This window comes from Nuphar pumila, chromosome 2 (genome assembly GCF_984573655.1).
Source record: "Nuphar pumila chromosome 2, dmNupPumi1.hap1.1, whole genome shotgun sequence".
Classification (NCBI taxonomy): Eukaryota; Viridiplantae; Streptophyta; class Magnoliopsida; order Nymphaeales; family Nymphaeaceae; genus Nuphar; species Nuphar pumila.
Window position 1 is genome coordinate 143,624,717 of NC_143250.1, and position 144,179 is coordinate 143,768,895.

Below are 144,179 nucleotides of genomic sequence, written 5' to 3' on the forward strand. Positions count from 1 at the left end.
ACATATGTGTTCGATATGATCAATTTACTAGGGATTGATACCTGAATCATGTTTTTTGATAAAAAAAATGAATTTTTAGCTTTACATATTTATAAAAATATTAGATTGTCGATTTTTCTTCCTTTTAAAAACCTAATTGGATGATCCAAGAGTTAATTCCTATAAAATCAAGCATGTATAACATATTTGTATGGTCAAACTTGAGGAAAACATTAAAAAGCAAAAAACAATTGAAAGCTCTGTCAGCTAAAAAATTGGTTAGGAGCTACCACCATCTCTCTCACTCATGTATGTATATATATATATATATATATATATATATATATATATATATAGAGAGAGAGAGAGAGAGAGAGAGAGTAGAGGTGCTTGAACATTAGGAGATTGTGATACGTGCTTAATGGATTTTTCTGCTCTTCTGTAATTTTTTTGTAGTTTCAACCCTATTAATGTGTTGGGCATGGTCAATTTACAAGGAATCCACATCTGGATCATGTTTTTTTGATAAAAAAAATGATATTCGAAGCTTTAAAAAGTTAAAAAGGTTTTGGATAAATGATTTTTTAAACCTTATAAAAACTCACCCATGTGTCCGCATTGAATGCTTCAAGAGTTGATCCCTATAAAATCAAGTATAATATAGATCACATATGTATGATCAAAATTTAAAAATAACATGAAAAAAACCTGAAAACCCCATCAAGCACATATTGCAAGTACCTACAATATATATATATATATATATCTATATATATATATATATATATATATATAGTTAATCTTACGTCAACACTTGGGGCCCTTTGAATCCCTTTCTTTTGTAAGAATGTGTAATCTCATACGTTTGAACTATCTAGAAATACACATAAAAAAATAATTAACTAAAAAACATTGGATATACATATAACACAATTAATTAAAAAAACTGAATATACACATAAAGAAATAATTTATTAAACAACATTGAGTATATATGCATATTGTTATTCGTGATGCTGCCTATTGTGGCCAACCTCATCACATACACTACAGTTGAATGGCATATCCCTATGTTCTGTTCTTCACCTATTAACCTTAGGTCGCCCTACTTAACGAATCACTTTTGGTGGCTAGACATCTATAAGAGTAGGTGAAGCAATGTGTGAAACATTATTCACCATCAAGAAGAATACAACAACAACAACAACTATGCCTTCGTCCCAAAACAATTGGGGTCGGCGATATGAACCAAAAAAGAAAATCATCCTGGGTCTTCCACATGAATCCTTCTCCTCCAATCATTTCTATCCAATGCCATGTCCTTGGTGAGGTTCAAAGCATTCATATCATTTTCTATCACCTCCATCCATGTCTTCCTAGGCCTACCCCGACCTCTTTTAACTAATATATTTTCCCATTTCTCCATCCTTCTAACCGGAGCATCATTAGGCATTCGCCGAATATGTCCAAACCACCGTAAACAATTCTCTCTCATCTGATTTTCAATGGGTGCAACGCCTACCTTCTTACGTATCTCCTCGTTCTGAATCTTATCTTTTATTGTATTTCCACACATCCATCTCACCATAGGCATCTCAGCTACACTCATTTTTTGAATATGATGTCTCTTGGCAGCCCAACATTCCGTACCATATAGTAAAGTGGGCCTAATAGTGGTCCTATAAAACTTTCCCTTCAAGTGCAATGGAATTCTACGGTCGCACAACACTCCAGTTGCACTCTTCCATTTCATCCACCTAACCTTTATCCTATAATTTACATCTCCATCAAGAAGAATGAATATTGATTATACATAGCATGATACGATTCAACTTTAAACCACTTATTGCAATAATCCTCTGATAGGTTTTCCTCGTACAAAATGCATATGATCGTATGTTGGTAAAGAATCCCGCTAACCTGACATTGTTCACAAGAGCACAAACGTTTCTGAAGATCAATATTGTAACTGTAAGATCGGTCGCGAGCTCCATACTATTGTCAAAGGTAATGCTCTACTTGCACATGTATTTGTTGTACATTTTTCTTCATTTTATCTAGCTTTTCTTTTACCTTCGACACCATAATGCTTGTCATATGTTGTACAATCTTTTTTTTCTCAAACAGTTTCATTAGTATTTGATATTAGATATTTTCAATCTTATTAAAATCACTAAAATATCTTTAAAATAATGATATTTTTAAAAATACATGGTTACTTTTTTGAGGTCAAAAAGGTAACTTTGATAGATTCATAAATCTACTTACTTGGAAAAAGGTGCTTGACTTTTCATTTCACTTCAAATTCAAACGACCTATAATGTTCAAACAATTAATCATGTATTTTCATAAGATTTAAAAATCTTTGGTCTGAAATTTTTATAAATATTTAATACTTAAAAAATCGTGTCTTTTATTGAAAAAAACATGATCTAAGTGTCGTTTCATTGCAAATTGACCATGCCAAAAACATTTGCAGGGTCAGTTTTTAAAAAACTACTCGAAAACACTTATTCACCAGTGCTAGGCAAGAGATAGGTTTAAAAAGTGTGGCGGTACCACTTGCAAACTCTCTCTCTCTCTCTCTCTCTCTATATATATATATATATATATATATATATATATATTGGGGAATAAAAATCTACCCACTAAGAATTATTTTATCGAATTTTCAGTATTTTTTCAAAATTCTGAACTTATAGGAGTGTTAAGTATGATTGATTTACTAGAAATTGGCACTTGGATAATGCATTTTGGATGAAAAAAGATGGTATTTGGAGCCTCAAAAATTTATGAAAATTATAGGCCATTGATTTATGAAACTATATTAAAACCTATCTATGCATCAGAATCAAATGCTCCAAGAATTGATTCCTAAAAAAACAAGTACATATAGATCACACTTGTAAGGTCAAAATTTTGAAAAAAACACAAAAATCTGATAAAATTTGTCTTAGTGAGTAGGTTTTCATTCCCCCATATATATATATATATATATATATATATATATATATATATATATATATATATATATATATATATATATATATAAGTGTATTGTCGAATACCTGGTTTGTTCGATCATTCGCCAATCAAACAAGTGTCGCGTGATCAGTGGCACTCTTGCTCAAAACACACATGTAGCAGCAGTCTTGATCATCATTAAATGTGATTTCTTTGAACATGCGGTGTGCAACCATGCATCTGATATTTTTTTTGATGAAAAGGGGTTTCACATTACCTCCTTTCATGTGTGTAATATATATATATATATATATATATATATATATATATATATATATATATATATATATATATATATATATATAACACCATAGATGTTATCCACATGATTTGTTTAATGAGAACAGCGAAATCTATGAAGGCGTCATTTTTTTTACTCATAAAAACATGTTTTTCATTGAAAAAACATGATGTAAGAGTCGATACTACTAAATCAAGCATGTTGAACACATCTATGATAGATTTTGTCAAAACAACTCACGTTGTGAGATTCAAACTAGATTGTAGGTACAGTCTATCATGCCAAATATAAACCCCCACCACCACCATACCACACACATGTGTGCACACACACACACACACATATATATATATATACCATCCTTAATGTTGTCAAAGCATAAGAATGATTGAGTTTATAAATTCCGAAAGACCAAAGACCAAGGAGACGTGAGCTTGTAAACCAAAGGCACAACCAATGACATTCTTCAAACGAAATTATTAGGGCTTCTTCAATCAGTCGAAAGCGACGCAACGCAATCCCTTCTGCCACCAGCACCACCACCACAAAGCACCTGTTTGGCTTACCAAACTTAATGACCAAAACACCCCTCCAAGAGCGCTTCCAAATCTCCTTGTCCATTTGACCTGAGAATGCTATATTATAACACTGGTGTAAAATGCGTCGATTCAGTCAACTTATAACCAAATCCGATCAGCTTTACGAATCCAGAAAACTCGACTCAATTCTTTTTTATAGAATTGAACTAGAATCATATGAATTGAAAATCTCATGTACGGTTACGTAGAGTGACATTAAAGATGACTTACACTCAAATTGAAATAGCCCGCAATAACATTGCATTGCGGGTAAAAGCATCTATATATTCCCCCGATTTCTTCTATCTCAAACTTATCGCATGCTTGTATTTATAGGCAACCATGACAATGCTAAAACCAACAGGGGGGTACCAATATCAGACTAGATGCCCTGGAGCCAGTAGAACTTCATGTAGATAATAAAATGAGTTTTAATCCAAAAAATAGCGAGAATCACACGAACTGCGTGTTTTTAATCCTTATGATGAGTTCATCACATTGGACCCCAAAAAATATCATTGTTAATTCGGTTACGCATCCACGTCCTCTAACAAATGGGTTATCAAGTAAAGCAATCGAAATTCTCAAGATCCAACGGTCCAAAGCCTGGGTCACAAGTTCACCAACGTGTGCACGAATGCACATGGTTCAGATTTAGGTCAGATATGTAGCCGTTATGAGTGTCACAGAGTTATTTGGAAGCATTGTGCGACACTTGGTGATTCCAATCAAGTCGGCCTTCCGAGTTGAGGAAGCAACACAAATACCCCGCACGAAGATGCACAATCGTAAAAGAGCTCGCACAATCTCAAAGAGAGCAGCAAAGATAGATAGAGTGAAAGTAACTTATATTCATAAGGTGCAAGATTACACCAAAAGAGTAAGAAGGGAGGTACGGGAGGGACCCGTAACAATTGTTGTTCACGGGGGATCTTAGGCCAAAGGCCATTTATGTACACTACAAAGGATCAAAGACGTATTTACATCAAAAAACAAAGGTATCAACATGGCGGGCTGGAACATGCTTCCCCAGCTAAACTAGCATTGTCCTCGGTGCGATCTGTTGCTGGTAGTCTTCAATGGCTTGCTAAAACTGGCGAATATTTCTTGCAGTCTCCCAACTGGCATCACTCGTTGGTAGTCCTTTTTATTTCACGAGATACTTCTTCACTTTTCTTGGATAGTTGTTCACGTAATCCATGATGAATTCAATTTCTCTGGAGGTCGATGTTGATGCTGATTTTGGAGCTCGTTGAGGAATGTGAGTCCACTAAGGTAGACTACGGTTGGAATCCTTTTCATCTTTATTGAACGACTTTATATTACACATGTGAAAGACATGGTGAACCTGAAAACTAGTAGGAAGATCTAGCTTATATGCTAACTTGTCAATCATCCGGATAACAGAAAAGGGTTCATCATATTTATGAATGAGTCCTCAATGATGTCCTCGAAAGATAGTCATTCTCTCAAGGTATAATTTGACTAGCACTTTATCTCCGACTCGAAACTCGACGGACCGATAGTCTTGATCTGCCCATTTCTTCATTCGTTTAGCAGCTTTGTGTATAAGTGCCTTTGCTAATTCCTTCTGATCATGCCAGTTCTTGACAAAGTTATAAGCAAAGAGCGCATTTTCCCAACCTTGGGCAACGATGAAGTGCAGTGTTTGGGGTTGTTGTCCTATTACAATCTCGAATGGACTATGTCCCGATTATTCACTCTTTTGAAGATTATATCAGAACTGAGTGATATCCAATAGATCCATCTATTTTTTCTGATTTGCACTTACGAAATGCCTCAAGTATTCTTCCAGCATCCCATTAATAAGTTCAGTCTGGCCGTCTGTCTGTGGGTGGAAACTGGTAGAAAAATGCAATTCTGATCCCAACAACTGAAAGACTTCTCTCTAAAATTTATTTATAAATTGAGCATCTCGATCACTGATAATGCTCTTCAGAATGCCTCAATACTTTATAATGTGCTTCACAAAGAGTCGAGTCATATCTTCAGTTGAATAATTGTTAGGGCCAGGCACAAAGGTCACATATTTTGAGAATCTGTCAACTACAACGAAAATAATACCACACCCCTCAGTTTTTGGCAAGCTGACAATAGAATCCATAAAAATGCTTTCCCAAGGTTGGCTTGGGGTGGGGAGAGGCTCCAATAGTCCTGCAATCTTCTGATTCATGGCCTTATCCTGTTGACAGATCAAACAAGTGTGTACGTAACTGTCTATGTCATCACGCATTTGAGGTCAGTAATAAACTTGTTCCATCAACACAAAGGTCATTTCTTACCCTGGATGTCCTGCCTAGAGAGAGTCGTTGCACTCCTTCAATATCTCCCGATGCAAGGATCTCCATCAGAGCACATATACTCGATTCTCGGTTGTTATCAGCAATCCTTCTTGTTCTCAAAATCGTCTTGTCTTTCCTTCTTTTACCAGAGAGAAAAGATGGAGTACCATGAGGTCTTCTCGCAAGCCCTCTCAGATTCTGTGGAGGAGGTCACTTCAAGGTCCAATACCCCCACTTGTATCTTCAATCAAGGCCGCTAGTCCGGTCTTCCTGCTCAATGCATCTGCTACTATGTTGATCCATTTGGGTTTGTACTAAAAAAACATATCAAATTCGACTACGAACTCTTGCCACCGAGCTTGTTTGGGACTAAGCTTTCTCTGTGTTTGAAAATAACTCGTGGCAAAATTGTCAATGTAAACAACAAACGTCGACCCCAGTAGGTAATGCCTCTACGCACGTAAGCAATGTACGATGGTATTCATTTTCCCTTTGTGTACTATGTACCGTCATTCAGTATTGTTTTGCTTTTGACTCTCGAAGGCGATAGGATGGCCCTCTTGCTTCAATACACCTCCAATGGCAAAATTTGACGCATTTGTATATACTTCAAATGATTTTTTGTGGTTCGGCAGCTGTAAGACCGGTTCTTTAGCCATGACATCTTTAAGAGTCTCGAATGCTTTTTGACATTCTTCTTGCTAATCGCAACTTTTGTCCTTCCTCGACAACTTTGTTAGAGGCACCGCAATGGCTAAATATCCCTCAATGAACCGATGATAGTAGTTTACTAGGCCCAAAAAGGACCATAGCTCAGGGACCTTGATTGGGATTCCCCAATCTTGAATAGCTCTTACCTTCTGTCTATCCATTCTTAGACAACCCTTTCCAGCCACATGGCCCAAAAAACTTATCTCCTCTTGGTCGAATATGCACTTCTCTCTTTTCACATACAACTCATTATCTTTTACAATCTGAAATACCGTGCGCAGATGTTGCACATGTTCCTCCATAATTTTACTATGAACAATGATATCATTCAAATACATGACTACAAACCGGTAAAGATAAGGGTAGAATATCTAGTTCATTAGTGTAGATAAAGTCGTAGGTGCATTCGTTAAACCAAATGACATCACCAAAAACTCGAAAGCACCATACCATGTAACATATATAGTCTTGGTCCCATCTCTTTCTATAATTCTGAGTTGCCAATATCCCGATTATAGATCTAATTTTCAGAAAACTTGAGTTTCCCCTAGCTGGTTGAACAGATCGGCAATTAGGGTCAAGGGATATTTGTTCTTGACAGTCAGTTTATTGAGTGTCCTATAATCCATGCACAACCTCTTGAACCCATCATGTTTGGTCTGAAACAATATGAGAGCCTTTGATGGTTGGATAATACCAGATCCAACATATCATCTAGTTGTCTTCTAAGTTCTATTAGTTCGAGCGGGCCCATTCTGTATGGTACTATTGTGGGAGGTCTTGCACCTAGCACCAACTCTATCTAATAATTCACTTCCCTTCGCAGTGACAAGTTTCTTGGCAACTCCTAGGGCATTATTTCTTGAAACTCTTCTAATATTGTAACAATGAGCGACAGTATATCTTTAAGAGGTTTTCCCTCTATTTCTTCTTGCATGGTCACTAAAAATGTTTGATCGCCTCATTGAAGGCCCCTTTTTATCTGCAAAGCAGAAACCATGCGAATGTTCGGTATTTATGACGTTGAGGCAGGGATCATGCAAGGAGACTCCTCACTCATAAAGTTGATGACGTCCAAGTGGGGCATAGGCACGACTTTACATGCCCATAGAAACTCTATCCCCAAAATTACTTTGAAATCGTCTAACGGAGCAATACAGAAGTCTGTTCTGTCGGCCCATTGTCCAGCCTCAACTTATACGTTCCTGGATACTCCCAAGATAGGTTGTGCAACTGAGTTCACAGCCTTCATGCGACTGACTCTTTGATCTCATTGCAAGCCCAATCTTCGGACTTCCTCTTGGGCCATGAAGTTATGTGTGGCTCCTGTATCAACCATCGCATTAGTAGCCCTCCCACTGATAGTAACCGCCAAGTACATTAACTCCTTTACCACAGGCACTGCAGAGGTGGATCCCTCTAGTGTGTTCACCATCTTTAAGGCCCCCATTTTGACATCCTCTTTTGTGGGTGCCTCTTCTATCTCGATAGCATTAGCCGCCCTTTATCCCACATTTCCTTGATTTTGGTAGGGGTAATCCCATGCAAAGTGACTTTCGCTGCAGTACCAACATCGAAGGTTCAAAGGTACCAGTCTATTTCCCAAAAGTCCAGCATGTCGTGCTTGGGGCTGATTTCTCTGGTCTCAAGATGGTAGTCAATACTAATTTTTTCCTTGGCCTCCTGCGGCATTACCCCGATCATCTCTGAGAAACGGCCTTGCTTGAGGTCTCCCATGATTAGGGAACTCAACTATTTGTTTAGCTATCACCATAGCACTTACGAGGTTCGTCGATTTCATCCGAGTCAACTTCTGTTGAGCCCAAAACCTTAGGTCTCTTTTAAAGAAGTAAATGTGATCCATTTTTGACATATCTTCTATATCGAGCATCACCGATGAAAACACCAACACATATTCTTGAATGCTTCATGCATGCCTTAGAGCCATCAGCTTATCACAGACAAGTTCTTCAGTATTGTGTGGAAGAAAATATCCCCTTATTTTCTTTTTGAAGTTGTCCCACGATTCAATCATAACTCCTTCGCATTCCATGCTTCGGTATTGCATCCTCCACCATACATGACACCCTCAATCAAGTACCTAGTCATCATATGTATTCGATGAGTATCGATGTCAATCTCTGCTTAATCAAAGAATTGTTCTACATCTCACAACCAATTTTTCACGATCCTAGCATCTCTTTCACCTTTAAATTTTGTTGGTTCGACTGGTTTCAACTTGAGGCGGTCACGACGAAACATCATTGTGTTTCTCCCTTGTGGGTTGTTTCTAAGATTTTTTGGCATTGTCCACACCACCAATCTCATTTTCTAACAGCCTTTCTAGGACTTCGTATCATTCTCAGAGTTCCTGTATTTCAGCCTCCTGCATACCCAACCGATCTAATATTTCTTGGAATATAGTCCTTAGTTCTTCGGTCTCAGCCCTCACATCACCATTTGACTTTCTGAAGTCGTCTTATGTCCTTTCAACAACATTGGCACATGCACGAACGTCACCCGTCAATTTCACCATTTTTTTCTCGACTTTAGTTACCCATTTTTCTATAGGGTCGACTATTTCTTCCAAGTGATACATTTATGTCGACTCCACGATAGATTTCTCCTTTTCTGCCTTTTTCTCTTTATGAACTTTTCCAAGGAGTTCTCCCAACTCTGAGTCCATTATCGAACTCAACTCATGAGGGTTTTAACAAATATCCCTCTTTCCTTCCCCTAGTTCTCGAGTAGGCTCTAGTACCAGTTGTCACAGGCTTATTTAGAAGCATTGTGCGACACCTAATGATTTTAACTTAGTCAGCCTTCTGAGTCAAAGAAGCAACACAAACACCTCGTACAAGAATGCACAATCACAACAAAGCGTGCACAATCTCAAAGAGAGCAATAAAGAGAGATAGAGAGAAGGTAACTCATATTTATAAGTTGAAAGATTACACCAAGAGAGTAAGAAGGGGGGGAGGGACCCATAGCAATTGTTGTTCATGGAGGATCTTAGGCCAAAGGCCATTTATATACACTACGAAGGATCAAAGAGATATCAGCATGGCGGGCTGGAACAATGAGATTTAAATGAATGGATGTTTTCTAAATGGATTCAAGTTCGAATTTAAGCTCGAAAAATAAAAAGCTCGTACCAAATCGTCAAATTCCATGCAGTCTGAATAGAGAGAAAGTAACTCATATTCATAAGTTGCAAAATTACACCAAAAGAGTAATAAGGGATGGAGGGGCCATAACAATTGTTGTTCACCGAGGAGCTTAGGCCAAAAACCATTTATATGGACTACCAAGGGTGAAAGAGGTATTTACATTAAGAAAGAAAGGTATCAGCATTTGGAACAATGAGATTTAAATGAATGGATGTTTTCTAAATGGATTCAAGTTCGAATTTAGGCTCGAAAGGTAAAAAGCTCGTACCAAATCGTCAAATTCCATGCAGCCTGGACATGACACAAAATTTGGGAATTAGCCATCTGATTGTCCTCCATCAGGCCTTGGCCCCATAAATGACAGGCCTCGTCCCCAAGATGGAGGGTAATGCACAAATATTTGTGCAATCATATTGCACCTAATCTTTTAGCAATTCCATCAAAAATTGAGCAAAATCAGATATGTTAAAATCCCTATATAAGCTGAGTTAACCACACCATAATGCATAGAAAACATGCCACATCATTACTCGCAATGAAAACATTATATTTGGGCCGAGGATATCTGATCACTCTTGGAGCGATCAAGCCTTGTCCTGATCTCTGTGACAAATATCGTGATATTTATAAAAATATCACTGATGTATCGTAACAAATTGCCCAAAAGTTTAAAACAACAATTTCTCACGAGATTTTCAAATTGTGACAAATATCACAATATTTATATGTTTAAAAAATATTTATCGTGAAAATCTCCAAAATTTTTATTTTTAAATATGTTTTATTTATATTTTTTTATAAAAAAATATTTATTTTAGTTTTAAATTTATTTCTTATTTCCGGGATTTTGCCGGAAAAATGCAAGATTTATCAAAAAATTCAAAATCTCTCGAATTTTTTGCCTGCCGAGATTCTGCCGTTTTTAACTTTTGTCACTGTGGTCCAGATCCAATATATATATATGGGCGCATGCCTCGTATGACCATTCCTCTTATAAAAAACCAGAAACGCTTATGTTTCCGTTGCAATTCTGTATTTATCAAGGGCAATTAGGTCATTCCTCTCTGCCCCTGCCCCAACTATGTCTACGTGAGAGAGAGAGAGAGAGAGAGAGAGAGAGAGAGAGAGAGACGACGTCGGAAGGAGTCTGCGGATGACTTCACTAGTCTCTCTCTCTCTCCGTTTTCTTCTTTGCCGTCATTTCTTCGGTCTCGTCTCTGCCTCTTGTGGCGTCTCGTCTCTTTTCGTGTCGTCCTTCAACAAAAGTTCCGTGGCCCCGCCGGTGGAGTAGCGCCGAAGAAGAGGAGGTCTGTATTTTCGCTTCTTTTTTCCGGCATTTTCTGGTTTTAGTTTTTATCCGTGCGATCTTGCTTTCGATTTCTAGTTCTCTCGGGATTTTTGTGGAGATATGGAGCTCTTTCTTGCTTCTTTTGCCCTTTTTTCGTAGTGAACTTCATTGAGTTTTCGGCTTTTTCGATCTTTCGTCTTTTCAGGATCAGTTGTTAAGAGTTTTGGAGGATTTTCTTTCTTATTTTCCCCATTTTTGTTGTGAGTTCCTGATTTTTCGTTTTCTCACGTTTTTCTTGGAGAGCTGGAGATTTTACTTGCTTCTTTTTCTCGTGTTTGTTGTGAATTCTGTTGAGTCGTGAGCGTTCTTCATTTTCCTTCGAGATCTTACTGATTTTGCTCTCAATTTCTGCTTTTCCCTAGCTTTCTGGAAATTCGTGGTTTTCGCTTTTTGTTTTTCCCCTTTTTTGTTGTGAAATCGTTGAGTTCTGTGCGTGCTGTAGTTTCGTTGCTATCGAAGCTGTTTTCCTCCGGTTTTCCCTTTTGTTCCCCCATTTTTGTCGTAAGATGTGTTTTTATCTGCCTTTTCCTTGGTTTTGTTGTTGATTTTCTTGGAATACGTGTATTCCTTCAATATTTCCTACGTCTCCTCGTGTTTGCAGTTTGATTCTCGGTCCGTGTGTTGGAGTAGACTTCTCTCGCAGTTTTGCTTTCGTCGTTGTGTTCTGGTGAAGTTCTTATTCTCGTATCGTTCTTTTCTCTGTAAACTCAGCAGCTTCCCCATTGCTTGCTCTGTTTTTTGTTATTTTGTCGTAATCACGCAGCTTTCACTTCCATTTCTTCGGATTCTCGTTCAAATCTTTGATGTTCCGCTTCCTTAAAAAAAATTACGATTTCCTTTGAGTTCCAGAGGATCTTTTGCAAATCTACCCATCCCTAAAAGAAATATATGCAAATTTTTAGCAAATACGCTTCCAGATCGGAAAGTGGATCTTTTTGGCTCCTCGGTCCCTTTCTTTATAATATCCCCAATTTCTTGATCAATTTCAGGAAATCCTCTGTTCGCATGCTGTTTTTCCGCTTCAAAATATTTCAGTATATATGAGTTTCACCTCCCGTATATGGAGAAACCGATTTGTTCACGAATTTCACAACAAGCCAAACGCACACCATCTCTTCACGTCTCTCTAGAACGGCGCTCTCCCGAAAAGAAGTTGCGTTCGTACCCTCTCCGACCCGACGAAATCAAGCCGATCGAAACGGCCGCGGAGGGGGGCTCTGGATCTCTCCGTTCCTTTTGCGCTTCGAACGAATCACTGTGCGCTTCGATCTCTTCTTCTTCATGATTCGTGTATCATTACAAAGGAAGAATTATTTGTTGGAGTTTTAGGAATCATCCTTGCGATATAGTTTTGTTCATTTCCCCCCGTATAGCAGGATGAAGGATGCCTCTTCCATGATCAATCTTTATGCCTAGAGACGCCTAAACATCTCTCCGTCTCTTAGTCTATAATTTTCATCATTATACTCTCTCTCTCCGACAAGTTGTCTGTTACTAAATGACGTTAATGACGTTAACAGCGACTTTCTTCTTGAAGATCGCTTGTATTGCTAAAAATGACGTGTATAGTGCTGTTGTCGGTTCCAAGGATTCCCCTCTAGTTATATTTTCCAAACTCTGTCGTCGCTTTGGTTTATTTAATGTTATTCATGGCTCTCCACCATGTGTCATTTTGGTTTTTGGTAGCCGTTGACAATTTTCTGAAGTTTCTCACGTAGACCAAAGCCGTAGGCATGCGCTCGAAATCTAATCTTGGTTGTTTTTTAGTTTGTTTTGACTATTGGACTAGCTAGCTTAAACGTGCCCTTGTGTCGTGTCCCTTTTACACTATTTTTAATAAAAAAAATTACACAAAGTGGCGTGTCTCTCGTGTCCTTTTGACCGTGTCCATGTGACATATCTGGCTGGAATTAGGGTCCGTTCGTGTGTCATGGAAGGACTCTCCATGTGGAACTCGCACGGCAACCTCTTCCGTGGGTAGCGAAGCCCTAACCACCCTCCATCTTCTCTGGGCCTTTTTTTTTTCTGGGGAAAGTGTTCTCACAGCATCACATGGGAACCGCAGAAAGGGGTCTTCTTCTAGGAAACTGCCCTTTTTATGTGATTCACAAACACTTCCCAGCTTTGTCACTGGGGTCTAATCAAGCGCTGGACCGGGTCATTCTGGGTAAGTCCAGAAGATCCGAATGGTGCTCAGCCAACCTGAGTCGGCGGAACCATGGGCTATCTTGCTAACTGTCGTAAAACCAAGGGCCACATTCGTTCATATCCGTATATTGTCCACTTGGAGAATATTGGTTGGGGATTATTCACGGCGGGGGGATCGATTTTGGCTTTTTGTTGCTCTTTCACTGGTGTTATGGGTTCCTTACAAGCCTTCACGCCTCACATGCAGCAGTAGCTTGGAGAAAAAGCGGAGAAAAGAAAGAGGGCGCATCCATGGGGAGCATCCGGTGGCCTTACTTCGACCCCGAGTACGAGACAATGAACCAGAGAATGAACCCCCCAAGGTAAACCTTTTCTAAAGCATCAGCAATCTCTCTCCTCTGAAAAGAAGGTTTAAAATTCATGTTCGATAAAAACATAAATGTTTTGAGCACATTTTTATGTTATATTCTTTTTTACCAGCAATAGACCTAGTCATCTTTTGAGTCAGTCGTCTCTCTCTCTCTCTCTCTCTCTCTCAAATTTGGCTGTGGATCTTGCTTATCTTTATCAATTTGCAGGGTATCCATTGACAACAACACTTGCAGTGATTGCACGCTAGTGAAGGTAATCTCCTACACCCACATGGCCTTCTTCCTTTTTAGAATTTGATGAGATAATATAGAGACGAAATCACACCAGAAAGAGCGGACCGACCATTGTGCTGACCTAAAAAAGTACATATTCGTTGAAGAATCGGATTACCCAATTCTAAGATATCGCTGAACGTGTCTTCCTTTGCGCTACTCTGCTTGTTTAAGTTCAGACCCAAGTCGCGCTCGAGCTCAAGCTAGTGGTGCGTGTGGCTCTTATTTTTTGCGTTCTTAATGTTTAAAAGCTTAAGGGGGGTAATGCTAATATAAAAGCAGTCAACACTTGGCCCTTCTGTGTGTGTGTGTGCGTGAGAGAGAGAGAGAGAGAGTCAATCCTTGAGTGAACCTACCTGATCCAAGCACCCCCTTGACTCCAGTTTGGACACCTTCACGAGCTAGCTCGTGCTTGGCTTAGGCGACCCTGTTTTACGACCATGGAGCTATGAGTTGTTTGGTTAGTTTCTTGTGCTAGTTGTGCTCCAAGGAAATTTGGGTGTATTAAGACAACGGTCACAACCGGGCTTGGGTACCATGGATGTAGTTTGTAGCGTTAGCTTGGAGGTCTCAGATCAGATGGTACCTAATGTGCGGACCTAGGGCTGGTATAAAGCTGCTTACATAAGTTCGTACTCAGCTAAATATGAGCTCGTCACATCATGTGGCCGAGCTCGACCAATGGGTGTTTGACTCAACTTGGCCAAAGCAGGTTATATGTCCCCCCTCCCCCCCGAACAGGGCAGTTAGCTACATCTCATGTTCGGGGTCCCAAATAGAACCACATATGTAAGCATGTGCGTCTCGTATCCCCATGTTTGTCAGCATTAATTAACGTTGGAGTTTGATGCGATTGCAAAGACTTAAGTACCCTTTCCTCCATTGGTGCAAAAAAAATGACGATTCTTGAAAATGAGTGGTTGTAAAGACTTAAGTGTCCTGAAGATGATTATTTAAGACCCAGTATCTGCACTGCAGGATTATTCGAGAAAGAAATCTCCCCTGGAGGAGGCCATGAACATCAACCCTCTCACTCTCTCTCTCTCCCTCTCTTCTATTTCTGCTTCTGTGCACATTCATTAGAAGATCGTACATTGCTCCATCAAGCACCGACTGATCTGCTCATTGATTGTTGTGGAGCCTGATTCATAGTTTTTACCCTTACAGGAGGATGGTTTGGGGGCTCATCCTAGCGTGAGTAACATCATTCAACTAAATGAGTTGTAGATCCTGATTCAGAGCTTTTACCCTTACAGGAGAGGGGTCTGGGGCTCCTTCCAGTGTGGGTAGCATCATTCAACTTGAAGAGTTGTGGAGTCTGATTTAGAGTTTTTACCCTTACAGAAAGGAAGGTTTGAGAGCTCCTCCCAGTGTGGGTAGCATCATTCAACTTGAAGAGGAGTGGAGTCTGATTCAGAGTTTTTACCCTTACAGAAGGGGGGTCTGAGGGCTCCTCCCAGCGTGTTCATGGCCTTTTGCCCTTACAGGAGGGGGGTCCGGGGGCTCATCAACCCTCTCACTCACTCTCTCCCTTTTATTTCTGCTTCTGTGCACATCCATTAGAAGATCTTACATTGCTCCATCAAGTACCGACTGACCTGCACATTGACTGTTGTGGGTCCTTACTGATGAGCTGCCTCTAAATTTATTCGACTCTGGGTCCTTACTGCACTTGAAGTTGAGTCGTTGTATTTTTTGTTGTTCGGTGGGTGGTGAGGCCCTCATCTACTCTCTCAAGACTCTTAGCTTGGACAATCTTTCTTTTGATGATTGTGGTTGTAATGTATCGTTGAAGTTAAAATGGGGAATGCAATGACAATAGAAATCGCTGAAAATTTACAGAAATAAACTAGACTCAATAACGAAAACACCATTTTTTACGGATTTGGAATATGACCTCCGGTTAGTGAGATATGACCCTGACAAGTTGGTCCTAATTCGGGTAGCGATTTACAGCGATTTGCTTACTGAATAACACTACAAATCGCTATAGCGATTTGCAGAAGAATCTACAAATCGTTATAGCGATTTGCGGAAGACACTTCAAATCGCTATAGCGATTTGCGGAAGAATCTACAAATCGTTATAGCGATTTGCGGAAGAATCTATAAATCGCTATAGCGACTTACGGAAGACACTACAAATCGCTATAGCGATTTGTAGTGTCTTTCGCAAATCACTATAGTGTTTCGTTGGTGACCCGAAAATACTACAAATTGCTGTAGAAAAGCCCGATAATACTACAAATCATTGTTAGAAGGCCCAAAAAAATTTGGTCCGGAGGGCGCTGCCCCCCGAGCCCCCCGCCAGGGGCGGCCCCCCTGGACCCCCGGCCGCTGATCGTGCAGCAGGATCCGCGCCGGGGGAGCCCCCGGACCCCCTCTTGTAAGGGCAAAAACTCTAAATCAAGCACATAAGTAGAGAGAGAAGGGAGAGAGAGTGTGAGGGTTGGTGTTCATGACCTTCTCCAAGAAGAACTCTTTACCTCCCTTGATTTCTTCTCTAGAGAGAGAGGGTTTTACAGTGTTTTACGAAGAAGAAAGAAGAAAAAGATGACGATAGAGCAATGTAGGATCGTCTGTTGGATGTGCACAAAAGTAGAAAGAGAAGGGAGAGAGAGTGAGAGGGTTGATGTACATGGCCTTCTCCAGGAAGAACTCTTTGCCTCCCTTGATTTCTTCTCTAGAGAGAGAGAGAGGGTTTTACAGTGTTTTACGGAGAAAGAAGAAGAAGACTTTGAAGAGTCAACATCATCCTCGACTTTCTGGATAAATGACATGTTTGTCCTTTTTTTGAACAGAGAAAGAAGAAGACTTTAAAGAGTCAACATCATCCTCGACTTTCTGGATGGAGGACATGTTTGTCCTTTTTTTGAACAGAGAAAAAAGAAGAAGACTTTGAAGAGTCAACATCATCCTCGACTTTCTGGATGGAGGACATGTTTGTGCGGTTTATTTTTTCTTTTTTGAATGAAGGGCATTTTTGTCATTTTCTCAAACCATCACTTTATGAGAAGAATAACAAGAAAGGGTACTTAAGTCTTTGCAACAACACCAGAGTCCGATGCAAAGTTATGTCAACATACACGGGAATACGAGCCCCATGTGCTTGTATACGTGGTGCTCATTCAAAGCCCCGAACACAGACGTGGGATTCAGTGAATCATCGGGGGCAAACATACACCACCCTCTCCAACTTGGCTTGCCCAGCATAGCATGGGATGGGACAGGCTCCTAACGATAATAATATGTGTATCTTATAATATGCGAGTTATAGTATGGGCGGAAGAGAGAAAAACTCAAAAGAAAGTTTTTCGCTTGTTTGTGTAGCATGAGAAAAACAAAGTGAGAAAATGTGAAAAAATGAGAGAGAGGAAGAGGGTGGTGGTGGGAAGATGGATGGTGTTGGTGAGATAGTAGAGGGTAGTGGTGGTGGTGGGGAGTATAAAAATAAAAATTTTTTGGTAGAAAACATTTCTCTACCACCTCCCATGGAGGAATGTTTGGTATCAAAAAGTGTAGTTTTTAGAAAAAACTCTCAGCAAAAAACGTCTCTCTTGTTTGAAAGGGTCAAAAAATCCATAGGGATTTTTCATTTTGCATCACTTTTTCTACATCTTTCTCGCTTCCAAACATACCCTATAACTAAAAATCAGCTTGGTAGGCATAACTTAGATACTATCGTTTCGAAGTTCACTTTTTTCCTTGCCATTTTCTGAAAACCAAAATCTAACTTTTCATTGTTTCTCTTTACAAAAATACTATTTTCCATTTTCCTTTCAAACGAACCAGCTAAGGCTCTTGCTCATGCTCGTAGTGAGTCAGCTTGTAATGAGCAAAACAAGTCGAGCCCAAACAAGGCAGGCTCGGCTCATTTGGCTCGTACCCTGACCCATTGGAACACGGATCCCATCATTTGAAATAGGATGGTTCCATCATACATTCAATCATAGCCATCCAATCCAATGGCTCCAGCACCATTGCCGGAAATGAGCTTAGAGGGTTAGGATTGAATGTATGATGAAACCCATCTTGTTTCAAATGTTGGGATCCATTTCCGTCGAATCTCATGTGAGAGAAACGATGAGGTTCGACGTGGAAGAACCTCTTAGAGTTCTGCATTTCTACCATACTGTTAATGGTGACGGATTTTTGCAAGTTGCACACTCTTGCAGCCGCAAGTCCTATCCCCAAGAAAATTTGTTCCATGTTTCTACTGCTATAGAGGCTAGCTGGGGATATTTTTTTTTTGTTCCATGATTTGGCTTCGCTGGTAGGCCTCTGACTGAGCCTAACCTTGCAAGCTCATTTACTATATACTTGACCGCCCTGGCCTAAGTAGGATTAGGGGTGGCAATTTACCCGTTTACCCGACCCAACCCATTTATTAAATGGGTTGGCGGGTCGTGTCAGGTTACCCGTTTATTAAACAGGTCGGGTTCGTGTTTGCCACAGCTGACCCGTTTAATAAACGGGTCGGGTTCGGGTTGAGGTATGCTGACCCGCCAACCCGCCAACCCGACCCGATTGCCACCCCTAGGTAGGACGCTAGGGCAAAGCCAAGACTATGCCCAATTTTGCAGGTCTAACTCGCTTGTGTTGGTTGCATCAGGCTAGTTTCCTATTACTAGTTTAACACTTTGTAGTACAACTTTTCTGAAGCCTGGGGCCCACTGGTCTCACGTTTGGGCACGTCTCTCTGGCTCTACTAACCCTTTGTTTATTCAACCGATGCATTACTTTTTGTATCATTACTCTTTTGAAACAGCACCCTTTGTTGTATCCTTGTGTTAGAGCCCCACTAGCCTTGTTACTAAACTTTTGGCTCCGCCAACACATTCTGCACGGCGAGGCCCCAAATTTCTTTTCAGCTTTTCACTTCGAGGCTTTTGTCCATAGTAGTTTGTGACCGCTTAATCTCCTACTCAACAAGCAGTTTAGGCCCTCGTCACTCGTTTGTTAGACGAGGGAGCTTCAGCTGATATTAGAACAGGTTGTGTCATCGCCATAGTGACAAGAAAAAAAATGGCAAAATCTCGGCAGCTTAAAACTCATAAAATTACTTTTTTGTAAATCTCCCATTTTTTGGGAAAAATATCGAAGAAATGGAAAATAAATTTTTATAAATAAATAATAAAAAATATAAAACATGTGCGGTGGTCATAGTGACAAAAGAAAAAAAATGGCAAAATCTCCGCAGCTAAATACTCATAAAAAGTATTTTTTTTGTTTGTAAATCTCCCATTCGTTGGAAAAAATATCAAAGAAATGGAAAATAAATAATAAAATTAAAAAACACGTGATTTTTATGATAAATAGCTGATAAAAACATAAATATCGATATTTATGTTTCTGATGAAAAAATCGTGAGAAATTTAATACATCGTTACAAATTGCCGTTTTTAACTTTCAGGTAATTTCTCACGAGAATTTCATAAATCTCGTGAGATCTGTCACTATGGTCATCGCTACTTCGTATTCGTGGCAAAAATATACAAAGTTCAACCGGCCTGCTGCGTGGGGTTTCGGTGACTGAAAATGCTTTCGAGGAAAAAATCGTGCTGTTTTGGAAAAACTTGTTTTTAAGAAAAATCTCAGGAAACTAAATATAAATATAAAAAAAATGCATATAAATATAAACAAAAGCATGAATAATTCAAAATTTCTGAAAAAATGTCCTTTATCATATTAGTAGCACGATAAAAATGTGATATTTTCAAACTAAGTGACATTTTGAAAATGTCACTTGGTTGGTATAATATTGACCTTTGAAAATGTTGTAATAAAATTGGAATTGCAATATTTTCAAAATGTCGTCGATATTTGTGATTGTGCTTCCACCCGATCTCACAGCAGAACTGGCACTTGGCGATAATGTCAAAATCAAACAGGCTTGGGGTTGTTAGGAATGATTTGCCAAGAAGGATGGGGGTGTTGATGTGAATGTTTGATTGATCATGTACCATTTTTTGTTATGAATTTACAGTAGCAGATATATGAATTTGTATTGAGTGCGTATCAGATCAGAGCAACCACTGATGGTAACCAGCCCGTCAGATGTCACCCTGATGTCGTTCACCCATGCAATGAGCGGCAGCCAAAACACCATGTTTGGACTTAGCATCTCTTAGATGGGTCCTACGTTTTTTATTTCTGAACCATTGATGTCATAGATGAATGACACGTAGAGTTTCCAAAATGAACGGCTGACAACAAAGTTCAGCCGTGGTATTTTGGATGTCGTTCATCGCATGGATGAACGGCATCAGGGTGAGGTTGCACTCATTTGTATTTGCCGCACTACACTGCCTCAGGCAGAAGGAAGAATGTCGTGTTCCGGTGGATTGAATCCCTTTTTTGGCTTTATGCAGGTTGACAGCCTCAACAAGCCTGGCATACTGTTGGAAGTGGTTCAGGCGCTGACCGACCTTGGTCTCATCATCTCAAAAGCCTACATCTGCTCTGATGGCGGATGGCTCATGGACGGTAAGAGAGAGGGAAACAAAATAGCTTTCTTTTTGTTTGAGTATGTTAATAGGTGGAAAAAGTAATCCACGTTAGATGTTATAACCAGCTTTTTCCGCCTTGGAAAAGCAAGTCATCTTAGGCTAAGTCCATTTAAGCTCTGTTTGGGAGCCTTGAATGGGAAGTTTTTTGTGTGGTTTCCCAACTGCTGACGTGCTTTCTGCTGTTTGGGAGCAGTGGTATTGCCAAAATGCTGCATTGGGAATGGGGTTGGCAACCCCAACACCATATTTCAATACCATTCAGAAGCGGATGTTTTTGGCAACTCCATCTTGGATGAAATCATATTTTGGTAACACATGTAAATGGTGTTTTCGTCTCATTGTAAGGCTTCCAAACGGAGCCTTGTTCATTCAGTCGGAGGAAACAAGTTGGAGGGAGCACCCTTACCAAATGCAAAGGCAGCCTTAGGTTATTCTGCTCCAGTTGGATTATCTACGATTTTGGACATACTTGCTAAGTTAGGTCGATTGATGAGGTTCTTTCCGTCGATGCTTGGACCGTGGGAGACGCGTGCGGGTTATATGTTCCCCCAGCTACAGTGCGTGTTCCTGGGTCCCCACCGAGCGTCGCGTGGCGCTCAGTGGGGTGTACGGGGGAGCCGTAGGAGACGGGATCAAGTTAAGAGTGTGCTCTAACGGTAATATGTCAGATCACTTATGGATGCTGTTGATCTCAAGATGAACGGCACCCAAAACCTGTGCGAATGAGATGCCCATCACTTGGATGGGCCTCACTCTTTATTTTTATGCAGGAATGGTTTAAAATGACGAGCTCACAATGAGCTTGTTCACTGTATTTTAAGATGAACGAACCGTCAAGTCAGGAGTGTTAAAACCGTTAACGGTTCTTTACATGGCGTTCATCCTAAAATTGAATGACATCCACGAAATAGGTAAGGAGCTTAAACCCATCCGACCATCTTGGCATCTAGGGGACTAGGACACAGAGGCCTCTCTGACCTGATCCTCACTTGTGAAAAGTACTCCCGGGCTGAGTACTGATCCAATCATTTGACATAGATGGGTTTCATCCTATATTCAGTCTTATTCAGTCTTAGCCGTCCAATCAACTGCTAGTATTGGTCCATATTTTTACTTGAATGTGGATTGATGCTAGCCGTTCAGATACTTCAGCTGGATTGCTAGGATCCACATAGGATTGAACTCATCCTATGTCAAAGGTAGGATCCTTTTTCTATTGCCTAGGGTTACTAAAAAAAGGATGGTTACAAATAAAAAATCGGTGATTTGATTTTTTCTTTATTCGTTGCTGCTGCGTTTGGCATCGTTATATGCTTGAGGAATCTGCGGGCTGCCTCACTAATCACGTTCTCTGTTGACCTTGTCAGGTTTTTTATTGGGTCAAGACTTTGATTTTGGGTTCCTGTGCACGTACTTGGCACAGACATATACCGACTAAAGTGTTCCTTGTCATTGTGCAGTTTTTCACGTTACGGACCAACAGGGGAACAAAGTGACCAACTCGAAGACTATCGAACAGATAGAAAAGGTGAGGGTTTAAAACCTAAGGCTGCCTTTGCCTCATCTTATTTTTGCCATGAACCTTAGTGGAATTGGTACTTGATGTACCTTTGATAAAAACGAGAAGCAGATAAAAAACGGTAACAGGGAGAAAACCATAATGCTGAAGAAAACGATAATCTTATTTCTTGCTTTCTTAGATAAACTGCTAAACGATACAAGGTATATATAATAAAGAGATACAGATAAAACAAAAGACTGCAGAGTCCCACATTTGGTAATGGATCTGATGAAGAGTTCGATGGTTTTAGAATACCAGAAAAAACAATAACTCAAATAGGGTTATTCGATAATATCGGTAACCATTGAATCGGTCTGCTAATATGCCCCCTCAAGTTGGAGCATGCAGATCGAGTATGCCTAACTTGGTCTTCACAAGCGATAAGTGTGCATTACCCAAGGCTTTGGTGAAAATATCGGCAAGTTGAGAGTGGGTCAGAACGAAGTGAGTGGTGATGAGTCCGTGCTAGATTTTCTCCTGAATAAAATGGCAATAGACTCAATGTGTTTGGTGCATTCATAGTAGACAGGGTTGGCTGCAATATGTAGAGCTGCTTGATTATCGTAAAACAAGGTCATGGGTTGTGGATAGGAGATGTCAAAGTCAATGAGAAGAGATTTTATCCAAAGAAGCTCACAAGTAGCGAGAGCCATAGAACGATATTCAGCCTCGGCAGAAGAGCGGAAGACAGTGGATTGTTTCTTAAACTTCCAATGTATGGGGCTCGAGTCGAGCATGATGCAATACCCAAAAGTGGACCGGTGAGTAATGGGGCAAGAGGCCCAATCAGAGTCGGAATAACCAACAATGGTTAGAGGACCGGAGTTGTTTAGTAAGATGTGACCCGAGGTGCCTTTGAGGTAACGCAAGATGCGGAGGACAGCGTCCATGTGCGGAGTGCGTGGTTGGCTGGAGAATTGACTTAGAGATGCATGGAGTAGGTGATGTTAGGCTGAGTAATGGTAAGGTAGATGAGTCTACCAATCACCAACAAAACATGCTTGGATCTTCTAAGGCCAAACCATCAGTGTTTGAACTTTGAATGTTGATCCATGAGAAATGAGCATGGTTTAGATCCAAGATAGCCCATGTCATTGAGGATGTCGAGTGCATACTTGTGTTGAGAAAGAAAAATGCTGGATTTGGAATGAGCCACTTCAATGCCCAAGAAATATTTGTGAAGATTGAGGTCTTTAAGACAGAATCCCCAATGGATGCTCTCCTTGCAGGCATGGATCTAAGGTAGGGTGTCACCTCCAATAATGATGTCATCTACATAGATCAAGACAAAATGTGAGAATCGGCTTTGAGTAGTCGGCCTTGGATTGGACGAAATCAATATCTTGTAAATAAGAGGAGAGCTTGGCAAACCAGTTTTGCAAGGACTGTTTGAGGTCGTAAAGAGACTTATGAAGATGACAAACCGAATGTGCCCCTTGATGAGTAAAGTCGGGAGGAAGCTGCATGTAAACTTTCTCATAGAGATCGCCATGGAGAAAAGCATTGTAGACGTTCACTTGAAAGAGGTGCCAACGACGAATAGATGCAATGGAAAGACGACAACGAACGGTGACCATCTTGGCAACGGGAGCATAAGTCTCATGATAATCGAGTCCTTTGAATTGGGTATACGCTTTGGCAACCAGTCGGGCTTTGTAGCGTTCAATAAAGCCATCAGACCAAAATTTAATCTTGTAGACCCATTTGCAATCAACAGGATACTTACCTTAAGGTAAAGTCGTCACCATCCAAGCATAGTTCTCCTCAAGGGCGTGAATCTCAGTGGCCATGGTGTTCCGCCAATGTTGATATTTCATGGCTTGAGAGAACTTCTTGGGTTCGGAAGGGTGGGTGATAGCGGCTAAGAAAGTGTGGTGAGAAGGGGGGAAATGGTGGTAGCTAAGATGATGGTGTAAGGGATGAAGAATGTGGGGAGTCGTATCATAAGAAGCGTCTGGCGAGAGCATGGGGGCTGCAGAGTAGCATTTATAATCTTTGAGGTAAGTCGGTGATTGACGAGGGTGATCAGAGCAGCGAGGAGGAGGGTGAGAGGAAGTATTGTCAGACGACGATAGGAGAGGACTAGAGGTGGGTGGGAGGGTGGTAGAGGGCTCAACGGGAGGTGGTTATGGAACAGAGTCTGAAAGGTCAAGGATGGGTATGGGAATGACACTGGTGGCGTCAAGCGAAGAAGTCGGATGGTCGTGAAAAGGGAAAACAGTTTCATAGAATTTGACATCGCAGCTAACAAATATTTTTTAAGATTCGATGTCATAGACTTTATAACCAACTTGGATGTATGGGTAGCCAACGAAGATGCATTGGTGGGCCAGTGTGTCGAATTTATGGTTGTGATGGATATTGAAAACATAACAGAGACAACCGAATGTACAAAGATGGGCATAGTTAGGCGGTTTTTTGTATAATGCCTCATCAGAGATTTTTTCATCAATGGTTTGGAAGGGAGACAATTAATAAGATATGTGGCGGTAAGGACACATTTTCCCCAAAACTTTAGAGGTAAATTGGATTGGAAATGGAGGGCCTGAGCGATATTTAACAAGTCACAATTCTTGCGTTCAACAACCCCATTTTGTTGTGGGGGTGGCAACGTAGTTGTTCTGGTGTTGGATGCCATTATCGGTAAGGAAGGTTTGCATATCATTGAAAAAGAACTCGGTTCCATTATCGGATCGAATACTTAAGAGGTTGGTTTAGAATTGATTGTGGATTAACATAAGAAAACTTTTGATAATATTGAAGGTCTTAGACTTATACCTTATGAGATACACCCACATGCATCTGCTAAAATTATCTACGATTGTCAAGAAAAATAGAGTCCCAGATATAGAGGGAGTTTAATAAGGACTTCATATATCACAATGAATTAACTCGAAAGGCTTGGAGGAAGATATGGTCTCATGGGAAAAAGGTAACCGAGTTTGTTTAGCTATATGGCAAACAAAACAAGGATCATAAGAAAGCATGTCATTAATTTTATTAGAATTAATAAGGACTTAAGACGTGAATTAGATAAATGTCCAAGACGAAGATGCCAAAGAGAATGAGACACAGTACTTAAAGCATGGTTATGACCGCCCTCAAGGATATAAAGGTTTCCTTACAACCTACCTGCTCCAATCATTTTCGTAGAGTGTAGGTCTTGAAAAACACAACGATTAGCATCAAACATGACAACACATTGCAAATCATGCATTAATTTGCTGATGGAAATAAGATTAAATTTGAAGTTCGGGACATAAAGAACATTGTGTAAGGTGATGGTGGGTGTTAGGGAAATACACTTCCTGTGTGGTGGCATGGGTGGACGTCTCATCAGGGATACCGATAGGTGAAAAGGAGGTAGGTTCAGGGGAAGAAAGGGTGGATATAGAGTTCGTAATGTGATCGGTGGCCCCAGAGTCTATAATTCAACTCTGAGATGCAAAAAGACACACAGACGATGCGGGAATATTACCTGCAAGGTTGGACATAGATGGATTCGATTGGTTACCTAGATTGACAATAGCCATGATTTTATCATATTGTTCTTGAGAGGGGTTAAGAGGGGTTGACTTGAAACTGGTTTTTCAGGTTCTATATTGGAAACACAGGTGTTGGCTTGGTTGTTGAATCAAGCATTGGGAGAACCCCTTAGTCAGTTAGGAAAACCATGAAGGTTGTAGCACTTTGATTTGAGGTGTCCAAGGCAACTGCAATGATTGCACTTTGGCCGTGGGCGCGGCTGCTCCGTATTTGGTGTATCGGCCTTGACAAGGGTGTTATTTCAATTGACTGTTGGTTCATGTGATGGCGTAAGGTGAAGATCACGTTGCCACTCCTCTTGAATTATCAATGAGTATGCTTTGGATATACTCGGTAGAGATGCCATAAGAAGTAATTGACTCTGGATGTTGTTGAGGCCCATCAAAAATTGGATGAGCCATTCACACTGTTGGAGGTCTTGAATGACCCGCATGACACCACACTAGCAAGGAGGAACATCTCATCCTATTTAGTATTCGAATTCGTTATAAGGATTTCATGACTGAATCTGATGGGAGGGATATCCGATTTTGATTGTGTGGCTCACGATTATAACTTTTTTGTATATATTTAAATATTTGTACTTTTACATTTTTTTTAATGAGAATGTGGTGCTTCGTACTATTGTATATTCTCAGTGTTCAATGAATCGATTGTTGTTGAATTTTTTTTTCCTTCAATTTTCTCTTTCTTTCTCTACTCTTTCTGTTCTATTTGATTGTTGCTTTCTTGTAATTGTCTGATTGCTTGCTGTGTTTGCTTTTGAAACTCGTTAATGTGTTTTTTCAGAATCGGTATTAGCTTTTTCCCATCCGATTAGTCAGAATTGGTATTGGCTATGTCTAACCCGAAACTGGTATTGGCTATGTTCAACCCGAATCCGAACGGGTTCCTAGGAACTTGTTGTCATCATAATTTCGCTAAACATAAAGTTATAATAGTCATTACTATACTTTGGAACGCAAGGATTATTATAATTGTTTGTATACCAATATCAAATTCAAATGAAATTTATTAATTTCAAAAATATTAAGATGAATTTAGAAAATCACTTGCTACTTAATAAGAAAATATCAATACTACATGATTATCTTTGCATTAAGAATGGTGAAAAGCTGAACGAGGCTCATCTAATGGGTTTTCTCTTTCCGTGCAGGCACTTGGACCGAATGGATCTCTCAAGACGCTTGGCGTGCAATCGTTATGGGGCGAGTACACAGCCTTCGAGCTCATGGGGAACGACCGGCCGGGCCTCCTCTCCGAGATTTCGGCCGTGCTGGCTCAAAACCACTGCAACGTGGTGGCTGCAGAGGTCTGGACCCATAAAACTCGGGTAGCCTGCGTCATCTATGTGACCGACGCGTCGACTTCGCAGCGGGTCGACAACCCGGCCCGGCTTGCAGTCACGGAGGACCAGCTGCGCAACGTGCTCGGTTCCAGGGATGGGCCTGCCTGGACCAGCGTCTCGACAGACCTGACCCACGCAGACCGGAGGCTGCACCAGATGATGTCCGATGACCCGGACTGCAGCGGGCAAGGTGGTGGAGATGGGTCCGAAGACGCAGGGCCAAGCTGGTTCCGACCGCGGATCACGGTGGAGAGTTGCACTGACAAGGGGTATTCGGTGATCAATGTCAAGTGTATGGATCGGCCGAAGCTGCTGTTCGACACGGTTTACGCCCTTACTGTTATGAACTATGTGGTGTTCCATGCATCCGTCGTCTTGGATGGACCCTACGCGCTCCAGGTAACGACTAAAGACCCGACAGATTGTGTGAGTAGAGTGGTCGGGTCTGAGTCTGGATCCGACCCTGATATGACCCCAGCCTTGGCTCAGGCGAGTTACCAGTATATAACCAAGCTCGCAGACTAGGGTGGCCATCGGGCCAGGCCAGCCCAATAGAGCCGGACGGGCCCAACTCGAATCCAGGCCCGACATAAGCCCAACATGACTCTTATCAGGTTTGGGCTGCCCGGTTTTTGATTGGTGCCACGCCCGGTCTATTCCAGCCCAGTTAAAGTCATGATTAGTAGTTGGGCCATGCTGAGCCGGGCCCATTCGACTTTTATCTGGGGCAGTCACTGTTAAAGGCCCCGATTAGTAGTTGGGCTAACCCAGGTCTGCCGGATCGACCCGACTACTACCGGGCAGGGTCTGCAATCTGCAGGCCTAAGTCATATAGGGCCTGTATAGATTGCCCCCATCCTTCGCTTTAAAATAAACGACCCATGATGCATATGAAATATGAACGTTTTGAGTGAGTCCTGGTGTGTCGCTCATCTTAGTGATTAAAGGTTCCTGGAACCTTTGACTTGATCCGCTTTCCATTCGGCACAGGTTAGCTGAAGTGGCGAATATGTGATCACAGGAAAAACATTTGTTTTATTTTTAAATATATTTTTAAGATTTTATTCCTTTTTTATATATTGACAATTTGAATATTTTCGTTTTCTGAAATTTTTCTGGAGAACAAAGTGAAAATGGAAATTTTGGAAGTCATTTTAAAGGGTAACTTGCATATAGGCACCTAATGTATGGAAAATCTGTATTTAGCCACCTCAGTTATCAAATATTTAAGGTAGATGTCCACCTTTTTGACGCTATCTGTTAATAGAGTTAGGTGATATATTAAAAAATTTTGTTTTAAACATATAAAAACACATAAATTATAAATTTATTAAATGCTGATAATTTTGTAGTAATACCATATTGTTTTAAATATAGATGTATTTTGAAGATGCTACTTTTTTTTATATTTTGTCAGCTTTGACAAAGTCACAATATTCTCAAATTATCAATGATATAGACAGCTGGGTTGAATACATAGCGGGACATAGCCTAATTGGGTCCAGATCCAAGGGCTAGAAGGCTCGGCCTCGGGCAGGGCTGTGGAATGAAGGAGCTGCTCGTGTTCGGCTCATAAAGAGTTTCGCTTGAATTTGTGGAATAGGCTTGACAAGCCAAACATGAACGGCTCTGCTCATATGGACTCGTTAACGAGTCTAAATTTGTTTAAGATATATTTTATGTCATAAAGTGCATATGGTTCAAGTGTTTGGCTTGCAAATGAGAGTTCAAATCCGAATACTTGCAGCTTTAAAAAATGTTTTTTATTTTGTAAAATGAGCCAGTTTGAACTTGGCTCAGTACGTATAGAGTCTAAATTATAATCATATCAATTCTAAAAAAATGAATTTTATTATAAACAAGTCAACTCAAGCTTAGATCGTTTAACTCACGCCGGCCATGAGCTCCAACTTGGCTCAACTCACTACAAGAACAAGCTATGCTAAAATACCCCCTGTTCAGTTTGTTTGGCTAGTTTGCCAGGCGAGACAGCCAAGTTTTGGATTGGAAAACTCAAGCCAGACAAGCCATCCCAGCGCAAAAAGAATTGCAGGGATCAGGTCAGCCGCGGTCCAGACTCGGCTAGAAGCATGGGTGCATGTTTAGTAGGTGGAACCCAAACCTTATTGGACAGAATCAAGAATTTAGTATTGTGAATTACATGGGACAGTGTACCCATGTCCCACAAAATAGTGGAAAGATTAGTTGAGAGGAGCAGGGATCCAAAGAGCGGCGAAGTGCCATGGCTATTTGACACAGGCAATCACATGACAGCATTTCATGTGGGGCCTGCACTATGTAGCTGTGGGCCCTATGCAATGCTGTCATGTGATTGGCTAGTGTCATATAGCCATGGCACTTGGCCACTAATTTGATCTCAACTCAGTTGCAGGGATCCAGAGAGCGGCTAAATGCCGTGGCTATTTGACATACAGGCAATCGAATGACAGTATTTCATGTGGGGCCTGCACTATGTAGCTGTGAGCCCCATGCAATGCTGTCATGTGATTGGCTAGTGTCACATCACCATGGCACTTAACTGCTCCTTTGATCTCAATTCAGTTGGAGCAGGGATCCAGAGAGCCTTTGATATCAACTCAGTTGTGAGAGCGGATTCAACCTTTTTCCTGGAATGTGGTTTGTGGAAGTGTTTTTTCATACTTCATTTTTCTCGCTTCTTTTTCTTCATTACTATCTTCTTGCAGGAGTACTATGTTCGGCATAAGGATGGTTTAACTCTTGACACAGAGACTGAAAAAAAATGTGTCATCAAGAGTCTCGAGGCTGCCATTCTTCGCAGAGTCTCTGATGTGAGTAGCTTACCAAACTTCAACAACAAATAAGCAATCTTTTTATTGGAATACTTAGAATCTGGTTGCCTGTGTTTGAGCATCATGTGGAAAGATACTGAGTTCATGATCTCCAAGACATTGGAGTTGTTGAACTCAGCCATAGGCAAAGTGCGTCCCTATAAGCTTGGACGCTTGCAGGCATATCTATTGTTACTGGAAACTTCTGCGACATGGGGAAGCTCAATTCCTCGAAAACACGTTTAATACGTGGGAAAATCTTTGCTCCCACAAATGAGTTAAAGCCTTGAGAAACACGCCTCTGAAATATGAGAAGCCTGCTTCCTCCTTCCCTCGCTTCCCAATCTCTTCCTCAACTCATATGTTTCTCTAATAAAAATGCTAATTTTTTTATAACAAGCTTGAGTGCTGATTATATATTGCTTTCTACTTGCTTTTATGTCTGTTTCTTATTTGCTTTCCCTCCTGCTTTGTATTCTTTCCTATGTGCATTTTTGTTTCTCATGTGCTTCTTAGTTGCTTTACAACCACATCCTACTTCCCGCTTCACACTACTTTTTAGCACTTCCTTCTGTGTTTTCACTTCATACATCGCTTCTTGTATCTATTTCTTTTCTTGGTAGCTTTGTTTTAAGATCAATCTTAGCATTTCTCTTTGTTTTCCTTAATATATTCACGTGAACTCAATTTTACAGGCACCAACCTAAATTCCAAACACATCCTTAAATATTGAGGACTAGCTTAGCATTGAGATTCAGGCTGCTTATTATTGTCCATGTAACACAATTCAATCCACATACATACAGGCGGTGATAGTTACCAATCCTGCCAGCTCTCAAAGAGAGCCCAAGTCCCTTGTCATGTAGGGATGCAAATGGGCCAGATCCAGGATGGAAGTTTTACAAATTTTGACTGGTTGAGATCCATCTCCTCCATGTATTTAGCTGTTCTGGATCTAGTGATGTAAACGGTTCCGATTCGGATTGGATGTGTCCAATACCATATTCGACAAATCGGATGTTGGCTAAAAAGATTTGAATTCAAATTCGGACTCGGATGGTGAAAAGCTCATATAAAATCCACTTTTTTACATGTAAACAGATTCAGATATCCGTCAATTTTGGATGTCACATTAGGTAGCAAAAAATCAAAACCATATCTGCATCTGCATCTCATTATAATGGTATATAGTTTTGGCTCAACATTTACTGCATGGATAAATGGCTTGGATTGAAGTTGCTCCAAGATTTGTTTTTATAGTCTCTCTATTTTCCTCCATATATGTGCCCAAACCAGGCTAAGTACCATTGTTTGTAGGACTCAAGAATAGCTCAAAGACTATTATTCATGCGGCTTCCACAACTAAAGGCTTTTTTCATCCCATTTGCACAGGGTGTGAGCCTAGAATTGAGTGCTAGGGACAGAGTCGGATTGCTATCGGAAATTACTCGAGTCCTACGTGAGAACGGGCTGTCAGTGATGCGAGCTGAGGTGTCAACAGGAGAGGGCAAAGCTGTCAATGTTTTCTATGTGCAAGATACATCAGGGAACCCAGTGGACATGAAGACCATTGAATCTCTACGCAAGGAAATAGGGCAGAACATGTTGTTCAATGTGAAGAAGGCCCCAGATTTGGCTAAGCCCCAGCAATCTGGGGAAACAACTAAATTCAGGTTCTCTTTTGGAAGCCTCCTTGAGAGATTATTGAATGTTATGTACTAACGGTGCTTCTTATTGTGAAATGTATATATAACAGTGTTTCTTATTGTGAAATGTATATAATATATGTTCACCAAAGCTCTCTCTCTCATATTTGAACTTTGGATCCATTATGAAGCACCAATTTGAAAAAAAAAAGGAAAAATGTTTATTGAGTTTTTACAGCCAAATCAAAAGTATTTTTACAAAGAATGAACACTGATAATGTTACCTCATTTTGTAAGTGCATTGTTATGTAGATCAGCATTATAGATAGCTGGAAGGCTGATTTAGGCCAACCTAGCCCACTGTCGACTTGGAACTTGTGTTTTATTTTCATAGTTCTTTATTCTCCCATCTATCTGACTTGCTAAACTCTGGTCTTAGTGCCATCCACAAACTCTCCGTAAGATTTGTTGATGTGTCCAAGGGTTGACTGGAGATGCTGTAGGATGGTCCGCAAGATTCTGAGAATAATGTGATCTTTAATCAAACAATAAGGTTGTGTTTGGATCCACAGAATTTGGCAGAAAAGGAATCGCATTCTATCAAAATTCTTTCATCATAAGAGGGGAAAAGAGAATTATGATGGAATTGGTTTTCCATTCTATCAAACTCCCATGGATCCAAACACACACTAAAGAGGGATTTTATTTTTGCATAAGATGACTACTGCATTTGTACATGGAGGCTATGGGAATTTCTGCCTCGACATGAATAGATGCATTCTAGTGAAATTAGGTTGCAAGAGAAACAAGTAGAGATTATTCCTATTCATCAAAAAATTAAATTCGCCGAAAAAAAAAAAGTAGAGGTAGAGATTATTCTTATCACACTAAAACTTATTTTTATCTCTTGGGCCTGCTAGATCAATGGACAAAGTAAACATAAACTAGAATATAAATTTTGCTTTATGACAGACAATCGGTGAAAAAATATTAAACAAATAAAGGAGAATGAGTTTACCAAATGTTAAAACACAATAAGAGTGTTCCATGTCAAAGGAAATGTAAGCTTACTAGCCACATACAATGTCAAAATCTAACAGCAAAATAGACCTCTCCCAATTCAGGCAACTCACTAAACCACTTCGCTTATCATGTTTTTTTTTTTATAACGAGGAACACTCACCGTATCAAGGAAAACCCAGGGTAGGGCCCCACGGCCACCCTGACATATATAGACCACCTCTAAAAGCTATGAACACACCCGTGCACCAGTAGGGTTTGATCTGCTGCCTTCATCTCAGCACCCTCGTAACCACCCTGCTGCCCACGTGGGTGACCCCCACGGTGGTCACTTTGCTTATCATGTTGAAGGAGGGTATCGATCACCAGAGGCAGGACACGAGTCCGGATTGGACTCCCCCATTGTAAATTTGCAGTTTTTTTTTATGTCAGTTAATAGGCAGATAGGTGTCTGTCTGCCTAACCTCAGCTTTCTCTATCGAAAAAGTTCATTGGCACAAAACCCTAGGTCCACACCCTTACCAGATATGCAAAGCCTTATTTATTTGATCATCACAAAAGATACTTAAGTGCAATCTCTCAACTAACAAACAATATGAAATTTTGAAAATTTTGTTTACTCATGTTTTTTAATGGAGAAATCTTAACATAATTAATAAATTAAAAACTAAAAAGAACAAAAATACTAAAACAGCAAAGCAAAATAACTGATATTTTCATGATATTTTGTCAATAAAAATGTAAATATCACGAAATGCTATTTTTGTTTAGGAATAGTATAATGATATATGGAATATATATCCCAATATATTCAACAATTTAGTGGTGATTAAAATATCATTTTTATAATTTCAAAATATTTGCCACCGTGGACCCCATAGATTTACATTTAGTCTATGTTTGGGAGCCAGTTTTGGGAGGGAGATGAAAGGGGATATAACCAACGCGTGGTTGGTAGGAACTGTGGGTGCACGTCTTCTTGTGGTGGGACGTTGCAGGTTCAAACCCCAGTGATACTTTGAATAATAACTGGTGGGGGTCTGCCTAACCCCAGTTTGCCTTTGAAAAGAAAAAGAAGACGAAAGGGGATATAAGGATTCAATTAATTTCCCAACTCCATTGGTGTTCAGTAGCTCAGATTGAGAGATGGGGGAGAAGATGATCTCTCATCTCACATTTTAATTACATCTTTGCGAAAACATAGTTTACAACTTCATTCTCATTACCCATTTTCTTCTCTACTCGCATTGCCCCTCTCATTTCCCTTCTAACTCTGGCTCCCAAACAGAGCCTTATAGGGTCTATCTAACACTAAACTTGCAGTAGAGAAGGAAATTTTGGTCGCATAAAAGCATGGGGCTCTCTTTCTCTCTCTCTCTCTCTCATTGCTTGTACTATGGGAATTATGCTTGTACCTAAAGAAGAAACAATCAAAATAAAATAAACTTGATAAAAATCTAGCAAGCGGATCAAGTTGAATTTTTGAATGTTTTCTTAAGACTAAATTAATCATTACTTAATTTGCATGCTTTTCAATGTGATGATTCATATATATATATATATGGACCAACAGTCGATTTCTTGATCCGATTATGATGTAGCAAATGGACTAGGCAGAATTTATCTTAAGGGTTAGATTTACGAAAAAACCTATGAAAATCTTTATTCATATCAGCAAACATATTTGGTTGGTAAACATATTTCAGTGTATATATATATATATATATATATATATATATATAAAGGCTTAAGAACGAGTCTTGAACCTCACGGCAAGATTTCATGACAAGAAATGGCCTCAACCAATCACGCTTTCTTTTTCCAAAACAGTTTTCTTTTTGGCTGATTCTCTCAATGCGGCTGACCTTGCATAGATGGCAGCACCAAAATATTGGGCTTGATTTTAGACTATTGAATGATTTCATGACACCTTTTAATGATCAACAAGAAGGTTGGTTTTTTTATAGGCAAGCTGGGTTTAGGCAGCCCCACCAGTTACACAACATATTGAACTTGCAACGTCTCAACCCATGGTGACATGCACCCCTGTTGGTATCATCAAGAAATTTAAATCAGACAAAATTGTTAATTGCAATGGTGATGACAGGTGCTGGTCTTTGTAACTTATAAATTTCTCTTGATGGTAACTTATATATTGATATTAATCCCTCGAGATAATGCATAAATATCTCCTGTCTCATAAACTCGTATGAATACGAGAGAGAGGTTTGGTTTCGTTTCTTGTGAAACCAAACCCAGACTTGATTTGAGATGATGGTATCAGGTCTGGACTCGGGTCCAATCACAACTTTCATAAGATAAACCATACTAGAATTTTATAAAGATTAAATGAACCCGATCGACCAGGATCATACCCTATAAAATAATATTTTTTTATATTTTTTACATTGAAAATTTGTGGATGTTAATCAAAAATCTGGTTGAGCCTGAGTAGAGTATGAAATTTCACAAACCATGGATCTAGGGCCTGACCCGAATTCTAATCAGACCTTATTTAACCTGACCCATTGACACCCCCAAGAGAGATTTATCATGATATGCAATTAGTACATGTGACCAATCAGTAAACGTTAAAATACATGTCCCCACATGGATCAATAAAGTTGACAGTGTCACTATCACATTTATGATTACATAAATATTTGTGCATGATTAGGGATGGCAGTGGCCTGGGCTCCGCCCGAAAGCAGATCAGGTGATGCTGAAAATGAGCGTTTTTGCTCATGCGGACATCGTGGCCGTCTGTTTGCATTTTGGATGAATGCCACGTGATTTTGTTGACCTGTGAACTTTTTTTAAAATGCAAATCGGATGGCCACGATGTCAGCATGAGCAAAAACGCTCATTTTCAGCATCACCTGATCTGCTTTCCAATTTTGCCCGGTCTTGGTCCGGGATGAAAGATATGAAACGAGGATGGAAGAAGGGATGGATGTTAAAATCAAAACCCTTGCAGGGATAAGCGGAAATAGACTTACGCTTTTCCCGCTGTCCCCAATCTTTCTTCAGGGATAGCAATGGACCGAGAGGAAAGAGGGCCCGCCCCCCCTCGTCACGTTTGGACCGGCGAGGGAGGATATGAAACAGGGATGGAGGTTAAAATCCAAACCCTTGCAGAGATAGAGGCCGGGATGAATGTTCAGATTTTGAGACAGGGCGAGGGTTGAGACCTTGTTCCCCACTCCTGCGCACTGCCATCCCTACACCTTATCACCCTCCATCTTGAGAACATGGTCTGTCAGTTGTAGGGCCCAAGTCCTGATGGAAATGCACAAATTTTGTGTCATGCAATTGCACCTGATCTTGACTCTTCTAAGTACACTCCAAAAAAAACGTATAGAACCACACACACACACACTATATATATATATATATATATATATATATATATATATATATATATATATATATATATATATATATATATATATATGGGTAGGTGCTTAATGAAATATGCGTAATGATAAGTAATGGGTTTTTTAGATTTTTTATTTTATTATTAAATTCTGACCCTACATGTGTGATCTATGTAATTTATTTTATAGGAATCAGCATGGGTGTGTTTTTATAAGGTTTTAAAAATCAATGATCTAAAATCTTTGTAAATTTTTGAAGCTTCAAATATTATTTGTTCCATCGAAAACACATGATCCAGGTGTGGATTCCTCTTAAATTGAACATTCCCAACATATTTATGGAGTCAGAATTGCAAAAAAGACACCCAAAGAGTAAAAAAACTACGTATCATTAAGTATATTCTATTAAGCACCTATCCATCCATATATATATATATATATATATATATATATATATATATATATATATATATATATATAGATATAGATATAGATATAGAGAGAGAGAGAGAGAGATCAGCTTTTGGAATTACACCATTGTCTTTGGCATGCTGCTTCGAGTCTGCACAGCAAAAAAAAGAGTTAACTGTGCAACCCACTCTTTGTTTCTTTATTAAAAGCAGAACATCACAGAGTGAAATCGGTATGATCATGCCCCACCACCATGCGTACTTTGAAAGAAAATAAAAGTAGAAATGTGCTCAACTTTTATTTGTAAAATGCATCTTAAAGGAAAGATCTTGGCACGTTTGCTTCATGTAATTTTCATGAAAAGTTGCTAAGCTTGCATCTTTTCTTTCTTCTCTTTCGTTATGAGTGAAACAAACATTGACCATGATCATCATGGTAAGAAAATGTCATGATAGCACAACTGAGCTCTAGTTTCTCCCGCCACTATACCTCTTATGGAGACATTCTCGTGAGAAATCTGAGTTGGCAAGATTTCTTTAAAAAAATCTAGTGAAAGGCCTTTCCTTCCATGAGAATGAAACAAAGTCTTTGTAAAATGCATCAGAAAGTGGAGAGAGAGAGTGTGCGTCTTGTCAAGTGCTCATTTTAGGCTTAATAAAGATGCGATACACTAAAAGCGGTACAATTTACTTAAAAAGAAACGTAGAATAATTGAGAGAGAGAGAGAGGATCAGGAGATAGGGTCCAAGTGGGTCCCACTGCACTCCACCAACTCGAAGTTGGGTCCCGCCTCAGGGTTTCGTACAGCCAAAGATGACCTAGGGAGTAGAAATCATATTTTTGGTAGTACGGGGGAGGGTCCCACACCGGTCTCATCGGACATCACTTTTGGCGTGCCCTTTGGCTCAAGGCGGGTCCACCTAGTGTTTCCCTCAAATCGCTTCCTTTCTGCAAATTTCAATTCCCCACACTCAACAGCTTCTCTCTCTGTCTCTCTGATTTAGCAATTTCGATCATTTCTCGGCGTACGGAAGATGAATTACGTCCAGTATTTTTTGTTGTCTGTACCACCTTTGCGTATTGGTCAGGTGGTGAACGGTTCTTCCCCACTTGCTCTGTTTTCTTTGGTTCTTCCTTTTCCCATTGGTTTGCTGATGTTGGTTTCTTCTTGGTTTCCTTTATCTTGGGAATTGGGGTTTCTTTTCTTCTGTTTGATGTTTTTTCTCACGGGGTCGTTGAGTTGGGGTCTAGCTTTCCGGCTATGATCCTCTGGATGCTTTTTTTTGTGGCGTTGAGGGAGTTTGATCTTTTGGGGTATTTTGTTTTTGGGAAGTTTTTATCTGAATTCATTGGTGATCGTGTGCTTGGCTTGGAGGTATGTTGGGTCAGTGTGGTTTGGTGGGTGTGATTGGTCCTCTGTTTCTGCAAATTTTGATGTTTTTTGGGTGTTTGCTCATTTTTTACTTTTTATTATAGGCAAGCTTGGGTTAGGCAGACCCCCACCAATTATACAACCGTACTATTATTTTTACTTTGTTGGTGTTACCCATTTCCATGGTTTGGAGTGTTTTGTGATTCAGGTCTCTCTCGCAAGGTGGTCTTTTTAACGTCCTTTGTTGGTTTTAATTGGTTTTGTAGGCTGTTCACAATTATGGAACTCTTGAATTGTCTATGAAAATGTCTCTTTTGGAATGATTTTTGGTGTTGATGTTGATATTCTGATTATAAGAAGCGGCAGTTTCTGTCTCATGAAACCTTATCCTATACATCAGCAGGGAGCCACTTTGGTGAGTCCCACCTGTTTTCAAATTTTTGTTGGTGTTTTCATCCTCATACGGCTCGGTTTCTATTGGGTGAAAATGCATTTCTCCGAACTGCCTTCTATCCAATACCGGATCCAGAGTTCCTCTAGTGAGGGATTTCGTTAGGTTGTTCCTAATTCTAGAGTGTGTATTTTATCCTATGAAAATCTTATGTTGGTGGTATTTTCTGCTTCCAATTTCGGCTTTGGAGAACCGACTATGAGTATCTGTCTTTACTTGCTGTGTGCCACCTGTTGGCCAATCTATTTCTTTCTCTTCGTGTTTTCCCTTTTCTGCTTCGTGTAAACCCCTGTTCTGTCCACGTTTCTGTGATTGGTTTGCTCTATATTACTTCTTCGTTATTGTAACGGGCTAGGAGAACTTGGGCTCCTACCATTTTCTCATTTTGTATATTTTCTTTTTTTTTTGTAAACCTTGGTTCTGTTTCTGCTCTGTGCAGCTTCTCTTGGTGTATTCCAGTTAGGAGTGGTGAGGGTATTGGTTACAATTTTCTTGTTTTTTGATTGTTGGTGATGATGATTGAAGGGTTGAAAACAGAGGATTTGAACATGGAGCTGGAGAAACTTGTGGTTGTTGGGAGAAATTTGCTTGGGGAATGGGAAGACCTTCCTATGGAGCTTATTTTGCGGATTATGTCCCTTGTGGATAATCGCACCGTTATTATGGCATCTGGTGTCTGTACCTGGTGGAGGGATGCCATCTGCATAGGCCTCACCCATCTCTCTTTGTCATGGTGAGATGAAGCGGCTTGTAATCTGCCTCTGTTGATTTATTTATCTTTTTAGTATAGTTATATCGGTTATTCATGGTGATCTTGTGGATTGATTGTTTTTTCTCTTCTTTTTTTTGCTCGTTCCATTCCATTCATTTGATAGACTTGCTAACAAGTCAATATATTGTCTTTTAGGACTTGTCGGATGATGCTTTGATTGTGATTGGTTCTTGCATGCGCCCATGATGTGATGTATCATGATTCTTCCTCTTCTTCTTCTTCTTCTACTACTACTCAACTTTTTGATACTTTGTTTTGCGATAGAGCTTGTTGTTCTGTCTGTGCGTTCTTTCTGCCGCCATGATGAACTTATGTTTTTGGTTCCCATTTAGCTATAATGGACCATGCAGATTGTCTTTTTGGTTTTTTAGTTATTGTTAAATTTGGAAAGCAGCTAAAGAGTATGATTCAGTTATATTTTTTTCACAAATTAGGCTCCAAAAATATAATCAACCATTAATTTTATGTTTGGAAGGGTATAAACTTTAATCATCTGCTGCTTCTCAAGAGGTATTACTGTGCCAAATCCTGTCTAAGTTGCTCATGAAGTATCTTAACAGATAACGGATTGATATATGTCAACTGAAATGGATTTAATAGTTCAAAAAAGATGCTCCTATCCGTGGTTTTTAATATTGCAGCCTTGTGATTCGTTGAGTTCTGGTGCATTTATTGGTCCAATAGCTTTTATTTTCTTTGAACTGCTGATAATAAAAATTTCTTTCTCTCAGAGGAAAAAAAAGGGTTATTGGCTGGATATCTTAACATGTATTTGTGTTCAACTTAGACCTTGTCCATGAAAGAATTACATGTTTAAGCTATGTCTCATGAAGATGGGTAGACATAATATGGGATCTGGGACACAAAATATCTTGTAGATATAAAAGATTTTAACTTGAAATTTTTTAATCCAGCAATTAGCCAAATCTTTATTGCTGACAAAACTGGAGCAAGATTTATTGCTATGGTTTAAGACTTTAAGCAGCTTAGACTGGATGTTTGCTACTCTGTTCTTTGTTGTATACTCATTAGGGGTATAGTGGCCCCATAAGAGCATTCACCCTATGGAAAATTGGTAGTAGATGTGCTGAAATTTCTAGAGAAGATCAAAGTGGTCATTGTTGTAGAACTCGTTCACAAGAGTTAATATAGAAGCTGGCATCTTTAGATTGGCCTGATATTTAGCTGATTACATAAACATGCTTTTGTATTGAAGAAAGCATCAATGAAATTTATCAGGATTCAGGCAGGAACTGTAAATTGCATTTGCAAGCTAGTGCAATCACTGATCGTACTATCCTAACCAGTTCTAGTCAGTTTTTCCTTGCCCTTCATTCCCATAAGGGTGAAGAAATATAGATAAATTAACCATCACCCTTGGCAAGAAACAATTGCACAGATTTTATGTTGTCTCCTTTACTGAGAGTATCAGATGATTTGGAGTTCAAAGTGATTGCCAGTTTGCCTTATTGTACTACACGTGATTGGTCACATCTTGCTCAATCCTATTACTGGTCTAGGATGGCTAGTAAGCCATAGTTTTGAGGACTGAATTGTGGACTAGGATCGAGGTGGAAAGAATGGAGAAGTGCAAGGAGGGGTGAGGATTGTGAAGACTTCCTTGAAGCGCCTGAATATCACTAATATTTTAGCCAAAGTTGGAAAAGGAGATAGGTGTAGATTATTATGAGAACGGTGTACTTTGGATCACGTGTTTCTCTGCTTCCCAATTCCTTGTAGAATATAACACATTTATGAATGGTAATTAGGAGATGTCACTTGGATTATAATCATCCATAGGCACTTCTGTATTTGAAAACATTGTAAGATACAGTAGCAACTATTAGCAAGCGTAAGAAACTTGTAGAGATAATGGCATCTGTTTGAACTTGTTGTGTCTGGAACTAAGTTCTTATTTCTTTCTCATGTTTGCCGACTATAAGATGCAAGAGATTTACCAGTTAATTTGATGAATTCTTGTTCATGAATCCTATTGCTGAATACACGTCAATCCTAACTGTTACTGAAACTTTATTTTGATTTAAAGAACTTTGGTGCTAGAAAAACAGTGTATATATGATTATATCATTATTACATGAAATAATAAAATGGGTGAGTTTCATGAAGTTCACACACGTTTTATGGATTTACTCTGCAGTTGCAGCACTATTTACATTTATAATATGAATTTTCCAACATTTCATATTTATTTAACATGAAAGCTGCAGCATCTCCGCTTAGAAATTGCTGCTAAAATACTTCTGTATTTCTGTAGCATTATGCTGATATTCAACAAGATTTGTTTCAAAGCTCAGTGGATTATTTTCTTTCCGTGTATGCTGTTATTCTCGGTATTATCTATATCATTGACAAGTTTTTTTGAACAGTTTCTACTATGATGCCATTGTCCTCGTGTGCTCTCCTGTCTCCTTGAATTGAATTAGGACTGAGTTATAGCTTTGAATTTGAATGAGGATTTCATTACAGGTTTTCTGTATTTGAAGCATCTCTCTGATGTAATTTAATTTCATAGAATGTCTAGCCTTCATAAAAATGAATGCTCAAGTTTCTCCTTGCAGGTGCAAGACCAACATGAACAACCTTTTGCTATCTCTTGCACCTAAATTCACAAATCTGCAGACGCTAATCTTGCGCCAGAACATGCCTCAACTGAATGATGAGGCTGTAGAAGCAGTTGCTAATCACTGCCGTGATCTGCAGCACCTTGACCTCAGCAAGAGCCTCAAGCTCACTGATCGTGCACTGTATGCTGTGGGAAGCGATTGCACCCAGCTGGTCAAGCTTAACATAAGTGGATGTTCTGCCTTCAGCGATAATGCCCTCACATTTCTGGCTAGCAAGTGCAGGAATTTGAAGCACTTGAATCTTTGTGGATGCACGAAGGCTGCATCTGACAAGGCCCTGCAGGTTATTTGATTTGTATTTTGATAAATGTTTGCCCAGGCTCATGATATGGAAGTCATGTCTATGTTTACCAGCCTTTCAATTGCCTTGTGTGCAGGCAATTGCATATAATTGCAACCAGTTGCAGTCTCTGAATTTAGGGTGGTGTGAAGGTGTTGGTGATGTTGGAGTGATTAGCTTGGCCAGAGGATGTCCAGATCTCAGGGCTCTAGATCTGTGTGGCTGTGTACTCATAACCGGTGCATATAATACTGTCGTTTTTATCACATTAAGTCCTTTGTGTGATGCTCTTACTCCTTGTTTCTGTTCTCTCCAGCTTTGCTTAACAATGATGGGTGTTCTTTGTTTTCGTTGCAGATGATAGTGTGATTGCCCTCGCAAACGGATGCCACTGCCTCCAGTCCCTCTGTCTGTATTTCTGTCAAAATATTACTGACAGGGCCATGTATTCTCTAGCTAACAGTCGTTATGGGGGGAAGCAAGGACTGTGGGAATCTGTGTTGAACAAGCATGGAGAAGGCCTGACGAACCTCAACATCAGCCAATGCACTGCCCTTACTCCTCTGGCCGTCCAGGCCTTGTGTGATTCCTTCCCGGCTCTCCACACATGCCTGGGGCGGCATTCACTCATAATCAGCGGGTGCCTCAGCCTTACGTCTGTGCATTGTGCTTGCGCAGTCCAGGCATGCAGAGCTGCTGTGAGGCCTGACAAGCTGCGGCTTGAATGATGTGTAACAGAGATTCATGAACATGTTTTAGCTGGTGGTTTTGAGAGTGAAAGTAGGACCATCTGTGTATAAGATTTACACTTGCGTTGGGTGAGTTGAACTTTGAAAGTTTCCATTAGGGAGAGCTAGAGTGTAGCTTTTAGCTTAGGAAACACCTTGTAGGACTAGATGTGTATGTCAAGTTATTAGATAGCCAAGAGGAAAGCCTTGTGACCAGTGTGCAGCATCAAGTTAAGCCGCACCTGCCTCTTCATTCTGATACGTTGTTTAAAGTCTGGTGTTATCTGATTCTTTTAGGGCAACAGATAAAACAAGGGTGAAATCTCTCTCTCTCTCTCTCTCTCAATAGAACCAATGAGAGTTGCAACTGATGCTATTGCCATCTCTTCTGGGCCCCATAAATTTGAAGACGGTGGTCTTCAAAACGGACAATATGGGTGGTGAATGCCACTTATCATCACAAGGAATGCATCCATTCACCAATTTCAAAATTGGCTGAGTGCCATAAACAGGTTGGACTGGGTCTCAACCGATTACACTTTCAAACCATGCTTTTCAAAAGTATAGTTTCTTCTCTAACACGATCAGCTATCAGAATGTGCATATGCTGCCACGTTCATCAATAAATCAAGAGATTTCTCCAACACGGATTTACTGTAGGACTCCCACTCCCAAAAGCTAAAAGGAATAGGGAAAAAATAATAATAAGATTTGCCAACAGGTTGGTATCCAACCCATCAGGGACACTCAAACCTGCCCAAATAACAAGTCGTCAGATCCAGCCCAAATAACAAGTCAGATCTGGATCAGGATTAGACTTTTGTGGCCGTTGTTGGGTCAAGAAAATGAAATCTCAAAGCTAGATCCGTGCAAATTTCACACTTGAATCCACCGTTCGGATTAAAGTCTTGCGGCTTTTGCGAAGTCACGAAAATGAAATCTCAAACCCAGATTCATACATAATTTCACAAGCTTAGTTTTACTACAAAACACGTACGGATTGGGTTGGGTATTCAGGGTATGAACAAAAAACTCACATCAGTCAAAATTGCAGTTTATGCCTCCATGTTGGATGACGATATGGCTAATTGTTTTGCTTGGGGAGAATCGAGGCCAGACCAACTCCCTGGTTACTATTCTGTGATGATGCTTCTTGATTGATGCTGTTAGTCTCCGAGGGCTTTCTGCAGGCAGATACACAGAACTTATGGTTAAACTAAAGGGACCAATATTGTTGTTGTGATCATTTGAGTTTGATGACCGACATCAGGAACAACATTGACCGGAAGATCACAATTGCACAAGAACATTACAACAGTAAAGCCATCACTGAAATCACAATTTTCATTTTCATTTCCTGGTTGCCACTGCCATTTGCACTGCTGAATGATTCCTTATTTATTTCAGGTCTCTTAGTGGAGATAAAAAAGATGTGCTATCATATTTATGAAATATCAATACAGAAAGTAATAAGATGATAGGAGTATGTTAACATCGGAACCCAGAATTGGGGGATCTAGAGAAAGCAGATAAGGGTTAAAAACATCAAAAAGCAGTTCATCATCATCAAGACCAATTATAACAAAAGTAATCTTTGGAATTATCAAAGACCCAGCATCAAATCTTTCCAAACCTTATTTAGATATTATTCTAGGTTTTCCTAAATTCCTTCTGTCCACATTTAAATTTATCATGACCATGGCCTAATCAGAGTGAAGAACGGCTATCATGCCATTAGCACCATCATCAATCATCGTAAAATCTATACATAGCAACTGCAGGGCCATATCATATTTACTACCATCAACAATATGTCTGAACATGGTGGACCAGCCTCTCAAGTTCTTTATTTATATTCAGGGTTGTTGCTTACGAGCAATTTAAGGTATGTCTCGTTGCTACAGAGTATAATCAACAGGTGAGGATTGATTACATTCGATCCAGTTGTCAAAGCCACAACTCTTTGATGGTTTATCCATTGTTGTCAGTTATGGATGGACAAATCAACTTGATGAGTGGGATGAGGTCTCCAAATAGATTCTTTTAGTTCCTTATATTTCTAGAACTGATCAAGTTGAACCATTACCATAGGACAGCTTCGATTTCTCATATCCAAAGTCAATAACAATAATGGTAGTTTGCAAGGGTGTCTTAAAGTAATAGAAGAGGAGATTTGAAAACAGGCATCAAAATTGCTTAATGCCGGAAAAAGATAACAAAGGACTTCTAATGCCCAAGCATAGAAAGATAAGAACAGAAGAGCTCTACATTTGTGACAAGGATGGACTATGATACAGGGATCCTAAAGTTATGGAAGAGGTCCCTATGTCATGTAAATCAATGATGTAGACAGTCAACATTGTAACAGTAATTCATGCTACCATAACAATAAAGATAAGTTATACATACATGCGTCTACCCTCCAAGAGTTTATGCCGAGGTAGAGTTTTCTAATGTCCTTATTTTGAGGGTCATTCTATTTCATGGTATTACTTGGTTACCTCAAACTTTCAAGTCTATTTGTACGACTGCCACAATCAGTTTTGTAGGATATGAGGACCAAGTAAAAAGATATCCTTAATCTCCTTTGCTGGGGCTAAATTTCTTATATTCCATTGCTCTAAATGCCCAAGTACATGCCAAGCAATGATACAGGCGTTCCATCTTACTAGCATATCCTTCGATCAAAGGTCCACAATATAACATCACATATTGCCAGTTCACCTCCACTTCCAATCCTATGGTGATCCTACCAGCAATGTCCTCAATAAGCCGAGTCCAATGAATTATAAAAATACTGAGAAAAAATTTGATTTGCTTCCTATAATTACAGCAACTTATACACTTCAACAGTCTAAACAAATAGTAAAACTGAACAGGAAAGCAAATTCTTGTGAAGGTTTTCCCTGACCATGATTTTGAGTAACAAGAATATCATCCAAATTTTTGAAATTTCTAAAGTCCTCCGTGTAAAATCCGGACAGTGGCAAATTTCTTACCATAGGCCTGAGTAAGGTGAAACCGACTGGGAACAAAGAAACCAGTGAGCAAGTCAACAAGATCCATAAGCTTACAATGCATGAATTATCAAACATGAATATATATAGTGATGAAAACCTACAAAATGGAGTATGCTAAATGAGTTTTCCAAAACTTTTTTAGCAATTTTGACCATGTAGAGGTGTTCAGCATGGTCGATTTGCAAGGAATCGACACCTGGATCATATTTTTCAATGAAAAAATGATTTTTCAAGCCTTGGAAATTTACAAAGATTTTGGGCCTTTGATTTTTCAATCCCTATAAAAACATATCCACATGTTGGAATTAAGCAATCCAAGAGCCAATCCGTATGAATCAAGCATGCAGATCACATCAAGCATGCAGATCACATCTGTATCGTCATAATTTTAAATGAAATAAAAAGCTTGGAAAAGCCTTTTTTAGGTTTTCGTCACTCTGTGTGTGTTAGTGTGTCAAAACCATGGTTGACAGTTGAGGAAGCGGGAGCGGGAAGCGGGAGCGGGAAGCGGGAGCGGGAAGCGAGGCACTTTCAAAATTTTAGGAAGCGGGGAAGCGTGGGACCACTTAGGACTGATTCGGGAAGTGTCTCGGAAGCGACCTAGGAAGCGTCTCAGAAGCGACCTAGGAAGCGTCTTGGAAGCGAGGGGGAAGCGAAAAAAAAATAAAAAATAAAAAATACAAAAAAATTGAAAAAAACAGGGAAAGCGAGGAGGAAGCGTGGGGGAAGCGAGGGGAAGTGTGGGGGAAGCGAGGGGGAAGCGTGAAGGGAAGCGCGTCCCCCATTAAAGGGAAGTGTGTCCCCCATTAAAGGGAAACGCGTCCCCCATTAAAGGGAAGCGTGCTTCCCAAAAAAGGGGGACGCTTCCCCTCACGCTTCGGAAGCGCGATGTTTCGCGCTTCCGAAGCGCGATGTTTCGCGCTTCCGAAGCGCGCTTCCCCTTTTAGCTAGGCGCTTCCGGTAACCCTGGTCAAAACACTAGCCATTAATCCAAATCAAAAAATCAAATTTGTGGCATCCAGCAACTATAGATGTTAAAAACCTAATATCACTACAAGAAAAATGCTACTTAGCGATGGATTTTTTCCGTCGCTAATTTGCGACAGATTAGCGAGCGAAAACTATTTGTCGCTAACGTTTGAAACATTTGCAAAATTAACAATGAAAATATCTTTGTCGCTAAAGTCGTCGCTAATTAGCGAGGGATTAGCGACAACATTTTTTTCGTCGCCAAAACACTAAAAAAATGCTAATTAGCGACGGAATTAGCGAGAGAATTTTTTCGTCCCTAATCCGTCGCTAATTAGCGACGGATTAGGGACGGAAAAATTTCCTCGCTAATTTTCGTCCCACCTGAGGCGCGAAATTTTCCCTCCCCTCGTTCAAAATTTTTCCTCCCTTTGTTTTTCCCTCCCCCCGTTCGATTTAAACCATCCCCACTTGAGGCGCTTCTGAGGACGCCAGAAGCCTCGCCCTTCCTCTGACGACGCGCACAAAGAGTCGATCCCCACCTATGGAGAAGTCGCAGATGGAGCCGTCGTGGCTTCGCCGGAGCCGAGACGTCAAGACCCAATCCGACCCACAAAACACAGAGATGCTGTCGTTGGTGGAGGAGAAGAGCTGGCCTCCGTGGGCGGCCAGCTTGGGGTAGCACCTCTCGTCGGCGTTGCCCACCTTGAGCAGCCTGCTCCTTGTGCTCCACCTCACGCTACCGAGATTGCTCCTCAGATCCATGAACCCGCAGATCGTCGTACTGGTTCAAGACGCAAATACAATTGTCGTCCTCCATGACGATGGCGTCGAGCATGAGCTTCTCGTCGACCATCACTGATGCCCCGACGTCCGACCAAGATCAGACGACCCTGTTCTCCCTGAAATCCAGCATGGTGATGTAGCAATTCTCCGTCCTCGGGTAGAGAGTGGCGACGAAGAGGAGGCTGCTGTTGGGGAGCCACTGGAGCCTGCCGGAGTCGCCGACGGACCAGCCGGGGGTCTCGTAGTAGAAATCTGATTGCTTCCCGGTGTGGTCGTCCCACACCCCTATGTCGTACTCGTTGCTCCTCCCCCTGCAGCTCGCGAAGATCCGCGTGGCGTCGCAGTTGAAGCTGAGCGCTCCTGCCGTGAAGAACGCGCTGGCAGCGAGCAATTTTTTTTTTTAAATTTTTTTAAAATTTAACAACGGATTAGCGACGGATATTATCCATCGCTAATTTAAAATAGCGAAGGACTCGCGATGGATCATATCCGTCGCAAATTAGCGACGGATAAGTTCTGGCACTACTTAGCGTCGAAAAATTTGCGATGAAAGTTTTTCATCGCTAATCCGACGCTAATCCGTCGCTAAACTGTTTAGCGACGAATTTAGGTCGTTGCTAATCCACAAGTTTCTTGTAGTGTATCTCATTCAAATCTACGCCCAATCACCCAGTATTGGTCCATATATGCTCTTAATTACAAAATCTAGCAAAAGTTTTTGTCATTCTCCCTGGCCGGCAAAAGTTTTTGTCATCTACATGGAAGGCAAAAGCTTTTGCCATTCATCTTGCCCTATTTTCATCCAGATTGCAAAAACGTTTTCGTCGTTTCTTGCCCCGAAGGTAGGGATAGACCCTAAGCCTTATCCCTATTACTTATCCTAACTTCCCACATGTATTTTGGGCATGAATCCCTCTATAAGAAGCCTCCAGATAGCCCTGTCCTATTTGTATGGATGAGCATAAATCCATTTGGGTGAGATCTGAATCCAAAACTCCTAAGACCCATATCATATTCCCTAAAGCCTATAAATAGGGGTGACCCCTAGAACCTAGCCCATCTAAGAGATCCTTACCCAAGTGCTAGTCTCGTAGAGAGTGACCAAACCCTGCCCTCGCTCGATCACTCCCCTACTCCGATTTGGATCCACAGCATGGAGGTTGTAAAAATATCTCTAACAAGATACTAAGATCAAGACCTTAATATTATTGATAACAAACTCGGCACATATGCACGATAAGAGCACTTTAGAACACTTGTACACAAAAGTACAACTCACAAAATCTCACAAATGCACAACGGCATAAAAAATATTGGAATCACTTTATTGAGCACTTGGGCTTTGACTCAAAGCCATGAAAAATACAAGGGGGTGAAACCCTTATTTATAATCACACAAAGGAGCCACTAAAGGGGGGCTCCCAAGAGAGTCGTTGGGAGCCCCCAACAGTCACATATGAAAAAGAAGAAAGAAAAGAAAAAGTAAAAAGTAAAAAAGAAAAAGGAATTACAATCATATTTCGAGGGGAATATGCGTAAAATAGAAATTTACAGAAATACCCTTTTCGAGTAAAAAAAAACAAAAAAAGGAAATAAGTAAATATATTCATATATATATATTGAGATACATATACATATATACATAGTACATATGTATATGTATCTCAATATATATATATATATGAATATATATAAGAGATTACAAATGATACATAATTTAACACCCCCCCTCAAACTTAGGGCATGATGACCGAAAGTTTGCCAGAGAGAAAGTTGAATCGTGGTGCACATAAAGCTTTGGTGAAGAAATCTGCCAACTGATATTCTGAAGTAACACAAGGTAGATCAATGATTCCTTTTAGATAGGCTTCACGAACATAATGGCAGTCCATTTCAATGTGCTTAGTCCGCTCGTGAAAAGTATATTTTTGGCAATATAAATTGCACTCTTGTTATCACAACATAGCTTAGTGAGCCCTTCAATAGTGATCCCCATATCTTCAAGCAGCTGATGGATTCATACAATTTTCATGGTAGTAGTTGTCATGGCACGATATTCAGCTTCAGTTGAAGAGAGAGACACTTTTTGTTGCTTCTTACATCTCCACGAGATCAGTAAATCACCTAAAAACACACAAAAACCAGTGGTGGAGTGACGGTTATTTGAGTCACCTCCCCCAATCAGAGTCAGTACAACAACAACAACTACTACGCCTTCATCCCAAAACAATTGGGGTCGGCGATATGAACCAAAAAAGAAAATCATTCTGGGTCTTCCACATGAATCATTATCCTCCAATCATTTCTATCCAATGCCATGTCCTCAGTGAGGTTCAAAGCATTCATATCCTTTCCTATCACCTCCATCCATGTCTTCCTAGGCCTACCTCGACCTCTTTTAACTAATATATTTTTCCATTTCTCCATCCTTCTAACTGGAGCATCATTAAGCCTTCGCCGAATATGTCCAAACCACTGTAAACGATTCTCTCTCATCTTATTTTCAATGGGTGCAACGCCTACCTTCTTACGTATCTCCTCGTTCTGAATCTTATCTTTTATTGTATTTTCACACATGTTGCACTCTTCCATTTCATCCACCCAACCTTTATCCTATGATTTACATCTCCATCAATTTCTCCATACTTTTGAATGATAGATCCCAAATATTTGAAACAATCATCCACCGGTATTTCTTGCTCACCAAGCTTCACTACACTCCCATCATTACTTCGTTGCTTACTAAATCGACATTCCATGTATTATGTCTTACTCTTACTCAACTTAAAACCTCTTGCTTTTAATGTCTGTCTCCATAATTCTAACTTAGCATTAACCCCAACTCTAGACTCATCAATGAAAACAACAAACAACATACACCAGAGTCAGTATAAGCAATTAATTTTAAATCAGAAGAAGATGACATAAAAACTCCCTTATTTAGAGTGCCCTTTAGGTATCTTACAACCCGTAAGACGGCACTCATGTGAACAGAAGTTGGTGCGTATTGAAACTGACTTGCCGTATGAACTGCATGTGAGATATCTGGTCTGGTAATACTCAGGTACATCAACGATCCTACAAGCTGTTTGTAGGGAGTAGGATCGGAGAGAAGAACACCATCATCAATCTTTATTTTAGCTCCTACTATAGCAGGAGTTTCACAAACCTTATCATCTGTAATACCTGACCTGTAAATAATCTCAGATGCAAGCTTAGTTTGAGACAACCTTCTATGAGAGTATGCTACTTCAATACCCAAAAAATAAGTTAGAAATCACAAGTTAGACATTTCAAACCTATTCTTTTAAATTGATTTTATGCTTTTAATTCTTTTAGAATCACTTCCGGTTATAAGCATGTCATCCACATATAGAAGTAAAATAACAATTCCTGCATTAGATTTTCTAACAAACAAAGCAGTATCAGTAAAACAGGATGAAAAACCATTTTCTATCATTACTGAATTAAACCTATCATACCAAGTCTTGGGGGCTTGTTTCAAACCATAAAGTGTTTTTTGAAGGCGAAGCACCTTTCCATTAGGAGACTCCATTCCAGGAGGAGCATCCATGTACACTTCTTCATTTAGATCTCCGTTTAGAAATGCATTCTTAACATCCATTTGATAGATGTTTCACTTGTTGATTGAGGCAACGGTTATAAGACATCGGACAGTGACCATTCGAGCTACCGGGGCGAAGGTCTCTTCATAATCAATCCTATATTCTTGACTATATCCTTTTGCAACCAAACGGGCCTTGTATCTCTCGAGGGGCCCATCACTCTTAGTCTTAACCTTAAATACCCATCTACACCCTATTGCTTTCTTACCTTTAGGAAGGTCTTGAAATTCCTATGTCTTGGCTCTTTTCAGAGCTTCGAGTTCATTATCCATTGTGGCTATCCATTCAGGACATTTCCGTGCTTCCTCGAAGTTTCTAGGTTCTATGTAAGAATGAATGGCGCTTAGACAGACCCTATGTTTAGATAAAAAAGACTCATATGAGATGAACCTAGAAGAAATTTTTGTCTTTCAGTCCTACGAAGGTTCTCCTCACTTTGAAGAGCAATCCCACCAGCATCATCATATCTTTCAAGGGCACTTCTGAAAGTATTTCTATCTCTATGAGTATAGGTTATAGGATCTCTATGTGGTTCCTCATTGACATGTTGATGAAATGAAGAAGACACAAGATTGGTTTCATTATCACTTGAGTCATTCTGATTTGACTCATCATTACTAGTTTCATCACCTTCAGTTAAAAGATCAAATAGAAAAGAATAGTCTACATTCTCGTCATTAGGTTCGAGTTTTTCGAAACCACTGAAGTTTTCCAAAAAACTTACATTTCTGGAAACATATAGTTTATCATTTTTAATATCATAACACCCTTTTGAGTTTTGGAAAACCAAGAAAGGCACAAGGAATGGCCTTGGGGGAAAGTTTGTTATTTTTATCAGTAAGAACAAAACATTTACATCCAAAAACCCTTAACCTGCTATAATCAGGTTCTATTTATGAGATAGACCGATGTAAGGGCTGCCTCAGCCCAGAGTCTTTTCGGAATATTCTGTGAAATGAGAAAGGTTTTAGTTGTTTCAATGATATGTCTATGTTTTCGTTCAGCCAACCTATTTTGTTGTGGGGTTTTTGGACAAGATTTTTTATGGAGAATACCATGACTCTCAAGATAACTTTTGAATTCATTTGAAAGATATTCGCCACCGGAGTCGGTTCTAAGTATTTTTAAACTTCCATTGAATTGATTTAAAATCATCATATGAAATGTTTTAAAAATTGAAAAAACTTCATGTTTATGTTTAAGAAAATATATCTAACAAAATCTAGTATAATCGTCCACAAAAATAACATAGTATGAGAAATCTCCTTTAGATATCACAGGAACCGGACCCCATATATGGGAGTGAACAATTTCAAAAGATTTTGTTATAAACATGGATCTTTGAGTAAACGGTAAACTTTTCATTTTCCCAAGAATACATTCATTATATACAAAATTCTCATTATAAAGATGCTTAATAAAAGGCAAATAAGAGATTTTGAAATTACAAAACTGGTTCTTGGGAATTTAGAGAAAATCAATATAGTAGAGGTCTCCTCTCCTAGAGCCTTCCCCAATCAACATTTATTAGAAGAAAATTTTATATCGCAACCATAGTCCGAGAGTTGAGAGATCGAAAATAAATTTAAGTTTAGTTTTGGTATAAGACGAATTTTTGGAATAAAGAAGTCTTGTTTTTCAAAATTGCCTATTCCTTTAATTTCAAGAGATGTTTCATCCGTCGTTAAGACAAAAGATGGAAGAGAATTTTTAGAAAAAATCGGAAAAAGAACAAGCACTTGGAGTCATGTGAAAAGATGCACCGGAATCTAGGAGTCAAGATGTCTTACCGGGAGGCGAGGAAGATGACATAGCGGCTCCGGAAATGCCTTCCTTGAGAAGAGGTTGTAGAGCATCCACAATTTGTTGAAGGGAAAGAGGCTCATTTGATGAAGATGGTTGTTCCTCTGGTTGGGATGTCATAGCCGCAGCAAGTATTTTCTTCCATTTGGGGCAAATGGGTTTGATATGCCCGAGTTCTTTACAAAAATGGCAAGTTAATTTGCTATAGTCTCTTTTGCCATATCGATCATTTCCTGCTTGATTTTTGAAATGAGGAGGTTTGTAGGCCTTCATATTATTCCCGGGTCTTGACACGACATTAACCCCTTCGCAATCATCTTGAGAAGAAGATGTAGCAAGGATGCTAAGATTATTTTTACTAATCTTCATATGGGTTTCTTCACCACTTAGCTTAGTGATTACATCTTCAATAGAGGGAGATCTGAAGGTGGATAGAAGAGATGACCGAATTTGTTCAAATTCGGGTCTAAGTCCATTTAGAAAATTGAAGAATCGATCTTCCTCTAGTTGTTTGTGTCTTAACTCAATTGCTTCTCCGTTCCATTTTGGTTCGAGCATAGCTAGCTCGTCCCAAATAGACGATAGTTCGGCAAAATATTCCCGAATAGACAAATCGTTTTGTTGAAGGGTCAATGCCTTCTTTTGGAGGTAATATTTGTGTGATAAATCTCCTAAAGTATACATCTTTTCAAGGTACAACCAAGCTTCGGAGGCCTTTTTGAACTTAATGATGTTGGCGTTTATCTTGGTTTCTACGGATGAAAAAATCTAAGACAAGATCTTGAAGTTCTTCATCTCCCACTCATCATGCTTTTTTGAATAATCTTCTAGGGCTTTTTGTCTATCTTCCCCTTCAAGAATCTTAATATCCCCTTTTTCAATTATGGTAAGTTTGGGTTCGGGTTCCGGTATTGAACCTTGAACGTACCCCCAAAGGCCCTTTCCTTTGATATGGGCTTCTATATTGTCGGTGTTAAAATGTATTTCTTATATATATATATAATGTATATATATATATATATATATATTACATCAATACCCGATAGGGGTATTTTTGTAAATTCACATAGTTGTTTTAGAAAACAACTATTTTCAGTTTTTGTTTAAATGTATTTTTCTTTTCTTATTTTTTAATTTTAATTTTTGTATTTCTTAAAGGCCAAAATGGGCTCCAACCATAGAGTCGTTGGAGCCCCCAATGGTCACAAATGTGACCGTTGAGGGCTCCCAACGACTCCATGGGAGCCCCCTTTTGGGCTCTCCTTTTGAGGCATTTTGCCTCTCTTTCTCTCCTCTCCCTTTTGTATAAATAGGGGTGATCTCCTTGTATATTTTTCATTCTTGAGAGCTCTCTCTCTTTTCAATAAGAGGCTTTTTATATTGTTGCCTTCTTAAAAGCTTGTGCTTGTATTGTCCCTTTGTGGATTTGTGATATTGTCTCTTTTATTCATTGTTGTAAGTGCTTGTAAGCATTTTTTATATTTCCGCTATATCTCATTACATGGTATCAGAGCCACTCGATTCTTGAAGGAAAGGTGTGGTTCGTGTATTTTATATTTGGTGGATCTCTTCTCACTTCTTGGCAACATCATGGAGGCAAAGATTGACCTATCCTTCAAACTCAATGGAAAGAATTATATGATGTGGGCATCGGCAATGAAAAATAATCTCAAAGGTAAGAAACTTTGGGGTTTTGTCATGGGCACCGTTCCGGAACCTAAGCTTATGGTCACAAAGGACGAAGAAGGTCAAGAAAAGGCTCTTGAAGGAGATGCTCACCTCAAGGCCATTGAAAATCATCAAAAAGAAGTGGAAGATTGGGAAAGCAATCACGCAAAAATCCTTGCGTGGTTTATGAACAATGTTGAGCTTAAGGTATGTGCTAATATAGCTAAATTTCGTAAAGCCAATGAGGCTTGGTCCTTTATGAAGGGTATGTATACCCAAAAGGATCTTGCAAGAGCATATTTCTTGCAAGAAAAGATTAGAACCACCAAACAAGGTGATTCTAGCATTCAAGACTATTATAGTGCCCTAAACCCACTATGGGATGAATTGGCTCTCTTGGAGCCAAAATGGGTTTCTATGGAAGATATTGATTTAAGACAAAAACAAATGGAACAAGAACGATTGTTTCAATTCCTTTTTGGGCTACGTCCCGAATTTGAGCAAGTGAGATCCTCACTTCTCCATAGATCTATTTTTCCTCCTATTGAGAATGTTATTGCCGAAATCACTCAAGAGGAGACAAGGCTTGGCATGAGTAAACATGTTGATAAAGTACTTGCCGTATCAAAACCGAGTAACAATGTTAGAACCTATAAACCTCCTCATTTTGGGAAATAAGGAAACTACAATGGAGGAAGAAAAATGATTGTTTGTCATCATTGCTATGAGCCGGGTCACATTAAACCCGCTTGCCCAAAGCTTAATAGAACTTTCAAGCCTAAGGTGGCCTCTCTTAAAGAAACTACCACCAAAAAAGATGAAGGCAAGAACAATGACATCAAAGAAACTCTTGGACAAATATCTATGGCTCTCCAACAAATTCTAAAAGTTTCTTCCTCCCATCGGGTGCGGCTATTGCTTCGTCATCTTCACCCGGTATGTATTCTTGGATCCTTGACTCCGGAGCTTCTTTTCATATGACCCCCCATGAAAATGCACTTATTGATGTTTGCACCAATTCAAAAGACTCTTGTGTCTCTACGGCCGATGGAACCTTTTTAAAAATTTCAAGTATTAGCTCTTTTAAAGATTCTCAAAATTTTTGTGTTCCAAAAGTAAGAGTTGTTCCCAAACTAAATTTAAACCTTTTTCGGTCTCTCAAATTGTCGACCATGGATGTGAAATATTTTTCTCATCTAATAGTTGCTTTGTGCAGGATCTCTGGTCCGAGAAGCGGATTGGGCAAGGCCATATAAATGGAGACCTCTATTATATGGACCATCTCGATCTCCCTACAAATTATTTTTGTTCTTATGTCAAAAAAAAAAACATGGAAACTTGGCATAAAAGACTTGGTCATCCAAGTTATTCCAAAATGTATCTCTTTCCTTTTGGAAACAAATTTTGTAAGGAAAAAGAAATTAATTGCAAAGATTGCATTTTTGGAAAAATGAAGTCTATTCCATTTTCAACTAGAACTTTTCTTTCATCTAGACCTTTTGAATTGGTGCATTCGGATGTCTGGGGGCCTTCTCCGGTTATGTCTAAAGGGGGTTATTCATATTATGTTACCTTTATTGATGACTTTACTCGGTATGTTTGGATTTATTTTCTTAGTCATAAATCGGAAGTATTTACTTCTTTTAAAGATTTTCATAAAAAAATTCAAAATCAATTTCAAAATAACATATCTATTTTAAGATCTAATTCCGGTGGCGAATACTTATCCCATGAATTTCAAAACTATTTAACCCAAAATGGAATTTGCCATCAAAAGTCATGCCCTAGGACTCCTCAACAAAATGGCCTAGCGGAAAGGAAACATAGGCACATTATAGAAACCGCTAGAACATTACTTGTTTCTAGGAATATTCCAAAGAAGTTTTGGGCCGAAGCCGTTCTAACCTCAACTTATCTAATCAATAAAATGCCTTCTTCCAAATTGAAAAATGCTTCTCCCTATGAAAAGCTCTTCAAATTTTCACCCGATTTCAATCGTCTTCGTATTTTTGGTTGCAAATGTTTTGTCCTATTACATAAAAGGGATAAGTTGTCTCCAAAAGCAATTGAATGTGTTTTTTAGGATATGGTGAAAATCAAAAAGGGTATAGATGTTATGATTTTAAGAATGATAAACTATACGTTTCAAAAGATGTAACATTTCTAAAAGAAGAGAACGGTTTTGATAAAATAGAAGAAACAAATGAAATTGATTATATATTCTTATATGATCTTATTGATGACATACAAGAAGATTTTCTTGAAAACATAGAAGATACACGTGAAGTGTCCCATCTTGATATAACATCCTCAAATGATAGTGATTCAAATATAAATGATAGTGATACAAATATAAATGTTTACTCAAGAAGAAATCAAGAAAATCCTATTAGTGCACTCGAAAAATACTCTCAAATTTCTAAATCTACTGAGGAACCACAAGTTAGACATTCTTCTAGAATATCAATACCCCCAAATAGGTTTGTATCCTATGATTCCTTGACCCCCAACTATCGAGGATGTTTAATAACCCTACATTCTTATTTTGAACCCGCTCACTATAATCAAGCTAAATCTATACCACATTGGGTTGAAGCAATGCAAGTTGAACTAAATGCATTAAAAAAGGCTAATACTTGGGAAATACTTAATCTACCCTCACACAAAAAACCTATTGGGTGTCGCTGGGTCTTCAAAGTTAAAACTAAAAGCGATGGCTCTTTGGAACGATATAAAGCTAGATTAGTCGCTAAGGGATACTCCCAAGAATACGGCATTGATTATGAAGAAACATTCGCTCTCGTAGCTCGAATGACCAGTGTCAGAACCTTAATAGTTGTCGCATCAACAAAAAAATGACCTATTTATCAACTTGACGTAAAAAATATTTTTTTTAATGGCAGTTTAAGTGAAAAAGTTTACATGGATCCGCCACCCGGGATTAATGTTAAGCAAGGTCAAACACTTCGGCTTTTGAAGGCATTGTATGGCCTCAAACAAGCTCCTAAGGCTTGGTATGATCGTTTCAGTGATATCATGGTAAAGTTAGGGTTTCACTCTTGTTATACTGACACTGCTCTTTTTGTTAAAAATGCAGGTATTAGTATCATAATATTGTTGTTTTATGTTGATGATATGATTATCACTGGGAATGATCAAAATAGTATTATTGATGTTAAAAATATGTTAAAAAATAATTTTGATATGTCTGATTTAGGTTTTCTTCGATATTTTCTTGGAATTGAAGTTGCATATTCTTCTCGAGGATATATTTTGTCACAGATGAAGCTTGTTGCAGATATCTGTTCTAAGTCTGGGATTTCTGATGACAAGAAAGTAGAGACTCTCGAGGTTATTAATGCCAAATTACGGTTGGAGGATGGGGTTCTTCTGGAAGATCCTACACCCTACAGACAACTCATTGGGTCTCTTACCTATTTAACCATCACCAGACCAGATATCGCCCATGCGGTTCACTCAGTTAGCCAATTTCAGCATGCTCCTACAACTGTGCATATGAGTGTTGTTCTCTGAATCACCCGCTATATTCGGAATACCATCAATAAAGGGCTATTTTTATCCTCCTCTTCTTCCTTGAATCTTCTTGCTTATACTGATGCAGATTGGGGAGGTAATCCCAATGATCGAGTCTCAACTATTGGTTTTTGTGTCTTTTTAGGGGACTCTTTGATTGCCTGGCGATGCAAGAAGCAGCAAAAAGTTTCACTGTCATCCACGGAAGCTGAGTATCGTGCCATGGCAACCACGACAATGGAACTTGTATGGCTTCGCAGTCTGCTTAAAGACATGGGGGTTGATATTACCGAAGCCTCAAAATTATGTTGCGACAACAAGAATGACATCTATATTGCGAGCAATCATACATTCCATGAGCGTACAAAGCACATCGAAATGGATTGCCACTATGTTCGTGACGAATTCTTACAAGGAACAATTGCGCTACCTTATGTCACTTCCGAATATCAGTTGGTGGACTTCTTTACTAAAGCTCTTTCGGCTCCTCGCTTCATGTTCCTTCTTGGCAAACTTTCCGTCATCTCCCCGTAAAGTTTGAGGGGGGGTGTTAAAATGTATCTCTTATATATATATATATTACATCAATACCCGATAGGGGTATTTTTGTAAATTCACATAGTTTTAGAAAACAACTATTTTCAGTTTTTGTTTAAATGTATTTTTCTTTTCTTATTTTTTAATTTTAATTTTTGTATTTCTTAAAGGCCAAAAGGGGCTCCAACCATAGAGTCGTTGGAGCCCCCAACGGTCACAAATGTGACCGTTGAGGGCTCCCAACGACTCCATGGGAGCCCCCTTTTGGGCTCTCCTTTTGAGGCATTTTGCCTCTCTTTCTCTCCTCTCCCTTTTGTATAAATAGGGGTGATCCCCTTATATTTTTCATTCTTGAGAGCTCTCTCTCTTTTCAATAAGAGGTTTTTTATATTGTTGCCTTCTTAAAGGCTTGTGCTTGTATTGTCCCTTTGTGGATTTGTGATATTGTCTCTTTTATTCATTGTTGTAAGTGCTTGTAAGCATTTTTTATATTTCCGCTATATCTCATTACAGTCTGTCCAAACATGATAGTTCGAACCACTAAGTTTAAAACCAAGGGAGAAGTGAGAGTCTTTTTCACCCATTAGAGAGGGTAGAAGGTAAGAAAAAACATGTACCTCAAAAGATTTTCAAGTCTTTCTTGACAAAAGAGGCTTCTAAAATATTGCCCGAAGAAGATGATCCACTTCAAACTCCAATAGCTTGAAGACACGTTTTTCGAAGCACTTCAAAAATGAAGAGATGCACGATCCTCCTTCTTCAACGAGACTCTAATACCATGTAAAAATATCTCTAACAAGATACTAAGATCAAGACCTTAATATTCTTGATAACAAACTCGGCACATATGCACGATAAGAGCACTTTAGAACACTTGTACACAAAAGTACAACTCACAAAATCTCACAAATGCACAATGGCATAAAAAATATTGGAATCACTTTATTGAGCACTTGGGTTTTGACTCAAAGCCATGAAAAATACAAGGGGGTGAAACCCCTATTTATAATCACACAAAGGAGCCACAAAAGGGGGCTCCCAAGAGAGTCGTTGGGAGCCCCCAACAGTCACATATGTGACCGTTGGAGGCTCCCCAACGACTCTTTGGGAGCCTCCCTATGTGGCGCAAAAACCAAAGATGAAAAAGAAAAAAGAAAAAAAGAAAAGAAAGAAAGAAAAGAAAAAGTAAAGAGAAAAAAAGAATTACAATCATATTCCAAGGGGAATATGCGCAAAATAGGAATTTATAGAAATACCCTTTTCGGATAAAAAGAAACAAAAAAAGAAAATAAGTAAATATATTCATATATATATATATATATATATTGAGATACATATACATATATACATAGTACATATGTATATGTATTTCAATATATATATATATATATGAATATATATACGAGATTACAATTGATACATAATTTAACAGAGGTGTGGTCAAATCTGCTTCACAAATCATCCTACATACGTGAAAGCGTTGCGCTACTGGATTGCAGAGGAATAAACTCTTAGATCACCCTACGCACCCCAGGAAGGAGTTCTTTTGGAGAATACCTGCCTTTTTAAGCACCAAAGAATAAACGGACCCTAAGTCCGAAAGAGGTACATTCAAATCCACTTCATCGTTCTTGTTTCAAAATTGGTTCCTCTTTGGTTTTCATTGTTATTGTAAGTTTTCTTATACACATTTTTTACTTAATTTGAATGAAATATTGCAACCTAGAAGTTAGGGTTCGCGGATCCGAATCTTCCATATCATGGGCTTCAAACTACAAAAGTCAAACTTGCTTCTACTTCACCTCTTGGAGAAGGACGGCTGAAGCTTGAAATAGGGTCCTATATATTCTAAATCGATTTTAAAACAAGGATTTTGCGAAGTCAATGTACACATTTCCATTTTCGTAAAAAAATTTGTTAACAAGGTGTCATGTTTTTTTTAAATCCATTGATATGTCTGATAGACTGAAGACGACAAATGCCGAGAAGAACAAGTTCATACTATAAAGAAGATAGGGTACTATAATAGTCCCTAATGCTCATATCACCTTGCTTGGTTTCTTTTACCTTTTTTTAGAAAGAAATGCCTAGCAAGGTCTCTTTGTGTCCATGCCTTTCATAAAGAACCAAGCTTTATTAGCCTTCTTGAACTTTGCAAGATTTGCACAAATTTTTAATTCGACATTATTCATAAACCATGCTAGAATTTTGGCATGCTCACTTTCCCAATCTTCCATTTTTGAAGAGAAGTCAAAAATGACCTATTTTTCTTCTTCGTTTAATGCTCTTTCCTCATTTTCTTCAAACTTAGTTAACTTCAATTGTTGTTCTGGAATGGTTCTACACACATAACCCCAAAGTTTTTTACCTTTGAGGTTATTTTCTATAGCGGCCTATTCGGTAATTGGTCTCATTCAATTTGAATGAGAGGTCGATTTTTGCATCATTGTTGGCCATTTATAGAAAAAGAGTTTGAAAGCAAGAAAGAGGAGAGATATTTCTTGTCAAGAGAGGATCCGATGAAGCTTTCTCAACCAAGGCTCTGATACCATGTAATGAAGTGCCAAATGAATGGAGCGATATCTTCAAGAGCAAGCGCGAGCGCGTGCACATACACAAGAAGCCACTAATGGGCAAGATTGCAATAAACCACAAAAGTGATAAAACACACAAAATAAGGTGAAAAAATATATTCCACTCACATGAGGCTTCACTAGAAGCTTAAAGAACACATGGGGCCAAGCCCCTTATTTATACACACAAAGAGACCCAAGGAGGGGCTCCCATAGAGTCGTTGGAGCCCCTCCAACGGAATATGACCATTGGAGGGGTCCAACGACTCTTTGTAGACCCCTCTCAACTAATAAAGAAAGAAAGAAAAAAAGTAAAAGGAAAAAAGAAAAGAGAAAAAGAGCATGTCTTTTAGGATATGTGTGTACAATGTGAAAAGACTAATTTGTCCCTATTGGGTATTACAAAAGAAATATATATATTTATATATGTAGATAGACACATAGACGTATATATGTAATATATATATGTGTATGTGTCATAATCTCTCTCTCTCTCTCTCTCTCTCTCTCTATATATATATATATATATATATATATATAACATATTTTAACGCACTCCTCCAAGCTTTTGTAAGAACACAACTTCACATATACTTAGAAAAGAATTTCACTTTTCTTCTCAACCTTTAAATGACACGCTTTTCAATGCACTGATAAGAGTTGCTTGATCACAACTGAGCTCTGATAGTATGGAAGAGGATGAGTTCTTTAATCAACACCGAACAAAACTTCAAATGGCTTCAACCAAAACACCAAAGATCAACACTCACAAGAACCACAAGGGTTCATACACCAATACCCAAAAAGTGGTATACAAAAAGAGGAGGAAAAAATATATATTAAGAGGGTAAAACACCCTTGAAAATCATACATTATGAGGGGGCTTTTGCACCATATTTATATACATTGAATGAGAGAGGAGAGGGAATAGAGCCGTTGGGAGCCTAACGACTCTCTTGCTTTTTGACTAGTCAATGTTTAACTTAGTCAAAAAGCCCAAAAATAGTCCAAAAAGAAAAAGAAAAAGAAGACAAAGTAAAAAGCTAACTAAACTAATTCTAACTAGACTAATCTTATTCTAACTGTATTTTACATATAATTTAACAAATGTTACCTTTGCTTCAATCTAATGTTGTAGGCGACAAATACAAGATCATTTAATCGCGAGTGCTCCCATCTATTCCTTTTTTTTGTGTATGCGCTGAAAAAAACTCCAATTGCTCTCGCATTCACTCACAATGCATTCTTGACTCAATATACGTTGTGCAAATCTAGATAATGGAGCATCTCTATAAAACTTATTCCACCATTGATATGAACCAACAAAAGGAAAATATATCATGAGAGAAATCCTTGCAACAAAAAAATACATAATTATATATAATAACATTGAATTTCAAACGCATACCTAACCTCATTGAGCTATGCTATTGATTGCATTCCTTTATCCAAAGTCCCCCTTCGTTTTGTTCATACTTGGTTAATTCCAAATGAATTTGTCGCTGGAGACTATGATCTACATTAAGTTTTTAAATGGAGTTTAGTATGTCTGTTTGTACTTTCCTATTATATACAAATGTGGGGAGAATTTGATGGCATGATTTAAGTAAGAGGCAACAACATGAATGTTTTGATGGAGCGGATGAGTCCATCACCTACAAATCACCTTCCAAACTGGCATTATAATATATTTCTTGATGTTGAAATTTTCTCTAATTTGCTTTTTTGCCCTGTCCATATCATCATACAAGTAGGGCATAGCTGAAGCCTCGTCATTAACACTTTCACGAGTGGCATTGTCATCCTTAAATTAAAACATACTGCACCTCTTCCAAAAATCGATGAAAAAGACTATCTCCACTATATCAACTGTTAAAATGTATCTCCTCCTAAAATCGTTGATGTAAATATAAATATATATACTTATATACTTAGAGATACATATACATATAATATTTATATGTATATGTATCTCTATATATATATAAGTATATATATTTATATATTATTTTCTTTTTGTTCACCCGATAAGGGTATTATTGTAAATTTCCCTTTTGCGCATATTCCAATAGGAATATGTTGTATCTTTACTTTTTATTTTTTTTATCCTTTTTATTTTTTATTTTTACTTCTTTTCACCTTTTCACAAAAGGTGCATTGGGGATCCCCCAATAGAGTCGTTGGGGGGGTCCCCAACGGTCACAAAAGTGACCGTTGGGGGCTCCCCAACGACTCCTTTGGGAGCCCCTTTGCATCCTCTTCTTCTTGTATAAATAGGGGTGATCCCCTCTTGTTTTTCCTAAGCTTGAGAGTCTCAAGCATTCGGTTCCTTCTATAAAATACATGCCATTGTGCATGTTTATTATTTTTACGCTTTTTGCGTATTTGTTCAAGTGTTGTGAGAGTGTCTTCGTGCACATCTTTTCTATATTTTTTGTGCTCATATGCGTATTGTCTTTTCATAGACAATTTTACATGGTATCAGAGCAAGGTTGATTATTGAAGATCGTGGGATTCTCCTTTTTTCGAGTGCCTCGAAAAACGTGCCTTCCGATCTTTGAAGTTTGGAGTGGTGGATCTTTCTTCTCAAATATTTTAGAATAATCTTGTGCAAAGTTGGTGTTGGAAATATTGTGTTGGTACGCTTTTTTCTCTATCTCTTTTCTCTCTAATGGGCGAAAAAGAGTCCCATTTTGCTCTTGGTTTCAAATTAAATGGGTCCAACTATCATGTTTGGGCCGGAAATATGGAGGCTCATATAAAAGGGAAAGGCCTATGGGGATATGTTCTTGGCACAATTCCGGAACCGGAACCCAAGATTACCATAGTAAAAGAAGGCGAAATCAAGATTCTTGAGGGAGAAGAAAGAACCAAAGCTCTTGAGGAATACTCCAAGAAACACGATGAATGGGAAATGAAGAATTTCAAGATTCTCTCATGGTTTTTCTCATCCGTAGAAACCAAGATTAATGCCAACATTATTAAATTCAAAAAGGCATCAGAAGCTTGGCATTATCTTGAAAAAATGTACACCTCAAGGGATCTCTCTCATAAGTATTATCTTCAAAAGAAGGCTATCTCTCTCTCCCAAGGTGAAATGACGATTAGGGAATACTTTGCTGATCTTTCCTCTATTTGGGATGAGCTTGCAATGCTTGAACCAAAATGGAGTGAAGAGGCAATTGAGCTCTGTCATAAGCAACTTGAAGAAGATCGGTTCTTCAATTTTTTGAATGGGCTAAGGCCCGAATTTGAGCAAATAAGGTCATCTCTTCTCTCCTCTTTCTCTCCCCCTTCTCTTGAAGATGTTCTCACCAAGTTAAGTGGTGAAGAGACTCGTATGAATTTATGTAAACAAGGACCAAATGTCCTTGCAGTCCCTTGTAATATTGAAGAACATAGTGAGGTCAATGCCGTATCAAGACCCGGAAACAATGTAAGAACCTATCGTCCCCCTCATTTTAAATTCCAAAATCAAGGAGAAAATGGTGGTCAAAAAGGAAGAAGGGACTATAGCAAAACTATTTGTCATTTTTGTAAAGAACCGGGACACATCAAACCCGTATGTCCTAAATGGAAGAGACTTCTAGCTATGGCTACCACTGGTGTACCACAGAAGGATGAGGCATCTTCGAGTGGGACCCTTTCTATAAATCAAATAGTGGAAGCCCTTCAACCTCTCCTCAAGGGATCTACCTCCGGTGCGGCCGTATCCACTTCTTCCCCTCCAGGTAAAATCTCTTGGCTTTTGGACTCTGGTGCATCTTTTCATATGTCCCCAAACTTTTTGTCACTTTCCGATTATTTGAAAAACCGTTCCCCATCTTATGTCTTCACTGCTGATGGAACCTCTCTTGAAATTAAAGGAATAGGTAATTTTGAAACTCAAGAGTTTTCTATTCCCAAAATCAGATTTATACCTAAACTTAACTTAAACCTCCTCTCTGTTTCTCAACTCACGGACCATGGCTGTGATATTAAATTCTCTTGTGATAAATGCTTAATACAGGATCGCCAGTCCGGGAAATTGATTGGGGAAGGCTTTAGAAGAGGAGATCTATACTATATGGAATCTCTTCAAGTTCCAAAAGTTTTGTGTAATGTTGCCCGACATAAGGATATAAATGTATGGCACAAAAGACTTATGTAAAAGCTCTTTGCATTTTGCAAAAGACCTATGTCACCAAGTTATCGTATTTACATTTTGCAAAAGACCTATGTAAAAGCTCTTTTTCTTGTAATGACTGCATTCTCGGAAAAATGCGTAGCTTACCTTTTGAGCAAAGAACTATGTTCTCTTCCAAAACTTTCGAAATTGTTCACTCAGATGTTTGGGGACCCGCACCTGTTGTTTCAAAAGGAGGTTTTTCTTATTATGTAATATTTGTGGATGACTTTTCCCGATATTCGTGGATATATTTTCTTAAGTTTAAACATGAAGTGTTTTCATGTTTTAAAAATTTTCACTCAATGATTAAGAATCAATTCAATAGCAACATAAAGATTTTTAGAAGTGACTCTGGGGGAGAATAGCTCTCCAATCAATTTAAGGTATATCTGGAGGATCACGGTATTATTCACCAAAGGTCTTGTCCTAAAACACCTCAACAGAATGGGTTGGCTGAAAGAAAACATAAGCACATTATTGAGACCACTAGGACTCTTCTTATATCTCAAAATATTCCTAAAAACTTTTGGGCCGAAGCAGCCCTTGCTTCTGTTTATTTAATAAATCGTCTACCATCTAGGTTATTAGGTAAAATATCTCTTTTTGAGATATTACATAAGCTTGAACCTGATTATAATAGGTTAAGAGTCTTCAGATGTAAGTGTTTCATACTTACGGATAAGAATGACAAGCTTTCACCCAAGGCTATCCCTTGTGCTTTTCTTGGTTATTCCGAAACTCAAAAAGGGTTTCGTTGTTACGATCTTCGAGAGGATAAGCTATATGTCTCTAGAAATGTAACCTTTTTAGAAAATGAAAGTGGTTTTGAAAAAAATGTTTCTCAACAAGAAAATTTTGATTACTCCTTCTTATTCGACTTATTATCTAGTAATGATGACATATTCAGTGATGATGATGTATCATTAAACCATGATGAGGAAAATGATGAAGATATTGGTGAACATAATGATCCAGAAAGTAGATTTCCAAGTGAGCCTATTACCTACTCTCGTAGAAACCAAGACACCTTTAGAAGTGTTATTGATCAATATAATGAGCTTTCCACTCCTCTTGACCATAGAAGATCTGAAAGAAATAGAAAACCTCCAACTCGCTTTGTATCGTTTGATTCTTTTTCACCCCGATATAGGGCTTGTCTTAGTGCCATTCACTCTTATTTCGAACCAAGAAATTTTGAAGAAGCTAAAAAATGTATAGAATGGCAAGAAGCCATGCAAAGTGAACTTAATGCGCTTAAAAGGGCAGGAACTTGGGATTTTCAAACTCTACCTATAGTAAAGAAAACTATAGGTTGTCGATGGGTCTTTAAAGTTAAAATTAAGAGTGATGGTTCTCTAGAAAGGTATAAAGCTCACTTAATTGCTAAAGGGTATGGGCAAGAGTATGGAATTGATTACGAAGAAACCTTTGCCCCTGTAGCTCGGATGGTTACCGTTAAGTGTCTTATTACTATTGCATCTATTAAAAATTGGAACATTTTTCAAATGGATGTTAAAAATGCTTTTTTAAATGGTGATCTTAACGAAGAAGTATATATGGATGCCCCACCAGGCATGATAATTCCTAAGGATAAAGTTCTTCGTCTTCGTAAGGCTCTCTATGGCTTAAAGCAGGCCCCCAAAGCCTGGTATGATAGATTTACCAGTGTAATGTTGGAAAATGGTTTTTCATCGTGTTATACTGACACTGCTTTGTTTACTAGAAAATCTAATGCAGGAATTGTAATTTTATTACTTTACGTTGATGACATGTTAATAACAGGTGATGATGTTCAAGGAGTAAAGGGTATTAAGTCCGTCTTGACTTCAAAATTTGAGATGTAAGACTTAGGTTTTCTGACATATTTTCTTGGAATTGAGGTTGCCTATTCGCAACGTGGTTATTTTCTATCTCAATCTAAACTTGCCTGCGAGATTATTGACAGGTCAGGTATTTCTGATGACAAAGTATGCGAAACTCCTGAAGTTGTGGGAGCAAAAATGAAGATTGACGACGGTGTTCCTCTAACCGATCCTACTCCTTACAGGCAGTTGGTAGGGTCTTTAATGTATCTTAGCATTACTCGACCCGACTTGTCACATGCTATACACATCGCCAGTCAGTTTCAGCATGCTCCTACAACCACTCATATGAGTGCTGTGCTCCGCATCATCAGATATTTGAAGGGAACGGTAAATAAGGGAGTATTTCTATCCTCATCCTCTGAATTGAAATTGCTTGCTTATACTGACTCAGATTGGGGAGGTGACCCTAGTAACCGTCACTCCACCACTGGTTTCTGTGTTTTCTTAGGTGAGTCTTTGATCTCATGGTGATGTAAAAAGCAACAGAAGGTCTCTCTGTCATCCACTGAAGCCAAATATAGAGCCATGGCATCTACCACCATGGAAATTGTATGGATTCGACGCCTTCTGGAAGATATGGGAGTATTTATCAAAGAACCAACAAAGTTGTGCTGTTACAACAAAAGTGCAATTTATATTGCCAAGAATCACACCTTTCACGAGCGAACAAAGCATATAGAGATGGATTGCCATTATGTCAGAGAAGAATACTTGAAGAAGATCATTGATCTGTCATACGTAACGTCTGAGTATCAGCTTGCTGACTTCTTCACCAAAGTTCTTTGTTCGCCCAGATTTCATTTCCTCCTTGGCAAACTTGCGGTTATCACACCGTAAGTTTGAGGGGGGGTGTTAAAATGTATCTCCTCCTAAAATCGTTGATGTAAATATAAATATATATACTTATATACTTAGAGATACATATACATATAATATTTATATGTATATGTATCTCTATATATATAAGTATATATATTTATATATTATTTTCTTTTTGTTCACCCGATAAGGGTATTATTGTAAATTTCCCTTTTGCGCATATTCCAATAGGAATATGTTGTATCTTTTCTTTTTATTTTTTTTATCCTTTTTATTTTTTTTATCCTTTTTATTTTTTATTTTTACTTCTTTTCACCTTTTCACAAAAGGTGCATTGGGGATCCCCCAATAGAGTCATTGGGGGGTCCCCAACGGTCACAAAAGTGACCGTTGGGGGCTCCCCAACGACTCCTTTGGGAGCCCCTTTGCATCCTCTTCTTCTTGTATAAATAGGGGTGATCCCCTCTTGTTTTTCCTAAGCTTGAGAGTCTCAAGCATTCGGTTCCTTCTATAAAATACATGCCATTGTGCATGTTTATTATTTTTACGCTTTTTGTGTATTTGTTCAAGTGTTGTGAGAGTGCCTTCGTGCACATCTTTTCTATATTTTTTGTGCTCATATGCGTATTGTCTTTTCATAGACAATTTTACATCAACCTCAATAGGTTTCGATGCAATCTTCATTGCAAATCACTCATCTCTAGCAAACATTTGCTTTAATTCATTTTGATAAATGATAAGGCTCTATACAATCAAAACATTCATTAGCAAACCTTGTCAATGCAAGGCGTATCAACTTGACTCCTTTGGTAAACCTCCTCGTCATGTTTAGGATGACCAAAAGATTATAAATGAATTTTGTTATTTTCTTGTACATTTCAATGTACTAAAAAATGCCCTCTATCTCACCAATATCTTCAAGCATGAGATCAATGCAATGCGCTACACATGAATCCTAAACAAAACATTTATAGTGCTCCTCCACCATTAATCCAACAACTTTCAAGTTGCATTATCATTTACGAATTGGAAAAAGAAAGGTTTTTTCAATTTATTCATGAACTTCGTCCCGAATTTAAGCAAATTAGGGGTTCCCTTCTTCATAGGGCTTCTACACCTCTAAGTGACATTTTGGCCGACTTATGTCAAGAAGAAACTCGTTTGGCCTTGAAAAGAGATGTTGATGAAGTTCATGTTGTGTCTAGACCTGGCAACAATGTAAGATCATACAAACCACCTCATTTTTTGAAGAATAATGGTTATGGAGGAAGAAAAAACATTTGTCATAATTGTAATGAACCGGGCCATATTCGTCTGGATTGCCCCAAATTCAAGAAGGTGGCTTCCGTTGGTGAAATTCCTCCAAACACAAATGAAGATTCAAAGAAGGATGGAGACATAAAGGAGTTCATCGCTCATCTTACCGAAACTCTTCAACAATTTATAAAGATGAACTCATCTACATCACCCTCCACTTCTGGTGCCGACATCTCCTCTTTTTCAGGTATGACCTCTTGGATTCTTGACTTGGGTGCCTCCTTTCGTATGACTCCAAATGCATCACTTTTGTCAAAACCAAGTCTCAATAAATTCAAATCATATGTTTCCACCGCCGATGGAACATCCATGGATGTTGAATGCATTGGAAACCTTGAGAAAACTTATGACTAAAACAAAGATTTTTTTGTTCCCAAAATCCGAATTATTCCAAAACTTAATTTAAATCTTTTTTTTGTTTCTTAAATTACCGATTTTGAATGCAATGTCTCTTTTTCACCAACCCATTGCTATGTGCAGGATCTCCAGTCCGGAAAGCAGATTGGGCAAGGCCATATAAGAGAGGATCTTTATTATATGAATCTTTTGTCATTGCCATCCAAATCATTTTGTAATCATGTTCAATCTAAAGATATTGAGACTTGGCATAAGAGGTTTGGACATCCTAGTATTTCCAAGTTGTATTTATTTCCTTTCTTGAAAAAATTTTATAATTCAAGTACATTTACATGCAATGATTGTATTCTTGGAAAGATTCATTCATTTCCGTATTCGCATAGTAATTTTGTGTCAAAAAGACCTTTTGAACTTGTGCATTCTGATGTATGAGGGTCGGCACCAGTTATGTCCAAAGGAGGATATTCCTACTATGTTACTTTTATTGATGACTTTACTAGATATACATAGGTATACATTATCAAAAACAAATCCGATGTATTGACTAATTTTAAAAAATTTCATGTTCTTATTCAAAATCAATTTCAAAGCAATATAGCTATATTTAAATCTGATTCTAGAGGTGAGTACATGTCTAAAGATTTTCAAAATTATTTCAAAATAAATGTAATTTTGCACTAATAATCTTGTCCTAAAACTTCGCAACAAAATGGTCTTGCGAAAATGAAACATGGACAGTTAATTGAAACTACAAGAACACTCCTTGTCTCTAAAAATGTTCTTAAAAACTTTTGGGCCGAAACTCTTCTTACCGCAACATATCTTATCAATCGTATGCCCTCTTCTTTTTTAAAAAATGTATCACCTTTTGAAAAATTATTTAAAATTACTCCAGATTTTAATAGACTAAGGATCTTTGGATGTAAATGCTTTGTGCTTGTTCAGGGACAAGATAAATTATCACCCAAAGCTCTTGAATGCGTGTTCATCGCAGTGTTGTGAAAAGCCTTAGAGGCGTAGCGAGGCGCTCCACCAAAATCTGAGGCGAGTCGTAAGCCTCGAGACGCAAAGCGTATGCCTCAAAAAAAAATTTAACTTAAAAAAAACTATAAAAATGATCTAAAATTATAAATAAATAAGAAATGCTTTATTGATGAAGCGCCAACCAACACGAAATAAAAAATCTCAAATAAATATGAAAAAAATATGAGATTAACATGTAAAAGTAACATTAATGCAACAACTTGATCTATATAAGTATCTAATTGCATAAATATGAGCATTCATTCAATAAAAAACTAACATTAACAACAAAATGCATTATTAGCACTAACAACATCATGTCATAATTAAAAAATGCATGTTAACATTAACAACCAAATGTTAATGTATTTGTCCAGAATTCTTCAAAATGAGAGTGTTAACATTCCCAATTACAACTGAAAGTACCAAAAAACATATAAATGACTTAAGGCCTAGGCTCTTGTTGTGTCTCGTCATCATCAATATTTAAGTCTTCAATATCATCATCTGAAGAATCCATATAAATAGGTTTTTTTTCATCTTCATTCTCTGACTCTTCATCATCTACACTTTCTTCATCCACGTCCTCAATTACTTCTTTTGCTTTTCTTTTTTCTTCAATAAAAAATCATGTATTAAATATTTATGTTATGTAATTAAAAAAATACATTTATATTTATAGCTAGGTAAAAGGAATATAATTTTACCTCGATCTCTTGAAGACATGTCTTGCCTAGAACCACTTTGTGAAACATGAGGTGAAGTGACTTTTTCAATAGGCACATGCTCAATGGCATTTATGTCGAAGTTCGGATCCAACCATGAATCCTCCAACCAATTGGGATCACTTGGCAACACTGGATCTTCCTTCGCCACAATCCAGTCATTGTCTGAGTCCATATAATCTAGACATATAGGGTCTTTGGTAGCCCTCCTCTTCATATTTCTCTCTCTTAATTTCATATTGTACATTACAAAAACCAATGCATTCATCTTCTCTTGTTCAAGTCTATTCCTTCGTTTTGTATGTACCTATAATTTCAAATCATTGATAATCAAATATAAGATAATTAAACATATAAAAATGTATTTCAAAAATAAAATACAAAGTCACAAACCAATGAGAAAGTAGTCCAATTCCTCTCACAGCCCGATGCACTGCATGTCAAACTTAAAATTCGAATTGCAAAATTCATCAACTCAGGATTTTCGTGCCCAAATGAACTCCACCAATCAGATGCATTCAAATAAAATAATAAAAAATTGATAAAAATATTAAGAATGTCATAATTAACAAAAACATAAAAAAATATTGACAAATAACAACATAATTGCAAACTTACCAGGACTTTTTAATTTTCTTGTTGTAACAGTTGTCTCTCTGCCAAACAAGCCCTTTGCCTTTTTAAATGCATCGATTTGTGTTGTAATTTTCAACCGAATATTTGCATTAGAAACTAATTTTTCAACACAATCATAAAAGTCACCCATAACTTCTCCATCAGGGTTGAAGTTGTTAGCATAATGAAAATGTGGATTTAAATAATAGGCAGCTGCATGCAAAGGCTTATGAAGTTGAAAGTCTCATCGTCTATCAATGATATCCCAAATAGGTTTATATTTTCTTTGAACATTGTCAAGGTTTGAAGCAATTTCCTCCTTCGCTTTATTCATTGCCTCATACAAAAATCTCATAGCAGGTTCGTTTGCATCAGCGAGTCACAACACTTTCACGAGAGGTAGTGTAACTTTAATTGCATATGATATGACAGCCCAAAACTTACGATCATTAAGAACAATACAAGAAATGTTCTTAGCATCAGATTTCTTATAGTAATTAGATGTTCTAAAATTTGAAGATAAGAACATAGACTTTAACTCTTTCTTATAACATCCAATACTATGAAGTGTAAGATATGTTGTGGCAAAACGAGTGACGGCTGGACGCAAAAGTTCTTTCTTCTTTGTGAATGTTCTCATTAAATTTAATACCCATCATGACTATAAATGTATCTTATAATTTTTTTTGCCTTTTCCACTGTATCTTTAAAAATTGATATCTTTCCAATATCTTCTAACATAAGATCCAAGCAGTGGGCTGCACATGGTGTCCAAAAACATGTTTTTCCTACTGTTAACATATTTCCAACTGCCACATAATTTGGTGTATTATCTGTAATGAATTGCACCACATTACTTTCACCAACTTCTTTAACAACTTCTTCAAACAACTTACACAAATTTGCACCAGTTTTTTCCATGTCGCTGATGTCAACGGACTTCAAAAATACTGCCCCAGATGAGCTGTTCACAAGAAAATTAATTTTCTTCCTTTCTCATCTGTCCAACCATCTGCCATAATACTGCAACCAACCTTTGGCCACTCTTTTTTTAACTCTTTCAAAATTTCATGAGTACAATCTACCTCGTCCTTCAAAATTCACGTTTTGATCTCATGATAAGAAGGTGGTTTGAACCCTCGCCCATAATTTGCAATAGCTTCTACCATTGCACCAAAATATGGATTTTTGCAAAGATTAAATGATAAGGCATTTGCATAAAAACATCTACCAATGGCACGACATACATTTTTTCTTTCATCCCTTTTGAAAGCAGTGTTTATTGTGGTTTGTCGTGCTTCTTTGTTCACAAAAAGGTCCATAGGACCAGCTGCATTTGTTTTTGCATTACTACCTGATCCACTAGCTTCTTTATTCACATTATCGTCGGTTGATGATCCAAAATAAACACTTCTCCCGATATCCAACTTATTTTGTTCCAACTCTTCTTTCTTTAGCCTCTGATCCTTTAGATGATTCTGAAAAAATCTTTTCACGTCAGGTGGAACCGCTTCTCACATGCTTACACCATGCTTTGTGTCAGCTACGTGATGTTTTAGCCTATAGATGCCTCCTGTAGTCTGTTTATGACAGTAATTGCAAATTACATGTCCTACGGGTTTGGGATCTTTAGTAGGATTTGGAACTTTAACTCCATGATCCCATCCTACATCTTTTGTCATTGTTCAACTGCAAAAGTACATAACACAAAATATATATTATCATGCATTCTGCTGACCACATTACATGAAAACAAATGCAAAATAGACAAAAAAAATATAATTGACGAGAAAAAAATAATAAATATAATTAGGTCAGTTTTTTAATTGAGTCTCAAAGTTCATTCAATAATGCACACTTATAGCCACACACACACATAGTAGAGATAGAGTGGAGGTGGTTTGGATCCCAGATTTCTTCTCAAAAACAAAAAAAAAACACCAACCAACTCCAAGGCACTCCAAACAAATTTTGCATCGATTGAAATGAATACCATCACAAAAAAGCACCAACAAAAGACAAAAAATATCCTTAAAAACACAAATAAAACACCAACGAAATTTGTCTTCCTTTTTTTCGAAGAAAGAAGAGCATGTTAAACCAACAAAATAACCATCCCTAGAATTCAATAAGGTATATCAAGAACTTCTCCAGAGATCAACCCCAAGAAATTGTGAAAATGCCGGAAAAAAAAACATATATTAAATATGCTAAACAGAGGTCACCATTATGTTCGAATATTTCAGATGCTTAACATAAGGGGGAATATATGGAAAATTCCCAATCAAAGGACTGAGATCTTTTGATTCCAGCAATTCGACAGGGATAAAAAATACATATTTTAATTAAACTTAAAATATCTGAATCAGATGAGTTCACAGTTCACACAAATCAACACCAAAAAAAAAAGATGAAACTTAATAAAAAGAGGAACCCACTAATTCTAATGAACGAAATCAGTCAACAGGGGAAAGAAAACATAAGAAAGGGGGAATATATGGAAAATTCCCAATCACAGGACTGAGATCTTTTGATTCCAGCAATTCGATAGGGATAAAAAATACATATTTTAATGCAACTTAAAATATCTGAATCAGATGAGTTCACACAAATCAACACCAAAAAAAAAAGATGAAACTTAATAAAAAGAGGAACCCACTAATTCTAATGAATGAAATCAGTCAACAGGGAAAGAAAACATACCAATTACATTTAAAGATAAAAATGGTATCATTTCATTCATATTTAGATGCAAAATAACATAAAAACAAAGGAACATATTGTTCAGAAACAAACACATCTACGTATAAATCACGAAAAGCAACTAGAAAGAAAGACAGAGAAACAAAATAAAAAACGAAAAGGGTAGAAGAAAACCCAGAAAATCGTTACCTTCAGATAACGATGTCTCAGAAAACAGAGAACTTTACTTGTCACCGGAAAACGCAGAGGTTGCCGGCGGCGAGTGGTGGTCGGCGACAGCAGTGGCGGCGGCGAGTGGTCGCACGGCGGTGGCTGTGAGTCGCTGGCCCGGCGGGTCGCTGATGCCTTCTCAGCAGAGGAAAGAAGAAGGTGGAAGAGGCGATGATCGACGAGGGGTGGTGGCCGACGGCGAGTGGTGGCCGGCGGTGAGTGGTGGCCGGCGATAGCAGTGGCGGTGGACGAGAGGGGACGGAGTGGAGAGAGAAGAGGCGAGGGCTTTCCCTCGCCCCGAAGCGCTTGTGTCTTTTTTAAAGACACAGGTTCTCGATCTTTCAAGAATACGGGCCCGGATCCGGGTCAAACTCTGGTCCGGGCCATCCGATTTTTAATGCGCGCCTCACTTTGAGGCGCGCCTCGCCTCAAGGCGCATGAGGCGTACGCCTTGAGGCTGTTGCGCTTTTTAAGTGCGCCTCAAGGTGAAAAGGGCCTCGCCTCGAGGCGAGGCACGCTTTTTGCGCCTTGAGGCGTGTTTTTAACAACACTGGTTCATCGGTTATGGTGAAAATAAAAAAGGCTATAGATGCTATGATATTCGAAACAATAAACTCTTTGTGTCAAGAAATGTAAACTTTCTTGAGAAACAAAATGGTTTTGATATCCACACATCTAGAGAAGACATTGATTATTCCTTCCTATTTGACTTAGCTCCTAGAATTGAGTCTCCAGATGCAATTATTTGCGATAATACTTGTGATGGCATTTTACATCATAATGATATGCTACAATATAGTAATGTTTCTCAAAATGAGAATCTTAATTATATAAATGTATATACCCGGCGGTTAGGAAATGAACATCAACCTGCCCTTGAAAGATATTCTCAAGACTTCTCTTTAGAAGAACCTATTGATGACAATCAACCTAGGAGATCTTATCGTAATAGTAGGCCACCACAAAAATTTGTGTCTTATGAATCTTTTTCACTTAATTATAGGACTTGTCTCATGTTGATACATTTGTATCATGAGCCTACTTAATTTAAAGAAGCTAAAGATAATCCACATTGGATTAAAGCCATGAAAATTGAATTAGAGGCTTTTAACAAAGCTCAAACTTAGAGCATTATTCGTCAACCATTAGAAAAAAAGGCAATTGGGTGTAGATGAGTACATAAAGTCAAAACCAAATGTGATGGATCTCTAGAAAGATACAAAGCTCGTTTGGTTGCAAAAGCTACACCCAAGAATATGTGATTTATTATGAAGAAACCTTTGCTCCAGTAGCTAGAATGACTAGTGTGTGAACATTAATTGCCTTAGCTTCTATTAAGCAATGGCCAATAATATCAACTTGATGTTAAAAATGTGTTTTTAAATTGAACTCTATGTGAAAAAGTTCTTATGGATCCTCCGTCAGGTCTTGAAATTGGTAAATAAAATATTTTAAAGTTAAATAAAGCTCTCTATGGTCTTAAACAAGACCCAAAAGCTTGGTATGATCTTTTTAGCAAAGTAGTTCTCGATAATGGTTTTTTCTCATGTTATACTGACACTGCTTTGTTTGTTAAAACTTCTAACGAGTACCTAACAATTTTGTTGCTATATATTGATGACATGATTATCACAGGTAATGATAAAAAGGGTATTGACCTTATTAAAAATATTCTCAAAGAAATTTTTGATATGTCTGATCTTGGTTTTCTAAGGTATTTTTTAGGAATTAAAGTTGCATACTCCCCCAAGGGATATGTTCTCTCTCAGATGAAGCTTGCTTCCGACATTATTGTCCAGTCTGGACTGACAGATGACAAGAAGGTGGAGACTCCAGAAGTGATCAACGCCAAGATGAGAGTCATTGATGGCACTCCTTTAGCAGATCACATGCCTTATCGTCAATTGATTGAGTCACTAACATATTTATTTATCACCAGGCCTGATATTTCTCATGTGGTTCATAGTGCAAGTCAATTTCAGACTGCTCCTTCTACCATTCACATGGCCGCAGTCATGAGGATTATCAGATATTTGAAAAGCACTATAACTAAAGGAGTATTCTTACCCTCTTCTTCACCTCTTACTTTACTTGCCTATACTGACTCTGATCAGGGGGGGTTAACCCCGATGATCGTATTTCCACCACAGGTTATTGTGTGTTTCTTGGAGAGTCACTTATTTCATGGAGGTATAAGAAGCAACAGAAAGTTTCTTTCCCTTCTACAGAAGCAGAATATTGTGTGATGGCCACTACCACCACTGAGATTGTATGGTTAAGAAGTTTAATTAAAGATATAGGCATCTCATTCTCAGTGCGGGGAGGATATATAAATATATATATATATATATATACTTTAACATTTTTAAATTAGCATTACTAATGAAATAAAAATAATTATCATATCATCAATTCATCATGCAATAAATCAAATTAATTACGAAATATAAGTCAAGTCAAGCAAAGTTGAACCCAATAAGACTGGGTTCAGCAAAGCCAAACCTAGCAACCAAACTTGGATTCAGCAGAGCCGAACCCAGCAACCTTAAGTTCAGGTTTTGCCGAACTTAAGTCTGAGTTTAGCAGAGCACACCCCAACAACCCCGAGTTCAGGTTCTACCAGACCCAACAACCCTGGGTTCAGTAGAGCCGAAGCCAACAACCCTGGGTTCGACTCTGCTGAACTCAAGGGCGGCTCAAGAGAAGTTGAGGCCCTAGGCATATTTCATTGGAGGCCCATATTTCTCTATATTATTTTTTTCATTGGAGGCCCTCAGCATGTGCCATGTTTCATTGGAGGCCCTCAGCATGTGAAATATAAGCATTATATTTTTTTTCATTTGAGGCCCTAAGTGGTGGCCTCAAATCTCAAAGAGGCCAGCCAACCTTGGCTGAACCCAACCTTGGGTTCGGCCCTTGCGGCAATAAGGGGAGGAGGAGAAAGAAGAAGAAGAGAGAGAGAGAGAGAGAGAGAGAGAGAGAGGAGGAGGAGGAGGAGGAGAAGGAGAAGAAGACGAAGAAAGAGAGGAGGCGGTGCAGGGAGGAAGAGAAGGAAGAAGAAAGAGAGGAGGCGGAAGAGGAGAACGAAGAAGAGAGGAGGAGAGAGAGGTTTACCAACGTCGTTGTCAAAAGAGGAGGAGAACCAGAAGTTGTCGTAGGAAGAGGAGGAGTGGGGACGGGGGGCGGATGAGGGGTCAAGAACGGGAGGGGGGGGGTACGCAATTGTTCCCTAGCCCCCCCCCCCCCCCCAACACCAAAAAAACACGATTTTGTGGTTTGTTTGTTTTTTTTACTTGGACCAAAATGGACTCAGTCATACTTGATAGAGTCCATTTCTGAACATTTATAACCCTGGGTGTGGGTTGACCGCACCCGCATCGCATCATGTTGAAGCGGGTGCAGCGACCCTAAAGAAGAGTCCATGTGAGTCTGTGACATAGGAACCAGGTAAACCTTTTTATATGGGAATAAGAAAAAGAAAAAAAAAAGTCAATTAAGGTTAAGATCTGGCAATAAATATATGAAAACTATAGCATGCATTGGGAGATTTTGCCAAGTAAAGAATACAATACAAACCAAAAGATCATTTGTACACATTAGCGGAAGATACAATCTCATAGGAAACAAACATGTATTACTTGCATTAGAAGAAGATAGTGATAGACAGAAAAGCCTTTGGACTAATGGACAGCAGTTCTGATTTTGGCACAACAAACTTATTATCTCATGGCACAATATACTCTGAAATCTGAACCATCTCAACAAAATAATGACCAACATCAAACAGTTGTTGCATCTGTTGCTAATATAATGACATTGTAACTCTGAAGATTTCCCTTATGTTTACAAGACAAAACATTGGATATATTTCAAATCAAGCTCACAAACTACATGATGTGGAGCTTTACAATTCATAGGAGAATACGTTATGTGAACGATAGCTGACAGCCTGACAGTTTAGCATACACCAAAATCAGACAACACATCCTCTCCGTATATTATTGGCTAATCTGAGTTCTGCTGGGTTGGTGATGCTAATAATCAGAGTTCCACTACTTGGAAACTAAAATATCTTGCAACCAAAGTTCGTTGCAGCACAGTGAAAAATAAGCTTTCGAATTTGTAAGATCGGTAGGAAGAATAAATTTAATATTCACTATTGGTTAAGTAGGACATCACTTGCATAAAGAACCGGTATGTTGCACTGCAACAAAAAGTCTGAAAATCTATTCTGCAATTCAACAATCAAAGTGCAATCAATATATCCCTGCTTAGCATTATTCAGTCAAACAAAGCATACAGAAAAAATGCCATCTTCTATACATGAAAAGATCAAGGATAAGGAACTTAAAAATAACAACACATGAAACTGATCTTCTGAATAAGGGGGGGAAAAGCACTGAAAACGAGCAAATAATCTAGCTTCTATGTTGTATTCAATTGAAATTTTTTTCTTTTTTTTTTCATTTGAATCCCCATTTTATCCAGAATTGTTTGTGCTTGTTAGGATTTTGGGTACCAGGACAAGATGAACCAGGTTTGGGTCACAATTTCAGGCCAATCCTGACTGACACAACACAAGCTTCAGTTAAGGTGCCAAAACAGAAAGAATGGCCTAGCCCTGCAATACTTGATAGTACACATACTTGGGCCGATTTACATGGCCTAGGCCTGAGCCCAATAAGATCCACGTCAGGCCCAGTTGGCCCCGCCTAATCTTTCTTCCAGGCAAGACAGGGCCTTGAGGACCAACCCAAGTTCAGCTTGTGTCTCCATCCTTATCTTTAACCAATCGTCAAAATGAAGAATAAGCTCATATAGTAGTTCATCACGATGGTATATGTTAGCATGTGTATCTGTGTGAGTGTGTGTGCGTGTGTGTAGCTCTGAGTGGCGTAGGGAGGGGCAATGGTAAGAAATCGTACATGAGAGACAGTGGACCTTCAAAGGCAAATGTAGACATTCCTTGCCTCTGTTTATGCTTCGGATTTGCAGTACATAGCACATAAACTATTCCTCGCCGTCTCACCACACGGCAAAATTCACAAAGCCTCTTCACAGACGATCTTACCTTCATAACTGTAGAAACTCAATGTAAGAAAACAATATACTTGGCACATAAACCGGTACATATACAACCAAGTAGCTACAGAGAAATAAATAGTAAGCAAGTGTCCATGCAAATCCAACCTCTAGTTCAAGGAGCTAACCTACTTGAACAATTAACACTTGATTCAAAGTTCCAATGAACCTCAAAAGTTAAAAAAGAGACATAAATTACCTTCTAACTGTTAAACCATTCAAGTAATTCAATTAGCCCCCGTTTATGGATAAGCATAATTCTTATTCAAAGTTCTAATGAACCTCAAACGTTACAAGAGAGAGAGAAAGAGGCATATAAATGACCTAACTGCTAAACCATTCAAGTAATTCAACCCATCCCCACTTACAGATGAGAACAAATCTTCATTTGATTTCAAGATTGGTGGCTCGCCGAAACATGGTGATCAAAAAGATACCATCAAATTATATCCAACATCCAAATAATGGTCCAAAAAAATAGACAACAACTCATTCCTTTCCATTAACACCACAACATAGATTCAGGACACAAATGCATTCACCAATAACAAGGCAAAAGACTACTCCCCAACAAAATCTGCAAGCAAACAAGTGGATGGAAAAGAAGAAAACGAAAAACCAAACGAAACCAGAAACCCATTACTGAAAAAGACTAAAAAGTTCAAAAAGATAACCATCCTAATGGAAACCACTATAAAAATTTCAAAGAATATGAAAGAAAAGAAGAAGAAGAACGGTGGATTTAATGGTAGTTAAATCCTAAAAAACACAAAACCAAGACTCTGGATTCCAACAGAATACACCAATTGATCTTGTGGGCTTTCTGATTACATGGTGAAATCGGAAACCCAACTAAGAACTAAGAAATCGAGTGGATTGAAATTGAGAGAGAGAGAGAGAGGTGAAGCGAACCGGAAACCGGCGGAGCTCTCTGGTAACTGAGATGATCGATCCAGTGGGTAGTGGAGGAGCTCCTTTTCCCTGTATTGTATATGAGTACCGTATGGAGTGCCGGTTCGAAGCACGAACTTTTAACTTCGTGAACTAGATTTCCGATTCTGAGCGACGGTTCACTTAAGAGACTCGTATGTTATAAGGACGACTCGGAAGGTTTGGAATGAATCAGGTTTGCACCTTGTAATTCACATGTCATGTCACAAAGACACGGGTACGACCTTAGCAAAAACAAAATAAGATACGAGTAAGACCCAACAAGCGACACGAGTTGAAGATGCAAAGCTCCTAAAGTTTTTGAAAAATAAAACACGAGGACACAGATTTTTTTTAGTTTTTTTATCAACAAATTATTTTGATAGTTAATATATGACAATATCTTTGTTAAGATAATGTTAAGAATTTTAAAATATAATCTTAGTGTATTATAGAATGTTCGGTTGTGTCACCCAGACACGCAGCCAAAATGGTGTGTCCTTGTAACGTAGCTTATATTGGGCTGTCAATGGGTTTTATATCGAGCAATCATACATAATGTGTATTGTGTACAAAACATAGTCCTAAGTCTCCCCAGTGCACGATATTTTCAAAAGCAATTGTAATTTTGAAGAAATTATGATACTTCAAAATATCGCCTATTATGAAAGCAGTACTTTTATCATGATGTTAATGCGCTAAAAACACTTTCTTATATTTTTTTTTTTGCTTTTTTTTAGGTGTGCCTAACATTTTCCTGAGATTTCTCCAAAAAGCAAAAAAAGAAAAAATTATCTTGAGAATTTCCCTAAACCGAGATTTGTGGAATTAGTCGTGGGCATCCCCGTAAACAACCTGGTTTAAGTATTTATACCTGATGGGGATGTGAACAATTTGGATCCTGTTTGGTTTCAAGTAATGTTGAACCATGTACGAGTCCGATTATGAACTGTTGCAGCTTAATTGGATATGGGGTAGTGAGAGTACTTCCTGAATGTGGATTCCATCAATTTATATTATCATATTTTGGCTGATGGCAATAAAATTTAGATTTTTCTCAGGCAAGGATGTAAAAATAAAGAGAGAGAGAGAGATGTTTGATTAATCGGATCCGGAGGAAGCACACCAAATTGTAACCATCTTCGAGGTTTCTAATAGTTGGACAATCAATCCAAACCTGACTCTTTGACATCCCTAGTACCTGGGACCTAGATCAAACTGGAACTATGTCACAAAGACACGTAGAAATGAGGACACGTGATGTGGATTGGACGCGCAAGCTTCAAATTTGTTTGAAAAATAGGATACGAGGACACAGAATTTTTTAATCAATAAAATATTACTTTAAATCATTAAAAGATACTAAAATAATATTGAAATATTAGTTGTATGTGTCAATGTCCATGTCCACGTGTCCACCCATGTCATGGGGGACACACCACCAAAATGGACTGTCCCTGTGACATAGAACTCAAGATATAATTTGTGTTGTCAATGGGTCTACTTAGCTCAGTTTCCGGTTTGGGTCATGTCCAGTCCAGGACATGGGGAGCAATGAATGATACAGAGTGATGTGTACACTGTAGACCAACAGGAACCCCCATTTTGTAGGTTTTGGATCAGGTGATATTGAAGATCAACATTGCTGGTGATTTTCAAGTGTTTTGTACCGCACACCAAATCCTCTAATTTCTTTTTAATCGGAGAATTGGCATCCAGCTCTTGATCTACTATGATTTTAAATAGCACCAAATCTTTAAAAAAAAGAAAAAAGATGTTTGGGGTTACCTCGAATTGCTGTTAATGAAAGAAAAAACAATTACATCTACGGATGACAGTGGACCGGAGGAAACGGGGCCCTGCCCCGCCCTGCCTCACCCCGTTTGGACCCGGGATGGAGGCAGGGATGAACTTATGCTTTCCACTGCCCTGTTCCCAATCCTTCTTTAGGGATGGCAATGGACCGAGGGAAAACGAGGTTCCGCCCCGCCTCGTCCCGTTTGGACCGGGGATGGAGGACATGAAACAGGGATGGAGGTTAAAATTAAAACCCATGCAAGGATGAAAGCGGGGATGGAGGGCAGGATTTTGAGACGGGGCAGGGTAGAGACCTTGTCCACTACCAGCCTTAATTACATCTGATCACCTAAAAGAGGTAGGCCCTGAAGGTTCAAGATAAAATCTGGCCCCCACATGGGGCGGCTGTTGTTCTGGTAGGGGTCTGCCTAACCCCAGGTTGCCTTTCAAAAAGAAGAAGAAGAAAAATAGTCAATGGGGGTGGCTTATCCTTCCAATAAAGAGAACTACAAAAACACAATAAGAGAATGATTAACCCATGGTCAGCAAAGAGCCCTTACAAGTAACAAGAAATACTTTCTAAATAAAAAGAACTAGATAAAGATATAGCATAAGATAAATTACCACGTCCAAGCAGGTCCTTAACCGAAGAATCGGAAATTGATGGACATCCACCACATAAGCTCAGGGATAATATCCGAGTGTGAAACTCTTCTTTCCTTGAATTTGTTGCAAATAAATTTTCAAATACTGTGATACCAGTCAAGAAAAGAATAAATGGGAGTGTCTCTCCTCTTCCCCTGCAAAATAAGGGGAATCTATTAGTGAGTGCAACCCCAAAGCCTTGCGACTTATCTTGTGTTAAAAGCTGTTTATAGCATGTTAAATAAACCACCCAAGAAGCCTTCTGAGAAACCTTTTTGGCCCAAACGTATTTATGTCACTGATAAGAAGAGTTCCAAATTTCAATTCTAATAACATGTTCTGCACTACAAACAACCTTCCACTAAAGCTGGTAGATCTTGTTTCCCTACTCTTGGTGCGAGCATATGGTACATCATCATAATTACAGTCACAAAAGTTTATAATGGGAAAATAATGCCAAATTTCTCATGAAATTGAAGTTTTTACCTTTTTGGTGTTTTGATAAAAAAAATATCAGAAATAAAACTAATCAAAAATAAAAAACAAAATTTCAAAGAAAATAATAAAATAAAAATAATTTCTCACAACAATTGATGTTTTTATCGACTGGCAAGATGTCTTCTTTTTCTTTTTAAATTCCGGTATTTCTCACTGTGATGGAAACACCCTCATGCAAGATTAAATTCAAGGAATTCATGTTCGTTCCTTGCACTTTGATATTTATTCCCCTAGTTGCAGTCTAAGGTAGTATTTGGACGCATTCATAAATAGATTTTTCCCATTTATTTTATTTTTAATATTGCAGAACTTGTTTGGAAATTTTATTTTTATCTATATTTTACAAACCAAAAAAATGTTTTTCGACAACAATAGGGGCTTTTTTATTTTACTTCTCTTTTTTTTTACTTGATAGAGATAGAGTAATATACTCTATCACCAAGAAAATTTGTTTGTGTGGGCTCTCCTGGTTCAAGGCCACCATGATTTTTCGCCTGACACAGGATGACCAATTCAAAATCCACGGAGAGTGTTCCTTGTTACAAGGTGAAAGCTAGTTGTAGTCCCCCGTGTGCAGGGGGCACCTCAGGAGTTATCAATTGGGGGGCTGCCAATGTGCAGTCAGTGAAAGGACTTGTTTTGGCCAAAAAAAAAAGACCAATAAAATTCCTTTTATTATATGACGAAGAACCCTTGTCAAAGCGAGAAAAACCCCGGGTGGGGCCCCACGACCACCATCCTGAATCGTGATATGTTGGACCATCAGCCATGGATCACATCGGTTCTATGGGATACTACCATTTCACATGTTTAGGCTGAAAAGCGGTTGAGTTCACGTGTTTAGGCTCAATCATTTAAGTTCAATGTCTTACATCTCTGTCACAAGAGCAAGCCGTTTGGGGGTGCCCTTAGAGGTGGACATCAGTCTGGCCCAACCCCAGGCCCATTGGCACACACTAGGCCCGACCCAGGCCCTGACTCACCAGAAGCTCAACCAGGCCCTCGTTGGATTCAGGCTTGACCCCAGAGCTGTCAGGCTGGGCTTATGTCAGATCGAGTTGGATCCTTTTGAAACTTAACTGTAATTGGTTTGAACTCGGTCAGGCTCAAGAGATTTTGAGTTTCACGGGTCGTCCATTTCACCATATCCTTACCTAGAATTTTTAATAGTTTCGTTCTATTTGATTATTAAGGGCTTCTGGAATATGAGAACCACCATTTTATCTTTTATATTTACATGGAGAAACCACCTCCAAGATCAGAGACCTAGTCACGCTGAATCTGCTTGCCGTAGTTACGGTTGCTGCCTTAGCAGCATAAAACTCCATGGGTGAAACCCTTGCCCTCAGGGAGTCGCCACGCTTCGGCTTGCCTAAGGGGTGACACCCAGGGAATTTGAACCTATACCACCTGCCTAGCAGCCAAAGTCCCATCCTGCTATGCCAAACCCCCTTGGGGCGAGAACTACTGTTTGAACTGGGTATTTTTAACACTTTTTTTTGCAAATCTGACCATGCAGATGTGTTTGGCATGGTTAATTTGCCAACATCTCTCTTATTTTTTTTCATTTGTTGATAGTTTTTTCTCATGAAACCAATTTTACAGATGTGATCTACATATTTTGCTACATAGTTTTAACATAATGGATCCTATCTAGGCCAAGCCATATAAACCATGTCCAGTGCCAATTCATAAACCACAATAAGCCAAGATTCGACACTTGCAACTACTACACAAAAATCCTATTTCCAAACCTGGAACAAATTGGTAGGCAACAACTGCCACTAGGACCTATCCTCAAGCATGCTATCAAGAGAATAAAATTACCCAAAAGCATCTGTATGCACAAGTACTCATTAAAACTTAACTGTTCATAAACTGATTTCTTTCAGTGAAATTTCAAAGGAAATGACACCTTTTTCGGGATAAGCAAAGAAAATGACATTATTTGATAATTAGAAACACAACAGTTGCAAACTTGACACACGAACTGCACATTACCTGAAACGCTAAATACATTCAACCAAACAATGCAAGCATAAAATTCTCCCATTAGATGCCCTAAATTATTTGATCAGCATCATCCTTCTCTGTACACAATTTCATCATCATCTACGTCATACGCCGGATTACATAAGCACCTAAAGAGTCTCCCGATCCTCTGCACAGGAGAAGAAAGGAAAGACGCTTGTAAAGGATCCGTAGCAAAAAGTGGTGATAATCTAATCTTAGTGTGAAAAAAAAGCAAAAAGTATAGATGAATCTTATAATGCAAAACCATGTTCCCCTCAAGGCTCATCAAACTCTGATTTTCTAATTACATCCACGGAACATAACTTTGAAGAACTATATTGTTCTTGCAAGTACAGAATCCACTGAAAACATAAAGTAGTTGGCAAAGATCAACATATTCTACATTCTTTTGAAGTCTCCCAGCGACTGTGATAATTGCAGAAAAATAAAAATACCATGAAGAGCAAATTCTGCATTACAAGGCATGGATAAGAATGCCATTCATGTGTAATACTACCAATTAGCGAAAGCAGACTCGTTTTCAATGCTATCACAACCTAGCAGGCATGACATTTTGAAAGGAAAACACCCAAAGCAACCGCAAAAGACGAGATATCGAAAACTGATATTCCAAATTAGCCTGAATGCTCCTACAAGAATTTTTCTTAATCCAATAAGCAGTCATCACATGGGCTCCTAATGGTTTCTTCTTGAAAAACACGAACAAATGCTTGAGAAAATTGAGTTTCTATATACCTGTGTTATAAAAGGAGTCCTACATGAAGGAGCCCTAGGGGATGATTCCTCTGAAGTGCACTCAGAACTGCTATCATATTCATCAACATTTGGATCATCCTTCTTCTTAGATGTTTCAGTATGCTGGGTATGATTTGCTCTCTGCACAAACATATAAACGATCTTAGTTGTTCTGAATGAATTAATGAACTCATTGGACCACTTGCCTTCGGTTAAGTTACCTAAGGGTCAGTAGGGAGCAAATTTTTCTTGCTTCAGAAAAATAGTGACAGGAGATTGACTGTGTATCCCAGTATCATCCATCAAAATGACAAACTCAGCAGCTTATTATTCTCTACACTATAAGAAATCTGACAAACCATAATAACTAATAAGAACTTCTGGTTTTATCATATGCCTCAGCATTTCCCATGAATGCAGTACCTGAAATTCTCTGCCAAGGATTTTCAAAGCCCTTGCACGAGCACTCAGCTCCTCTTTTTTCACATGGTTATCCTGCAATACCTAAGAAAGAACCGACAAGCAAATACAATGGAAACTCATTCCTTGGAAAGAACCAAAAATAAGTGCACTGATTATGTAAGCTGCAATAAATTTTTTTCCAGTGAATCTCAGGTTCAGACCATAGTCAATATTGGATCACTATAATATCAACAAGGGTTATAACAAGAGAATCTAAAAATAAGTGATTTTCTTAGGGCAATCTTTAGGATTATTTTAAAACAATTATGTGCAAATTAAAAAAGTCGAATAAATTAAAGTTTTTTAAACAGTGGAATATTTTCCTGCTTTTACAATTTTTAAAAATCTATTAAATGCAATAAATTCAAATTATGATGAGATTTGCTACCTATGATTCAAACCCAATGCTTAACAAACCAAAAAAGAAAAGGAAAAAGGAGAATTCAAGAAGAGCTAATGTTTCTTACATGGAAGTAACCAATGTTTGATTGTTAACAAGAGCATAACACGAATCCATGCAAACAATCATAAGAGCACATATAGGCACACACACATGCACACACCCCTATACAGTTAGTATGATATATCAAGAGATGTCTTTGGCAAGTATTTTCCAGGATCATACAGAGATTGGGTGGAGGGATGAGTTGGGAATGTTGAAGCAAGATCTGCCTTTTTTTTCAATAGCAAAGCAGGCAAACTTTAAGATGAACACAGTGAGCAAAACCAATATCAGAATATATGCATTTTATCACAATGCTATGGAGATGCTATGATGTCAGAGCAACAAGAGGCTTATTTTTCATATATTTATGAATTTGTTTATGAGACATCAGTTCTTATTCAAAGTTGTAACCAACTTAACTAATTGAAATCATTCAATGTGGTTTTCACATCACTCATCACCTTTTGGGGAAAGTTTTTCCTACACATGCTGCCTGGAAGTTTCATTAAATTGTGAAACATTACTTCCATAATGTGATATGTGTAATGTGTACAATGCCAATAGAAGGTAACTGATACATATTTAACATCTAGACAAAATTGTTCACTTTTTAATGACAGTGATGAGCCAAAAAACATAGCTTGCACATGTCATATCTTAGGTAGCAAGTTCTAATTCACTCAAGGCCACTGCTTGCCTCATTTACATGTATTTGTCTGTAAACTAAAGTGTAGCCCTTAATTACTTTACATGCACAGAACTATTATGAAACTAAAGCAAAGTTGTGAATGACTACATAGTTTGAAGACAATTAGCCACCAATGCATACCATCTGACACACATGCACAAGGGTCACTTCAATATCTGCAACATTTAGTTTCCACAGCAAGTTGACCATCTTGTCCTTGTGTAACTGCATGCAGGAATCACTGTCATTTTCTGGATTGACACCATCCATCTTTAATTGTTTCTGGATTTCATCTTGCAGTTGCAATAATTGGAAAGCACCTACAATTATTTGCATAACAAAATAGTCAGAAAAGTAAATACATTCCAATACTAACAGATTTATGCAGTAACATCTACATACCTTTTGCTGCTGTTAGCTGTGACATCCATAAATGCCCTTTGTGACGGACCCACTCAGCAATAAATGGCACCCCCAAATATATGGCTTTTTTCCCAAGTTCTTTTGCAGCTTGTCTTAAGTATATGTAGCCAATAGTTTGCAGAATATTAACTCCAAAATCTGCAAACATATCATGCATGGGCATAGTATCAAAATTGTTTGAGACTTGAAACTCTAAGTGGTATCAAAAAATTGTTTGAGACTTAAAATTTCTAAATAACTAGAGTTTTTGTCTGCGTCACTGACTGCCAGTAAGTGGAACAATTTTCCATGATACTATTGATTTAGTTCCTTAATAGATGCATAAAGCAACATATAACCTGCAAAAGGGATATTGCAGAACTGTAGAAAATGTTGAAATTTGTTATTATGAGGCATTTATTATTTGTAACTTATCGAAAATTACATAATGATGTTTGGACATAAGGATTATACACCTATGGATTTTGAAGAAAATGGCTTTCAGCAATGCTTGGACATGTTAGGTTATGCTTCTTGCAAATTGTATCTATTAGCAGTCCACTTCCCCACCCATTTCAATTTTATAGGAGAAACATGCAGCTTTTTATTTGACAACAGAAAGAGTTCAGATCTTATCAAGAACATTAAATCATGTGGTACACCAAAGCCTGTCAAAGGGAAAGACACCTCCTCTAGTCCAATGAAGAAGTAAGATACTGATGCTACAAAGAATACATCAGGAGATTTCTATTATTTGATTGTCAAATGGAGATCCAACATATTCTAGGTTTCACCAAGCTTAAAATCCCACAAGTTGTGGGTGACATTAGAATATCATAGGAAACCCACTACATTCCTCAATCATCAGGATGGATTGCAGTAAAAAGAACACTAACATCACCTTTGAGGGTTGTCTCGACATATAATCTTATCTAACCCATGGTCACCATGCTCTCTTCATTGGATAGTGATCTGTAACCTATGGCCCAATACTGCAGTATATAATAGTCGATACAGTCCAGGTAATCCTAACCCAATGTACTCATGTAACTGTCTTTGGGCACATAAATGACCCATGACTTGATACAACAAGAATGTGAGCATGGTCCAGAGAAAGCAAGTTCATTTAAAATAGCTTGTAATGAGACTTCTCAGTTAATGACTGTTACAGGAGCATTTTCAATGATAAAATTATACCATCAAGAAAAGAGATAGGATAGTCTATTAAAGCAAACAAATAAAGATGTAAATAACAAGATCACAGTATCCCACAGACAGCACTTGTAACTGTTTGATACCATCATGGATCATATGCATCAAGATATCTATGCCGAAAGCAGGGGACTACCAATGAGCAATTCAAGATTATCATCCAAGCTTCAGAAAAATCAGAACAAACATATGGCTTAGAATACATAAAAATTATAAGATAAAAATGACAAACCATCCACATGCATGCACAAAGCACAGAGAGAGAGAGAGAGCATTGATGATTTGGCTGAGATTGTTAACTTGTTTATTGCCTTCAAAATCCAAATAAAACAATGGATACATGGCTTAAAACTAGAATATCAATAAACCCTTTTGTAATCAGCAGCCATTTTGATTACTTGAATAAAATTACCTGAATTAGCAAGCCTTTCAGCCTCACTCTTAGCGCGATGCAGAAATCCTTCTTTATCACCTTGGACATACTGATCAAGAAAATCTTTCAAATTCCTTGCAAGCTTTGCTTCCCTTTCTCTTTGAAATGCCTTTGCAGTAGCAAATTAGAACATCAAGAATGTTTATATCACGGATACTAAAGATCTCTCATATGAAAACAATATAAAGGCTAATGTTTATATCACAGACATTAAAGACCTCTCATATGAAAACATTATAAAGCCTAACCATTTTCCTTTGAGGACAGTCTTTAGGTTTCGTTTGTTTCACCCATTTTACACATGAAAATAGGGGTTCATGTATGACACCCCCCCCCCCCCCATTTTCGTATGCAGGTGAACAAACATGCCAACTCCATTTTCCTGTAGGGCCCACAGTCAACAAGTGTTTCTTTTCACGTTGACCATGCATTTAACATGTAAATCCATTCCCACCACCACCCTGTGAATGGATTTATGTGGCCTTCTCATCATGGGATGCCTTTCCCATGGGGATCTTTTCTTATTGGTAGGAATGAAACAAACGAAGCCTAAAGGAAAATAAACATTTCATTCATGCAAAACTTGCTTTCAAAAATTTTTACTTGGTTCAATGGAATTGCAATCAGAACCAAGTTCTTTACTTTAAGCTTGACTAGAACAGGAAGGTGAAAGATGGTTAAGGATTAACCTCCAAGTAGGGAATCAAGTTCCCAATATAGGGAAGTCCTGCTAGGTGGACTGTATGAATTACAGTAACTTGTTTGACCAAGTAAATGCTATGAATCAGAAAAGAAAGTAGCGACCTAGGCACAAATGGTTGTTTGACCAACAGACATGGCACCATGACATGAAACATAGGGAAGTATATATCGTGACTAAAACTATAGAGATTAGTCAGATATGGAAATCAGTATCTAGGAAAGCCTTGAGACCCTCAACATTGAACATTGAAAGCTTTTGAAATTCATTCCAGCAAGTATCCACACTAATAGGGTTGTATTAACTATTAACCTTAAATTCAAAGAAGACGTTGACTTTGCTCATGTACAAATGAAATTTCATATAAAGATAATGGATTTTATTATTATAACAGTGTGCTAGTGAAATCATGTATCTGAGGTGATTGCAAGAGAAAATCATTTGAAAAGATAACAAGCTTGCATTCAAACAATATGTCATAACTTAAGATGTATGGTGCTTACCTTCAACCTATCAGGAAGTTTCCCAGGATCTGTTTTGTCACTATCACTAATAAATTCAGATGATGCCATTGATGCTGCAGCAAGCTGTCCAATATAGTCCTCAAACAGATCACTTCCAAAAAGAAGAGCAAAAACTGCAGTTGGATCTAGCATCGTATCCCTAGACAAATTAGACAATGTATTAGGAAAAGCAGAAGAGGAAGATTCCAACCCTGCGATGATTTCATAAAACAAACCTGTCCGTATGCAACCCAACCTTGCAATGATTTCATAAAGTGGACCTTTCTGTATCCAACCCAATGAATGACAATTAAGTTCTACTAACATGGACATTGAGCAAGTAAACAACTCAACAAAGTTGGCATATCAAACTGTTCATTAGTTAATTTCCAGCAATCATCAACTCTTAACTGTTTCTATAGGCTAACAAGTATCTGAGTTGAATCACTACACAATTTTCGCAAGATTTCAAAATGCTGAGCAGAATCATGATTGAAGAGGAAAATTATTTTATGGCTTGACCATTTACCATAAATTCTGAAGGTTCCTTATAATCATGTTTTAGAGTCTCAAGGATAGACAAGAATAATAATTGTGACCAAGCAACTATGCCAATGACTGGTCATCAGTATTCCTTATTGGCTTATGTGAATCGTACAGACACACATATTACTGAATCATGGTTATAACTTATGGAAAAGATAAATTTACATGGATATCGTCATTCAACAAATGGCATTGACTTTGTTAAGTTTATCATACCAAGATGACAAATGGGCTTAAGCTTCAAAGGTTACCCAAGTTCATCCCACAGCAACTTGTTTTATTGCCCACAGGTTTGGCCATGCCATAGGATAATTCATTTGCTTAAAAGTTACCATTACAATATATATATATATATATATATATATATATATATATATATTGTAAGGATTTGCTGAGAGAAAAGGGATATACATAAGGTTTACATAAGCAAGAAAGCAGGGAGTTACATAAGAACTGCGGGCCAAAACATCCCGAAATTCTAAAGAACTAGAATTTTTCTCAGTTCTATCTATAGCACGTGTCCAAACAAGCAGACATGCATGCACAAAATGACCAAAGTTAACCACAGAAGTTCATGATTTGTTCAGCGTTGGATCTACAAGATACTCTTCCTGCAATGACTGTTGATTTTTGTTTTAAAGTTATAATCGCCACTAACCATGATATAATTGATTTTCCGTTTCTATCATATGACTCTCTTTGAACTGGATCACTCAAAACTTGATAAGCTTCACCTAAAACCTGCAAAGAAGGCGAAATTGAATTCACGATATTAGTACAAGTAAAAAAATCTCAAAATGCTTTAAATTTATGAAAGGATCAAGAATGAAATCATGAACAATCAAGATGAGAGACAAAGCCAAATTAATTAGGGAGAGAGAGGACCTCATCAAGTAGAACAGCTTACAGTTATACACTTGTAGTTGCTATAACTGTTGGTGATAAAACAGCTTAATACAGGTTATGGAATCTAATCAATTGTTTACATGTTTCATTTTTGGTGTGTGAATTTAAAAAAGTAGTCCAGCAATGCAATTTGAAAAAGTTTCAACTTGTAAAACAGTTTGGTGTTGAACACCTGGAAACTAACAGGTTCATTTTCCTTCTCTTTTCTTTATTAATAATTTAAAAACAAATGATGAATAATATAACAGGTACAATTGTTAAAATTGGCTAGAGGATTCATCAAGGAGCTAAATTAAATATCACCTTGAAGTATGTCCAGCTTGTTACCAATAAACATGATATCTCTAACTATTCCTATTCTAAAGGACAAGAAGGTTACTATAAATTCCTTTGCTGGGAAATTCAATATAAGGAATTAAATCTTTTACTTGAGTTCATCTGGGAACATGCCAGGAAAATTAAAAACAAAGAGTAAAAGAAGTTTCACAAGGACAGGAAAAATTTTCACTGCACATAGACAGATAAGATTGATTCTTGGTAAAACACTTGTCTTTGATCAAAATATACAATGCAATATCATAAGATTTCTCATAACATTTATCATAGTTCTGAAACAGTTCCTACAAGATGTTCAATGAATTTTGAAGTCATTTTTCCAAAGAGGCTTACAAATATTGGTGACTAAAATCACACAACTTCCAACGACAAGAGAGATACCCCTGAAGAGCTATGAAAATATATAACACTGTTTTCAATTTTAGTCCTCTATTTTGAAAACATCAAAAGATGTATTTTTATAATCACTTTCAAATTAAGGCAGAAATCCTACTTCAATAAATAATTTATCACACTACACTAGGAAGCCTGCTGAATATCCAAGATAGGTACATTGAACAGAAGGTATTTCCTAATTATGCATTCTATGCTTGCCTGGAATCTCTTGGCAGCTTCTGGATCATTTGGATTTTTATCAGGATGAACTTGCCTTGCCTGCACCATATTTACAGTTTATAGTTAGGCAAATTGCAATAGATAAATATTTCAATCAAATAAAGTGATATACCATCCCATAAATAGCTCAAATGAGCAAACTTTTTTACCCAACAATCAAGTACCATAATTAAAATAACAAAATAAGAATCCAAGATATATTCAATTTTTACTTATATACAGGTGAAACATTGAAAATTTCTCATCCTATATAAGATATAAGATAATTTAGAGATCCATAATTTGAGGTGGATGAAGGGTGATCCAATGATTCAATAAAATTTTGGAGCATTTTATGAAATTAAAAGTCGCCACAAATCTTTAGTCTAACACGTGAAACATAATCTTTCAAAGATAAAGAGTCACATTACATTGCAAGAAAAGGAATAAAATATAAATAACAAAAAACTAGAATATTAATAAATTCAACAAATATACCAACTCTTAAATCCATAAGATAAGTATATTAAAAAAATTTATAATTGCAAGCGAATCTTCTCAGTGCTTCAATTATGTTCAAAACATTTCAGACTCCATATTTCCAAGTAATCAACCAAAAGTAGCATGCAGGAAATAAAAAAAAAATTTGTTTCTTACCGAAAAAAAGAAGAAAGATATTTCAGCAAATTCCACAAATCCACTCGATCTTCTATGAATAAAATGAATATAAACCAACCCATCCATTAAGCTTTCAGGTATATAATTTGTCAATTCTAAAAAAAGTTGGCCTTAAACATTTGAAGATATAGCATCCTAAGAAATCAACTCTAGATCGCAGGCAATAAAACCGAAGAACTCATGACACACGTTAGAAAACCATCCAATCAAAGGGAACCAAAAAATCGAAGAATAAACTCCAGAGAATAGGAGAAATCCACGAAAACAACAATTAATCCACCTCATTACAACTCAGAGGCAAGAAACCAAAAAATATAAAAAAAAACTCCTGAAAATTCAAAGAAAATAACAAAAGTCAAAGAGAAACAAGAAATTCGAAAATTCCACAAAAACTTCCACCCCTCCGCCTCACTATCAGCCGATCTGACAGAAAAAGAACAATAAGAAGAAGCAAAGATTAGAATCCTCACCTTCAAATAGTACGCCTTCCGGATCTCGACCTCCGACGCGGACGGACTCACTCCGAGAACATCATAATACTCAGAATCCTTCACCATCTCCATTCCACCTCCAAATTCACCCTAACCTTCGTAATCCTCCTCTTAATTCACTCTAATTTCCGTATCCTCCTCCGATTCCCCCTAATTCCTGCCGCCGCCACAGGGTTTCGCTCCGTCTCCAACACCTGCGCCGAACTTGCCCTAGTTTCAGTGGCTGCCTCCAAATTTTCCCTAATTTCCCACAGATCAACCGGATCCACCCTGATTCTTCGCCGGACGAGATCGAGAACGCCGATCCAGGCAAGGGAGTAGGGAAAAGGAAGGGGGAACAAGAAGAAGAAGAAAAGGGAGGGATAGGCATGGTGGCCACCAATCGCCTTTCCAGATCGTCACTTTTCGCAATAAAAATTTGCAGAGCCTCTCTGCTTTTTCTGTAAAGGCGGTGACAGGAAAAAAAGGCGATCGCAGTTTTATAGTTCCCCCTACACCCCGGGAAGGGAAGGAACGGAGTGCGAGCCCGTTCAGGAAGAGATACGGTAACATTTATTTCACCACAAGTCGATGATATTCAATCTCAATCGTCTATCTCATTTCAGGCATGGTATGTGGGCTCCATGCTGACGGCACCGCATAAGCCGGATACTTCTAAGAGACTAAGCTAAGACCACTAAACCGTTTTTGATCAACGGGTGGGATTCAGTATCACTAAACAGATGTGATGTGATATATGACTGGATCTCTGATGGTGTTCTACCGTTTGCGTGGGAAAAGGTACGCGTAAAAAAATTCAAAAATGGGAGAATTACCAAAATGTACTCCTACTTTTGGTCGAGGACGGAAATGATTCTTAGGTCCATGGGTCGACCCGAACCCAATCCATGTATTGAACTTAGCGGGATCTGGATGAGTCCGCAAGTATCGCTCTCGCTTTGAATAGAATATCGACCTTTGCAATATATCTGTGCTTTAATATAAATCCAACTCATTGATTTTTTTAATATTATAAATTTTTATTTTAAATTTACAAAAAATCTTCAAAAATCCATATTTTTTATTTATCACAAGATGTTCTCTTTGCGCGTGTCACACACACATACCACTGTGACAAAAGTAAAAAACGGCAAAATCTCGGTAGCCAAAACTTACGATTTTTTTTTTTTTTTTTGTAAATTTCACATTTTTCCAGCAAAATCTCACCAAAAGAGATAAATTAAAATATAAATAAATAATTTTCATAACATAAAAAAATTTAAAAATAAAGATGCAATTTTTTTTACAATAAATAGCTGATAAAAACATAAATATTGTGTTTAAAACGCGCTAGTTATGTTTCAGATGAAAAATCATGAGAATGTGTCGTTTTTAACTTTCAGGTAATTTCTCACGATATTTTTGCGAGATTTTCATAGACCTCGCGAGATTTGTCACACATATGGTAATGCAATCCTTCCTAATAGAATTCTATAAACTGCGATGCAAATTAAGTTTACGAAGGTTTTTTTATGTTTTTTTTTTTTATTTGACCATACATGTGTTCTATTTGCTTGATTTATAAGAATCGGTTCTTGAATTGTCTAATTCAACAGCTGAGCAGGTTTTCTTAGGGTTTAAAAATCAATGGCCCAATTTTTTTACAAAAATATTCAAACCTCAAAAATTCCTATTTATTTGTTGAGAAAACACAATCCAAATGTCAATCTGTAGAAAATGGACCCTGTCAAACACATCTGCAGGGTCAGATTTTCACACCAAAAAAAGTGTCAAAATGCACAGTTTCAATATTTATTAGTTAGGGATTTTCTCATGACCCTACATATCTTGTGTGTGTGTGTGTGCACTCGCCGTGCATGTGCGCATGCATGCACGTGAATGCATGTATGTATATATATATAGAGAGAGAGAGAAACTCGTCCCCCATTTTTGGACATGGATCTTTTACTATCTGACCGAACTTGGACCAGAATCCTATCATTCGGGGATCCCCCAGTAGGGTTTTAAGCTGGACTTGTTTTTTGGTGAGTAGGAGCCAGACTATTGATCCAGATGAAATCCAGCTCATCCTTGATTTGGCCATTTGTTTACTTTGGATCGTATCGTTGATTTGAGATCCAAGATTTTAAGATCCTCTAGATACTCAAAAACTTAGTTCCTCGGATTTGAAGTCCAATAAGGGATGTTTCATCCTAAAATCCTACAATGTTGGACCTTTAGAGGATCTCAAAACTAGGCTTTGAAGATCCTGCTTTTGCATGACTTTATATGATGCACGCCCCATTTTGAAAACCTGGGTCCAATGTGACCAAGCAAGTCATATCCTTGGGACTGGCCCTGGTTAAAACTGAACTTAGTCGATTGGATCCAGATCCATGACCATAAACGATTGGGCAAGATATACAACTTAATTAATTCCATCGAGTAATTTGTAAATCCTTTTCAAAACCATAGATCTGATCCGTTGGACTCAATAGAGGTGCATATCAGGTTTGGTCGGGCCTCCAATCTAAATCCGATTGTTTGTTCTAAGATATGGATCTTAAAATAAGACTTTAATGTGTTTTTTTATCAGATTGGATATCAGACCCTTTTTTGCCGGATTCAAACCTGAGACCCCGAGGTTCAGACAGTATGACTCAAACCATCCATGGAACCCCCTAATTTTTACATTAAATACATTTTAACTTTTTTTTTGTTACCTTTAGTACCTCTTATCGTCCTTAAGCTTTACCCCAACTACATGGGGTAGGCTTTACTAGTCATGTTTAGTGATGCAAATGATTCTCATCCGGAACAGTTACATACATGGGAATGTGAATCAGCATCAGATCCGAAACAGCTAAAAAGTGCAGAACCCTCATCCTAGATCTGACCCATTTGCATCCCTATGTAGGAACTCGATGGTTTCGAAATCCGGTATGGATTGAGTCACTAGATTGAATGAAGCATGTGCTAAAAGGAGGACTCAAACATCCATCTACGTGAAAAACACATGCTCTATCAGTTGAGTTATTCCAATCCATCTCTAATCGTGGGGCTCTCTACAATCCTCTCACTGAGCACATAACGTTCTGCCTTATGAAATTGGCATAACCATGGTCTTCTGAGGATTGGATTTAATCTACCACTAATTAGAAATAGTTCCCCATAAAATCCAGCAACCCCCTGCATAACCATTTTTTTGGTTACATACAACTCATAAAGTTATGTAAACATGTTTCATAATAAGCTCACCAATCCTGTGGCTCTTAGGGTTCCGGTGTAAGACCTTGTAGCCACCCTGGATCCAAAACCAGGATCCAACATATACTACTTGGCCATACAAGGCGAGCACCCACGTTGTATCATAACTGGTGCTTCATGTATCATATATAACATCAGAGGCGGAGCTGGGGGGGGCAGGACTGGGCTGAGTCCTGCCTCCCGAAACAGTTAATTTTTTTTTTTAAAAGCTCAGTCCTAGCCCAACCCTGATTCCATATGAAATAGATTTTTATCCATTTTTTTAGCCCAGTCCTAGCCCAACCTCGACTGCAGCAAATAGTTTGATTTGTCCATATGAAATAGATTTTTATTAATAATTGTAGCCATTTTTTATTTTATCTCTAAAAAAAAATTTCGGGGATGCTGCCCCTGAACCCCCGACTATCACACCAAAAATTTTTTTTGCTACACCCCTGTTTGCCCCCCTCCCCCCTCACAAAAATCCTAGTTACGCCACTGTATAACATTTCATAATAAAATATACACCAAAAACCCATACACAATTTCATGGGTTATATCAATGATGCTTTTCTCATGAGTTATTTTTCACATAATCATGTGAATTTTTTCATCATTTAATTACGAGGTTTTCACATATGTTATAGGTTATTTTTTTCATAGTCATATGGTTTTTTCACCATCATATGAATCATGATACTTTTTTATATATAGTATGGGTTTAACCATGACATCATGAGGTTTTACATACTCTAGTTGGATTTCTCCTTCATGATATATCCTTATCATGAGACTATGCACAAACTAGGTTGATTTTCTATCATGATCCTTTTATGCGCTAATTTCACATAACTATATGAATTCTCATCATGTCATAATTTTCATCATAACCCTTAATGTGTAATACAATGTATAATAATATATTTCGGTATTCACCATCTGTTGCATACGTAACCATGTAGTTCATAATTCTTTAACAAAGTGAATACATCATAATATGGGTCTCATATAAGTTATAAGGTTCTATTTGCTATTCCATAACCATAACGTAGGACATCATCATGTCCACATACACAATAGTAGAGTAATATATATTTTTATAAATTCATGAAGAAAATACTCTCATTTTTTAAACTTTCACCATAGTCCATACTCTTACTATTCATGTGCATTATCACATGCAAGATACTTAAATTCTTATCAGGTTAATTACCACTTGATCATTTTGGATCAGTATATCCAGATCCAAATAGTCATATGAATGTCACCATGTCGTGTACCATGCGTAAGCTTCTAATGCATGAAAAATACTTGGATATATACCAGATCCAAATCTAATGAGAGTTATCCCATTACCATTTGGATATGCCAAACAAAATAATCCAATTCCAAGGCTTTAATCTATAAATTCAAATCTATTATCGATTCTATTCAAAAAATCTAAATCTAAATCCATTGGATTTGTATGAGTTTGTATCTAAATCCGACTTTAGATGTTATCCATCAAGCCCAACACAAACCATTTTAATAAATCACACCACACATCTAGCATTATATTTATCTGGATCTACCTGGGTCAAACCAAGACCCATATGGAACATATTATTAGATCCAATATCTGGTCTTTATACTATCCATATAAAACCTGGATCAAAACTAGTTCCATATCCCATATCTACCAGTATATTTCAACTATAACAATTTTGGATTCATATCGTATTTATATTCATTCAAGTTCAACAAGATCCAATAGCATTGTCTAGATCAAACAAATTCAACTAGATCTAAATTCATCCAACCGGATCTATCCAAATTTATACAGGTTCAATCAGATCCAAAATATTTTACCGGATCAAATCAAGCTCTATGTCACCTTACTAAATCCAAATATCTGAACCAATATTGATTCAAACATCAGATTCTATAGATCATAGTCCAGTTAAACTTGATTCATAAAAATTAAATCAATATAAAGCTATATTGTATCTAGATCCATATATAATAGGATCTGAACATTAACAAAAATATATAGCATATAAAAATAATATTCAAATTGTAGACATCCAATTTTTATAAGATACCCAAAATACTAACATCTTTGAAAGAATCAAGCTACAAGTTGGAGTTCACAAAGAGGACAGCACAATAAAACCCAAAGGATTCGCTGGATGACTATCTCAGTTTAGCAGTCTGACAGTGGACGGCTATCTCAATTAAGTGGTCTGATACTAGATGACTATCTCAGTTTAGTAGTTCGACATTAGACGGCTATCTCAGTTTAGTTGTTTGACACTAGATGGCTATCTTAGTTTAGCGGTCTGACACTAGATAGCTACCTCAGTTTAGCAGTCTGACACTGGACAACTATCTCAATCTAGCGGTCAAACCCTGGACGACTATCTTAGTTTAGCAGTCTGACCCTAACCGACTATCTCAGTTTAGCGATCTGACACTAGATGACTATCTCAATTTATTTGACATTTGACTTATCCTGTCTCTAGAGGATGGCCAAACCTGTTTAGTCGTCCATCTTCGAATAGAGAAACTAGCTTAGTCATTTAATGAATTCGACAAAATGAGTCACATTTGCCTTATCTTCAACCATTTTTGCATATTTTTAAGAGAATATTTCTCCCAAGAAGGACTCTTCCCAATCTCTTATCTAGGAGAAGCACAAATCCATTTAAACCAAATCCGAACTAAGAAAATCTCATGATCTGGATTTATTCTAAACACCTACAAATAAGGGCACACCTCCTAAGATTAAGGAGAGAAAGAGAAGATGTTTGAGCGCTGACACTGAGAAGAATGAATGCAAGACTGTCGCCACCTGCCTCTTTGATCTTCTTCACTTGCATGTAGGTTCTGTCAGAACAATTGCAAAAAACTCTCACTTTTCTGTAGAAGTACTGCCAAACGGCCAAAAAGAACTCTAAAGCTTAAAAACAGACCCTGTGTCCGAAAAAAGTGTGTTTACTCTATTTTCTTTTTTTTATTTGTTTATTTTATTCATTTAGTTAATTTTATTAGTTTAGAGCATTTAAAAGGTAAGTTTCAAAAAATTTTATCAACAATTTTTGGTGATCATGATGGGACATCATTTTTCTTTAAAATTTTGTATCTAGACTTGCATTTCGGTTTCTATTTTTTTATTTTATTTTATTTTTTGCTTTATTAGACAACTAAACTAGGTTTAGTCATCTATCTTGTTTTATTGCAGACTGGGCATTCTAAGGGCCTAACTACATTTCTGTATTTTTAATACTCTTAAAAATATTGTTGTTCTATTTAGATGGCTAAAATGATGTAGCCATCCATCTTATTTTTTTGCAAACTGGGCATTCTGAGGGCTTGCCTGCATTTTTCAAAATGTTGAAAATTGTTGTTGATTCAAAATAATTGAAAATGATGCACATTGTTTTGAAAGTATTCCCTCTTTTCTACCTGAAGTATTACCTCTGACTGGGCTTAACTCCGTAGAATCAAGATTCGAATTCAAATTGCTTGCGATTGGCTTTCTTTCAAAGAAGCTATCAATTTCCTTGATATGGACGGGAAAAAAAATATTCTTGATATTGCGAGAGCTATTGGTGAAAGAATATTGATAAAAGAATTTCACAAAGTTAAAGAAGATTCTTGGTAGATTTGGCAGTCTGATATCCTGTGATTCTTTTCTCATGATGATCTTTCTGCACTCTTTTTTTTTTTTAGCAGATTGGAGCTCTCTTGGATTTTTCGAGAATTACATCATCCTTCATTTTGGAGATGCCCTGACTTGTCTCTCTCTTTTTTTTTTGGAAGGGTACGTCACAAACTCCTTCATCTCAGAGATGTTCCGATCCTTCTTTTCTCTCAGGGATTATCATGATAGTTATTGGCTCATTGGTTGGGAATCTCTTGATGATAGCTGGAATCAAATATCTTTTAGGGTTTGTCGGTAGGCTCATCACACTCGCCTTCATCTCGACGGTGATCTGAACTTTTCCTGGAAGGATCCGTCACAAACTCCGTCATCTTGGAGATGATCCAAATCTTCTTGGGCCCCGGGGGTCGACTCACTTAATTCGCCTTCATCTTGACGACAATTGAGAGATCCCTTTTGCAGATATTTAATTGCAGCTTAGGTGATTGAGGAGATATGGAAATTAAGTGGATTTTTTCTGTATCACCCAGGATATTTCGACTGCTTTATTTTTCAAGAATGGTCTTTAAAAATGTGCCATTGACTGCGATCAATATCAATCACTCATGGCTTTGCAACAACATTGAATTCTCTTTGCTGGCCATATCGCGGATTTATTCTTCATCCTTTTGGTTGGCCAATAAAAAGATTTTGAACTTTGAATCCTTTTTCGTGAAAGCATTGCCCTTTCGGAAGTAATAGTGGAGGTATTCTGAAGTAATAATTTTGTGCAATAAAGATTTTTGAAATCAACAAATATTTAATGACAAATTGGCAAAATTTTCTTGAAATCCTTTTGTGAAAGCGAGCATTTGAAGCACAACGCAACACATCCATGACAGAAATTCTCTTCTCCTTTCCCCAAAGGAGAAGATTCAGAAATTAGAATTGGGAATTACTCCTCTCTTCCCTGAAGAGGAGGTGTTTGCAAAACGAACTTTCTAAGAGAAATTAAGCTTTCGTCAAAACTTCCTAACATTAGGCTTCTCTTATGGAAAGGGGGCCGGAATTGGTGAGGTTGGTAAATTGGTCATGAAGGAACGAGTTCATCACACTCTCCCTGAAAAGAGGGTCCTTCATGATGAAATGACCTAATCTGAAATTATGGGGCCACAAGGAAAGCAAGTCTTCGTCGAGTCTCTCCCTATAAAAAGGGTTCCTTGTGTGAAATTTAGAATTTTGTCTTGCAAACGGTTCACAAAGACACGAGTCCCTTCAAACTCTCCCTGAAAAGGGGCTAAGTGAACGAATTGGATAGCATGCGAAAAGAGCGAGGTCCCTCGAACTCTCCCTATAAAAAGGGTCTCTCGCAAGAGAAAATAATTGAAATTGGGTATTGGGTGACTCAAAAGGGTCAAATTTTGGAAATTGGAATTTTGAAATTTGATATTTGAAATTGGAAATTGGAAATTGGAAATTGGAAATTGGAAATTGGAAATTGGAAATTGGAAATTGGAAATTGGAAATTGGAAATTGGAAATTGGAAATTGGAAATTGAAAATTGGAAATTGAAAATTGGAAATTGAAAATTGAAAATTGGAAATTGGAAATTGATAATTGGAAATTGGAAATTGGAAATTTGGAAATTGATAATTGAAAATTGGAAATTGATTGACCCGAAGGTCGAAATTGTGAATTGGTTTACTGAGAATGACATGGGTTCTATAGGAATTCGGCCTAAGAACGACATTGGTTCAATTGAGAACGACATTGGTCCCGTAGGGGTTCGACCTACGAACTATCAATTTCATAGGGATTTAACTTAAGGATCATAGCTTAAGAAGGAATGATTCCAACTTGTGAGCTTTGAATGGACCCGGTGCTAAACTGGGTTTTTGAGGGAAGATTTGAATCGGAATTCAATTCTTCAAGGAAAACTAGATGAATTGGATTTTGAAAGACAATTCGAGTCGAAACTCGGATCTTCTAGACCAACTCGCAGGATAGTTTGAGTAGAAGTTCAAACTTGTAAAGGAAAGCTAAGCGAATTGGATTTGAAAGAAAATTCAAGCCGGAACTCGGATCTTCTAGACCAATTCTGAATTGGATTTGGAAGAAGATTCGAATCAGAACTCGACTCTTCTAGACCAATTCTAAAATCTAGAGGAAAGAAAGTTATACGAATTGGATTTGTAAGAAAATTCAAGTCGAAACTTGGATTTTCTAGACCAATTCTGAATTGGATTTAGGAGAAGATTCGAATCGGAACTCGACTCTTCTAGACCAATTCTAAAATCTAGAGGAAAGAAAATTATACGAATTGGATTTGTAAGAAAATTCAAGTCGGAACTTGGATTTTCTAGACCAATTCTGAATTAGATTTGGAAGAAGATTCGAATCGGAACTCGACTCTTCTAGACCAATTCTAAAATCTAGAGGAAAGAAAATTATACGAATTGGATTTGTAAGAAAATTCAAGTCGGGACTTGGATTTTCTAGACCAATTCTGAATTGGATTTGGAAGAAGATTCGAATGGGAACTCGAATCTTCTAGACCAATTCAAGACATTTAAAGGAAAGAAAAGTTTATAAGTATAAAGATGACATTTGGAACTAGTTCAACTAGTACGAGCATCAGATTTTGGAAGAGTACCAGTACGAGCACTGGATTTTGGAAGATTACCAGTACGAACACTGGGTTTTAAAAGGTTACTAGTACGAGCACTAGGTTTTTAAAAGATTACCAGTACGAGTACTGAGTTTTAAAAGATTACCAATACGGACACTGGGTTTTAAAAGATTACCAGTACGAGCACTGGGTCTTAAAAGGTTACCAGTACGAGCACTGGGTTTTAAAAGGTTACCAGTACGAGCACTGGGTTTTAAAAGATTACCAGTACGAGCACTGGGTTTTGAAGGGTCATCAATTGACGATGACTTGGATGACTTGCCGGGGTCTCAGGATTTATCCCTTATCCTGAATGGGTGGTTCAATGCAAATTGATGTAGATGAATGCAGATGAATGCGAATGAATGCATGCAAATGCAAATGAATGTAGATGGGTGCACATGTGTGCAAAATGAGAGATTTGTTTGATCCTGCCTGCATACAGAAAGTTTTGAAGCCAATTTTCAAAATAATGCCCCAATATAACTGGGGAGTGAGAGTTTGGATGAAAGGATAAGTAGTTGATATTTGATGAGAATTCTCTGAGGATAACGAGGTAAAAACTGACAATGAGCTTCTTGGTTGATCAGAGAGGCACTTTGAAAAAGGTTACCCCTTATAAGAAGATATTTAAACATTTGCAAATGAGGAATATAAAAATGACGCCAGGCCATAAGAAAGATTGACAAATTTATTAATGCATTGAAGAAGGGAATAACAAATTGATAGAAGAACTGGGACTACATTGTCCCTTCAAAATGACAAAATGATGAAAGTGACATAGTCTCGACATTGTCAATTTTTAGAAAACTTGCTCAGGATGGTCGACTGGTATCTTCCTCATCTTCAATAAGGATATTCTTGTCGATGCAATCTTGAATGATATTCTTCAGGACGAAACAATTCTCAGTGTCATGTCCCACTGCCTGATGAAATTTACAAAATTTTCCTTTGAATCTGCCCATGATTGTTGCGGGATCAGCTGCTTTAGGTAAACGGATCATATCTTTCGCGAGCATGTATTCCAAAATACTCTCTAGTGTCTGGTCCAAAGGGGTGAACTTTCGATCCGTACTCCAATCCTTGCGCTTTGGCTTTTCTTGATCTTTCTCTTTATGCTGAGGACTAGATTGAAGAGGCCTATCATTGTTGGAGAACTTTCCTTTTTGGCCCTTGGATCCCTCTGAATAGTGATCATGATTCTTCTTATTGCTTTTGCTATCATTGGCAGAAAGAGTGAAGTGAGCCTTCAGAGATCTTACTGTATCTTTCGCGAGCATGTATTCCAAAAAACTTTCAAATATTTAATCCAAAGGGGCCATCTTGCGGTCCTGATTTCGATCATCATGTTGTACCTCTTGGAAAATGGATTTGAGAATTCTGAGAAAATCTAAGAAATTCATTGGAAAATGACTTTTGAAATGGAAAATGAATTCTCAGGAAAACTATAAAATATGAGAAAATCGATTTCTGAAAACTTGGGATTTTGAAATTTGAGAATTTGAAAACATAGGAAAATCTTGATTTGAACTTGGGAAATGCTTTGAAATGACATTTGAAAACTTAGGATTTTGAGAAAATCAGATCCTGAGAAAGACTTGGAAATTCTTAAGAAAATTAAATTTTCTGAAATTGAAATTGGAAAATGAGTTTGAAAATAATGCAATTTGAATGATATGAATGAATGAATTTGAATTTGAAAAGGGAATTTCATTGAGGAATTGGGAAATCCTTTTGAAACTTTGAGAAATGCAGTGCATTTTTTAAGTTAGCCTAAGAGTGTAGGCTGAATGTGGCTGATATAAAGATCATAAATCTTGGTTTTCGTCGTATTCTGACTATGGCCATAAATACGAATCCCACCGAGTTTATAAACTCCATAAAAGCTTGTGCACGTGCCATTCGTGTAAACCATAGTGAATTTGAAATAACTATGCATGAATCATACATCACATATTGAAATTTGCAGAAATTAAACTATATGCAATGCAGTCCAATTCTAAGCAGAAAATGTAACTCTTATTCCAAATATTACATTGCTTTTTACATTGAATTGAATAAGATAAATAAATGAAATGACTAAGTCTTCTTCTTGAATGTTCCTGCAAAACTAGAAAACAAGGTTAGCACAAAAATGTAGGTTTTTCTGAATTTATCCGAAAATATGGGAAATTATCGGATATTATTCAAATATAAACCCAAATTCATACCCCCTTTGATATAAACATGATAAATAATGAATAAATTTCGAAAATAAACTTGAAAATTCGAAATTGGGGTCAAAATGACCAAAATACCCCTGATGACCTTGAAATCAGGGTTTTTTGAAAGATTTTTTATAAATTTTGGAATTTTGAAAATCAAATGAAATAAATCAAACATAATATGATAAGATATGATGATATGCATGAAATTTTGGAGAATTAGAAATTGAAATTTCGAAATTTAGGTCAAAATGACCAAAATACCCCCAATAACAAGACTATGGCCCTGAAACCAGGGTTTTCTGAAATAAATTTTGTAAAATTGAAAAATATGAAATGAAAATGACATTGAAATTAACCCTAATATGATTCTACATGCTTATGTACATGATAAAAACCCTAAAATGGCGAAAATATCATAAAACATCGAATTTAACCTGATTTTCGCCTGATTTTCGCTTCTAAATCTAAAGATAAACTAACACATGGAGCAAATGAACTTGGAATTAAACCAAATTTGGCATGGACACCTAAAATAACCCTAACAACAGAATGGAGCTCGAAAATCTATTTTTTTTTGTATTTTTAATTATGAAAATTCAAATAAAAAGCTTAAATTTTATGATTTTTGCCTAAAATTTTGATTCTAAAGGGGATTTAGGATATCAAATTTCCATAAACATTTCCCAACTTTTATGGGGTGACAGAGGACAGTAAGGCAAGGATTTTTTCCTTTTACACTTTCTAGTTTTGACCTATGGTCGGAGCTGTACCACTCCGGCAAGTCGGATCGGAATCCGGCGACTCTAGGATTTAGGGGAAACAGACAGGTTTCGGTAGAAAACATGGTAAAAATGGAAGACAGATGGGAAAAAGTCTGAAATTGTGGGAAACTGTCCCTAACAAACAGAGAAAGATTTGATCTTTTGACACTATTGGGATTTGGGTTATGGTTTGGAAAAGGCCATATTGTTATCAGAGACCTAGATCTCTGAGATTTCTGGACATTGGAATCTGTTAGACAGAAAGGAAAAATCCGGGAAAAATAATGAAACAGATTCAAAAATTTCCAAATTTTGGGAAATGATAGAAAATTATCTTAGGAACAACTTTCATGTTGAAAGTTTTTGCAGACGGGTTACATATTTGATGGACTCGGTGCATTAGAGTCTGTCTATACCCTGACGAAGGAAAATCAAGATTTTCCCAAGAGTCTGAGAAATCCGATTTTTTAAAGAGGTCAAAACTAATTGGAAAAATCTCAAAATTTTCAGATCATCAGTAGATTCGATTATGAATCCACTATGATTTTTTTGGAATATGATTAGAATCCCCCACATGGGTGAATTTGAAGGTTTTTGTCTGCTAAAGCAGAAATTGAAATTTTTGGAAATGTGAAATCTCAGTTTGGAATTCGGTTTTTAGAATGAAGTTGCAAAACTCAAGTTAAATCAAATATTTGACAGGGAATCAATAACATTCAAACCTATTATATATAAAATTCCTGAGATTTATTGATGAAAATTTATGCCCAAAATAACGATTAGACAGTACCTATAAAATCAGAACCTATAACTATAAAGGGGATTCCAATGAGACTAAGTTAGAATAAATGGAATAAACATAACATGATGTAATGCTATACTTAAATCATGAAATTTACATGAAACTAATGCTAAAATAAAATTAGCAGGGAAATATGATCCACTTTTACTGTTGGCCATCGAAACAAGGGGGGTCCGATCCATTCGTTGGATGAATCTCCCTTATTTAGCCTTGATCATGGCTATTCATTGAAAGTTTTAGGAAAATATTATTTCCAGCCATGTGAATCCAGTCTTAAACTGGATTCACATAGTAGATTCTTAGGAAAAAGAGGAGAAAACGTGACAAGGGTCTTACCTTGAGAGGCTTTCGCTCCAATCGGCTGAAGAAGGGGCTGACAGTAGAGGAGATGGCAACATTTGAAGGTAGCTGGTGGTGTTTGCCAAGGCAAAGATGGTGTAAACCTTGCTGCAACGGCTAGAGGGACTCGCTTGATGGTAGATGGAGCTGCTACAATGGTGAAGGTTGAAGATGGGTGCTGTGGTGATAATGGCGCTGCTGCTGGAGATGATCGAAGGTGCTGGGCGTGGAAGCTAATGGAGGAAGAAAGAAAGGAAATGGGCTGGAGGTTTGGGTGACCCCCTTGTGGGTCCCACCTTAGGAAGAATAAAATAATAAAAAAAAATAAAATAAATAAAATAAAACAAACAAAAAAAATAAAAATAAATAAAAAGATAATTTTTTTCTTATAAATTAAAACAAGAAAATGCAAATGGATGGGCCATCTCAGAGAGGGTCCAAATTCCACTTTTGAAATTCATTTTGACGATTAAAGGGGTAAAATAGTCTTTTCAAAAAAATTCCAGACGAAACGAGCTATTTTTGGCAGTTTTTGAAACGAGCTCGGATTTTGAAGTTCAATACCCCATTGCAAAGCAAATCCAATGTAGAATTTAAAAATGTAATTTTGAAAGAAATCCAGATTGTTTTTCTCGAGAAAATGCTTCCAAATCTATTTTTAGACAAAACGAGTTATTTTTGGCAGTTTTTGAAACGAGCTCGGATTTTGAAGTTCAATACCCCGTTGCGAAGCAAATCCAGTGTCGAATTCAAAAATTTGTGTTTGAAATAAATCCAGATTATTTTTCTTGAGAAAACATTTCCAAATTTAGACTCCCGGGTGTATAAGTGTCAATTTTGGAAACCCGGGGTTTGAAATTGATTTCTGAAAGCTTTTAAAAACTCGATCTGGATTGAAATTTATAAAACTGGAGTTCTGGACTTCGAAAATGAAATAAAATAAAATGTGATGAAATGTTATGAAATGCTGAGAAATGATATGAAATGATGAGAAATGACATGCGAAATGCAGACCCTGAATGAAGAATTTTGGATTTTAAACCCGGATTAACACTTGTACCAGTTTAAAAAAAGCATTAAAACTGATAAAATTTCCAAAATGGTTGAAGAAATGGTTTTCGGGACTCTACTGGGTCAGAGTAACACTAAAAATTTGGGTTCGAGCTGGATTGAACTGAGATGAGCTAGATTGAGCTGGGTTTTAGAGTTTCAGAACTCAAATGAACTGACCAGGCACTGACTCAACTGACCTTTCCGACTTAATTTTCAAGAAAAGCTGCCATTTTTAGAGAAATGGTACGGAATGGTCACTGGAGTGAAGTGAATTACGAACTTGAGCTGACTTTGAGCTAAAAAAAAGGTCAATAATACTGACATGAACTAAAATCGAAGCTCGAACACTAGCTCAATTGGCTGAACTCAACTCAATTTCAGTTGAAAGAGCTGAAATTGACTAAAATGGGCTCCTGGACACTTAGAAATGGTTTTGAACTGAAACAGAAGCACTCGAACTCCTGGAGAGCTCAAGTTAGACCATAGGGAGTATGACTGACTGTGAATGACTGACTCAGAGACACTTGGCTTGGATTTGAGTGAGAAATGAGCTCATTTCTGAAGAAATGATCCCATTTTGGCATGAATGGTCAGAAATGGAAATGGTTTATTCATTATGAGCTCAGATGAGCTTGAGATGACCGATATTCTAACTGTCTTGAACTGACCAATGAGCTTGGTTGACTCTGACTGATTGGGGTCTGGGATGACGTAGGGGTAAAATGATAATTTTCCTAATGAAAATGGGTAAAATGGTGATTTTCTGAAACTGACTCGGGGTTTGACTCCTACACTGACCTGACAGGGTTGGAACTGCCTGAGGAGGATTGTTTGAGAATGGATGTGGAAAATTTGGGGTGTTTACAGATGCCCCTCTTTGCTACTAAGCCGGCTTGAAGACGAGATTAGTGGCAAAGAAAAACACACCAAATTTGGGCTATAAAAATGCCCCAGTTAGAAGGATCTGACTGGTTATAAAAAGATTAGCCCTGATGAAAATGGTAGATATGAAATGAAGAATAAAGAAGAAAAATTTTACCTTAAAAGAAGTGAGATTCAGGTTTTGCCCTTAACCTGGATGGGAAAAGAAATACCTCGTGTAGAAACGAAGCTCAGGTTTAACTCTTAACCTGACCGAGAAATGAAATACCTCATCAAAATGAGGCTCAGGTTTAACCCTTAACCTGATTGGGAAATGAAATACCTCAACAAAGGAGGCTCAGGTTTGTACCCTTATCCTGATTGGGCGGAAAATGAAATACCTCATCAAAGGAGGCTCAGGTTTGTACCCTTATCCTGATTGGGCAGAAAATGAAATACCTCATCAACTGAGGCTCAGGTTTGTACCCTTATCCTGATTGGGCAGAAAATAAAATACCTCATCAAAGGAGGCTCAGGTTTGTACCCTTATCCTGATTGGGCAGAAAATGAAATACCTCATCAAAGGAGGCTCAGGTTTGTACCCTTATCCTGATTGGGTAGAAAATAAAATACCTCATCAAAGGAGGCTCAGGTTTGTACCCTTATCCTGATTGGGCAGAAAATGAAATACCTCATCAAATGAGGCTCAGATTTGTACCCTTATCCTGATTGGGCAGAAAATGAAATACCTCATCAAATGAGGCTCAGGTTTGTACCCTTATCCTGATTGGGCAGAAAATAAAATACCTCATCAAAGGAGGCTCAGGTTTGTACCCTTATCCTGATTGGGCAGAAAATGAAATACCTCATCAAAGGAGGCTCAGGTTTGTACCCTTATCCTGATTGGGCAGAAAATGAAATACCTCATGAAAGGAGGCTCAGGTTTGTAACCTTATCCTGATTGGGCAGAAAATGAAATACCTCATCAAAGAAGGCTCAGGTTTGTACCATTAACCTGATTGGGAAATGAAATACCTCATCAAAATGAGGCTCAGGTTTAACCCTTAACCTGACCGGGAAATGAAAATGGTAAGTTGGATGGTGAATAATACAATTTTCTTGAAGAGGAATAAGGTGACTCTTTCAACAACACGAAAGATGAATTCTTTCGACAACACGAAAGATAACAAGGCGATTCAAAGGAACAAGGCGATTCTTTCAACAACGCGAAAGATGACAAGGCGATCCAAAGGAGTAAGGCGATTCTTTTGACAACGCAAAAGATGAATTCTTTCGACAACGCGAAAGATGGAAAAGGCGATCCAAAGGAACAAGGCGATTCTTTCAACAACGCGAAAGATGACAAGGCGATCCAAAGGAGTAAGGCGATTCTTTTGACAACGCAAAAGATGAATTCTTTCGACAACGCGAAAGATGGTAAAGGCGATCCAAAGGAACAAGGCAATTCTTTCAACAACGCGAAAGATGACAAGGCGATCCAAAGGAGTAAGGCGATTCTTTTGACAACGCAAAAGATGAATTCTTTCGACAACGCGAAAGATGGTAAAGGCGATCCAAAGGAACAAGGCAATTCTTTCAACAACGCGAAAGATGACAAGGCGATCCAAAGAAGTAAGGCGATTCTTTTGACAACGCAAAAGATGAATTCTTTCGACAACGCGAAAGATGGAAAAGGCGATCCAAAGGAACAAGGCGATTCTTTCAACAACGCGAAAGATGACAAGGCGATCCAAAGGAGTAAGGCGATTCTTTTGACAACGCAAAAGATGAATTCTTTCGACAACGCGAAAGATGGTAAAGGCGATCCAAAGGAACAAGGCAATTCTTTCAACAACGCGAAAGATGACAAGGCGATCCAAAGGAGTAAGGCGATTCTTTTGACAACGCAAAAGATGAATTCTTTCGACAACGCGAAAGATGTTAAAGGCGATCCAAAGGAACAAGGCGATTCTTTCAACAACGCGAAAGATGACAAGGTGATCCAAAGGAGTAAGGCGATTCTTTTGACAACGCAAAAGATGAATTCTTTCGACAACGCGAAAGATGGAAAAAGGCGATTCAAAGGAACAAGGCGATTCTTTCAACAACGAGAAAGATGACAAGGCGATCCTTTCACAGGAAAGGCTAATCTTTCAACAACGCGAAAGATGATAAAGGTTACTCTCTCAAGGAGGTAAAAGGTGATATCAGGATGTGTCAAGATGGACATCGAGCTCTTTACTTCATGTCAAGATAGTAAGAAAATATTGCCAAAATGTTAAAAATTGTTTGTTGATTCAAAATGCTTGAAATTGATGTATATTGGTATGAAAATCTTTCCTCTTTTCTACCTGAAGTATTACCTCCGACTGGGCTTAACTCCGTAGAATCAAGATTCGAATTCAAATTGCTTGCAATTGGCTTTCTTTCAAGGAAGCTATCAATTTCCTTGATATGAGCAGAAAAGAGAGTATTCTTGATATTGTGAGAGCAATTGGTGAAAGAATACTGATAATAGAATTTCACAAAATTAAAGAAGATTCTTTGGCAAATTTGGCAGTCTGATATCCTGGGATTCTTTTCTCATGATGATCTTTCTGCCCACTTTTTTTTTATTGGCAGAATTAGAGCTCTCTTGGGCTTTTTGGGGATTACATCATCCTTCATTTTGGAGATGTTCTGATTTTTCTCTCTCTTTTTTTTTTGAAGGGTACGTCACAAACTTTTTCATCTCAGAGATGCTTCGATCCTTCTTTTCTCTCAGGGATTATATTGACGGTTATTGGCTCTTTGATTGGAAATCTCTTGATGATTGCAGAAATTAAATATCCTTTAGGGTTTGTCGGGAGGCTCATCGCAGTCGCCTTCATCTTGACGGTGCTCTGAACTTTCCCTGGAAGGATCCGTCACAAACTCCGTCATCTTAGAGATGATCCAAATCTTCTTTGGCCCCGGGGGTCGACTCGCTTAATTCACCTTCATCTTGACGACAATTGAGAGATCCCTTTTGCAGATATTTAATTACAGCTTAGGTGATTGAGGAGATATAGGGATTGAATGGATTTTTTTGTATCACCCAGGATATTTCGACTGCTTTATTTTCCAAGAATGATCTTTAAAAATGTGCCATTGACTGCGATCAATACCGATCACTTATGGTTTTGCAACAACATTGAATTTCCTTTTGCTAGCCATATCGAGGATTTATTCTTCATCCTTTTGGTTGGCCAATAGAAAGAATTTGAATTTTGAATCCTTTTTCACGAAAACTTTGTCCTTTCGGAAGTAATACTGAAGGTATTCTGAAGTAATGTTTTTGTGCAAAAAGATTTTGAAATCAACAAATATTTAGTGACAAATTGGCAAAATTTTCTTAAAATCTTTGGTGAGAGCGAGCATCTGAAGCACTACGCAACACATCCATGACAGAAATTTTGTTCTCCTTTCCCCAAAGGAGAAGATTCAGAAATTAGAAATAGGAATTACTCCTCTCTTCCCTGAAGATGAGGTGTTTGCAAAGCGAACTTTCGAAGAGAAATTAAGCTTTCGTCAAAACTTCCTAACATTAGGCTTCTCTTATGGAAAGGGGGCCGGTAATGGTGAGGTCGGTGAATTGGTCATGAAGGAACGAGTCCATCACACTCTCCCTGAAAAGAGGGTCCTTCATGATGAAATGGCCTAGTATGAAATTGTGGTCACAAGGAAAGCGAACTTCAGTCGAAGATCTCCCTAAACTAAGGGTTCCTTATATGAAATTGGAATTTTGTTTTGCAAACGGTTGACAAAGACACAAGTCCTTTCAAACTCTCCCTGAAAAGGGGCTAGGTGAACAAAGGATAGCATGCAAAAAGAATGAGCTCCCTCGAACTCTCCCTGTAAAAAAGGGTCTCTCGCAAGAGAAAATGATTGGAATTGGTATTGGATGACGAAAAGGTCAAAATTGGAAATTTGAAATTTTGAAATTTTGAAATTTGAAATTTGAAATTTGAAATTTGAAATTTGAAATTTGATATTTGAAATTAGAAATTTGAAATTTGGAATTTGGAATTTGGAAATTGAAAATTGATTGACCCGAAGGTCGAAATTGGAATCTATTGACCCAAAGGTCGAATTTGAAAATTTGACAATTGGTTGACCTGAAGGTCGAAATTGGAAATTTGGAAATTGATTGACCCGAAGGTCAAAATTAGAAATTTGGAAATTGGTTGACCCGGAGATCTGAAATTGGAAATTTGGATATTGATTGACCCGAAGATCAAAATTGGAAATTTGGAAATTGGGTGGCCTGAGGGCCGAAATTGGTAATTGGATGGCCCGAGGGCCGAAATTGGAAATTGGATGGCCCAAGGGCCGAAACTGGTAATTGGAATTTGAACTTTGATGAATAATCAACACAAAGACTGAACCCGAGAGGTTGAGTGATACGACCAACCAAGGAGACACGAACCACGAGTGCTCAACTTTGAAAGAACACCAGCATGAATACCGGGTTTTGAAACTGTGTCAACATAGACATTGGATTTTGAAAATGTAACAGTTTGAGCACTGGATTTTTAAAAACACACCAGTTCGAGCACTGGATTTTGAAAATATACCAGTGCGAGCACTGGATTTTAAAAACCTACCTTATTTTTAAATTGAAATTTGAATTTTTGAAAGAGACCTATGCTATTAAAATATTTGGGAATTATAACGAGAATGATTGTTGGGGTCTCAGGATTATCCCTTATCCTGAATGGGTAGTTCAGGTTTATCCCTTAACCTGAAGGGGAAGTTCAGGTTTATCCCTTAACCTGAAGGGGAAACTCAGGTTTATCCCTTAACCTGAAGGGGAAATGAAAATGATGCATATGTATGCGAATGAATGCATGCAAATGCAAATGAATGCAAATGTATGCAAAATGATGTAAATGGATGCACATGCATGCAAAATGAGAGATTTGTTTGATCCTGCCTGCATACAAGATGTTTTGAAAACAATTTTCAAAATAATGCCCCAGTGTAACTCAGAAAGAAGAATTTGACCATTGTTGAAGAAAGTATATTGAGGAATTACAAAGGATGGAATAGAGGATTTAAGTATAGAAAATTTTCAAATGTTGAGCATTGATGGGGTCTGATAATTTCACACCATCGGCATTGATGAGCAGATATGAATTGCAGGGTAATGCTTCCTCGACAACATAGGGCCCTTCCCAATTCGACGACCATTTGTCACCCAGGCGGTGCTTGAGATAGGTCGTTGATCTGATCACTAGATCATTGACTCAGAATTTCCTTTCAAATAAAATTTTTGCATATTGCCTGACTATCCTCTGACGATATGATTGAGCGTGCTCTGCTGCTCTGAGTCTTCTTTCATAGAGCAAATCAAGTTGTACTAGCCGCTGTTGCTGATATTGATCAAGAGGTAATTTGAGAAGTGATGCAAATTTCAGAGCAGGTTTCTGAACATGTAGAGAAAATACTACTTCGATTTCGTAGACAAGTTCTGACGGAGTAGCATTAGTTAGAGTTCGAATGGTGGTTCGATACGCCCACAATGCATCATGAATCTTCTCTTGCCAGTCACGACCTGTTTCCAAAGTTCGCTCCAGGATTCGAATCAAAATCTTATTGGTGGCCTCTGCTTGGCCATTTCCTTGAGGATAATAAGGAGCGGAGAAATGATGATGAATTTTGAACTTCAAACAGAAAGTCCTCATTCTCTCATTCTTGAAATGACTGCCATTATCTGACACAATATCATGTGGTATGCCGAAACGACATAGGATATTCTTATGGATGAATGAGACCACATGTCGACCTTCTACTGTGCGTAGAGTGACTGCTTCTACCCATTTAGTAAAATATTCTGTTGCGGCAAGAAAATATTTGTAGCCGTTTGAAGCAGGAGTGATGGGGTCCACAACATCAAAGGCCTCACATAGAAAATAGCCATGGAGAGATAACAGATTGCAAATATGTTGCTGGCGCATGAACGGAAGGTGCATGTATCTGGCATAGAGCACACTTCTTCACAAAAATGGTAGTAATCTTGCTGCATAGTCTTCCAATAAGATCATGCCTGGATGATTTGCTTGATAAGAGTTTGGTAGCCGATGAGTCTACTGCAAATGCCTTCGTGTACCTCCTGCACAACTTCTTTGGCTTCATCTTCGTCTAGGCATCTGAAATATTTAGAACTGAATCCACGATGACAGAGGACATCGGCAATAATAAAATATTGAGCAGACACATGCCAAATCGCTCGTTATTCTTACCAGTGATATTCTAAGAGAAGGAGACAGATGTCTTCTTTTTGATGGGAGCCTTTCTGAAACAGTCCTTAGCTTGCTCAGACATCATCCTAATCATCATTTTCTTGAGCATCTGATATGTAGTAGGATCAATGCCATCCCTATCATTCAAACTCTGTCTTCTGGCAGATCTTGGAGAATCCATTTCTTCTTGCCTGCTTCTAAAATCACTGATGCCCTGATACAGTGGTGTCTTCTTGCTTGATCTGATCTGAACCACTTGGGAATACTAATGCTCTCTACAGAATGGATGATTAAATTTCGATGATGAAGATTCAGGATAGAAATGAATATAGAAAAAAATATTTGATGAGAATTTGGTAGATAATTGGAAGAACATCTTATTACTAGGGATTGGGTCATCGCTGGAGTCACGACAATTGTGTTTCCATTCTTTGCGAGGAGAATGAACAACTGTAAATATGCCTTGTCACCTAGGTGAGGTCGTCAAACCATGATAGAATGAAAATTGAAGGATTTTTTTCTTTATTGAAGGAAAAATATGATTGCATCAATGGTAGATTTGAGAAAGAGGGGGCATATAGACAGTCTGCCACCACTCTCAATGATCAGCAGAGACACGAGGGCCAGGAAAAAGTGAAAGAGTAACAAAAGAGTCTCAGCCATATCTGGCAGAATGGTATGCTACGGACCACTGCGCTGATGTAAGGTCGAATTCTGGCATGACTCCTGATAGCAGCCGCATCTCTATGTGCTTTTGTCTCTGAGAAAACTGTCGAACACACCGCTCCGGATGATAGTAAGCACAGAAGAATGGACCAAGCAACTTGAATCTCTTGCCATATGCATAGATGTATCTGGGAGGCGATAATTCTCGATCAAAATAGTCCCACACCACTTCTTCTTCCTGCAGATAGTCGATCAAGAATCGGTACCGCGCAACTGGAAGGAGCTCCTTGCCGTTGTATCTAAATGAACTAGCTCTGGTCGGTACATGCTGAAGGAACCAAGATTGAAGAGCATAAGTATATCCCTCGACTAAGATGGACTCTCCAAGTGTGAAGCGGGTCAGTCCTCTGTATAGAAAAGCAAGCGCGGCCATGGCTATCGAAAGACGGTTGGTCTGTCGACTTCCCCATCTCCTCAGAAGCTGAACTAATCTGACATCCACATAGTTCTGTCCGTCTGGAAAGAAAGCAAGTCTCACAGTGCACAAAACCATCGCATGCTAAATTCTTTCTCGAACTTTTCTGGATAATGAGCTGACTTCTGCAAATGCCCCATATTGTCGGTAGATCTCGATCAGTTTCACATAGTCATTTCCATTTTCATCAATCAGTGGCCAAGACTTGCGTCCTGTCATGCGAGCTACATCATCTTTAGGGTCCAGACCCTTGACAATGATAAAAAAAATTGCTGCTCCAATGGATCTCCAGGCTGACCGGCTGGCTCGGGCAGTCCCATAATCTCTGAAAATTTGTCCATCAACAGGGTCATCTCGCCCCATGGGAACCAGAACGTGCAAGTGCGCGGATTCCACCGCTCTGCCAGTGCATGAATCAGATTGCCGTTGACTGTCAACTTTCCCACTGCAGATGCCAATTCCAACCCGCAATCGCTCAAGTGGTCTGGAAACATACGAGAGAAGTTTTTGAACCAGACATAGTACCACCGGGGGAAGAAGGGTCCGGTGCTAAGAGATCGATGCTCAGGAAGACTTTGTCGCACCTCGTAGGAGATGTGACCCTCAAGAAAAACAGAATCGAGCTGACTAGATGCCATTGGACTAAAAGACAAGAAGACTGGAATTAGACTTTGGAAAAATACAAGAATTTTGAAAATTGCAGGCAGGATAAAATGAAAGCTGGAAATTCGAAGTTCAGAGGAACGAAAGAATGAAAAATCTCCTAGAGTTTTGAAGGAAAAGGTGGATAATTTAGAAAAATCATCCAGGGTTTTTGAGAAAAAGGAGATATTTCATAAAAGATAAAAAATGAGGTATTTTGAAAAATTGTTCGGTATTTTGGAAAAATTTGGAAAAATATGAGAAAATAAGGCAAAAATGAATATCATATATTCAATCACAAACAATTATGCACATTCAACAATCCCTAAGAAGCCAACTCTAAATGCATTGATTTTGAAAGAGCTTTAGGACCCTAATCCTGACTCTAGGCTCAGATCAACTGTGTCCAATCATGCTATGCCGATATACTCGAGCCGAGGCTCGATGTACGTGGCATAAAACTCATCTTCGGGTCTAGGCTTGTGTTTTCCCAACATCCTTGAGCACCTGTCGATATACGTTGGACTATGGCCCTTGGTACGTGGCAGGGAGGCGTTAGCCCAAATAAGTGGCCCAGTTGTGAGGCTCTGTCCCGAACTATGGTTCTGGAAGACAGCCCAGCAACGTGAAGACCGGGTAGACATAGGTGGGGTGGTTTTTGAAATATGATCACATGCAGGCAAACAAAGGGCTCTAAGTCCTAAAGAGATAGAATTTTGAAAACTTTTGAAGAAGCAAACATTGTTTTCATACCAGTCCTAGATTGAGGAGTGTTGTATTTCAGACCTAACTCTATGTGAGCATGCATAATTCTCCTCAATATGGTCCTACCAAACCATGCCTAGTCTACATGCAATCCATGTCAGCTGGGTTCAAGTCTAGGCTCCTAGGTTCACATGATATCAAAAATTGAAGCTGACATTCCATAGAACATAATTTTGATAATTGAGCTAAGTTAAAACATATAATTGATCACGCGAAGACAGGTCCCATCTCGGTCGCCAAACCTGTTATCATCGCAAAATTTTTCCCCTCCCTTGCGAGAGAGAAACGAATTTCGCGAGTCAAACTCGACCAAAGTTTTGAAAATTGTTTTGAAAATTTACTCGCCTCCGTTTTGAAAATTTGTGGGAAAATTCCATGGAATGGGATCCGCCTGTCGGTACGAGGTTCAACCGTTCCTGGCGCCTTTACCAGGGGTAATTGAACCAAGGACCAATTATGTGCTTTAACTTGATTCAAATATCTAAATTATGCTCTATTTTTCCTATAATGCACAAAGAATCAGGCTTGTGCTATGAAATTTTGAAAAATGCAAGTTTGAGAAAATACGATGTTTGCTTTGAAAAATTGAAATGCATTTAGAAAAGTACTGGAAAATGCTTGAAAATGGAATTCCTGGGAAAATCATTGAATTTTATTGGAAATCAGAAATTTGCATTGGAAAGTGATTTCTCAGGAAAATTTGAACTTTAGAAAATCGATTTTGAAATTTGGAATTGCTTTTCTGAGAAAATGGATTTGAGAATTCTGAGAAAATCTAAGAAATTCATTGGAAAATGACTTTTGAAATGGAAAATGAATTCTCAGGAAAACTGTAAAATATGAGAAAATCGATTTCTGAAAACTTGGAATTTTGAAATTTGAGAATTTGAAAACATAGGAAAATCTTGATTTGAACTTGGGAAATGCTTTGAAATGTCATTTGAAAACTTAGGATTTTGAGAAAATCAGATCCTGAGAAAGACTTGGAAATTCTTAAGAAAATTAAATTTTCTGAAATTGAAATTGGAAAATGAGTTTGAAAATAATGCAATTTGAATGATATGAATGAATGAATTTGAATTTGAAAAGGGAATTTCATTGAGGAATTGGGAAATCCTTTTGAAACTTTGAGAAATGCAGTGCATTTTTGAAGTTAGCCTAAGAGTGTAGGCTGAATGTGGCTGATATAAAGATCATAAATCTTGGTTTTCGTCGTATTCTGACTATGGCCATAAATACGAATCCCACCGAGTTTATAAACTCCATAAAAGCTTGTGCACGTGCCATTCATGTAAACCATAGTGAATTTGAAATAACTATGCATGAATCATACATCACATATTGAAATTTGCAGAAATTAAACTATATGCAATGCAGTCCTATTCTAAGCAGAAAATGTAACTCTTATTCCAAATATTACATTGCTTTTTACATTGAATTGAATAAGATAAATAAATGAAATAACTAAGTCTTCTTCTTGAATGTTCCTGCAAAACTAGAAAACAAGGTTAGCACAAAAATGTAGGTTTTTCTGAATTTATCCGAAAATATGGGAAATTATCAGATATTATTCATATATAAACCCAAATTAATACCCCCTTTGATATAAACATGATAAATAATGAATAAATTTCGAAAATAAACTTGAAAATTCGAAATTGGGGTCAAAATGACCAAAATACCCCTGATGACCTTGAAATCAGGGTTTTCTAAAAGAATTTTTGTAAATTTTGGAATTTTGAAAATCGAATGAAATAAATCAAACATAATATGATAAGATATGATGATATGCATGAAATTTTGGAGAATTAGAAATTGAAATTTCGAAATTTAAGTCAAAATGACAAACATACCCCCAATAACAAGACTATGGCCTTGAAACCAGGGTTTTCTGAAATAAATTTTGTAAAATTGAAAAATATGAAATGAAAATGACATTTAAATTAACCCTAATATGATTCTACATGCTTATGTACATGATAAAAACCCTAAAATGGCGAAAATATCATAAAACATCGAATTTAACCTGATTTTCGCTTGATTTTCGCTTCTAAATTTAAAGATAAACTAACACATGGAGCAAATGAACTTGGAATTAAACCAAATTTGCCATGGACACCTAAAATAACCCTAAAAACAGAATGGATCTCGAAAATCTATTTTTTTTTTGTATTTTGAAACATGAAAATTCAAATAAAAACCCTAAATTTTATGATTTTTGCCTAAAATATTGATTCTAAAGGGGATTTAGGATATCAAATTTCCATAAAATTTCCCAACTTTTATGGGGTGATAGAGGACAGTAAGGAAAAGATTTTTTCCTTTTACACTTTCTAGTTTTGACCTATGGTCAGAGCTTTACCACTCCGGCAAGTCAGATCGGAATCCGGCGACTCTAGGATTTAGGGGAAACAGACAGGTTTCGGTAGAAAACATGGGAAAAATGGAAGACTGATGGGAAAAAGGCTGACATTGTGGGAAACTGTCTCTGACAAACAGAGGAAGATTTGATCTTTTGACACCATTGGGATTTGGGTTATGGTTTGGAAAAGGCCATACTGTTATCAAAGACCTAGATCTCTGAGATTTCTGGACATTGGAATCTGTTAGACAGAAATGGAAAATTCGGGAAAAATAATGAAACAAATTAAAAAATTCCCAAATTTTGGGAAATGATAGAAAATTATCTTAGGAACAACTTTAATGTTAAAAGTTTTTGCAGACGGGTTACATATTCGATGGACTGGGTGCATTAGAGTCTGTCTATACCCTGACGAAGGAAAATCAAGATTTTCATAGGAGTCTGAGAAATCCGATTTTTTAAAGAGGCCAAACTAATTGGAAAAATCTCAAAATTTCCAGATCATCAGTAGATTCGATTATGAATCCACTATGATTTTTTTGGAATATGATTAGAATCCCCCACATGGGTGAATTCGAAGGTTTTTGTCTGCTAAAGCAGAAATTGAAATTTTTGGAAATGTGAAATCTCAGTTTGGAATTCGGTTTTTAGAATGAAGTTGCAAAACTCAAGTTAAATCAAATATTTGACAGGGAATCAATAACATTCAAACCTATTATATATAAAATTCCTGAGATTTATTGATGAAAATTTATGCCCAAAATAACGATTAGACAGTACCTATAAAATCAGAACCTATAACTATAAAGGGGATTCCAATGAGACTAAGTTAGAATAAATGGAATAAACATAACATGATGTAATGCTATACTTAAATCATGAAATTTACATGAAACTAATGCTAAAATAAAATTACCAGGGAAATATGATCCACTTTTACTGTTGGCCATCGAAACAAGGGGGGTCCGATCCATTCGTTGGATGAATCTCCCTTATTTAGCCTTGATCATGGCTATTCATTGAAAGTTTTAGGAAAATATTATTTCCAGCCATGTGAATCCAGTCTTAAACTGGATTCACATAGTAGATTCCTAGGAAAAAGAGGAGAAAACGTGAGAAGGGTCTTACCTTGAGAGGCTTTCGCTCCAATCGGCTGAAGAAGGGGCTGACAGTAGAGGAGATGGCAACGTTTGAAGGTAGCTGGTGGTGTTTGCCAAGGCAAAGATGGTGTAAACCTTGCTGCAACGGCTATAGGGACTCGCTTGATGGTAGATGGAGCTGCTACAATGGTGAAGGTTGAAGATGGGTGCTGTGGTGATAATGGCGCTGCTGCTGGAGATGATCGAAGGTGCTGGGCGTGGAAGCTGCAACTGGCTGGACTGGAGGTGCTGAAGGGGAAGCCAGCTGCTGCTGAAGGAGTTGCTGGTGAAGGCTGTTGTGGGAGCCTTTGGAAGAGGTGGCACCAGCTATAGCTGCTTCCAAAAGGGGGCTGCTGGAGGAGTTGAAGGAGGCTGCTGCAAGTGGTTGTGATTGATGTAGCTTCTAAGAGGTGGTGGTGTTGTGCTGCCAAGGGGTGTAGCTGGACCGGTTGGAGGTGCTAAGCTAATGGAGGAAGCTGCTGCCACAAAGGAGGGGCTCTTGTGATGCTGCAAAGAGAGAGAGAGAGAGAGAGAGAGAGAGAGAGAGAGAGAGAGAGAGAGAGAGAGAGGGCCAGCCGTATAGTCTCTTTTAGTTGAAGACTTAGGAAAAAATCCTTATTTTTCCTAAGTTTTCAATAGCCAATAGATTTAGTGAGAGGGAAGAGAAGGAGGGAGGTGCAAAATACGTGATGCCTTTTGGAATAGAAAGAAATCAGGGCTTTAAGGTGGCTGAACCAAGGAAAGAGGAAAGAAAGAAAGGAGGGAAAAGAAGAAGGAAAGAAAGAAAAGGGATGAAAGGAAAAGGAAAAAAGAGGAAGGAAAGAGGGAAGAAAGAAGAGGCAAAGGAAGAGAGGCTTATATGAATGGCCGGAGAAGAAAGAAAAATAAAAGAAAGAAAGTAAAAGAAAGAAAAAGGAAAAAAAATAAAAATAAAGAAAAAGATAATTTTTTTTCTTATAAATTAAAACAAGAAAATGCAAATGGATGGGCCATCTCAGAGAGGGTCCAAATTCCACTTTTGAAATTCATTTTGACGATTAAAGGGGTAAAATAATCTTTTCAAAAAAATTTCAGACGAAACGAGCTATTTTTGGCAGTTTTTGAAACAAGCTCGGATTTTGAAGTTCAATACCCCGTTGCAAAGCAAATCCAATGTAGAATTTAAAAATGTAATTTTGAAAGAAATCCAGATTGTTTTTCTCGAGAAAATGCTTCCAAATCTATTTTCAGACAAAACGAGTTATTTTTGGCAGTTTTTGAAACGAGCTCGGATTTTGAATTTCAATACCCCGTTGCGAAGCAAATCCAGTGTAGAATTCAAAAATTTGTGTTTGAGATAAATCCATATTATTTTTCTTGAGAAAACATTTCCAAATTTAGACTCCCGGGGGTAAAAGTGTCAATTTTGGAAACCCGGGGTTTGAAATTGATTTCTGAAAGCTTTTAAAAACTCGATCTGGATTGAAATTTATAAAACTGGAGTTCTGGACTTCGAAAATGAAATGAAATGAAATGTGATGAAATGTTATGAAATGCTGAGAAATGATATGAAATGATGAGAAATGACATGCGAAATGCAGACCCTGAATGAAGAATTTTGGATTTTAAACCCGGATTAACACTTGTACCATTTTAAAAAAAGCATTAAAACTTATAAAATTTCCAAAATGGTTGAAGAAATGGTTTTCGGGACTCTACTGGGTCAGAGTAACACTAAAAATTTGGGTTCGAGCTGGATTGAACTGAGATGAGCTAGATTGAGCTGGGTTTTAGAGTTTCAGAACTCAAATGAACTGACCAGGCACTGACTCAACTGACCTTTCCGACTTAATTTTCAAGAAAAGCTGCCATTTTTAGAGAAATGGTATGGAATGGTCACTGGAGTGAAGTGAATTACGAAATTGAGCTGACTTTGAGCTAAAAAAAAGGTCAATAATACTGACATGAACTAAAATCGAAGCTCGAACACTAGCTCAATTGGCTGAACTCAACTCAATTTCAGTTGAAAGAGCTGAAATTGACTAAAATGGGCTCCTGGACACTTAGAAATGGTTTTGAACTGAAACAGAAGCACTCGAACTCCTGGAGAGCTCAAGTTAGACCATAGGGAGTATGACTGACTGTGAATGACTGACTCAGAGACACTTGGCTTGGATTTGAGTGAGAAATGAGCTCATTTCTGAAGAAATGATCCCATTTTGGCATGAATGGTCAGAAATGGAAATGGTTTATTCATTATGAGCTCAGATGAGCTTGAGATGACTGATATTCTAACTGTCTTGAACTGACCAATGAGCTTGGTTGACTCTGACTGATTGGGGTCTGGGATGACCTAGGGGTAAAATGGTAATTTTCCTAATGAAAATGGGTAAAATGGTGATTTTCTGAAACTGACTCGGGGTTTGACTCCTACACTGACCTGACAGGGTTGGCACTGCCTGAGGAGGATTGTTTGAGAATGGATGTGGAAAATTTGAGGTGTTTACAAGGATCCGGTGCTGAGGAATCGATGTTCAGGAAGACTTTGTCGCACCTCGTAGGAGATGTGACCCTCAAGAAAGACTGAATCAAGCTGACTGGACGCCATCGGACTGGAAATCATGGAAAATTGGAATAAGACTTGGGAAAATACAGGAAATTTGAGGAAAATGCAGGCAGGATAAAAATAAAGCAGGAAATTCGTGATCCAGAAGAAAGAAAGGATGGAAAATAACCTGGAGTTTTGAAGAAAATGGAGGGAAATTTGGAAACTCGTCGAGGGTTTTTTTAAATATAAAGAAGTACTTCATAAAATGAAGTATTTGAAAATCGTCTAGGGTTTAAAACATGGACAGTACATGGACATGGATTGGGGAATTTTGAAGAATCGTCCAGTATTTTTAGAAAATTGGGAAAATATGGAAAATACAAAGGAAATGACTATAACATTTTCAATCACATCCTGCATAAACAAGTATGCACATACAGCATTCCCTAAAAGCTGAATCTAGATGCACAAATTTTGAAATAGCTGTAGGACCTTAATCCTAACTCTAAGATTCAGATCAACTATGTCCAATCATGCTATGCCCATATACTCAAGCCAAGGCTCGATGTACGTGGCATAAAATCAATTTCTCTGGTTCTAGGTTCAAGTTTTCCAACATCCTTGAGCACCTGCCGATATACGTTGGACTATGGCCCTTGGTACGTGGCAGGGGGTGTTAACCCAAATAAGTGGCCCAGTTGTGAGGCTCTGTCCCGAACTATGGTTCTGGAAGAGAGCCCAGCAACATGAAGACCGGGACAATATAGGTGGGGTGTTTTTTGAAAAATATGAGCACATGCAATCAAATCAAAAGACTCTAAAACCTAAAGAGATAGAGATTTTGAAATATTTGAAGAAGCAAACATTGTTTTCATACAATTCCTAAATTGAGGAGTGTTGTATTAGACCTAAGTCTATGTGAGCATGAATAATTCTCCTCAATATGGTCCTACCAAACCATACCTAGTCTACATGCAGTCCATGTCAGCTGGGTTCAAGTCTAGTCTACTTTGAAATTGAAAATATAACTTATAAAAATTGAATTTGGAACTTGGGAAATACTTGAAATATCATTGGCAAATCAATATTTTGAGAAAATCGATTTTGAATAAGACTTAGAGAATTTTGAGAAAAGGAACTTCTTTGAATTGAGATTTGAATTGGAATTGACAAATGCATGAAATGAATGAATATGGATTTGAGGAATTGAGAAATACTTTTTGTATTTTTGAGAAATGCAGTGCATTTTTGAAGTTAGCCTAAGAGTGTAGGCTGAATGTGGCTAATGTGAAGATCATAAATCTAGATATCCTTCATATTCTGACTATGGCCATAAATACGAATTCCACCAAGTTTATAAACTTCATAAAAGCTAGTGTATGTGCCATTCGTGTAGACCATAGTGAGTTTGAATATGCATGAATCATCATCCATCACACATTAACATTATTTAAAAAAATAAACTATATACAATGCAAATCCTAATCTATGCAGGAATTTAAATTCTTATTCCAAAGTTTACATTTAATTTACATCACTATTGAAATTTAAATACATGAAAAATAAAATCTTCAATGTACCTGCAAAACTAGAAAGCTTGGTTAGTGAATATATGTTGGCTTTTCTAGGTTTATCCAGTAATATCTAGAAATTATTGGATTTTGCTAGATATAAGCCTTTTCCATGATTCCCTTAAATAAAAATTGATAAAATATGAAATAAAATTGAATAAATATGAAAGAGAAGATATGAAATTTCGAAATTGGGGTCAAAATGACCAAAATGCCCCTAATAACAAGACTATGGCCTTGAAATTAGGGTTTTTAGAAAGATATTTGATAAAATGCAAGTTTTGAAGTTCAAATGAAGATAAATCAAACTAAATATGCTATGACATGATTAAAAATATGAAAATTAGGGTTAGGGATTTCAAAATTTAGGTCAAATGACCAAATTACCCCCGATAGCAAGACTATGGGCTTGAAATTAGGGTTTTTCAGAAAGATATTTTGGTAAAACTTAGGTTTTATGCACTAAATGAAATCAAATGAACATAAAATTTAAGATAAAGTATCCTAATAGGATTATGAATATGATTAAACCCTAAAAATATATGCTTATACACAAAAATCCAAGAATATCATAAATTTTATGATTTTTGCAGTGTTTTGCAATTCTTCGGGTGCCCTGTTTTGCAATTCAAGCCATTCAAGCATCAAACGGATTCTAAAAATCCTCAAAATTGGTACCAGCACTTGTGATAACCCTAATATCAAATTAGAATTATAAAAATATTTTTTGGCATTAAATTAGTCCGAAAATTGCATTAAACCCTAAAAATATGCTATTTTTGACCTAGTTCACCAACCAGTCTCAGTCCAGGACCCGAACCAGGGGTCAAACCTCCATGTAAATCTATGAAATTTTACAGAGAACAAATAGACAGGAAAACAAAACTTTTCCTTTTTACAGATCTGAAAAAGCCTTTAAAACAAGGGAGATACCCATCCGACAATCCGGACTTGAATATATTGATTTTAACTTTGGTCCTGACTGATACTTTCAATTGAAAATTTCGGGATAAATAGCATAACTCATTCACAATATCCGAGATTTTAACAGTGAACAGTTGACAGAAAAATAACAATACTCACTTTTTACAGATCATGAATCGGATCTGTGGTTTGGGATTTATAAATAACACAAGTCTGATTAGGGTTTTGATAAACCATAACGAATTTTAAATTAAAAATCAGAGTTTTTGACAGAGGAAAAATACTAAACAGTAATAAAAAATTCTGAAAATTTCACAGTAGCTATATCTAATCAATGTGAATCCATGGCATTTTACAGATCTAAAATCGGATATAAGATGAGAAAAATATCATAACAGCAAGTTACCTTCTTGATTTTAACAATGATTTTAAAGTTTTAAAAACCCGATTTAATGTCTGATTTTTCTGACAGGGTTCCCGAAGTCCAAAAACTCTGATTTTTTTACATTAGATCAATAACATATGCATGCATCTCATATACAAAAATAAGAAATTAACAATACATATTTCAATCCGAAACAGCATGCTCTTTTCTGTTCTAAACTAAAAAACACACAGAAATCTAAGAAACTTGAGAAAACATGCATTAATTAGTAAAAAACAATAAAATAAACACTAAAACAGAAAATAAAGATTAATTTTATGCTATATGACGTAACATAAGCATGAATAAACATAAAAATAAAATAAAATCATGGAATCAATGGCTGAAATTCAATTTTACCTTTAAAGACATGGATTTAACCCATAAAAAGGGTAAATCACATGTTTTATTGGTTAATAATATAAAAAATAATGCAATAAATGATTCTAATGGATTAGAATCCTTGAAATCACCCTCAAACTGAGTTAGATCATCTTCTTGGGTCGATTTTGGGGTTCTTGGATAAAATCCATGGTTAAATCCATGGACACAAGAGTTTCCATGGTGAAATCTATTGAAAAATCATAAAAACTAATAAAATAATAATAAAATAATATTAAATAAACTCACCTTGGGGCTGCAGTTGCAATGGAGGAAGGTGGAGGTGCTGGAGAGGAGAGAGAGGCCACGAAAATTTTAGAGAAAAAGAGCCCCTTTTGACCTCTTGAAGTCCCCTATTTATAGGTTTTCAAAACCTCCTTAATTAGGGTTAATTAAGGAGTTTTATTTTTTTAGAACTCTTTCTAATAAATCCAATAAAGGGGGCAACGATTTTTTGGAGAATTATAGCCTAGGTGAGACTCTAATTAATCCCTAATTAGCCCCTAACTAAACCTAGAAAACCCCCAAATGTGATGCCACTTGGCATCTTCCACATTTGGTTTTTTAAAAACCTTTAAAAACACTAGTTTTAAAAACTAAACTTCAAAATGGGTTTTCAAAATGATATTAACTCTTCTAAACCCCTAACACTAACCAAGACACTGACTAACCCTAGTCTAGCCCTGACTTACTCGAATATGGCGCCACCCCGAGTGGGCCCTACTTGAGTTTTTCAAAAAGCGATTTTAAAACTTGAAATTGAAGGAGTTTTCAAAAGGATTTTCAAAAGCAATCTTAAAATTAGAATTTTTGAAATGGCATAGGGTTCTAACCAAGTCATAACTCCTCTGGATATGGTGCCAACTGAGTGGGCCCACATCGAGTTTTGAAGAATTTTGAAATAAACATTGAAAATGGTTTTGAAAAGGGGTTAAAATCAGTATTTGAAATTCAAGATCTTTGAAAATATGGTATCAAGCGAACTGGAACTCCGAGTTAGAGTCCTGAACTCTTAGGATTCTGACATTTTAGATTTTAGAACTCAAATGGAAGAGTTTTCGAAAGATTTTATCAAAAACTGACGAAATAAGTCAAAAAAACACAGTCAGGGGTAGACTCCTAACTCGATCGACCTCTAAAATAGAGTCCTGAATTAACTGGACTCTGTAAAATGACCTAAATTTTGAAAACAATAAAAATAAAATAAAAAGAGACTTCTGACTGGACTAGGACAGAGTTCTGATCGGACTGAAACTCTAGATTTTTTTTGGTATTTTCTGAAAAACAGACGAAAGAACTTGTCAAAACAGTGAAAACAATAACGAATACTGGAATAAAATAGAGTTCTGATTCAACTGAGACTCTGAGGACAGAGTCTTGATTGAACTAGGACTCTCATATTTTTGGATTTTCTTGAGAAAACAAATGGAAGGATTTTGAAAAACAGTTAAAGCAGGATGAAATTGAAGTTTTGGTTCAGAGTCCTGATCTGATTAGGACTCTGAGAAAGAGTCCTGATTCAATCAGAACTCTAAGAATTTTGGTTTTTCTGGTAGGCAAATGATGAAATTTAAGCAAAGCTTTTTGAAAACTAGTGAAAATGAAGTGAGAAAATCAATTTTGGATAGAGTCCTACTTCGATCAGGACTCTGGGGTAGAGTCTTGATTTGATCAGGACTCTGAGATAAAACCTCAGAATTTTGAAATTCTTTGATAAAAGTGTAATAGTTTTGGTAGATTGAAAGATTTCTGAAAGATTTTCTCAAAATTGAAATCAGGATTAGAGTCCTGATCCAACTAGGACTCTCTGAACAAAGTCCTGTTTTAACTGAAACTCTGAGTTTCTGACTTATTTTGAAAGATTTTAAAAGATTTGATTGAAAATGAATAAAATAGCTGTAAAAGATTAGAGTCCCAATCCAATTGAAACTCTGAAGAAGAGTCCTGATCCGACTGGACTCTTGAAGAAGAGTCCTGATCCAACTAGGACTCTGAAATTTTGGCCAAAACAGAAGATTTTGAAAGGTTCTCTCCAAAATAGGTAGAAAAGGTAGTAAAAAGTAGAGTTCTGATCCGACTGGACTCTGGAAAAAGAGTCCTGATCCAATTAGGACTCTAAGGTTTTTGAGATTTTTGATAAGTGAAGGAATCCAGAAGCGACACCACCTAAATGGGCCTCATCTGAGAATTAAAATCAATTGAAATTGAGTTTGAAATGAATCCAGATCGTTTTCTAAGTATTTCAAAATATAAGGTCCCGGGGGTTGGAAAATGACAGAATGTTGAATAAAAACCCAGGTTTTAAAATTGTTTTTGAAGGAAAAGTTTTAAAACTCAATTCTGGATTAAATGTTTTGAAAACAGGAGTGCTGGATCTCGAAAATGAGATATAATGACATGTAATGACATGCAATACAATGAAATGATATGCAAAAATGTATGCAGTGATATGCAATTACATATGAAATGGACAAACACGGGATGAGAGTGAAAATTTGGGGTGTTTACAGTCATGGATCCTAACAGAATTGGGCCCCCACCTGAATCCCGGATCCGATCCAGATGAGCCTTATGGATCGGTTCAGGTGGGGCGGGTTTGGATCCAAAATTAGACCCAACCCGAAGACAATTTAAAATGAAACCTAAAACGCGAAATAGGGTTTCTGAAACCCTATTTTGCCTCTTTCCTTCTCTCTCCTCTGATGAAAATCGCTGTCGCCGGCTCCGGCGGTCCGACAATCAGACGACTGCTGGCAACCCTGGCGGCAGCCACCACCGTTAGTGGCCCAATGGTCACTGGCTTTCGACGGTGGGGTGATAGCAACCGCGGCAAAAGTGCATAGGTCCGGCGACTCGACAGTCACCAGCGATGGCTCCGACGACTCTGCAACGCCCTGACAGAGAAGAAGGAAGAAGGGAAACAGTCGGCAATGTCCTTCTCAACTGAATGCCCAAAAATGGAGGTAAGTCATTTTTTTTTTGTGTTTTGAGGAAGAAAACGATGACACAACCGACATCACCAGAAGAAATGGCGACAGATTGCCAATCTGGACCCACTAGAGGCATTACCCTCTTTCATCCTCAAAAAAAGGTCGACCCTGTTAAGGTCAACAATAAGGGAAAAAGGGGTTCGCCCGGTAGACATCAGTCGACAATCTCGCCAGGAAAACTTTATTCTGATGGGCATAGATGCAGCAGAATGTGTGGGCCCATAACCCATTGTTGGGTCCAACCTGCACACAAACAATAAACAACAGGAAGGCGTACCTGATGTCATCATCGTTGAACCAGAATCAGTGGCTAGCGATGGCGACCGGAGTAGGGGAAGCCGCTGGTGGTGGCTGGAGCAGAGGAAGGCTTCTCTTCAGTCGGACTGCGGCCCTCCATGAGCACAGGCTTCCGAATGCAGTCGGTGAGCAGGACCAGTTCCCTTGCCGAATGGGAAAAATCCTTGAATAGAGAAGTAAGCACTACAAAAAACCTTACTGCGTCTTTTTCTACTTTTCCCTGTATTTCCGTATCTCTCTCTCTATTGGGGTCGCCCATGATATCCCATTTATAGGTACAAAGTGGGAACAGTTTGTGCAACCGTTCCCCCTTGATTTTGTGCGGGTTTAACAGAAGGAACTCCTTATGTGGGAAAGGGTTATCCACATCGTGGATAACCACCACCAACGTGGTGGTTTATCCCAACATTGCCAACCTCCCTACTCGATCCGCTGGATTCATCGAGACACCAGCGGCCGCAGCCTTCTTGCAAAGCGAAAGCCAGTAAGAAGAACTCGACTGGAATGAGAGCCATACCGGTGCAGCCTAGCGGATGATGTTTTTCTGTTCCTTCCTACTTTTTTTTTATATTTATATGGAGAAACCACCCACGTTACAATAAACCTAGATTTGCTGGCTCTACTTGTCATACTTACAATCACTGTCTTGGCAGCGTAAAACTTGTGAAAATATCAAGTGCAATATGATTGCACAAATATTTGTGCATGAAGCACCTGATTACCTCCATCTTGGGGATAGGGCTTGTCAGGTGTGGGACCCAAGACCTGATGGATGGTGATGGGTGCTTAATGGACAAATTTGTGTGCAATCATATTGCACCCGATAGAGACTTCCTTGCCTCAAGAGAGTGGACACACTTCGGCTTGCACAAGATTTGAACCAGGTTACAATCCTCGCCCCTTTTGTCTATGCTTGCTTCGGCTTATGCAAGGGGATAGTGTCGGTTGGAATTGAATCCCTGACCTGCCCGCATGACAGCCGAGGCCTACTCTAATTATGCTAACCCCATTGGGGTGTGAGCAAAGCCGGACCTGTAAAGAGGCCAATGAGGCTTGAGCCTCAGGGCCCCTGGGCCCAAAAAATTTTTAGGGGCCCATTTTTAAGAAGGTTCGGGTAAAAGATCAAACCCGGATCTTTTACCCGACCCGGATCCTATTAAACATTGAAAAAACATGCGCCCCCTCGTCTTCTTCACTCTGTGCCCCCTCATCTTCTTCAATCTGTCTGTGCACCCTCGTCTTCTTCAATCTGTGCGGTTGTGCCCCCTCGTCTTCTTTAATCTGGTCTGGTGCCTGCCTGCCTGGTGCTGGTGGAGTCTCATACAGTGGATCTGTGCGACTATGCCCTCTCGTCATTCCATCTATGCCCTGGCTCTCGTCATTCCTTCGTCTTCTTCAATCTGTGCGGCTGTGCCCTCTCGGCTCTCGTCATTGGCCAGACTTCCTCTGGTTGAGTGGTTGGTCTTATAAGTTATAACTTATAAGGTTAGTTCAAATTGTTCAATTCATATCTGATATCACCACTGTATCTGCTTTTTTCTTTAACATCAACCTGCTATTTTTTTTCCACATAGCGTTTCCCCAACTTCCAGAAGTTTTCAAATCGATGTGGCTGTATGCTTGGAAAATTGCTGCATTTAGCTCAATTTTATTCTCTGTTGTTGATCATCATAGGGAGACATGTTATAAACTGACATTTAAAATCCTACCACATCAAGACCTATTTAACATAATGAAGTCCCATATTTCAAGGAACAAAAGAAAACCTGTGATCATCGCAAAAATTTTTTCTCTCTCATAATGTTCTCTTCCTTCTCTTTTCCTTTCCTACCTCTTATTTTCCTCCTTTTTGAAGGGAGAAAGATAAAAGAAAGAGAGAAGAAAAAGAAGAGAAGAGAAGAGGAATTCTTTTGCGGGTCTCACTTGACCTTAATTTTGAAAATATTTTGAAATAACTCGCCTCCGTTTTTGAAATATTTGCGGGAAAATCGGGAGACGGGATCCGCTCGTCGGTACGAGGTTCGACCGTTCCTGGCGCCTTTACCAGGGGTAATCGAACCAAGGGTCGAATTTCATGCCTTTTGCTTTGCAAAGAAATTATCTAAATATTTATCCTAAGTCTAGATGCACAATGAATCATGCTTGTGCAAATGCAAAGATGTATGCTCTTTTTGAAAATATTTTGAAGAATTCCAAGTGAAATTGATAAAGTGAAGAAAATGATTTCTAACTTAGAACTTAAGATTAAAGTTCTAAGTTTTAGAATATTCAAGAGCTTGGAATATGAGTCTGGATTTGGAAAAATGATCTTGGAATTGAGAGGAAAGGAGAAGAAAGAAAATTTTAAAGTCATAAATGGATTTTGAATTAGAAATTTGGATTTTAAATCTTCGGAATGGAATTGAATTTTATCTTTGAAATCAGAATGAAATGTGGGAAAATTAAATAGAATTTTGAGAAATAGAATTGATTTGAAAGTTGGAATTCAAGATGGTATTTGGATCTGAAATCTGAGATCCAAAATAAGGTTGGACTCTGGATTCTAAGATGGAATTGGATCTGAAATCTAAGATCCAAAAAATAGAATTGGGTTCTGGATCCTAGAATGGATTTGGATCTGAAGTCTGAGATCCAATGTAGGATTGGATTCTAGATCCTAAGAATTGGATTTTGGATCTGAATTTTGATACCCAAAGTAGGGTTGGATTCTGGATCCTAAGAATTGGATTTGGATATGAAGTTTGAGATCCAAAGGTAGAATTGGATTCTGGATCCTAAACTGGACTTGGATCTGAAATCCGAGATCCGAGGTGAATTGGGTTCTAGATCCTAAAGAATGGAGTTTGGATCTGAATCTGAGATCCAATGGTAGAATGGGATCCGGATCCTAAATGGATTTTGGATTTGGGGATCCAAAAATGAAATGAGGATCTAGATCCTAAATGGAATTTTGGATCTGTGACTGGAGATCCAAAAATGGAATAAGGATTTTGGATCCTGAATGGAATTTGGATCTGTAATTGGAGATCCAAAGTGGAATGGAGTTTTATACTTGGAAATCTGGATCCAAGTTGAGACTAGGATTTGATTTTGGATTTTGGGTTTTGAGAAGTCCAAAATAGGACTTTTAAAGATGATCTGGGTTTTTGAAGATCCAGATTTGAACTTGAGAAGGTTTTGAGATTCAAAGTCAATCTCAACTTTTGATTTAAAACTTTGAAGGAAACTGGATTTAGAATCAGAAGATGAATTTAGAAACTTCAAAGTTAGATTGAATTTTTTTGAAGTTTGAATATGAAATAATTTTGAAATTTCAAAGTCAAATTGGACTTTGAAATTGAGATAGGTTTGGAAAATAGAAAAGATGTTCAAAATCACTTGGGTTTTTGAAAGAATTTTGAAAAATATGATGCAATTTTACCCTATATGATGAATGAATTTGAATAAATTTGAGATTTAGATTTTGAAAAGCTATTTCATTCTTTAAATGAATTAAAATAAGATTGAAAATATAATACATCCTTGACTATGGTCATTGAATGTATTATATGATAATCTATATTTAGATTCAAGTGGAGAATGAAACACATTTGGTGCTTTTATAGAATTTAAGATGAAATTAATTCTCAATATACCCTGACTATGGCCATTGGTATATATTTTGAATTAATTTTAAGTTAAATTCTGATAAAAGAAGAAAATATTTAAGGAAAACATGATGAATTTTGAAAAATGGAACCAATGTGGATCCAGTGTTATTTTGTAAAAGATAAAAATGCTAAGTTTTGTCCACACCCTGACTATGGCCATTGATGTGGATCATCAACTTAGTATTAATTACCTCTTACGAAATGGTGCACGTGCCATTCGTGTTTCACCATTGTGAGAATTTTGAGAAATAAAGGCAAAAATGCATGAAAACAAACAATTTCATGATATTTTATAATGCTCATTCATTCTACCTAAAGCTGGAAATGTAAGGTTTGCATTAATATCTAGCTGTTACAACCCATAAAATCAAATTTACAACTTTCAGAAAATAACTTTATCCACATATTTCCTGCAAAACAACTGGTTAGTATGCAAAGGAGAAGAAAATTTGTACATACCATATGGGTGTGAATAGTAAAAGAATGCTTACATGCCGAAGCATTTGAGACCTAAAAGTGTGGAAGCATGAAATATATATATATATATATATACCTATATACATATATGCATATGAATGTATATATACGTATATATCTATATATAGGAGGAATGATATGGTAAACAGGTGTTTCATATTTAAGCCAGAGGAGTGTTGCCGAGCGGGCCCGAAATCCGATTTTTCCTATGAAGGCTGCTGCTCAGTAGCTTCCGGGTTGAGTCCAATTCATCATAGAAGTTGGGTTTGACACAATCAGTGGCTAGAATTACTACCTGGGATGGTGACTCTTGCTCATTGATTCATCGTTTCAACAATGGATGAATCAGTGAATCAGGCAATGAATGTGTCACTGTGAAATATGGATGGATCAATGGGAACTGCTGCTACCAGGAAATCTTAGAACACAGGAAAATGAATAAAAGAAAACTGAGGGAAGGGCATCGGCCACAGGGGATGACCATGGAGCCGTGAGCAAGGGCCACTCTTGGATTGCTGGGAGTGTACAGTGGAGTGGAAATATGCAGAAAAAGTGTTGTGAAACAGGGGGTGAAATGTACACAGTAGATTGGAATGCTACAAGAAATAGAAACTACATTTCTAGGTCCAGCAAACTGGGCTAAGATGACATGCCCAGCTTAATCCTTCAATGATCAATTTAGTAGTCGGATAAATGACTACCGACATTCCATCAAATGCTTCCATTTAATGTCATCTCTTAGTTGAAATTATTTAACACACCAGAACATGAGGGCAATGGTTTAACTAAATCTGCTTAAAACTTAACCATAAATAATTTTGGCAGTCATGACAGTCATGGAGCAATGTAACCGTAAGAATGAATCACTATCACAGCTATACATTTGGAATTTAAATAACAGGTGACAGTTTTATTTACTTGTCAAGATGACTGTTGATCTTGGGTTTCCAAAAAAAACTTTCAAGATATCTATTGTGAGCCCACCGGTAAAGAATATTTCAATCTAACTGATAAAACTAATTGCAGAAACTACTCTGAATGAACAGAGTACCTTGTATTTGACAGATATATATATTTTTTTTTTCTTTATCAGTAAGAATCCTTATGCAAGGCAGCAACCCCTGACCTTATGGGAAATCTCCTTTTCCCCAATTTAATGTTACCTCCAAATCATAATTACAGGAAGGAGAAAGGATCATTTCGCCAGTTCATATGACACAAGATTTTCAGCAGATTTATTTCTCAGATATAAGGTCTTCAAATTCTCATAGAATTGACTAAAACAAGCATGCTGAAAGAAACAAATGGAAGATGAGCCTCTTACCGTAGATGAAAAATGGTGATCGCACACTGTCAATATGATGGCGTACTATAATGTCCTGCAGCAAACAAAGGTAGATCAAAATTAGAATGAGAAACTGGAGCAAACAACCTGACAACAACAAAACCTTTGGTTGAGTAAGACGAGAGACATCATTTGGCCTTGCTTCTGATTGATCCAAAACCTTCCTTGATATTAGATCGCAAAATTGTTTCACGCTGAACTTTGGTTTTCATCTAGTGAAACATGTAGTGAATCTTACACTGTTAAGGAATGCAACTTTTCGTTTTCCCTATGATAGGCAAACCAAAAAAAAAAAAAATGGGGACCGTCTGTAGTGAAGCAAGTAAACCAACAGAGTGAATGATAGCCATTTTCAAGGCAGCAAGATCGTAATTGAAATATACAAATATACATATAGGCGTGACTTTGATTTCTCAAAACAGGAGAATAGCTTAATCTTCTCTAGTGACTAAGATAAAGACTGAAACTAAAAATAAAATTCATGTTCAATCTTGGATGATCGCAACTTAAATCCCAATCCCCTGAGTTCTTGGCAGACTGGTTTGATGTTCAACTTAGCAGATCATCTTAGCTTATTATCCAGCCCTCACCGAGAGCTTAATACCTGATTTTTAACAGGAGGATTTCCAGAGAAGTTGTACTCGATTCATGGTGAGGATTGCAGCAGGGCGATCGTGAGCATCTCTGTGCTATTCAAACAGGGCTCATGTTGGTTGCCCGTAATGGAAAAAGGGGCTGGGATGGTTTCCTGTTCTAATTCCATTGGGGAGATATGGTACCCCACAAAAACCCATTTGAAGTGCAGAGGTTAACAACAGAAGATTAAGACAAATGAATCCAAACAAACTGGAAAATAAAGGAAGACAACTATGGGAAATTCAACTGGAAATAGGAAATGAAGCTGGAAACTACAGTTGGATACATCTTATGATATTAAAACAGAGATGGAATCAAAACCAACTAATATAATCAAAATTAGATAACAATAGATGGAAAGCTTCAAAAGAACCGATTGCCAACCAATAAGATGCTCCGTTGTGCCTGTCACATATGGAATATATTCGCAGCTACCGAGAAATCAAGCAGGAAGGATGTCTTGTAATATTGAATCACAAAGTAAACACAGAAAAGACAAATCAAATGACACAGAGACAACTAGTGATGCTAGAAAATGACAATAAAACAGAGAGAACGACGATGATTGTATACAAAGCAACATATCGAAAGGGAAAAAACAACACAGATGAACCAGAATGGGCGTATATATATAAAAAATGATTATTATAACGACAGGAATGCAACTAAATTAATAAGAAAATGCGTGGTAACAAGAAAAACTAAAAAAAAAATTATAACTGAGGAAAAGAAATGTCGAGATCTTCAGACTCCATTGATATTGCACGAAATGTGTGGGTCGGTATTTGCTATATGCAAAACCGACGCCACAATGGTGCTCTGATGAGATGATAAAAAAAAAAGGAAAAAAACTAAAAAAAGAAAAGAAGACAAAATCAGAAATAACAAAGAGAAATGAGAGGGAGAGGCTCTTACCCGCTTCTTGTAGAGAAGAAAATTCAGGAAGGACAGGGGAAGGATGAAGTCAGAGCGGCAATGGAAAAACTCGATGCCAGAGAAGTTGATCCCAGAAGAAACTGATCGATTGAGTAGATCGTGGGTCGGGTGGTTCCTCTGGAGGCTGAAGATGAAAGCTCCTTTAGTCGACCCAGGAATGAAGAGATTAGCTTGCTTCACTATGTTGCAGAATTCCCCCCCCAATTGGTCCAGTGATGGGAAGAAGGGAAGCAGAAGGGGAAAACTTGGTGGTGAAGGAGGTCTGGGTTTGGCAGATGATGGATGTCGATAATAGATTCTGCAGGGGAAAGCTCGATCGATAATGTGGAAAAGAAGAAAAGAGGGCAGAAGCAAATGTAAGAAGGGTGGAGGGGTGAAGGCGATGGCTGGAATGGGGCTTCCTGCATGCCCTTTTAAGGAGGAAGGAGGTGATTCGAGAAGGGGAGACAGTTGAAGATGAAGGGCGATCATCAATCGAAGGGCGATCGATCGATCGATCGATGGAGAAGTTCCGGATCAAGCGAACGAGAGAAAGAGGTAGAGGGAGAGAGAGGCGCCGTCTCCCTTTTTCGATTTTTACGAAGGGTTCCCAAACCCTAAAAAAAAAGAAAAGATTTTGCAAAAGGGGGCCCTCTCATTTTTGAGATTTTTCAAAAAGAGGGATCCTTAACAAATTTCGATTTTTCAAAAGGGTGCTTCTTAAAAGTTCACTTTTTTGTATTTTCTTCTTTGATTTCCTTGTTCTTTTCTTGAGTTTTTTTCTATATATATATATATATATATATATATTTGTATTTTCTTTTGGTTTTTCTATTTTTTGGCATTTTTAGAATAAAATACTAAAGTTTTACGAGAAACCAAAGATTAAACTAATTTTTTTGATGTTTTTGTAAAATATTTACAAAAGGGGTTTTTCTGAGAATTTTAGAAACTATTTTGAGAAGATTTCTTCAGAAATGGGTTTTTGATCCGGATTTGGAGGAAATATGGATTTAAAGTGCTGGATTCGGATCCGGAGTTGATTTCGAATAAATCAATATGAATTTTAATTCAGAGAATCTGAAGAACTGACTTGATTTTCTCAGAAAACGGGGTTAGGGGCAAAAGGGTCATTTTGTAAATCTTTGAAAAATTTGGGGTGTTCACAGAAGACCAAACAGGAACAACTTCCCTTGAGAAGATCAAATAGTGTCATGACTCTATGGAAAAAATCAAACTAAATGAAAGCCCTCTTTGCAAAGAAGAGAACAGAAAATGCAATAAACATTTTATACAAGTGACAAAGTCACAAACCTTTCTCCTTTCATTAACATAATTGCTCAATTTTTTACTTTAAAAAATTGTATTCATTTCACTAAATGTACAACTCTGGGAATCATACACATAAAAGAAATTCAATTCTTTTGCAATTGTCATGCATGTTTAACATTATTAAGAGCACGAATAATCCCACTGAACATCTTGAATCTTGATGATAGTCATTAATTTTACAATGAGCATGGCTCCTTGTAAGAAATAGCCCCACTGTTGTATGTAATGCATTAGTCAAGCACATCTCTTTTGAGACGGGAAAGTACCAAAGTCTAAAATTCCAGAATCATTGGATGACCTCATACTTGAATAGAGTGATAGATCATTGTCTAAACAGTATCCCTAGCTTTGTGTTTCTTGGTGTTCTGTTGAAACTTTATACACTTTCTTTTATTGGCCTAGTCTCTAGCATGTCAAATGAAATGTCTTTTGACTTTGACTAACTATGATTTTATTTTTGCTCCTTAAACTTCACTACAACTAGTTCACTACCATTCCATTATCTAGAGTCTTGTTCTCGAAACAGATAGATGGCTGAACTGTGTGGAAGCTCTCGACTTGCATGTTATCCATGAAAGTGTGCACTACAATAAAATTGGAGCAGATGTGAGTGTGCTGCTATTCACCTAGACTCTAGTGTGTTGGTCTAAAGAAAATAAAAAGGCAACTGGATCATGATTGTCATGTACCGATCAATGACTGCAAAATATCCAGAAGTTTTCAAATCGAAAAGCTCAAAAGTGTGAAAAAATATGTGCAATATATAGTGTCATAAAATATGTGCAACTCAAGCAAAAAAACTGCTATTTTTTTCCCATATAGTGTTTCCTGCTTGGACGATTTTATGTACCTTTTACATACTTTTCTATGTTTTGAGGTCAAACATGTTGTTCTTCTGCACCATTTCATAAGTATTTAAAAGAATCTTTCTTGAAAATGCTTTGAAGAGTCTTTATCAACAGCTTGTACTTGTATTATTGCTACATATCTGTGAAATGCTTCAGCATCTTAATGGTAATAAAAATTTTCACTTGTTTATGATATGCAGTAAATGCCTCAGTTGTGTATATGTTCAGCGACAATCAAAATCATCAGATTTTAAGGGTGTCTCAGGTACTTTAGTTAATTATAGGTATTTTGTTAAATTCTGATTTCTAATTTGTGATTTGTTAATTATAGGTATTTGTGATTTGTGATTTGTTAATTATAAGCAACAAATAATGCCTCCTAAGCATAAATCTGGTGCTCAAAAGAGAAAAAAGAGAGAAAGGGAAGCAATATTAATTCAAAGTCAAACCGGAGCTATCAACAAATATTTTAATAGAACTGTGGAACCAAATGAGGAAGCCCATGAGACCGTGGATCTGAATGAAAATGAGGAAGCCCATGAATTCATGGATCTGAATGAAAATGAGGAAGTCTATGAAACTATGCATTTGAATGAAAATGAGGAAGTGAATGAAATTATGGACTTGAATGAAAATGAGGAAGTGAATGACATCTTGTTTCAAGAAACTGAAGATGGAACTCGAACTGAAGAGATTAAAGAAACTGAAGATTCAACTACGAATTTAGAGGATTGTGCAAATTGGAATAACATCGATATGAAACTCCGAGATTTTTTAGTAGAAATGGGTCCAAAGAGAGTGGATGACATCTTGTTTCCTAAAGATAGAAACAATAAGCATTTTGATTCATCACATTATACATGTGTACTGACAAATGGGCAGACATCTGATAGAAGATGGCTAATATATTCTATCTCTTTAGATAAAATATTTTGCTTATGCTGCAAGTTGTTCAAAACACCACAAATGATGAGCAGAATGGGGCAATTGGGCAATCATGGATACAACGATTGGCATAATATGCATAGAAGTCTTAGAAATCATGAAGCTAGTAGAGATCATATGGAATGCATGTTTTCTTGGATTAATTTAGAAAAGAGACTCAAAACAAACCAAACAATTGATCGGAGTGTGCAAGTTCAAATCAACAAAGAGAGGCAGCATTGGAGGCAAGTTTTGACAAGAATAATTTCCATTGTGATAAGACTTGCCAAAAACACTTTAGCATTTCGAGGAGATAATGAGAAACTCTATGGTGAGAACAATGGACTATTTTTGCAAATGATAGAAATGGTTGCTGAATTTGATCCAGTAATGGAGGAGCACGTTCGACGTGCTCAAGCACAAGAAATTCAGTATACATACCTTGGACCCAAAATTCAAAATGAGTTAATTTTGACATTAGCCAACGAAGTGAGAAGTGCAATTATTGCGAAAGTTGAACATGCAAAATATTTTTCAGTAATTCTTGATTGTACTCCTGACGCGAGTCATGAAGAACAAATGTCTCTAGTACTACGATGTGTTGATGATTCGATAGACACACCGAAAATAGAAGAATATTGGATTGAATTTTTGAAGGTGGATGATACATCAGGACTTGGATTGTCAACTGAATTGAAAAATGTGCTAACTATACTTGGGCTTGATATTGATGATATAAGAGGGCAAGGGTATGACAACGGTGCTAACATGAGTGGAAGACACAAAGGTGTATAAAAAAGAATACTTGAAATGAATCCTAGAGCTTTCTACACTCCATGTGGTTGTCATAGTCTTAATTTGACGATTGTGGATATGGTAAAATGTTGTCCTAAAGCTAAATCATTCTTTGGAGTAGTGCAACGCATCTACACATTGTTTTCTTCTTCTCCAAAGAGATGGAAATTTTTTAAAGATACGGTACCCGGTCTGACTCTGAAGCCATTATCACAAACACGGTGGGAAAGTCATGTTGAGAGTGTAAAAGCTATAAAAGATCAAACTACACAAATAAGAGATGCTTTGCTTGAATTGGCTGAAAAAAGTGAAGATTCCAAAACAAAGAGTGAGGCTGAGACCTTAGCGATTTTTGATTTGGAGAATTTTGAGTTCTTAATTGGAATGGTTATTTGGTACAAATTGTTATATGCAATTAATAATGTCAGTAAGTTTCTTCAATCTGAAAGTATGGATATTGGCATTGCAGTCAACCTCTTACAAGGACTTATTGTATTTCTTGATGAGTATAGAGAATGTGGATTTTCCAGTGCCATGGATGAAGCTAAGAAACTAGCAAATGACATGGGGTTTGAACCTAAATTTCAAAAAAAATGGATAACCCGAAGAAAGAAACAGTTTGATGAAAGTGGCAGTGACGATGTAACACTATCAAGTAAAGAATCTTTTAGAGTAGAATATTTTCTGTTTATAATTGATCAAGCTCGATCTTCCCTTCAACTCCGGTTAGAACAATTTAAACAATATGAAGAGACTTTTGGATTTTTGTTAAACTTAGAGAAGTTGAAGATTGAAGCCGATCCCTTAAATAGCTTAGAGAAGCATTGTGAGAAGCTTGAGAAATTTTTAAGTCATGATGGACGTTCAAATATTGATGGTTATGATTTATCTATAGAATTGATGACCCTAAAGTGTTATTTAACCACTGAAAGAACGGCAATTGATGTACTACATCATTTGGCGAAACTGAATGGTTTATTCCCAAATGCTTATATTGCTTATAAGATTTTGCTAACAATACCAGTTACCGTTGCAGCAGCAGAAAGAAGTTTCTCAAAATTGAAGTTAATCAAGAATTATCTTAGATCAACTATGTCTCAGGACAGATTGAATGGATTGGCTATGTTGTCAATTGAGAAAGAAATAATTGAACAACTTGATTATACTGATTTGATAAATATTTTTGCATCTAAAACTGCTAGACGAGTATTGTTTAGGTAGTTTATATAAATATTTT

At 37.7% G+C, this 144,179-nt stretch overlaps 3 protein-coding genes and 1 pseudogene across 3 annotated transcripts; 2 read left to right on the forward strand and 2 right to left on the reverse strand.

Moving 5' to 3' along the window:
• Positions 1–11,181: 11,181 nt before the first annotated feature.
• On the forward strand, positions 11,182–31,716 carry LOC149847427 (ACT domain-containing protein ACR3-like). Its single transcript, XM_089998418.1, has 8 exons — positions 11,182–11,313; positions 13,753–13,864; positions 14,081–14,126; positions 20,517–20,631; positions 22,115–22,182; positions 26,918–27,508; positions 29,815–29,919; positions 31,312–31,716. Exons 2-8 carry the CDS (start codon positions 13,794–13,796, stop codon positions 31,639–31,641), a joined length of 1,326 nt encoding a protein of 441 aa, XP_089854544.1. The 5' UTR covers positions 11,182–11,313; positions 13,753–13,793; the 3' UTR covers positions 31,642–31,716.
• Positions 31,717–38,708: 6,992 nt separating this feature from the next.
• On the forward strand, positions 38,709–42,627 carry LOC149847428 (F-box protein SKP2A-like). Its single transcript, XM_089998419.1, has 4 exons — positions 38,709–38,929; positions 41,548–41,896; positions 41,991–42,132; positions 42,251–42,627. Exons 1-4 carry the CDS (start codon positions 38,709–38,711, stop codon positions 42,619–42,621), a joined length of 1,083 nt encoding a protein of 360 aa, XP_089854545.1. The 3' UTR covers positions 42,622–42,627.
• Positions 42,628–47,066: 4,439 nt separating this feature from the next.
• On the reverse strand, positions 47,067–68,815 carry LOC149847429 (BTB/POZ domain-containing protein At2g24240 pseudogene; annotated as a pseudogene).
• A 16,932-nt stretch (positions 68,816–85,747) lies between these two features.
• On the reverse strand, positions 85,748–95,367 carry LOC149847430 (DNAJ heat shock N-terminal domain-containing protein). Its single transcript, XM_089998420.1, has 10 exons — positions 95,036–95,367; positions 93,888–93,947; positions 92,710–92,792; positions 91,506–91,665; positions 90,282–90,411; positions 88,658–88,816; positions 88,397–88,575; positions 87,084–87,164; positions 86,661–86,801; positions 85,748–86,052 (listed from the first exon to the last, which is right to left on the reverse strand). Exons 1-10 carry the CDS (start codon positions 95,126–95,128, stop codon positions 85,972–85,974), a joined length of 1,167 nt encoding a protein of 388 aa, XP_089854546.1. The 5' UTR covers positions 95,129–95,367; the 3' UTR covers positions 85,748–85,971.
• Positions 95,368–144,179: the final 48,812 nt, after the last annotated feature.

Coding starts and splice junctions, on each gene's coding strand:
- LOC149847428 (XM_089998419.1), top strand. CDS start 38,709: ATGATGATTGAAGGGTTGAAAACAGAGGATTTGAACATGGAGCTGGAG. Junction 38,930..41,547: donor ACCCATCTCTCTTTGTCATG/GTGAGATGAAGC, acceptor TTCTCCTTGCAG/GTGCAAGACCAACATGAACA. Junction 41,897..41,990: donor CATCTGACAAGGCCCTGCAG/GTTATTTGATTT, acceptor CCTTGTGTGCAG/GCAATTGCATATAATTGCAA.
- LOC149847430 (XM_089998420.1), bottom strand. CDS start 95,128: ATGGAGATGGTGAAGGATTCTGAGTATTATGATGTTCTCGGAGTGAGT. Junction 90,412..91,505: donor AACTTCCTGATAGGTTGAAG/GTAAGCACCATA, acceptor GCTACTGCAAAG/GCATTTCAAAGAGAAAGGGA. Junction 86,053..86,660: donor GGACTCCTTTTATAACACAG/GTATATAGAAAC, acceptor TCTCCTGTGCAG/AGGATCGGGAGACTCTTTAG.
- LOC149847427 (XM_089998418.1), top strand. CDS start 13,794: ATGGGGAGCATCCGGTGGCCTTACTTCGACCCCGAGTACGAGACAATG. Junction 14,127..20,516: donor GTGATTGCACGCTAGTGAAG/GTAATCTCCTAC, acceptor GGCTTTATGCAG/GTTGACAGCCTCAACAAGCC. Junction 27,509..29,814: donor ATGGACCCTACGCGCTCCAG/GTAACGACTAAA, acceptor ATCTTCTTGCAG/GAGTACTATGTTCGGCATAA.